Genomic DNA, 144,179 nt, shown 5'->3' with positions numbered 1-144,179 from the left:
TCACACTCCAGAATTTCTGGCTCTAGGTGAGTGATCACTGCATCTTGGTTATCTGGGTCATTAAGACCTTTTTTTGTATAGTTTTTTTGTATATTCTTGCCACCTCTTCTTAATCTCTTCTTCTTCTGTTAGGTCCCTACCATTTCTGTCCTTTATTGTGCCCACTCTTGCATGAAATGTTTCCTTGATATCTCCAATTTTTTTGAAGAGATTTCTAGTCTTTCCATTCTATTATTTTCCTCTATTGCTTTACATTGTTCATTTAATATGACCTTCTTATCTCGCCTCACTATTCTGTCTTTGTATTCTGTTGGGTATGGGTATATCTTTCCCTTTCTTCCTTGCCTTTCACTTCTCTTCTTTCCTCAGCGATTTATCAAGCCTCCTCAGAGAACCACTTTGCCTTGTTGCATTTCTTTTGCTTTGGGATGGTTTTAGTCACTGCCTCCTGTTTAGTGTTATGAACCTCTGTCCACATTCTCTCTGCTGCTGCTGCTGCTAAGTCGCTTCAGTCGTGTCCGACTCTGTGCGACCCCATAGAGGGCAGCCCACCAGGCTCCGCTGTCCCTGGGATTCTCCAGGCAAGAACACTGGAGTGGGTTGCCATTTCCTTCTCCAATGCATGAAAGTGAAAAGTGAAAGTGACGTCGCTCAGTCCTGTCTGACTCTTAGCGACCCCATGGACTGTAGCCCACCAGGCTCCTCCATCCATGGGATTTTCCAGGCAAGAGTACTGGGATTCTCATATACTGTTTTGTAAAAATTTGATATTATCAGACTTTAAAAATTTTGCTCATCAAATGGGTAAAGATAGTGTCTCACTTAAAACATTGTATTTTCCTCATTTCTAGTGATGTGAAGGATCTTTTATTTTCTTGATGTTTAAATATGTATTCTGTGAATTTACTATTAATGTGCTTTTTTTGCCTTTTTGTTTTTAGTTTGTAGGAGCTCTCATTAATCTTGTCTTTGCTTTATATGCTGCAAAGTTGCCAGTCTGTCACTTGTCTTTTAATCCTGTTTAGAAATTTTGTATTTTAATTTTAGACAAACTAAATATCTCTTACTCTGACTTCTGGGTTGTTGTGTATTGTTTTATATGCCTCCACTATCAGGTTAAAGGTATGTCCTTTTTAAATAGTACATTTGACTAAATTTCTATCAGAATTTGACGTAAGGAAAATAATGGTTTCTCTCAAAAAACTTTAATGCTTTTCACTTTGATTGTCAGAAAATAACTAAATCTATAGTTCAAGTATGGTAACCATCCTATTTCTTAGGCTATGTAATTGTTATTGCAAGATATCAGTGATAAAATGGTAGCTATAAATCGGAAAACAGACGCTGAGTATAGCTGAGTAAATATGAAAACTTAGCCTCTGACTCAAAATACAAGGCAGAAAAACAGGAGACCCAAAATATGAGTAAAGAAGCTCTCAGCATCTGAGTTTTGGGACAAATTTGATCAGCAGTCCTGGGGAGTTGCTGAGGGCAGCCAAGGCCTGGGAGTGGAATTAGATTCACACAGTCTAGGGAAAACTATAGCCACAGGTTCTGATCTTGTGAACTTGCAACTTCTATAGATTCACAACATTTTACCTGCAATTCTGAAACACCAAAAGCTGTAAAGGCCTGGACTTTAAAAAATTTTGTTCTCAAAATCTTACCTAAATTGTTGTATATAACTATTTAAAGTCTTTATCCAACTTAGTTTGAAAATTCAGACTATTTTTTTCTTAAATAACAATGTAGTTGATTTTAAGTTGTTTAGTATTATGAAGGCTTCCCTGGTGGCTCAGAGGTTAAAGCGTCTGCCTCCAATGCGGGAGACCCGGGTTCGATCCCTGAGTTGGGAAGATCCCCTGGAGAAGGAAATGGTAACCCACTCCAGTATTCTTGCCTGGAGAATCCCATGGACGGAGAAGCCTGGTAGGCTACAGTCCATGGGGTCGCAAAGAGTTCGACACGACTGAGCAACTTCACCCACCCACCCAGTATTATGTAGTATCTGGTATATGTACCTCCTTACCTTTATAAAATTAAATAAATTTTGAATTCTAAAACTTATCTGGCCTTAAGGGTTTCTGTTAACGGACTATGGACTTGTAATAAATATCTTACCTGAAGGCCCAGCTGGAATTAGCTTCCTTCTTGCCTCTTTCTGGTTTCTGGTTTCATTTTCTAACATTTTATTTAATAATCCCGTTGCATATGTATTTTTAGTATAAGCTCTCAATTTTTGTAGCAAGAGGGTCTGTGGTAGTTTTTGCCCTTGTGTAGTCTCCTGTATTAACTCAGAGCTACTCTTTGTGTGCATACAGAAAATAGGCGACAGTCCTGGTGTGTGACTTCTGAGGCCAGGCCATAAAAGACATTTTAGCTTCTGCTTTGGTTTTTTGGATTTTTGGTCTGAGGGAAACCAGCTGCTGAGGCATGAAGACACACAAGGAGCTACAAGAAGTAGCCTAAGTAGAGAGGGATACATTTGCCAGCCATGGAAGTGAATTCTCCAGGCTCAAACAAAATTTTAGATGACTGCAACCCCAGCCGACACCTCAACTGCAAAATCATGAGAGATTCCGAGTCACAACTCTTCAGTCAAGCTTCTATATACATGTGCCACAGAAACTGTGAGAATAATAAATGACTATTGTTCTTTTAGCTACTAAGCTTTTGGGTGACTTTAGGTACAAAAATAGCTAACTGATGTAATGAATGACAACTAATGAATAGTTAGTTCTAAAAAACTCTTTGAAAACTGTTTTCTGCAGGACCCCAAACCAATGAATGAATAGATTTTATGTGGCAATTAATCCCTGCATTACATTTCATGCATAATTTGCATATTGAAAAAATCAGGGATTTTATCCTTTATCATATATATTATATTTGATTTTTTTCCTCTTACCCCTCCGATAGAACTGTTGGTATATTTTCATGAAACTGTTATTCTGATTCTGACCCAGAAATAGTTTTGCAGCAATAATCTGTTGCTGGGTAACAAACCATCCCAAAACTCAATATTTTAAAACAAAGACAGTTTCTGTTTTTCATGAGTTTGTGGCTTGGCTGGACAGTTCTTCTGCTGGTCTTGCCTAAACTCTCTCATGGAGCTGGATTAATCTGGTGGATCTGCTAGAAGTGGAGTCTTGAGGATCTCACCTCATGTTTGGGACCTTGGCAGGAAGGATTGGAAACCTGGGGCCTCTCTCTCCACATGGTCTCTCATCAGTATTTGGACTCAAGCTTTTTTTTGATGTTGGCTGAGCCCTAAGAGGGCACAGATGGAAGCTACAAAGAATCTTTAGATCTAAGCTCTGAAACTTTCACAGTATTACTTCTGTTACTTTCTAAAGGTCAAAGCAAGTCACTAGGCCAGCCTGAATTCAAATGGGTGAAGAAAGAGCCCCGCACCTCTTATTGGGGAAGCAATAATGTAACATTGCAAAAGGGGCATAGGCAAGAGGGAGAAGTGAGTCCTTGGGGCCACTATTATAATGACAGGCCATCTGTATGCTTCATTAGAAGAAAGGATAAAAGTTAATTTACAAATTTCTAACAACCTGCATTCTTTAACCATAGAACTGGAAGATCTATATTAATTTCATTAATCAGACATAGATATATTGAGAATCTACTACTTGACCCTAGGAATCCAAATATATAATTCCTTACCTGAAGCAAGAAATATATATTTTTTGTCTCTCCAAATACAGTCTTTTAGAATCAGGAAATGAGTGTTCTACATAAATAAACAAAACAACAGATATTTTTGAATGCCTTCTGTGTTTAGAATTGTGCTATTATCCCTGAGGTGCTTTGCCGGGAGATAAGTAAGTTATGGACACTCTGTGCAGATGTTTCTATGGATCCCATACTCTTGGCCATAACATCTGCCCTCAGGGTGTTTGATAGGGCTTCTGAGTCCTGTTTGGCACCACCTGCCTTTGCTATTACACACTTTACCATATGGCAAAGATGCCAGGAGTGAACTCTCGTCTTAAAACAATTGGAGTAGGTGTCAGAAGGAGGTTATGGAATAGTCTGCCTGTACTTCATGTGCTGAACAAAGTACTGAGTGTGAGATTACAGAGAACTGAATAAGACATAGAGTCATAGAGTGGAAGGGAAAATACGAATCATATGGCCACCCCTCTCATTTGAAAGATAAAAAAATTGAGACTTAGAAATGTTGTGATGTGTTCACATTAAAATATCTATTTAGCAACAGACCTGAACCTGCTTCCCATTTCCCTCCTCATCCTACCCCTCTAGGTTATTTCAGAGCACCTGTTTGAGTTCCCTGAGTCATACAGCAAATTCCCATTGGCTATCTCTTTTACATATGGTAATGTAAGTTTCCATGTTACTCTCTCCACACATCTCACCCTCTCCTTCCTCCTCCCGTGCCTCTGTGTCCATAAATTTGTACTCTATGTTTGTGTCTCCATTGCTGACCTGCAGAAAATTTCATCAGTACCATCTAAGAACCTACAATCTAGGAATTTTGACATGCTGTCTGATTTTTTTCCACTGGTGCCTGCCATCTTAAGACTGTATAACCTTAGTGAGGAGAAATTATAATATCTAAAATTTATTGAGAATTAACCTAGTGTGCATCAAGCAGTGTTCTAAACTTGGAGTTTCTCAGTGTCTCTTTATAACAGCTGGAGGAGTGAGTACTGTTAGTACTCTTGTAAAGAGATGAGGAGAGCTTGAGTAACTTTCCCAAGTTCCCAAGACTAAAAATTTCAGAGGCTAGTTCTCACCCAGGCATTTTTACTCTACAACTGTGGTCTTCAGTTAAGTTCAGTCACTCAGTCATGTCCAACTCTTTGCGATCCCATGAACTGCAGCATGCCAGGCTTCCCTGTCCATCACCAACTCCTGGAGTTCACTCAAAGTCATGTCCATTGAATTGGTGATGCCATCCAGCCATCTCATCCTCTGTCATCCCCTTCTCCTCCTGCCCCCAATCCCTCCCAGCATCAGGGTCTTTTCCAATGAGTCAACTCTTCGCACGAGATGGCCAAAGTATTGGAGTTTCAGCTTTAGCATCATTCCTTCCAAAGAACTCCCAGGGCTGGTCTTCTTTAGAACGGACTGGTTGGACCTCCTTGTAGTCCAAGGGACTCTCAAGAGTCTTCTCCAACACCACAGTTCAAAAGCATCAGTTCTTCAGCATTCAGCTTTCTTAGCTTTCTTCTTCTTTTTTTATTTTATTTTCTTAATTTAAATTTACTTATAATCCAACTCTCACATCCATACTGCTGCTGCTGCTGCTAAGTCGCTTCAGTCGTGTCCGACTCTGTGCGACCCCATAGACGGCAGCCCACCAGGCTCCCCCGTCCCTGGGATTCTCCAGGCAAGAACACTGGAGTGGGTTGCCATTTCCTTCTCCAGTGCGTGAAAGTGAAAAGTGAAAGTGAAGTTGCATGACTAGAAAAACCATAGCTTTCACTAGGCAGACTTTTGTTGGCAAAGTAATGTCTCTGCTTTTGAACATGCTGTCTAGATTGGTCAGAGCTTTTCTTCCAAGGAGCAAGCGTCTTTTAATTTCACGGCTACAGTCATCATCTGCAGTGATTTTGGAGCACAAGAAAATAATGTCTCTCACTGTTTCCATTGTTTCCCCATCTATTTGCTATGAAGTGATGGGGCTGGATGCCATGATCTTAGTTTTCTGAATGTTGAGTTTTAACTCAACTTTTTCACTCTCTCTTTCCCTTTCATCAAGAGGCTCTTTAGTTCTTCTTCCCTTTCTGCCATAAGGGTGGTGTCACCTGAGTATCTGAGGTTATTGAAATTTTCCCAGCAATCTTGATTCCAGCTTTTGCTTCATCCAGCCCAGCATTTCTCATGATGTACTCTGCATGTAAGTTAAATAAGCTGACAATATACAGCCTTGATGTACTCCTTTCTCAATCTGGAACCAGTCTGTTGTTCCAATGTCTGGTTCTAACTGTTGCTTCTTGACCTGCATACAGATTTCTCAAGAGGCAGGTCAGGTGGTCTGGTATTCCCATCTCTTTCAGAATTTTCCACAGTTTGTTGTGATCCACACAGTCAAAGGCTTTGGCATAGTCAATGAAGCAGAAGTAGATGTTTTCCTGGAACTCTCTTGCTTTTTCAATGGTCCAACAGATGTTGGCAATTTAATCTCTGATTCCTCTGCCTTTTCTAAATCCAGCTTGAACATCTGGAAATTCCTGGTTCATGTACTGTTGAAGCCTGCCTTAGAGAATTTTTAGCATTACTTTGTGAGATGAGTGCAATTGTGTTTGAACATTCTTTGGCATTGCCTTTCTTTGATATTGGAATGAAAACTGATCTTTTCCAGTTCTTTGGCCACTACTGAGTTTTCCAAATTTGCTGGCGTATTGAGTGCAGCACTTTCACAGCATCAACTTTTAAGATTTAAAATAGCTCAACTGGAATTCCATCACCTCCACTAGCTTTGTTCGTAGTGATGCTTCCTAAGGCCCACTTGACTTTGCATTCCAGGATGTCTGGCTCTAGGTGAGTGATCACACCATTGTTATCTGGGTCATGAAGATCTTTTTAATATAGTTCTTCTGTGTATTCTTGCCACCTGTTCTTAATATCTTCTGCTTCTGTTAGGTCCATACCATTTCTGTCCTTTATTGTGCCCATTTTTGCATGAAAAGTTTTCTTGGTATCTCTAATTTTCTTGAAGAGATGTCTAGTCTTTCCCATTCTATTGTTTTCCTCTATTTCTTTGCATTGATCATTGAGGAAGGCTTTCTTATCTCTCCATGCTATTCTTTGAAACTTCTGAGATCTTCACCATTGTTCTAATCTTATTCTATGAATGAGGGTGACAGTGCTGAAAAAGCCAAAGGAAATTGGGAGCCTACTGAGGTCACAGGAAAAATGTTTAGGCCCCAGGTGAGGAACTATGCAGAGCATATGTGCCTTTTGGAGGGAGGACACAGAACCAGGCTAATGGTAGAAGCTTAGTCTGATTTTGAATGAATTCCAGATTTCCCATGTCTTGGTGAACCAAGTCAGTAGAGTACACATGATTAGAATTTTTCTTTTGCACTGAAGACACTGCTGATAACATGAATGAGTTAAATCTAGACATTCCATGGCATGAGCAATAAATCTCTTTTTTTTTCATACTCCACTTTAGAAATGATTAGATTTGTGGTTTGTTCATTCATTCACTCGTTTCATTCAAGAAACTGAGCATCAATTTTGTGCAAGAAGACATTGTTTTGGGCACTCAACCACATTCGGAAGCTGTCTCTACCTTCCTTTCAGCTCTAATTATGTCTTCCTATTTACCATGGCTCATGGTTCTTTCTTCACTTTTTGTTTTCTTGAGATAACAGCCAAAGTTTGAGATTCTTTTAATTTATTTGTTATTTGGCTGCATCAGGTCTTAGCTGTAGCAGTTAGGACTTTTGTTGTGTCATGTGGGATCTTTTGTTGTGGCACACAGACTCTCTAGTTTGTGTCACTTGTGCTTAGTTGCTTTGTGGCATGTGGGATCTTAGTTCTCTGGCCAGGGATTGAGCTGGAGTCTCCTGCATTGCGAGGCAGATTCTTAACCACTGGACCAACAGGAAGGTCCCTGCAATTCTTATTTAAGTTCACAGCACAAACAAAACTAGAAAGTCATATGTCTAAAATGATTTTTGATCTGGTATTTTTTAAGAGATTCCAGAAAGAAGGAACACAAATCTGTCCTTGGTCAATCTGAATGAAAAATTATTGTACCAGTTTGAGTATAGCTGCCTGATAAAACAATGATATTTAATGGCTAAAACATGATGATGTGTAATGTGTAAAACGTGAATAAGTTTGCTTCTTGCTTGAATAAAATGCCAAATGGGTATTTCTAGTAAATAAGTGGGTCTCTTCTAAGTGTTAATACATATGCCCATTTCCTCTCAAGGTGGTTGACGTGTCCACATCAAGTTGGTAGAAGCGGAAGAGCATGGAGGGTGTCACACAAGTGGTAGTTTAATGGGCTAGACATGGAAGAGAAACCTATCATTCTATCACATTCCTTTGTTGTTGTAACTCAGTTGCTCAGTTGTGTCCAACTCTTTGTAATCCCATGGACTGCAGCACACCAGGCTTTCCTGTCCTTCACCATCTCCCGGAGTTTGTCCAAACTCATGTCCACTGAGTTGATGATGCCAGCCAAACATCTCATCCTCTGTCATCCTGTTCTCCTCTTGCCATTAATCTTTCCCAGTATCAGGATCTTTTCCAAAGAGTTGGCCCTTTGCATCAGGTGGCCAAAGTATTCCTTTGACTAGAACTCAATTACTTGGTCAAAACCTAACTGTGAGGCAGCCTGGAAAAAGACCATCATGGATGCCCAGGAAAAAAAGGAAATAGTTGAAAAAAGGGAAAGGACTGTGAAAACCTTACTCCATTTCTCTCTTAATTCACTGACCCTTCTTTAAACCTATCCATTTTCCTCAGTTTCATGTAAATATTTATATATTTAAGTTTTTATATAATAAATTAAAAAATTATATTGTCAAATTTCTTCCAAAATCATGTGCAATGCTTTTATTTTATAGATGAGTGATATGACACCCAGAGAGATTAAGTAACTTGCCTAAGGTCCCACAGCTTATGTACAACAGAACTAAGACTACAGCTTAAAGGTTTATTGATTTTCTCCTTTATTTTAACTTGATATAACATCAATAGTATCTGTCCAAGCCCTGATTATCTGTTTTACATTTTAGCATCACAGAGAACAGTTTTGTTCAGTTCATTTTGCAGAGAGCCTGATATGAATATTTTTAATTAATTAATTTTATTTATCATTTATTATTTATTTTTCTTCATCAAAGATGTTCTCACTATAGCCTTTAGATGGCACAAGTTAGCTAATCCAAGGCTGTTTTGTAGCTCCAATAATTGCAGAAGTTTCAAGAAAGATTATGAATAATGGCAGCATTGAATAATAATTTAAACAAAGTAAATGTTACCAGCAAAGTATCCCTGCATTAAGAATCCATCTTCTGAATTAGTCTTTATGTATAGAAAGCTAATGTTTAGGAGTTTTTCCAGGAGTTCTCTAATTCTGCTAATGTTGGGAGTCACTGGTAATAAGTGATGTTTTGGGACAGATTTTGGGTTAAGAATTAGAATTGGAGAAGACTTTCTGAAGTGGATAGAATAGAAATCTGGGAGATAGGAGGTCTCAGTTTTCCATGAGCTCTCAAATATTCAGGAAAAGTTTTCTATTAGAATTATACTACTTATTGTGGATCCTCATGGCATTTGCTAACCTCACCATGGTTTTCTGAAAACCTTTATGATTATGTCTGGAAATCTGGTATTTTATGTAAAACTATAAGATGGTGCTGCAGCACAGTGCTTTGCCCTTGTTAGGGATACAGCAATTATTTGTGGAGTTGAATTTTCCCACTTGATTTTCATCTCATTTTTATCCCTGAAGGGATTATAAACATCTTTGCTAAGATAGGAAGGAAAAGTGCTATTTACCTATTGCGTTTTATGTTGACCAACACTCTTGTAGCCATTGTGAAGAATCCTAGGAAAATCTGCTCTCTCTTGAAATCTAATTCAGCTGAAACCAATATTCAGCCAAGAAAAAGAAAAACAGAAAGGTACTATAAAAACAAAACAGAAGAGGTACTATAAACCAAAACACTGTGATATGTGAACAATTAGTTCTTCTGCTGTGAGCATATGCAAATAGCCATTTTGTACGCCAAATAGATGAAAATGTGTTGAACTGAGGAAACAGATGATAAAATATTCCTCTAATATTCATCTAGAGTGTGCTATTTGTTTTTCTGTGTGTTTTTGACCTTGCTGTGTGTCATGTGGGGTCTTAGTCCCCCATCCAGGGATCAAACCCATGCCTGCTGGAGCAGGGGCACAGAGTCTTAACCACTGGACCACCAGGGAAGTTCCTTGGTGTGTGCTCTTTGGGTTCACTGTCTGTAAGTTTAAAAATTTTTTGATTTTACATGAGCATTGGAATCTTAATTAGAGTTTGAATTTGTTAAATTAATTTTCCCCAACAATGTCAGTTTCCAGGTTTATGTAATAATATGAAACAGGTAAAGCTAATTGTTGGTGATTTCGAACTCAAAATTGTGGGTCACTTCTCATTTTGGGTGATATCCCTAACCTCATCTTATTCCCAAGCAGCGAAAATCTTCTTATTCTCCTCCTGTAATTCTGACAAAATCCACTCTCTCAACCTTCAAAATAAGGTGTATGTGACTGATACTAGCCTCAATTGTTTCTGATATCCACAGAGTTTTCCATTTTAACCATTATCAACCACCTTCCAAGCCAGAGATATGAAGTTAATTAGAAGTACTATTTTTGTAAACATGTACACATGGTCACTATAAAAATTCAAATGGTATAAATAAGCATATCCCAAATTCTATAATCCAAAGATAACCACTACAGACTCTTCGGTGAAAATTCTTCCCTATCCTATATACATGCATACAACATGCACAAAAATGGGATATGAAGTACTGTGGTGAACTGAAGCTCTTCAGCAGGTAGCCTATTGAAACAACTATGTAATTCGTTTTGTCTACTGGTAAGACACCTTGTGTAATGGGTTCAGTAACTTAAAATCCACTGTATCCAATTATCCTCTGTGATTTAATGATATATCTCTCTTTTAAATATTTTTTTTTCTTTTAAATATTTTGAAATGCAAAGGATTATTTCTGATGATTCTCATATTGGAAAATAATTTACCACAATTAGAAAGTCTATTCCTATTTTGGTACATCTTACTGCACAGTTTTTGGTATGAACAACAATTCTATTAGGAGAGATTGTGAGTATGGTTCCTGTTGACTGTATGAGGGGAAAAGTTTAGAAAATGTTGGGTATGAGTCAGAGAAAAAGTGACTAGAAACATCTATAATAACTAGTCTATTGGTCCAGTCACTATTGTGTCGCTTAGAAGTTTGATGTCATGAAACGATGTTATGGCTTCACCGTACCCCTATTAAATTTTAAAACTTTACTTAAACTTTTATATGGAAATACCTTTCATGGAACATAAAATTCTATGCATCTGATTTTGCAAGTACTTTTCTCCCATTCCAAATACCTACCTATCATTTTTTTTCTTTCAGTTTTAGATTTTTCCTCTCTCTTATCTTTATTCTAATCTGGACCAATTTTTCTTCTTTTCATTCTGAAAAATAAGGATTTTAATCCAGCTAAAAAGTTAATTAATTAAACAATTAAGCTAGTTATGAGTGTGTGTAAGTACACTGCCAGGCTCTGTGAAGGTTATGAGAAGAGGTAGTGCTACCTAGTGGTCTAGCGCTTAGATTTTCGACTCAGGCTGCCTGGCTTTGTATGCTTGTTTTACTGGTTGTGTGAACATGGGCACTTTCACTTCTGTGTGGCAAAGATGACAATAAAAGTACTTCCATCCAATATTGCTGATATAATTAATTGAGCTAACCTTTGTAAACCACTGACCCCAGTGCTTGGTACATAGTAAATAATCAGTAGATGTTATTATTATTATTTATAATTATTTTTCATTATTATTAAAGAGTATTAAACATGAAGCCTGTCCTAAGGAAATTCATGACTCAATTGAATTAATATTCATATGCAAGACCACAAAGAATGGAACAAAATAGTAAAGTGGAATGACATAGATTGTGATTTTGGCAATAAGAACCTTAACTAAGGAGGAATTCATGTGGGTTACTAGGATTTAGCTGAGCCTTGAAAAGTGGGTAAGGTTTGGGTCTGCAATGAATAAAGAGAGACAAGATTCCCTTGTGTAGACAATATGTGTTAAGGTTGTTTTTCTTGAGTATCAAGAGTTTTGGGATCCTTCCATCTTTTATGGATAAGGGCTAGGTTCTGGCAAGATCAGGAACACCATTGCTTCAGCGCTTCAGGGTTTGATGGATTTGTTCTGTGGGGATTAATAGAGTAGATGAATGAGTAACAGAAAAGGTAATTAAGCAATATGATAGGACAGACTGTAGCATAACAATGATTAATGGGATGCCTCAGGTGAGCACTGAGGCACAAGGCAGAACTGAGAGATCTTGGTGTACCATCGAAGTGTCATTAATCAGAATTACATCATGCTTGAGAGTAGTTTATTGAAATTATAAAATAGGTACTTAAAATAACATTAAAAGTACAATTTTAAGCATGCACAATTGATTCTAGTGAAGTACTATGCCAGAAATGAATTCCAGCCTTCCAGAGGACTGTATCCCAAGAAAAAGAAAAAAAGCTACGCTCTTCAAAGCTGAAAGTAGCCCATTGACACAGTGTGGCCCTGCCAACTTTACCTTCTTAAAGGTGTTCTCTTCATTGGAAACCACAGTAGAGATCAGCAAGAACAGAAATGAAATCTTGGCTGTGCTTCTTTCTGCCTCATGTGCCTTGTAATGTTGCCCAATGTGTCAGCCAAGGCTGGCCGTTTCTTTCAAACCAGATCACCAGGGAGTGTGTAAAGGAAGGGGTCCTGGACAATGCACAAGCATTTGTTGAATTTGAGACAATCCATCACTTTTACACATCAAAGAGAAACGATGGAGCTTGAGTGTTGTGATAAGGGAAAAGGGGTCAGGTCTTTCACCTTGAGCTGCTAGAGTGGGTTCATCCCAGTAGGGGTACAGTTCAACATCAAGCACTGAAAATCAAGTGGTTATACAAGAGGTCAACATCCAGAGTCAGATTTGGGTTGCTAGTTTGGTGTCTTAGGATCTAGAGGAATGCTCAAGGTTTGGAGAAGGCTTTCCAAGTACTTTAGACAGATGAGGACAGGAAAAGCAATGTAGTACAGAGCTGATGCACCTGACAGGCCCAAAGGACTTCTAGAATACCTAGTAATGCCCTTCCCCCACCTATCCATGTTCATGGTTAGGCCCCTACCCTTAGCTTGGGTGCTCCTTTAAGGGACTATGATATTGATTCATCAGAATTAATTAAATAATTATGCACCTACTTTTCCTCTTTTTCTATTTACTAAAAGAAGGGAGACTTCCCTGGTGGTTCCAGGGACATGGGTTTGATCCCTGGTCTGGGAAGATTCCACATGCATGGGGCAACTAAGCCTGTGCACCACAACTACTGAGCCTGAGTGCTGCAACTACTGAAGCCCATGAGTGCTAGAACTGGTGCGTCAGTGCTCAGTCATTCAGTTGTGTCTGGCTGTTTGCAGCTCTATGGACTGTAGCCTACTAGGCTCCTCTGTCCATGGGATTTCCCAAGAAGGAATACTGGAGTGGGTTGCCATTTCCTTCTCCAGGGCATCTTCCTGACCCAGGGATCAACCAGTGTCTCTTGCGTCTCCTGCATTGGCAGGCAGGCAGTCTTTACCACTGCACCGCCTGGGAAGCCCCCTAGAGCCTGTGTTCCAAAACAAAAAGAAGCCAGTGCAACAAGAAGCCTTCACATTTCAGTTAGAGAAATGTCCCCACTTGCTGCAAATAGAGAAAGCCCATGTGCAGCAATGAGGACCCAGTACTGCCAAAAAGAAAAAAAAAGAGTTATGCTGCTGCAAACATCTATTCTCGTTGTATTGATTCAGATAGCTACCTCATTGGAATTGCACAAATTTTTAAACTTTAATCCTGCTTTATTCCTTACAGTGGGTTAAATGGTGGCCTCCCAAAACATATGTCTGCCTAGAACCTTATTAGAAAAAAAGTCTTTGTAGATGCAGTTAAGTTGAGGATTTGGGGATGAGATTATCTTGGAATAGCATGAGCCCTAAATCTAATGCCACATGTTCTTAGAAGAGAAGACACACAGAGAAGAGGACACAAATAAGGCAATATAAAGAAGGAGGCAGAGGTTGGAGGGATAGGTCTACACGCCAAGTTTGTCAGAGGCCACCAGAAGCTGGGAGAGAGGTATGGAGTGGAATTCTCCCTCAGAATCTCCAGAAGGAACCAAATCTTGTCACACCTTGACTTTGGGCTTCTGACCTCTAGAACTGTGAGAGAATAAATTTTTGTTGTTTTAAGCCACTAAGTTTGTAGTAGTTTGTACAGCAGCAATAAAAACTTATGCAGCCTTGTGGAGCTTGCCTCAAGAAGCAATTTTGAATTGAAGGGGTGCAGAAACTGACTCTCTTGCTGACCTTAGTATCCAGTGATGACCCCCTGAAGTCTGTTGATGTTCAGTGATGACAATTCACTCCTGAAGTCTGGGTTTCTGGTACCAAGGTAGCAGAGAGCTTTGACATGGATGAATGGATGGATCATTCTGTCAGTTTCATTGCAGACCATGTTATGATACTGTTTTTTTTTTTAATTTCCCCTGATATAGATGGAAACCTTTTATTCTCTGACTAATGGCAATCAGTTTGCTATGAGAACTGTCAAATCAGATGACCTTAAATAGCTAAAATACCATCTTGAAATGCAAAGTTGTTTCTTATTTATTAGAAGAGCACAATTCCAGAAACCACAGCCAAGTGCTCTGAGCTCGTTTTATTAATTTATTCATTAAAATATATAATAGGCATATTCTAGGTCTCCATTTTCCTGAAATCTACATTTTATGAAGTCATTCCATTCTGTACAATAAACTTTATTTGACTTGGTTTACTCTTCCTTCAAGTTCTTCTCAGTTGATATACAAAGATACAGACTTTCAAAACGGATAAGAAAGAGGATGATGGTTTGCTTTACCAAAGGGCCCTTTGCTTCATAAAAAGATTAAATACATAGTTCATTCATTCATTCAGTGTGTGGTTATTGAGAATCACTATGGCAGACAATGTTCTTTGCACTGGGAATACAGGAGTTAACAAGGCAACCTTCCTACCCTCACCAAGCTTACTCTCCTTTTTTAAAATTAATATGCTTATTTTTGACTGTGTTGTTTCTTCACTGCTGTACATGGGTGCTCTCTAGTTGTTGTAAGTGAGGGTTACTCTTTGTTGTGTTGTGCGGTCTTGTCATTACAGTGGCTTCTCTTGTTGCAAAGCACAGGCTCTAGACTTCAGGCTCAGTAGTTGTGGCACATGGGTTTTGTTGCCCCCAGGCAAATGGGATCTTCCCCGGGCCAGAGGTCGAATCTGTGTCCCCTGCATTGGCAGGCAGATTCTTTTTGTTTGTTTATTTATTTCAGCTGCATTGCATCTTGGTTGCTGATTGAGGACTTTCTCTAGTTGTGGTAAGCAGGGGTCACTCTTTGTTGCATTCTGAGCTTCTCATTGCAGTGGCTTCCCTTGTGGAGCACGGACTGTAGGGTGTGCGAGCTCAGTAGTTGCAGCTTGCCGGCTCTAGAGCAGGGGTCAGTAGTTGTGCCCCATAGGCTTAGTTGCTCTGTGGCATGTAGAATTTTCCCCTGACCAGGGATTGAATCCATGTCTCCTGCATTGGCAGGTGGATTCTTAACCACTGGACCACCAGGGAAGTCCAAGCTTAGTTTCTAATGGGAGAGACAGACACTGAAGAGATACACAATTATATACATTAATAAATGTATGTCAAACCATAATAAGTAGTATGAAGAAGCCCTCTTTTCCCCAGTGTCTAGACATAGTTTGACAGGATGTGTTTATCATTTATGACTCTGTTTTTCAAGGAAACTTGGTTCCTCTAAAGGTAACAGCTTCCATTTGATTTCCTGGCTTCTACTCTTGAACCTCTTCAAATCTGCCCTTCACCTAGCAATCAAAGTGATTTTTCTAAAGTATAAACTGGCTCATGTTCCCTTGGCTTTGGCCTTCAGTGGCTACTCTTGGACTTAGAGTGGAATTCAGACTCCTGTAAGGTCTTGTAACCTTGTTTAATGCTACATGCCCCTTTGCTTACTTGTTCAGCCAGTTGTTTTCTCTCAGTTCATTGAGTACCCATACAGGTAGATTCCTTTACCTGCAATGCTTTTTACTCCTACCTCCTTTCAGTAGGTCCCTCCTAGTATTCCCTATCACAGCATGTGTTACAGATTAGAAACATATATTTATTTGTTTGATACCCACTCCCTGCCAATATTCACTAAACCTCCTGACTTTACCAGTCTGACACTTTGTGAGGGGCTGGGATTACAAGTTTCTTCATAGAATCTTGTCCAGCACTTGGTGCACAGAAACTGCAGACAAATATTTATTGGATAAATTAAAAAAAAAGGAAATGCACTAGGAATGAGAGCCAAACTTGCAAGAAATCAACACATTACAAACAGTGAGTTACTTAAATTATTCTTATATTAAATAGTACTGCTTTGTACATTTATTAGTCTCAGTTCTTTTGTGCCTAATGTTGTAGGTCCAGAAAGGAGAAAATTTATGTAGTCAGGTGATGTGTTGCCTTCAGAAATACTTTTGTCTTCCTTTCAAGAACCAATATTTTAGTTAACAAATAAAAGGAAGCTATCTGATAAATATGATTGGCTGTTGATTGTATGTGTCACCAATAAAGTAGGATATGATGAGACCATTCTAGTAAACAGGCTCCCAGTTTGTGAACATTCAATCCACCAGTGACCTTTACACACTAAAGTCCTTTTCTTTAACCAGATGGTTTCATCTTCCTTCCAGCTATGGAAACGTTGGACACTCTTAATGCTGCTTGAGGGAGGAGATGCCCATAAAACTGGTTGCTGTCTCTTTGTAAAGTCAAAGTTAGAAATCACCATTGCTTCATGCCAAATGTATGCCAGTGCTGGGAGTTCAGAAATGGATGGCAAAGTCTCTGCCTCCTAGAAGGAGCTTGGAATCTGGTAGCTTGGTGTCAGAGCCCTACCGATGCTGCAGTTCAGTTTCATTTTTCATTAGGTAGGGTTTCGTGGACTTATCTAGAAATCTATTGGCCTTTCATGATATTATTTGAAAGGAAGAGTGCAACCAGAATGCCAGATAATAAACTTCCAAGGAAAATTTCAGAACTTAATTTACCTACAAAATAAGATTGGACTTCACTTTTTTATTCTCTGAAGAGAATCAGAAAACAATTTTGGAGCTACTGGGCTGATTTCTTACTTAGCCACGAACACCTTTGTATTTTCTAAATTTTAAAATAATGAACATGTCCTTTTTTTTTTTTATGAGTCCCCAAACATGAACCCTGCTTCCACCTCCTGCCCCATATCATCTTTTTGGATCATCCCCATGCACCAGCCCCAAGCATCCTGTATCCTGTATAGAACATAGACTGGCGATTCATTTCTTACATGATAGTATACATGTTTCAATGCCATTCTCCCAAATCATCCCACCCTCTCCCTCTCCCTCAGAGTCCAAAAGTCTGCTCTACACATCTGTGTCTCTTTTGCTTTCTCACATACAGGGTCATCATTACCATCTTTCTAAATTCCATATATATGTGTTAGTATACTGTATTGGTGTTTTTCTTTCTGGCTTACTTCACTCTGTATAATCGGCTCCAGTTTCATCCATCTCATTAAAACTGATTCAAATGTATTCTTTTTAATGGCTGAGGAATACTCCATTGTGTATATGTACCACAGCTTTCTTATCCATTCATCTGCTGATGGACATCTAAGTTGCTTGCATGTCCTGGCTATTATAAACAGTGCTGCAATGAACATTGGGGTACATGTGTCTCTTTCAATTCTGGTTTCCTTGGTGTGTATGCCCAGCAGTGGGATTGCTGGGTCATAAGGTAGTTCTATTTGAAATTTTTTAAGGAATCTCCACACTGTTCTCCATAGTGGCTGTACTAGTTTGCATTCCCACCAACAGTGTAGGAGGGTTCCCTTTTCTCCACACCCTCTCCAGCATTTATTGCTTGCAGACTTTTGGATTGCAGCCATTCTGACTGGTGTGAAGTGGTACCTCATTGTGGTCTTGATTTGCATTTCTCTGATAATGAGTGATGTTGAGCATCTTTTCATGTGTTTGTTAGCCATCTGTATGTCTTCTTTGGAGAAATGTCTATTTAGTTCTTTGGCCCATTTTTTGATTGGGTCGTTTATTTTTTTGGACTTGAGCTGCATAAGTTGCTTGTCTATTTTTGAGATTAGTTGTTTGTCAGTTGCTTCATTTGCTATTATTTTCTCCCATTCAGAAGGCTGTCTTTTCACCTTGCTTATAGTTTCCTTTGTTGTGCAGAAGCTTTTAATTTTAATTAAATCCCATTTGTTTATTTTTGTTTTTATTTCCAGAATTCTGGGAGGTGGATCATAGAGGATCCTGCTGTGATTTATGTCAGAGGGTGTTTTGCCTATGTTCTCCTCTAGGAGTTTTATAGTTTCTGGTCTTACGTTTAGATCTTTAATCCATTTTGAGTTTATTTTTGTGTGTGGTGTTAAAAAGTGATCTATTTCATTCTTTTACAAGTGGTTGACCAATTTTCTCAGCACCAGTTGTTAAAGAGATTGTCTTTACTCCATTGTATATTCTTGCCTCCTTTGTCAAAGATAAGGTGTCCATATGTGTGTGGATTTGTCTCTGGGCTTTCTATTTTGTTCCATTGATCTATATTTCTGTCTCTGTGCCAGTACCATACTGTCTTGATGACTGTGGCTTTGTAGTAGAGCCTGAAGTCAGGCAAGTTGATTCCTCCAGTTCCATTCTTCTTTCTCAAGATTGCTTTGGCTATTCGAGGTTTTTGTATTTCCATACAAATCTTGAAATTATTTGTTCTAGTTCTGTGAAAAATACTGCTGGTAGCTTGATAGGGATTGCATTGAATCTGTAGATTGCTTTGGGTAGTATACTCATTTTCACTATATTGATTCTTCCAATCCATGAACATGGTATATTTCTCCATCTATTAGTGTCCTCTTTGATTTCTTTCATCAGTGTTTTATAGTTTTCTATATATAGGTCTTTAGTTTCTTTAGGTAGATATATTCCTAAGTATTTTATTCTTTTTGTTGCATTGGTGAATGGAATTGTTTCCTTAATTTCTTTTTCTACTTTCTCATTATTAGTGTATAGGAATGCAAGGGATTTCTGTATGTTGATTTTATATCCTGCAACTTTACTATATTCATTGATTAGCTCTAGTAATTTTCTGGTGGAGTCTTCAGGGTTTTCTATGTAGAGGATCATGTCATCTGCAAACAGAGAGAGTTTTACTTCTTCTTTTCCAATTTGGATTCCTTTTATTTCTTTTTCTGCTCAGATTGCTGTGGCCAAAACTTCCAGAACTATGTTGAATAGTAGTGGTGAAAGTGGGCACCCTTGTCTTGTTGCTGACTTTAGGGGAAATGCTTTCAATTTTTCTTTTTATAAAGAAAAAATGTATTTTTAGAAGAAAGGGGAGGTATTAGAATGGCATAAATATAATAAATGACAGAAGGACCCATTGTGGTCAAGGTGCAGGTAGGAAATGTGCACCCTGCTGGGAATCATGCACCTTTGATGCTGGCAATCTTTGGGTGGCTCTCAGCCTCAGCCTGAAGAAGAGTGGATGTGAAAGAGCAGATTTGAATCCCACCCCTTACACTGATGTGATCTCCTGAGACTCAGTTTTGACCTTTCTTTTTGGAATATGGCTCTAACTCTTGAAAGCATATTCTAGCCTCCATTGGACAATGCAGAAAGTGGCTAGAGACGGTGTACGTAGTCAGGCTTTGAACCTACCGATTGTCCTGTGAAAACCAACCTGGACCCACTTTTTTCCCTCCTCATTTCTATTTTTCCATAAAGACTGCTGAAGTAAAGATACTACCATTTTACCCTAGGCTTCCCCTATTTTCATAATTTACTCAAGATATTCAGAGAGAACTAAAAGTGAGTCATATAAAATCCTCTTCTGGAACTTGCTGATTTAGAAATTAAAAAGAATAAAAACCATCATTAATAGTTTTCATGTGTGTGGCACTTTATAATCTACTGTTTTCTTCTTTAAAAATTAAAAAATACATGGTAAAAGCACATTACATAACACTTAGCATCTTAATCATTTTCAGGTGTATAATTTGGTAGTATTAAGTCCATTCACACTGCTGTGCAACTATCGCCACCATCTAGCTCTATAACTCTTCTCACCTCGTGGCACTGAAACTCTGTATCCTTTAAATAATAATCTACCAAGTGTTTTCTCACATATTATCTTATATCTCAGGCTCCTGTCTATAGCCGTGGAAGTATGAGGGAATGTCACTCACTAGCGTGCAGTGCTCTGCTAGAGTGCACTGCTTGCTAGAGTGCAGTGGTAATGGGGCAGGCTCTGAAATAAGGCCCTGGTTTGAACTTTGCTCATCAAGTACTAATGATTAAAAATAGAACTTGCCTTATGAGGTTGTTGTGAGAATTACATGAGGTCACTCATAGTGTTTAGAATGCCATAAATATACAAATGCTGGCATCAGTCATCCCCATTTTGTAGATTAGACAAGTAAGACTTAGAGAACTTGAGCAATTTGCCAAAACTCACAGAACTAATAAAATGCAAGTGGAAACCTGAGCTGTGGTTGACTCAGTGTTCTTTTATACCAGTCAAGAATTAGTCAAGTCCCACCTCACTACCGACATAGACAGTGTTTAATAATCCAGATTTTAGGCTAGTAAAAGGAGATGATATTCTATGTTTTAACTTCAGAGTCAAGGCCTTGCAAACTTCTTTATCAGCTCTGGAATCCCACTGGAGATGTGACATAGTCCTGACCTTCAGGCATGTGGGGAACCCAGGAGAGTGAGAGCTGAGGATGGAGAAGTTAGAGGAAAGCTGAATGAAGGTCAGATAGGGATGAGGAAATTTTAGTCTAGTTCTCAGCAGACACTGGAGGCTCAAAAGGAGTTTCTTTTGTGGGGACTGCCATAGGGGATGATTTTAAATTACAGAATAGCAATGGTAAAGGAAATAGGCAAAGCTGGGTTGTGCTAGAAAGCCTGTTTAAAAATAGAGCAGGGAGTAGAAGAAGTTCCAGACCCAAGGCACAGGTTTACATGTGTGTGTATTATGCACCTAATCAGGTACCCGAGATAGAAGGCAGGATTGTCTCCTCACCTTCCTGACCACTTGCTGTTTGTACTAGGGCCCTGGGGATGTGGACAAAGCTAGGCTGAAGCAGGTACATAGGTGATCTGATCTCCTTATAGTTTAGGGATTGGTGAGGATGGCAAAGAAGTTTTGCTATTGATAGCAGCATTGATGTGCCTGAGTCTTTGGCTTTGATGCATAAGAGTTCTACCACCTGTTTCCAAATCCCACTGGTTTGGAGATTTAAGACTCTTGGTTAATGATTCTGGGAGTAAAGTGGGGCAGTCATTACATAGCTGGATGCTCCCTTCAGAGCTGACATGAGCCTTGGACACAGCAGGAGATGATACACATAAGACTGCAAGATGAACTAGAGAGTCCTCCCATTTCCTGTTTTTCCTTCAGGGATCATCTTCATCCACTCCTGAAATCTCCACCTTTTTTTTTTTTTTTTTTGTACTACTAACCACTTCTTTTCTTTTTTGAAAAACTTTTAATTATATATTGGAAAAATAACTGATTAACAATGTTGGGATAGTTTAACTTCTTGTTTTCCATGGCACATTTTTCTTTTGCATGTAAGCATGTTCAGACCTCTCATATAATTAAAAACCAAAGAAATGAAACCGGAAAAGTATTCCCTTATCCTTAAACTCTCTGTCTGCTTTAATTACTGTTCTTCATTCTTGCCTCTCTTCATAGTCACCCCACTTTAAAGAGTTGTCTCCATTCGCCATTAGAGCTTACTCAGCTCTCAGTCTTTCCTCAATCTACTGTAATTCATCTTCTCTCTCCAGTAAAATGGCTATTGCCAAAGTCACACAGTTTTATAATCCCAAATTCTATGGCTACTTTTTCTCCTTTTGATGATAGTGACTGGGTGTGTGCTTTTCACTGCTCTATCCTCATTACCCAGTAGCATGTCCCTGGCACATAAATATTTGTGCTTAATAAATATTTATGGAATTGACCTCTCTGTGGCATCTGATACTTTATCATTCTCTTTTTTCTGTTCTTACTTTGGCTACTTTCTTGCTTCCCTTCCTTGACTAGTTCCCTAAAGGCCTACTTTTCCCACTCTGTAGACTTCCTCTGGATAATATAATCTAAACCAGAGGCTTCAACTGTTTGCTCTGAGACTATGACTTCATAATCTGTATCTGTAGCCCAGACCCTATATTCTAACTGTCTGCTAGAAACTTCCCGCTGAATGTCTGCTATGTACCTTAAACTCAACATTTCAGAACTGAATTCATTATCTCCCTCCTCAACCTCCCTTTCCTATGTGCCCTTAGCTCAGTGAACAGCTGCAATGTACCTAGTTGTTCAAGCCAGAAACCAGCTATGTTTCATTTCTCATTCTTCCTCATCTCTCACATCTAGTAAGTCATGAAATCCCACCAATTCTATCTTCCTATTAGCTTTCAGATCCATCTCCTTTTCTCTAACACTGTTGTTACCCAGGTTCAGGCCACTGTCACCTCTCCCTCGGTTATTGCAGTGGCTTCCTCATCACTCTCTTTGGCCCCTGGCCTTCCTTAGCCTCTTTGTCTCATCTTCATCCTACTCGGCATAGATAACTTCCAGTCATCTTTCAGTTCAGTTCAGTTCAGTTCAGTTGCTCAGTCGTGTCCAACTCTTTGCGACCCCATGGATTGCAGCACCCCAAGCTTCCCTGTCCATCACCAACTCCCGGAACTTGTTCAAACTCATTTCCATCAAATTGGTGATATTATCCAAACATCTCATCCTCTGTCATCCCCTTCTCCTCCTGCCCTCAATCTTTCCCAGCATCAGGGTCTTTTCCAATGAATCAGTTCTTTGCATTGGGTGGCCAAAGTATTGGAGTCTCAGCTTCAGCACCAGTCCTTCCAATGAATATTCAGGACTGATTTCCCTTAGGATTGATTGGTTTCATCTCCTTGCAGTTCCACTCAATGTCACTTCCTTTAGGAAACTTAGCTGACTAAGCCCTCCTCACCTGTGAGCCCTAGGGTATGTTGAATGTTTTATTAGGTGTGTTCCAAGCACTTAAATCATCCTATTATAATTGCTTGTTTAATTGCTTAATTATCTAGCTACCCTACTAGATTATAAATTATCTGTTTGCACTGCTGTATTTTTTTAGCACCTAGCACAGATCCTAGAGCACACAGTATATAGTAGCCCATAGTAGGTACTCAGCAAGTATTTGTTGAATGAATAAGTGAAAAGGTTCTCATTCTCTAAATTGAAGAAGCACCATTTTGTAGTTCATCTAAGAATAAACAAGATCAATAGTTTAGCAAATAAATTTATGGTATATGTAAATGTCCCACTCGCAGTTCATGTGGTTGATAAACCTCAGTTACGTAAGTGAGACCTTATTTTCCAAATAAAAATATTCAGTGTGAATGGCAGCATCATAACTTTTGGTGCTCATGGCAACAAGCAGCTGCACCAAACAAAATGAGCAAAGAAACAAAGGTAACAAAACCTCACTTATTAATCCAAATCTTTTTTCTTTAACTCCACAATCTTAACAGTTCAATAATTCAACTGCAAATTTGTTAAGATTCATTGCTTTCCAAGCCTATCACATGCTTAGGCCTATTTGCTTTTCTCTTCTGGGAAACTATTTGTGGAGTGGCCCAGAAAACAACTTTATTCAATGTTAATTACTCAAAGATTAAGAAAAGTAAAATGAGAGTTATATAATAGAGGGTTTGTTTCACTCCTGAATTGCTTGGTAGTGAGCATGCATACCAAGTGAGTATGAGTTTTGGGAATGCTTACAATGGCATACTTAGTCTTTATGAATGATAGCTTTTCATCCATTGTATTCATATTACTATGAATAAAATACTGATTTCCATTTTACTCTCATAAATTAGGTAAATTTGTCCTTCTGTACCTCCTGTTCCAATAATTAAAGTTTTGAACTATTCACTATATATTATCTACTGTAATGTGAGAACTGCCAAAGGAGAAGGAGCTGTGTTGTAGGTCCTCAATCCTTGTGGAAGTGGTAATCCAAACTCTCATGAAGCACACAAGCTGGGTTTGAAGAAGTGATTGTAAATGAAACTTCAAAGGCCAGAGTTCCTATTAATTCCTCGACCATTGTTTTTGGACCTAATACTTAGGTCCAAAATCACTTAGATTGAGCTTGAACTTGAATACCTGAACTCTAAGGGTAAGTTTTTTACAAACTGAAAAATTGTGAGCAGTTGGCTTTCTTATTATAGAACTATGGTTGTATAATATGTTTATACCACAGCATGTTTATAATAGCATGCAAATAACAGCATATTATTATTTGATTTAACATTTTTAGACATTATTTACTTTGGTCCAGGTGGCTGTAGTGGTAAAAAAACCCCTGCCAATGCAGGAGACATAAGAGATGTGGGTTCAATCCCTGGGTCAGGAAGGTTCCCTGGAGGAGGGCATGGTAACTCACTCTAGTAATCTTGCCTATAGAATCCCATGGACAGAGGAGCCTGGCAGACTACAGGCAATTGCAAAAGAGTCAGACACAACTGAAGCAACTTAGCACGCACATGTGTATAAATCTATTTTAAAGGGGAAAGCTTCACTTGTCTCCCTTCCTTTCTTTCTTTTTATAAAAAATTGTTACCTTCTTTTCTTCACAGTAATATGGGCACTTAGTCTTAAAGTCAAATAATGCTAACAGGTTTAGGCAAAATCCAATGTTCTTTTAATTCCTCTTTACTCCATTGCCTCTCATCCTTCTGGCTCTCCCAACTCCCTTAGGTAACCATTTTCAAATTCTTCAGCTATTTAATTCAGTGTTTGCTTTTCATATCAAAATACTATGCATATACTGCTATTATTTGATTAAGCATTTTTAGACATTATTTATTTTGGCTGTCTTATACTTCCTTTCCTCATTCCATTCCTTCCAAGATAGCAGAGTCACAATTTTTGGTTGAATTCATATTCAGTGATTTATTATAACTTTATATAGTTGTGTATTTATATAATTTTTGTATATATATGAGATATATGTAGTTTATACTGTATATATTATCAATAGTTATACTATGTATGGGCTTCCCAGGTAGTGCTAGTGGTAAAGAACCTGCCTGCCAGTGCAGGAGAGGTAAGATAGGTAGGTTCAATCTCTGGGTCTGGAAGATGCCCTGGAGGAGGGCATGGCAACCCACTCCAGTATTCTTGCCTGGAGAATCCCATGGACAGAGGAGCCTGGTGGGCTACAGTCCATAGGGTTGCAAAGAGTTGGACACGACTGATACGACTTATCATGGACGCACTCATACGATGTATACTGTATATAGTTGGTACTATATAGCATATATATATATAGTTTATACTATATATTGTACATATAGTTTATATTATATATGCTTATAGTATTTAGTCAAAGATGTAAAAGTAAAAGTCAAAGTAAAGTTACCCTCAATACAGCTTTCTACATGATAAAATCTGTAGGATAATCTGCAATGTCCATTTTATTTCCTTCCTAGGGAAATCCATCCTGTTATCTTTTATCTTCCCTTTTCAATCAGGATTGGTTTCTTTTTAAATCTGTGACACATCTGTTTATGAAGTATTCATTTTGACACCATCTTGAGAAATTTTTCTCTCCTGTGCTGAATCTGCCTTTCTCTTGGTTTATGCCATCACTTTAGAGGAGCACATTCCCCAGTAGCTTTCAGAAAAAGAGTGCCTAGGAGTTTGTGTGAGATATCTGTGTCTGGAAAGGACTTTATTTTACCTCACACATTTTGATGTTGACAATTATTTTTCCTCAGAGTTTGTCTGGGACTTTATTTGTTATAATTTTTCTTTAAATATCTGGCAAGCCTTGGCTGTTCATTCATCATGAAGAGTGACCATTAGAGTTCAGTGTTTTGGTGCCTTGGTTTGACTGGGGAAGGAGGCACTGAGGGTGTTGTAACCCAAGAAGCATCACAAAAGGTTGCTTTCAAGTTGCCAATTATTGGTCTTTTCAATTCTGTCCTTTTTCAATTTTGTTTATTTTTATCCTTGATATTTTAATATTTCCCTTTTAAAAAATGTGTAAGTTTGTTTCTTTTCTAAAGCTCTTGAAAGGAAAATATACCAGCATCAGCTAAAATTTAATTTTAAAATATGACTAAAATCTCTTAATTCACTCATTCCCTTGATTATTTGTTTAATGTGTGCTAAGAAATCACCTTTATTAACTACTAAGATAATAACATATTTCTCTTATAATCATACAGATATAACAGGCCTTTGACCATTTGGTAACTTTTAGTTGAAAGTTTTCTAACCTGACCTATAAGGTATCTAGAATTATATTCCAAATTTCTGTCTGTATGCCTATATGTATTTCCTACTCTGATTCAAAGGATTCCTAGTCTAACTCCTAAGTATGTAAAAACCACTGCTAATGTAACTTGGATATGTTCCTTTTGCAGAAGACAATTAAAAATAAAACAGCAAAAATGAGGGAAAAAAACACAGCAAAAGAGATATCTTATGTCTTAGTATGGTATTTGGAGTTAAAGTTTTTGAGCTCATTTTTTACTTTTCTTTTTTCTTTATATGGTTTGTGTGAACTAATTTTCTTTCTTTTAAAAATTATTTTTTCTTTGGCAATTAAAATTGATTTATAAAAATAGACCAGTTTGAGGGGGAGGAAAAAGATCTGAATCACATAAATTCTACAGCTATATTTTTAAAAATTTTTAAGTTTTTAAAATAAATATATATACATACATATATTTGTATATATAAATATATACTCAAGTACATATATACAAAAGTATATGTACACATACATATATATACATACATATATATCTGTGCATATGTATATATTTATGTAACATTTTTCACATACAGTGATCTTAAATGAACAATTAATGAGTTATGACAAATAGATATATCTGTTTTATCAAAACCCGATTGTGAAATAATAGAATATATCCATGGCCCCAGAAATAACCTTCAACTTAAAAGCTTTTAGATATTGAAAGAAAATTCTAATCATATTCAGCTTAATCTATCTTCATTGGTTTTTTAAAAAAAAATTAGCATGGATATTAAAGTTTTTTAATTAATAAAAATGCTGCAATTAACCATGTGGACTTTTAAATACTTTATAGAAGAGAAAAGACATTATTTGTTGTTTGGCTCTGATTTTCTCTTCATGCCTTAGGGTTTCCTCAAAAGATTACCAAGTTGACTTTGTATTGATAGTATTCTATTAATATTTTATCCACTTATTCTCAAGAGTCTGTCTTCTTTTTTTAAATTCCTTGATGGTGTCTTGCATTATTATTGTTGGTGTGGGACTTTGTTAACACTTAGTTTTAGGTCCACAGTGATTTGAGATTTTTCTCTTTCTGACTTCAAAGAGAAAATTAACTTGGGTAGATATTGCACTTATGGTTATAAATCCATTAATCTTGGAGAGGGAGATCGAGAGCTGATTTTTTTTTTCCCCCTCACTATGTATACTTCATCTTAGTAATTATCCTAACTGTCTTTTGAGGTAGGATTATTGTACTCACTCTATAGGGTATAATAGAGTAAATGGAACCAAATTCACCTATCTAGGACCAATGCAGCTGGGATTTAACTCAAGTCTTTTCAACTCTTTGACCTTTGTTTTTCCCATTCCAATATTTCTGCTGAGCTTTGTCTGGGTTTTTCCTTTAGCTTCTTATTTCCAAGTGAGACGTACAAAATCATTCATTTCATCCCTCTTTGACATGTCTTCTTTAGAACCTTTTAGAACATGAAAGCATGTTTTTATTATTATTTAAATCAAATATTTATTGAATACCTATACTTCTAGGTGTGGGAGATACAGAGAGTTCTAAGCCACCCTTCACATTCACAGATGCATATATAAACTTACCAATACTTGGCAAGTAGAGGTCTGTGTTTTGAGGGGGCAGGGAAGGGAACTGTCATTCTTTGTAGTATGTATCTGAGTGAAACTGTTTGACTTTCTTATCCAGACTGATGCTTTTTCAGATAAAAATTTAAGAAATGGTTTTCAAGTGCAGCTGGCCATCCTCATTTTCTTCAGTATACTTTGTTCTTGCTGGTTAGGTTTACGGTTCCATTTTCCAGCTATGATTAGTCTTGTGCATTGTTTCTATTGCTTGTCTAAGCTGATTATCTTAGTGTAGCATTCCTTTGACGTCTTGACACCACCGATTCTTTGCTGTGTCCTATGTCTGCTGTCTTATGAGCCTTCGCTTTAAAAAAAATCTCTCTCATTTAATCAGTGGTGTTCAACTGGGGGATGGTTTTGCCTTCCAGGGAACATTTGGCAATGTCTGAAGACATTTTTGTTTTTCACAACTGGTGGGGGCTGGAGGCTGCGACTGGTACTTGTTGTTGTTCGTTAGCTAAGTTGTGTCAGACTGTTTGCGACCCCATGGACTGGAGCCTGCCAGGCTCCTCTGTCCATGGGATTTCCCAGACAAAGAATACTGAAGTGGGTGCCATTGCCTTCTCCAGAGGCTCTTCCCAACCCAGAGATCAAACCCATATCTTCTGCATTGGCAGGCAGACTCTTTACCAATGAGCCACTAGGCAAGCCCACTGCATCTGTATACTACCATAAATAGGTCAGCCCCTCGAAACAAAGAATTATTTGGTGCAAAATGTCCACAGTGCTTGACTATTCATGATAGTATTGAGAAATCCTGATTTAGACCATTTACAAAGTTTAAGGTAGTCACTTTCTTTAGATTAATAATACTTCTAGCATTATGCATGCCATTCTGTTTCTTATCAGAGATTCATTTGAAGCTTTCCTTTTTTTCTCCAGAGATTTCAAAATTACATCTGACATTTGTTTTTTTATAGAAAACAAAGTGGTCTCCTTTTATATTAGTAGTTGCAGGTGTTTGTTTACTTTGGCACTTAAAACAAGACCCTCATTTGAGGCATTTCCAATAGCATATTATTTGTAAATCTTAACTATTGCTTTCCCCACCCTGTGTACTCAAGGGACTTCACAGATCAATGAAAAAAGAAAGGTGATTACACTTATAAAACTAACATAATAGTCCTTCTTTTTAACTTGGATCTTTCCCCCCTAAGTATTATTGAATGAAAAATACATTCTTAGCAAAGTCTTTTTAAGACTTCATCATTTTAAAGGGATTCTCAGCATGGACACACCATGACATTTGCTCAAGAAGTGATTTAGCATGTGTGTTGAAAATTCTGAAGTTGAGAAACTGAATTAGATCAATTTTCTTTCTCTCTGGTTGAACTTCAAGTACTAATAAACACTGTAGCTTGAAAACATAAGGCTGATTTGGATCTGAGTCTTGGTGAAAGATAGTTTGTTTTGTTATTATTTTTTCTTGCACTTAGGATTTGAACTAGGATATGAAAAGAAATAGGAGAGTTAATGGTTTACTCTGAAGTTTTAAAAAAGAGGAAAGGGAGAAACTGTGTTCGCTCTATTTGCTGATTAGTATATCTGAAACCCCAACCAGCCAGATGACTTCCAGACTTCCTGAAAAGAAGTGGAGTTTCTGTGTGCGTCTCATGGTTTCCTATGCACATGGCCTTTAGAACATGGAAGCACACTTTATACTGTATAAATCAAATGTTTATTGACTACATATTGTGCTAGGTGTGGGGAATTTTAGAGCATTAAAAGATACTGTCTTTGCATTTAAAGGATGCATACATTAATATATTAACAACTTTCCAAGTTAGAACCTTCTGTTTGTAGAAAGGTTGGGACAGGCAGTTCTTCCTACTGCAGTTTCCTTTCCCTTCTCATGTGGCCAGCCCTGCCTTGAACTAGCTGTCGGGTAGTCTGCTCTCAGAGGGATTTGCTTGATGTGACCCTCTTTCATCTAGTGTGCTGAGAACAATGCATCCTGGCTCTTGGATATCCATATGGACCCTGCAGATATGTGTCTGTGGCTCGACCTCCTTGGTTTGGTGGTTGATTCAGACCACCTTTTCTGGATTACTGACTCTGTGCCTTGCCTGTCCTTCCCTTCTGCAGCATGTCTTGATTTTGTTCTTTAGCAGCTTCTGTGAGGTGGCAGCCTGCATTGGCTTCATAGCACCCCTACGTTTCCTTTCACCCCTACGTTGCCACTTCTTTCTCCTACCCTGTTTCCCCTCCTGCCAGGGAAGATATAAGGCTTCATGAAAGAGGTGGGACTTCAGCTGAACCTTGTACAAAACAAGATTTTGAAAAGATTAATCTGAGAAGGGCATGCACAATGTAGTGAAGACAGGAAGACTTCATGGAAGTTTTACAATAGCCCAAGATCAGGGGATAAAGTCCAAGTTGGTGGCAATAATAAAGAGGAAATTGATGCTAGTGATGTTACTAAGAAATAATTCTCAAGACTGACTGAGCAAAAGGAAAAAAGGAGGACTCTTTGAATTCTTAGAAATTTTAAATGTAAAAATGAAAAGTTTTGCTTTGAAGGTAAAAATGATCAGCTAGGGGAAACATGAGAGACCTTTGATGCATCATCTCCCATCAGGATGACCAAATGTCCCAGTTTACTTGTGACTAAGTAGGTTTCCTAGACATGGGAGTTTTGGTTTCAAAATTAGGACGGTTCTTGGCAAGTCAGGATGAGTTGGTCACCCTATCCCCAACCAATGCCAACATGATAAAGTGTAGGGTTGAGTAAGAACTTTTATCTTTTTTTGATGAGATTTTTTTTGACACTCCAAGTCAGCTTTGCCTGGGTCATCTTTGCCTAGGACAGGCATTTCCAACAGCTGTTGGGATTTTAGTCAAAGAGGCTGAGATTTTATAACCTGGGGAGATGGCCACATATGAGTGTCAGAGGCTTTTGTGAGCATAGCCAAACTTAATGCTTCCATTTTGATGAGAGGCAAGTTTAAAAAGTAAATCTTCATTTTGATGTACTTTTATCCTTCTCCTGCCAATCATTTAACCACTGCCCACTGCCTCCCCAAAATCAAGATTCAGTTTGCATTGATTAAAATATTTTACTCTTTCCTTTATGATTTCTTTCCTTATCACAATGGATGATTTAATGCTTATGGAAATTGCTCAAAGAAAGAACAGAGGGATGAAGAGAAGACAAGAACAAGAAGGAAAGAGGAGAACACTGAGAGTGAACAAATTGCTGAACTTGAGTGTGCAATACTACCGAAGGACAAGTACCTGGTCATGTTCTTCTGTGTAATACAGGTGAAGAGCTCAAATGGCTTTGAGTAACCAGAACAGCAACTACACATTCATATCCTGATGTTTATGCATTTAGATCAGAAGGCTGAGCTTCACAATACCATCCAAAACTGATTTAATTTTCATGTAGATATTGTTACAGCAAATTTATTTGGGTTTCCAGCCATCTGCAAGCTGAAAGCAATGAACCCACAGTTTGCTTCTACAAACTGACATGTGAACATCAATGCAAAGTGAACACAGATAGTTGAAATAGTTTGATAGTATGGAAAGGGACAGAAATATAAATATAAAAATTTGCCAAAGTAACCAAGAAAATATAGTGACTTCTGAATGTAGGGGAAAATAATTTTATGCACTGGTTATTATTATTGTTTTTTGTGAAAGTGAAAGTGTGAGTTGCTTAGTTGTGTCTGACTCTTTGCGACCTCATGAACTATAGCCTGCCAGGCTCCATGGAATTCTCCAGGAAACAATACTGGAGTGGGTTGCCAGTCCCTTCTCCAGGGGATCTTCCTTACCCAGGATTTGAACCTGGGTCTCCTGAATGGCAGGTGGATTCTTCACCATCTGAGCCACTAGGGTATACTCCAGTATAAAATAACTGATGGTTTAAAGATGACCCTAACTCATCAAGAGTCAAAAGTACTTTTGGCATACCTTGTTTGAGACCCACCAGACAATGGCACCCCACTCCAGTACTCTTGCCTGGAAAATCCCATGGACGGAGGAGCCTGGTAGGCTGCAGTCCATGAAGTCACTAAGAGTGGGACATGACTGAACGACTTCACTTTCACTTTTCACTTTCATGCATTGGAGAAGGAAATGGCAACCCAGTCCAGTGTTCTTGCCTAGAGAATCCCAGGGACGGTGGAGCCTGGTGGGCTGCCATCTATGGGGTCGCACAGAGTCAGACACGACTAAGTGACTTAGCAGGAGCAGAACTATTTAACATTTTAGAAAGTTTTCTTTTTTTTAATCAAACTCTTACTTTAGCAAGTCTTCAGTTATCTGTAAGGTAGCTTCTGTGGAATACTTTATTCCAGAAACTATCAATAAGGGAAATGTTACTGCATGTTTAAAACAAACATGATGGAGGAAGTGAAGGGAGATTCTATGTTAGAATATTAGGGACCCTGAATTTCTGAGAAAATTGACTTGCAACCTCTCTGTTCAACTGGGGCTACACAATGAATGCCAACTGTAGGGCAAAGCTGGATCTTGTAGATATTCTGTTGCCCTGACTGCTGGCGAAGAGCCATCACAAGCTTCAGTACAGCCCCAAGGGGTGCATATATTAAAGAAAAAGCAAGAGCCATGCTCCAAAATGGCTTATTTAAAATGCAAAGGGTAATAAGAGAGCTATATCTGGGGAAAGTCCAGCTCTCAGAAACAGTAAAGTAATACCAAATCTTGGTTAAAGTTGCTTACTCTTGAACTAATTAGCTGGGGATTGAATTCAGCATAAGAAGTCAGATTGTGGGTTAAGAGTGAAGGAAAATGTTATTTTTTTTTTTTTTAGATACCAGCCTGGCACTTAAGAATGTAGTAGCAGGCAGCTCGTGAGATTCAGCCAATTTGACAAAATCACAAAATTATGAAAAACCCCATGGTTGATTGAAAAGGAGTTCTAGAAATATAATTTGGGCCAGATGCATGATAAAAGGCATTTTTATCTTCTTTGGTAGTAGCCTCTTTGTAATAAGATATGGGCACACTTGTCATTAAAGAAAAAAAAAGAGGATGAATAATACAGAATACAGAGGAACATAAAATAACATGGTCCCACTCAATCCCTGGGTCAGGAAGATCCACTGGAGAAGGAAATGGCAACCCACTCCAGTACTCTTGCTTGGAAAATCCCATGGACGGAGGAGCCTGGTAGGCTACAGTCCACAGTGTTGCATAGAGTCAGACACAACTGAGCAACTTCACTTTTACTTTTCACTTTCACCACTTTTGAAATACTATTCCTACCTAGTATTGATCTACTACTCTTTTCTTTCAAATCTCTTTTCTTGTTTTCCTATGGTGGGAGATTTGTGGGAAAATCATAAATAAAGAAGAAAGCCAAGATCTTTTGCTTTTTTTTTTAACTTGTGAACTTTTAAGAAAAGGATAAAACTTATAACAAAATCATATTAGCCATTGATGGCATCTCTCACTAGATACACACCCTTGACAGAACATGTCTGCATATAACAAGACCTTCTTAACAGGCCTGTGCTAGATTTAAAATTTTCATGTCTAATTAGCTGTGTAAACACATTTGGAATTTAGGGAATTTTCTGTGTCACAAGGGAGTGAAGGTTTATAACCTATTATGTAGATGGTAATTTTGTAGAAGTTTCTATTTTATAGATGGGAACCCCCCACCCCCTAAATGTGAAATGTCTACATTGCCTGAAATCCATGCTATTCCTGGTGGTGTTCCCTTTGACTCTACATTGTGTATTCCATATTACTTCTGCTGCTACCTCTGCATTCAGAAGGGTTTGGAGCCAGAACCAAGGGTAAAACACCTCAGGAAGAATAATGCTGCCTATAGAGTACAGGGTCCTTTTCAGTCGAGAGCTTCCAACTCTTCACTCCTGACCTGCCAAAGCCAAAATGTTATGTAAAATTCCCGTGTCCAGGTGTCTTCCAGATTTGGGGGTTCTGTGAATTTCTCTTTAGCCTATTGCTGAATGAAAGGAGAGGAACATGAAAAAAAAGTGAAGCTGTTAGTTGCTCAGTCGTGTCCAGTTCTTTGTGACCACATGGACTGTAGCTTGCCAGTCTACTCTGTTGATGGAATTCTCCAGGCAAGAATACTGGAGTGGGTTGCCATTCCCTTCTCTAGGAGATCTTATCAACCCAGGAATACAAACCCATGTCTCCTGCTTTGCAGGCAGATTCTTTACCATTTGAGTCACCAGGGAAGCCAAATCAAGGGTGGGGAAAGAAATGGAATATTCGAGTGTACCCTTCCATCTGCAGAGAGTGTCCACTGCAGTATCAGCTGGTCGGAATCCATGGCAAAGCCAGGGGTGGGGTGGGGGCGGGGGGAGCATGGTATTGGTCACCAGAGGTGGATTTATCCTCTATGACTGACACTTAAATGGGACTGCTCATTGGATACTGTTCCAGCCTTGCTGCTGGGTGTTTTTAACCATATATTTTAATTAATGTTTTCATTGTACTTGGGTCCAGAGGCTGTTTCAACAGAGCAGCTTATATTTAGAGGTCTCTGAATAAATAAATGTAAAACAAAGGAAAACTGACTCTGCTGAAATGATGAAAGTGATTGTTTCTAAAAAAGATGGATTTAGGCTTCAGACTCTATTTACTGCTTGAGACTCAGTCCTTTGCAATATTACGGACTGTTACCTAAACGTACCTTTTTTGTATGGCAGAGCATGGTTTCAAAATCTTATCCAAGATCTGGCTTTAGAAAGTCTACAATCTGGGTTTTGAGGCAGGTGGGGACACTGTAGAATTTACTGTGTCAATTTTGACTTAAAAAAAATTAACAATGAAGTAGTACAGTTATTAAGTTGGAGTAGTAGCAAATTTTTGAGGCAAAATTTATTTGGACCTGTGTAGATCTCTTCTACTGCTGGAGAAAGAGATAATTGGATTGGGCTAGTTCCTTTGTCTCCTTTTACTATTTTCTCTTAAATTTTTGCTCTCTCCTTTAAATAGGGCTAATATCTCTTCCCTATACATTTTAAATCAGAAGCACATTTAGGGAGTATATTTAATTCAATTTAGCCAATGTTTACAGAGCACCTCTTCATTCAAGGGAGGAGCTAGACTTTATAGGGGAATGAGATGTTTACAAATTATAGGAAATATATTTGTAGGATACAGTTTGCTTCGACATATGTGCTGAAAAAAATACGTACTGAGTTTGGAGTAGATGAAAGCATCTTCCATTTCTTTTTGTCAGGATCAATTATTAGTTCAGTTCTCTACTTGTTATTTTCTTTGGGTCCCAGAGAGCTCATGAAAGTTACTCAAGAACTATAAGGCTGGAGTGTTAGCACATTTTTTGGTGATTGTAACAAGGTTTGGTCCTGGGTGGAAGAGTGAGGTTCTGAAGTCTGTTTGGTTGTCTGCCATCACTTTTGCTTATCTTTCCTAGTGGCATCCCTTTTATTTCCTTTTCTCTATCTTCAGGCGTCCAAATTCTTTAAAATGCTCTGAATTAGTGGTTCTTGACCCTGACTGCAAGGAGCATTGAAGAAATATTGATGTCTGGACCTCACGCTTAAACCAATGAAAAGCACTGCATTGATTGTGTTGAAGAGCTAGGGTTGAGACTACAAATATCCAACTCTGTCGATAGGAAAAAAATGATTACGTTAAAAGCACACCTTTTAGGTCATGACATGATTGCAGAAATATTACAGTGTGAAAGAGAATGTGGTTTTCAGTACTACATTGGCAGAGAACAAAAACTTTACCTGTAATTTTTTGAGGACCATATGCATTGTGAAAGAGTTCTTGTTAAACCAACATATTGCAAACATTGTATTTTATTTTATTTTTTTGTCCTCTGAGGCATTTTATTTGTATTACATCCCTAGAAAAAGAATCCAAGTGTTTTCCCTATTGTGTTTTGTCTTGCTTCTTTATGGTCCATATGCCAGCTCAGGTTTTCAGTACAATGTAGCCAAACTTGGTGGGATGGGAGTAGATTATTCTGCCATTTTTCTAGATCTTTGAGTCTCACATCAAATCTGAGGCTGACCACTCCACACTTATTTATTCTGCCTGTATGTTACAATTTTCCCAACCCTATGATCATCGATGATTTAAAATTCACCAATGTAACCATGCTCCATCATCACAATTAGAAACCTGATGATGACTTTGGAGCACAGCCTTATAAGCACCTGGTGTTTGCCTCTTTTTTCAGATATGTTGATATACTTAAGAGTATCAGCCAGGAAATTCATGCACACCATTACGGCAGCATGGAAAGATGGCAGAAAGAGGCAAATACTATATTTTAAATGATAAACTTTCAAATTCGATTCTAGGCTAGGGAAGGGTTTCTCAGTCTTGGCACTAGTAACATTTTGGACTGAACAGTTCTTTGTTGTGGGGGTTGTTCTGTGCATTGTAGAATGTTTAGTAGTATCTGGTCTCTATTCACTAGATGCCAAGAGTAATCTTCCTTTTATATGTGACCCCAAAATGTCTCCAGACATTGCCAAGTTGAGAACCATCAGGCTAGTGAAGTAGGTATTTTGGTAGTAGCAGCTTGTCTCAGTTAGTGCTCAGTTGCAGAGAACAGACCCCACTTTAGCTGGCTTAAGCTGAAATGTATTAATGACAGGGTATTCAATGGTCTACAGAACTGGTCTGTGGGTAGAAGAAATAGAATCTAGGCTGGTGAGCTTCCAGAAACAAATCCTGAGGCCACATCACAACTGAATCATCATAGAAACTGCTGTACTTGTCTTGATCTGGATGCTGCCTGTCAAACAGAGAAGCTGTGGTCAGGAAACCACTTCTGCTAAACTAGAGTGTTAATACTCCATCTGCAGCAGTAGAATGATACTTCATGTCCAGTCTCTCTCCTTGCTTTACAGAGTCTGAATTCCCATTCTGAAAGTGAATCTAATAATGGAGTCTATATCATATCTAGAACCTTAGTTATAAGAAAGTGTGGAAAAAGGCAGTTTTGTTTATTAGCCTCTGTAATACATAAGAAGGCATTGCAGAAGGAGGTTGGAACAGATGTTAAATAAGCTTATCTCTAGTATTTTCCACAGGGTTCTTCCCAGAACTTAACTCACACCAGAAGGTAGCCACCTATTCTAGATAACTGGGGTTGGTCCAAGGGTCTTCTTCACTTCCTTGACATTTTTGATATTTGTATTTATAATTTTCTTCTTTCTTTTATCAGTTCTCCTTCCTATTTTCTCTTTCAGTTCAGTTCAGTTCAGTCGCTCAGTCATGTCTGACTCTTTGTGACCCCATGCATCGCAGCACACCAGGTCTCCCTGTCCATCGCCATCTCCCGGAGTTCACTCAGACTCACGTCCATCGAGTCAGTGATGCCTTCCAGCCATCTCATCTTCGATTGTCCCCTTCTCCTCCTGCTCCCAATCCCTCCTAGCATCAGAGTCTTTTTCAATGAGTCAACTCTTCGCATGAGGTGGCCAAAGTATTGGAGTTTCAGCTTTAGCATCATTCCTTCCAAAGAAATCCCAGGGTTGATCTCCTTCAGAATGGACTGGTTGGATCTCCCCGCAGTCCAAGGGACTCTCAAGAGTCTTCTCCAACACTACAGTTCAAAAGCATCAATTCTTCAGCAGTCAGCCTTCTTCACAGTCCAACTCTCACATTCATACACGACCACTGGAAAAACCATAGCCTTGACTAGACGGACCTTAGTCGGCAAAGTAATGTCTCTGCTTTTGAATATACCATCCAGGTTGGTCATAACTTTTCTTCCAAGGAGTAAGCGTCTTTTAATTTCATGGCTGCAGTCACCATCTGCAGCAATTTTGGAGCCCCAAAAAATAAAGTCTGACACTGTTTCTACTGTTTCCCCATCTATTTCCCATGAAGTGATGGGACCGGATGCCATGATCTTCATTTTCTGAATGTTGAGCTTTAATCCAACTTTTTCACTCTCCTTTTTCACTTTCATCAAGAGGCTTTTAAGCTTCTCTTCACTTTCTGCCATAAGGGTGGGATCATCTGCATATCTGAGGTGATTGATATTTCTCCCAGCAATCTTGATTCCAGCTTGTGTTTCTTTCAGTCCAGCGTTTCTCATGATGTACTCTGCATAGAAGTTAAATAAGCAGGGTGACAAGATACAGCCTTGACGTACTCCTTTTCCTATTTGGAACCAGTCTGTTGTTCCATGTCCAGTTCTAACTGCTGCTTCCTGGCCTGCCTACAGATTTCTCAAGAGGCAGGTTATGTGGTCTGGTATTCCCATCTCTTTCAGAATTTTCCACAGTTTATTGTGATCCACACAGTCAAAGGCTTTGTCATAGTCAATAAAGCAGAAATAGATGTTTTCCTGCGACTCTCTTGCTTTTTCAATGATCCAGCAGATGTTGGCAATTTGATCTCTGGTTCCTCTGCCTTTTCTAAAACCAGCTTGACCATCAGGGAGTTCACGGTTCATGTATTGCTGAAGCCTGGCTTGGAGAATTTTGAGCATTACTTTACTAGCATGTGAGATGAGTGCAACTGTGCGGTGTTTGAGCTTTCTTTTGCATTGCCTTTCTTTGGGATTGTAATGAAAACTGACCTTTTCCAGTCCTGTGGCCACTGCTGAGTTTTCCAAATTTGCTGGCATATTGAGTGCAGCCCTTTCACAGCATCATCTTTCAGGATTTGAAACAGCTCTACTGGAATTCCATCACCTCCACTAGCTTTGTTCGTAGTGATGCTTTCTAAGGCACACTTGACTTCACATTCCAAGATGTCTGGCTCTAGATTAGTGATCACATCATCATGATTATCTGGGTCTTGAAGATCTTTTTTGTACAGTTCTTCCATGTATTCTTGCCACCTCTTCTTAATATCTTCTGCTTCTGTTAGGTCCAGACCATTTCTGTCCTTTATCGAGCCCATCTTTGCATGAAATGTTCCCATGGTATCTCTAATTTTCTTGAAGAGATCTCTAGTCTTTCCCATTCTGTTGTTTTCCTCTATTTCTTTGCATTGATCGCTGAAGAAGGCTTTCTTATCTCTTCTTGCTATTCTTTGGAACTCTGCATTCAGATGCTTATATCTTTCCTTTTCCCCTTTGCTTTTTGCCTCTCTTCTTTTCACAGCTATTTGTAAGGCCTCCTCAGACAGCCATTTTGCTTTTTTGCATTTCTTTTCCATGGGGATGGTCTATATCCCTGTCTCCTGTACAATGTCACGAACCTCATTCCATAGTTCATCAGGCACTCTATCTATCAGATCTAGTCCCTTAAATCTATTTCTCACTTCCACTGTATAATCATAAGGGATTTGATTTAGGTCATATCTGAATGGTCTAGTGGTTTTCCCTACTTTCTTCAATTTAAGTCTGAATTTGGTAATAAGGAGTTCATGATGAGCCACAGTCAGCTCCTGGTCTTGTTTTTGTTGACTGTATAGAGCTTCTCCATCTTTGGCTGCAAAGAAATAATCAATCTGATTTTGGTGTTGACCATCTGGTGATGTCCATGTGTAGAGTCTTCTCTTGTGTTGTTGGAAGAGGGTGTTTGCTATGACCAGTGCATTTTCTTGGCAAAACTCTATTCGTCTTTGCCCTGCTTCATTCCACATTCCAAGGCCAAATTTGCCTGTTACTCCAGGTGTTTCTTGACTTCCTACTTTTGCATTCCAGTCCCCTCTAATGAAAATGACATCTTTTTTGGGTGTTAGTTCTAAAAGGTCTTGTAGGTCTTCATAAAACCGTTCAACTTCAGTTTCTTCAGCGTTACTGGTTGGGGCATAGACTTGGATAACTGTGATATTGAATGGTTTGCCTTGGAAACGAACAGAGATCATTCTGTTGTTTTTGAGATTGCATCCAAGTACTGCATTTCGGACTCTTTTGTTGACCATGATGGCTACTCCATTTCGTCTGAGGGATTCCTGCCCGCAGTAGTAGATATAATGGTCATCTGAGTTAAATTCACCCATTCCAGTCCTTTTTAGTTCGCTGATTCCTAGAATGTCGACGTTCACCCTTGCCATCTCTTGTTGGACCACTTCCAATTTGCCTTGATTCATGGACCTGACATTCCAGGTTCCTATGCAATATTGCTCTTTACAGCATCAGAGCTTGCTTCTATCACCAGTCACATCAACTCCTGGGTATTGGTTTTTCTTTGGCTCCATCCCTTCATTCTTTCTGGAGTTATTTCTCCACTGATCTCCAGTAGCATATTGGGCACCTAATGACCTGGGGAGTTCCTCTTTCAGTATCCTATCATTTTGCCTTTTCATACTGTTCATGGGGTTCTCAAGAATACTGAAGTGGTTTGCCATTTCCCTTCTCTAGTGGACCACATTCTGTCAGACCTCTCCACCATGACCCAGCCATCTTGGGTTGCCCCGCAGGCATGACTTGGTTTCACTGAGTTAGACAAGGCTGTGGTCCTAGTGTGATTAGATTGACTAGTTTTCTGTGAGTATGGTTTCAGTGTGTCTGCCCTCTGATGCCCTCTTGCAACACCTACCATCTTACTTGGGTTTCTCTTATCTTGGTCATAGGGTATCTCTTCACAGCTACTCCAGCAAAGCACAGCCGTAGCTCCTTACCTTGGACAGGAGGTATCTCCTTACCGCCGCCATTCCTGACCTTCAATGTGGGATAGCTCCTCTTTGATTAGCATTAACTACATATATCTTTCCTTTTCTCTCACCCTAACTATAGGTTTTCTGAGAACTTGAAGAGTATTTATTCACGCTTGGCTTTGTTAATAGGTATGGCATGTAACATCTTTGTTGATGAGATATGAGCTGAGGCCTAGGATGTTCAACTAACACCATGCGTGTCTCCAGTTCATGGAAGACAGTTTGAGAACAGGTATTTTGGTGCAGAGGTTTGCATCTTTAAACTGTGTTCTCTCCATCTAGAAGAATAAAACACCAATTAATGTGAACAATTACATTATCTGATTTGAAATAAACATTGATAAGTAGCCTTAAGTACAAGCAGGTAAAAATCAAGTGATGGTTTCTGCCTCTCGGTTGTAGTCTTTTAATTTTAGACAATGTGACTCCTTATGGCTGGGCATAATAAGTGATTGCTTACCTGGTACAATATATTTTTCTTTTGGTTTGTTGTTAAGATCTCCTAATTATTAATTTAGTTAGAGCTATGGGGAGTTTGGGAGAAGGCAATGGCACCCCACTCCAATACTCTTGCCTGGAGAATCCCATGGATGGAGGAGTTTGGATGTAGTCACTGGGGTCACTGAGGGTCGGACGCGACTGAGCGACTTCACTTTCACTTTTCACTTTGATGCATTGGAGGAGATGGTAACCCACTCCAGTGTTCTTGCCTGGAGAATCCCAGGGACAGGGGAGCCTGGTGGGCCGCCGTCTGTAGGGTGGCACAGAGTCGGACTCAACTGAAGTGACTTAGCAGCAGCAGTAGCAGTATGGGGAGTTTAACCCTAAGTTAAAATTCAGACAATAGCCTTGGGAGAGGTAAAAACATCATAAGCCATTTACTCTTACATGTAGTCATTTACTTATTTAGTTTATAGGACAAATGTTAATTTTGAAATTCAAATAAACAGTACATAATCTTAATATAAATATTTCCTAAATGTTGGATGAGACATGGTTGCACTAAAAAATAATTATTGTTTATGTGAAATTCAAATTTAACTGGATGCCCTGTATTTTTCCCCCTGTGTTTTTATTTTCTAAGTTTGGTGTGAATGAATTGATCAAGTTATTTCTTGCTAATACATTTCCTGAGATTGACAGAGGCTGAAGAAAACATAAGGGTAATGGACTCCTGAGAGAAACAAAGGTGAGAAAGTTGGGCTCTGTACAAAAAGGAAGAGGGACAACTAAAAACAAACAGGCACTAAACTGATCCTGGTTAAGCTGACCATTCTTTAGGCATGCAAATAAAGCCCTGATGTGAAGATAAAACTCTCTTCCTTCCTTGTAAATGTAGCCACTTTCCTAAAGCACTTGGATCTGGTCCCAGTGCAGCATTCCCTTGCCCAGGCTGGACAAGCCAAGCTTCGAGGTAAGTGGAAGAGATGAGCAGCGCAGGCACTGGATACCTTGGAGCCTTGTAATCTTGCTTGCACAACCTCCAGATTGCATGGTTCTTGGCTTCAGTGCAGCTGGGCACAATTTCAATGCACATCTATGGAGACCATGTCACAACAACAAAACAAACCAATGTAGCTGAGAGTTACATTAATAGCTTGAAAAAACAAGTCAACAGACTTGAAGACTGCTCTGGGAGTCCCTCCCAGGGAGTCAGCCTTTGGCAGAAAGGGAGTTACTGTGCCTCCTTCTTGACATTTTTCAGCTAAGATTATTCTATATGATCTGCACCTTGTCCCTTTCAAAGAGTGGTTGTTTGTTTGTTTTGACAGAGCCCTTATTTGCTTTATTGTTGATCAGCACTAGATCTTCCTGAGGAGCAGAATGTCCTTTACTGCATGCAAGTGTCTTATCCTAAGAGATGGCTTCCCTGCTGTAGGTTTCACACTCATGAATAGTACATTCTTTCTTAAGCTCTTACACTGCTATTGGTCAAAAATACAGTGAGCCAAATTTTCACCGTCTTCTGATACTTCAGTTACTGCCTTGTTGCAGACTGGTAGTCAGGAGGAGTTTACACACCTTGCAGCAATATTGTATAAAAGAATTCTGAAGATCTGTTGAAAACGTCTTGCTCCTTATAGAGAGTACCCTAGTACATGGAAACCAAGGCTAGTAGAACCTTCTCCATTACTGAACTAAGAGCAAATTGGCTTCTTAATGTTAGTGGTTCTAGCCTAAGAGTATATGTGAATTGGAGTCTTGCCAATATCAGGAACCTCCTGGGTTCATATATATATATTTATTTCTGATTTTTAATGAAAGGTTTGTTTTATGTGCCACCAACAGAACAACAACAACAAAAACAGCACAGCCATCTTCATTTTCCTTATTTTTCTTTGGTTTTCTTTCTTTCTTTTTTTTTTTAAATCAAGTCTCTCTGACTCATATCCTGGGCTATCTCAATTTGTGCATGTTTCCAGAATTCTTTTTAATTTTCAGTTTTCCCCTAATTCTTTTTTTTTTCTTCCTGTTATTCATTTCCCAGCTCCTGTTTCCACATAGCCTCCCTTTTCTGCTCCATCTCTTCCTATTTCTCTACATCTTTGTGGAGAAATATAACCTTCTTTGCTCTTTTCTCACAGAACTTTCATGAAGTTCTAGGCTAAGTCTCCTTAAACTATGTGGGACAGATTGCCCTAGTTTAAGGGAACACTCAGGAGAGAAGCTTGGAGTGACTCATGGTTCCAGGTGTGAAAGGTGATGGGTTATGACCTCTTGTAGGTCCATTCCACTCTTAGGACCCCATGGTTCCATGAAGAGATACTCTTGAGATTTGTGTATCATGTAAACTTTTTTTTTTGCATGTTTAGATTCTCCTTCAAATATTATAGTTTTAAATTAGGTTATGGTGAGCTGAAAAACAGATGAAACAATTTCCAAGCCATAAAAATTTTTGGCTGTTTTCAGAGAGGTCAAAAGATCAATATTGTCATATGGTCAGAAATCCTTATAATATCTGAGAAGAGAGGAACTCTCAGAAGGGAGAGTAGCTGTGGCAAGAATAACTCCTAATGCAGTTAACATGCCTTGCTTTAGCACCTCCTGGTTTTCCCCACCAGTATGGTAACTTTAATCTCTCCCAGGGGAATTAGACGTCATTGATCTCTGAAGTTCTTCATGCTCTCCCCTTGGATTCCTGTGGTGAGGGCTTTATTCAGGGTGAAAAACCTGCTTCCTCTATGGGAATGTGCCCCAAATGGGAGCTACGTATTGGGAGACTACACATTTATGTATCACAAATGATAAATGTAAATTTAAATCTGTTTATTTTGTTGAGGCCGTTCATTTATGTATTTGTTTCATAGTGCACCTACTTTGTTCCAGGCACACTGTTAAACAGTGGTGAACAATGGTGAGTAAAACCAGGTATGGAGTTTAGAATCCAGTGGGAAAGACAGATGGTAATCACATAACTACACAAATATATTCAAAATGATATCAGTAGTAAGAGTTAAAAAAAATGGAAGTACATGGAGCTATTAGAGCATAAAGTAGGTGGGTTTGACATAGTTGTGAGGTGGGAGGAGATCTGAAGGAAGAAGTGGAGTTACTCAGTTGGAGAGTGGGGTGAGCCATTCCCTAGAGGCTGTGGCCAAGTACCAAAGCTCTGTGATGGGGGACAGGGAATCTGGAATAGAGTGAGGATGAGGCAGCAGGAGGGGCTAATATGAAGATGGGCAGCCGAGCCCAGATCATCCAGAGGCTCAAAGGCCATGTTCTTTAATCCTAAGAACAACGGGGCTGTGGCTATGCTTAGTAGCTCAGTCTTGTCTGACTCTTTCCATCACCATGGGCTACAGTCTGCCAGGCTCCTCTGTTCATGAGGATTCTCCAGGCAAGAATATTGGAGGGGGTTGCCATGCCATCCTCCAGGGGATCTTCCCAACCCAGGGATTGAACCCAGGTCTCCTGCATTGCAGGTGGATTCTTTTCCATCTGAGCCACAATGGGGAGCCATCAAAACGCTTTGGGGAGAAGGTTGGAAAGGTGATCAGACTTCCATGTCAAAAATAACTTATTTTGTTATTATAATAAGCACCCTGTGAATTATTGGAGGTCCTCAAGCATTTAAAACTGAGATATGTTTTCTGTTTTATTTTATTAATGCAAGAACACTTAACATGAGATCTACTATCCTAACACATTTACAGTTTACAATACATTATTGTTGGCTACAGACACAAATATTGTATAGATCTCTAGAACGTTTTCATCTTAACTAACATTTTATGGCTGTTGATTAAAAACTCCTCATTTTCTTCTTCTCTTAACCCCTGGTAACCACCATTCTAGTCTCTGGTTTTATGAATTTGACTATTTTAAATATCTCATACAAGTAGAATCATGCAATATTTGTCTTTCTATGCTCAGTTGCTCAGTTGTGTCCAACTCTTTGTGACCCTATGGAGTGTGGTCCTCTAGGTTCCTCTGTCCATGGGATTTTCTAGGCAAGAATGCTGGAGTGGACTGCTGTTTCCTACTCTCTTTAGTCTTCTATCCATGGATTATTTAAGCATAATGTCCTAAGGACCCACAATGTTGTCAAATATTGCAGAATTTATTTTATTTTAAAATGCTGAAGAGTATTCCATTGTAAATGTATATCACATTTTAAAAATCCATTCTTTTGTCAATGGACATTTAGGTTATTTCCACCTCTGCTATTGTGAATAGTGTTGCAATGAATATGGAAGTTCTAATACCTTTTTGAGATCCTAATATCACTTCTTTGGATGCATACCCAGAAATGGGATTGCTGAATCATAACAGTAATTCTATTTTTAAGTTTTTGAGAAACTTTCATAATATTTTCCACAGTGACTACACCATTTCACATTCCCACCAACAGTGTTCAATTGTTCCAGTTTCTCTATATACTTGCCAAGTCTTATTGCCTTTTATCATAATAGTCATTCTGACAGGTATCAGATAATATCTTGTGGTTTTGATGAACACTCACTTTTTCTGTATACCTGTTGACTGTTTTTATGTATTTGAAGAAATATCTATTCAAGTCCTTAGCCCATTTTCTTTTTGGACAGGTGTTCAGTTCAGTTCAGTTCAATCGCTCAGTCGTGTCTGACTTTTTGCGACCCCATGAACCACAGCATGCCAGCCTTCCCTTGGACAGGTGACATTTACTATAAAACATTATTATTTTTAACAATGTTTTTTTACAATGGGCTTAGCCCATTTTTGAAATCAGATTATTAGTGGGATGTTGTTGTTATTGAATTGGAGGATTTCCTTGTATCTATTGGAGATGAACTCTTTATCAGATATTTGATTTGCAAATATTTTCTCCCAATCCATAGATTGCTTTTCAGTCTGTTGATTGTTGCCTTTGTTGAGCATAAGTCTTTTAATCTGATGAGGCTCCACTTTTTAATTTTGTTTTTGTTGCCTGTGCATGTGGTGTCATATTCATGAAATCATTGCCAAAACCAATGTCATGAAGATTTTCCCCTATGTTTCTTCTAGGAGTGTTATGGTTTGGGGGTTTCTATTTCAGTCTTTTTTTTTTTTTTTTAATGGCGTAAGAAAAAGGTCCAGTTTCATTCTTTTGAATGTGAACATTCAGTTTCCCAAAGTCATTTGTTGAAAAGACTATCCTTTCCACATTGTGTGTTCTTGAAATCTTTGTTGAAGATCATTTGACTATATCTGTGTGAGTTTATTTCTGGGCCCTATCCTGTTCCATTGGTCTATTTGTCTTCATATTCATACCATACTTTTTTGATTGCTATAGCTTCATAATCTATTTTGAAATCAGAAAAGTGATGCCTCAACCTTTGTTCTTAGTCAGAATTGACTTGGCTATTTGTGACCTTTGGTGGTTCCATATAAATTGTAGAGTTGTATCTTATATTTCTATAAAAATTGTCTTTGGGATTTTGATAAGGATTGCATTGAATCTGTAGATCACTTTGAGTACAGATGTTTTAGCAGAGTTAAGTTTCCAGTACACGAATATGGGGTGTCTTTCCATTGTTTTTGCCTTTCTTAATTTTCTTCATCAATGTGTTATAGTTTTTAGTGTATAAATCTTTGACCTCCTTAGGTAAATTTACCCTTAAATACTTTATTCTTTTTGGTGTTAATGAAAACGTGATTGTTTTCTTAATTTCCTTTCTAGCTAGTTCACTGTTAGTGTATAAAAATGCAACTGGTTTTTGTACATTTATTTTGTATCCTGCAATTTTACTGAACTCCTTTATCAGTTCTAACATTTTTTTAAATGTCTAGAGTTTTCTGTATATGAGATCATGATATCTGAAAACAGGGATAATTTTAATTCTCCCTTTGCAATTTGCATATATTTTATTTTTTTTCTTATCTAGTTTCTCTGGAACTTCTGGTACCATGTTAAATAGAAGTAGTAAGAGTGAGCATCCTTGTCTTATTCTTGATTTTAGAGGAAGAATTTTCATTTCTTCACCATTGAGTATGATGTTAGCTATGGAGTTTTCATATGTAGTCTTTATTATGTAAAAGTATTTCCCTTTATTCCTAGTTTGTTGAGAGTTTTTATCATGTAAGAGTGTTGAATGTTGTCAAACACTTTTTTTCTGCATCTACTGAGACAATCATGCGACTTAAATTCTTTGTTCTGTTGATGTATGGTATCACATTCATTGATTTTCTTATACTGAACTCCAGGAGATAGTGGAGGACAGGGAAGCCTGTTGTGCTTTAGTCCATGGCGTTGCAAAGAGTAAGGCATGACTTAGCAACTGAACAACAACAAGAACATAACTGAACCATTCTTGCATCCCAGGGATAAATCCCACCTGGTCCTATTATCAGTCTTTTAATGTGTTATTGGATTCTGTTTTGCTAGTATTTCACTGAGGATGTTTGCCTCTATATACATCAGGGAAGTGAGTTAACACACATATTGCAATTTTTAGGAACTGTGAGCAGTTGTTATAGCCAAAACCAAGTCACTAGGAGGTAGCAGTCTTTACTATGAATTACATAGTGTTGTATTTTATTTTTTACATAAATGAACTAAATATAGTCATTCCTAAGAAAGTAAAATGGTTGCTAAATTATGATAGAGAAGGTAATAATGAAAGTTTCTTCTTTCTTTCAAAGAGAGTTAGGTACTAGGTATAAATAAAACAGGATATTTTGATCCCACATTTTGATTTTGCTGCTTTGATCTTACCATTTTGACCCCATTACATTGATATCAATAGCATTTTGACCCTTCTGCTTTTTACTAAACACTAATAACAAAAGTGAAAAGTATGATAGCTTTGATTTCTAGGTGCCAGACTCTGTTTTAGGTGGTTTGCATGTATTTTCTCATAGCAATTTATAAGGTATGCACTATTATAACTTTGATTTTATAAATTAGAAAACAGAAACAGCCAGGTCATCAGGTTAAACAACTTGATCAAGATAATTCAGTCAATGATATAGGATGTAGATAGTTAGCTCATGGAATACAGAGGTGATTAGAAGTATACAAACCATACAACTGGCTGACCATTAATAATTATGTTAATACTGGATTATCTGAGAGAAATTACTCATTATCATGAACCAACAAAGCAGTTATTTTTTAATCAAGATCATAATGAATATTATATATGTAAAGAATCAATAATAAATAACAATGACAGTCATTAAAAGTTCACATTATAAAATGTGTTATTTACAAAATTTAACAGAAGAATAAAATACTGACAAAATTGAGATGGCAAAATGCTTACTTGGTATGAAAAAAATGATCATGAAAAGAAAATTTGGAATGACGGAAGGTATAATCAGTAACATTTGATGTATATAAAAATCTCATAAATGATAAAAGCTTCATTGCAAAACTTACTCCCAAAAGAAGTAATCACACTGGAAATAATATAGAAAGTGAAAATAAAATAGAAAAACTAGAAATACTACAAGTGTATGTAGAAACTTGGTCAAAGAATTTTAATGATTTAGTGAAATTTACTACACTGTGTCTTTCTCCATTAAAAATGTAGTTAAACTAGTGGTGCTAAACTATTTTAGACCTATTTTAAAAAATTTTAGGTATATCTCATGAGCATCTATTATGTAGTCCTGTTCATCATGTTTATCTTACTAAAACAAGATACCATGCTTGGTTTGCTTAGTTTATAATTTTTTTTTGAAATCAGATTTTTACTTTATCTTATTTGAAAAGTGAGAGAAAAAATGAACTGTTGAGGCTCGTGTGCTACTTAGAGAAGAAGAGCTAAAAAGAAGTTGATCTTCCACATTTAATCAATAATTAACCCTTTTATTTCTGCCTATAAATAACATGGATGCTTGTTTGTTACTGGTACTGACTAGTTACATTATATTCAACAAATTCTATTGAATTGTAATTACTCATTTTGTAAATTGAAAATGAATTAATTTGTTGTTTTTCAACAGTGATTTATAATTTGACACTTTGGAGAATTCTGATCAGCTTAAATGTATGTGATAAGTATTTGACAGAGAAGCCATCTCCTATTTTGACCATTAAAAAAATTCAGGCTTTTTGTTTCAAAAAGTGAGCTCACTTGTAGTTACAGTTAATTTATCATTGATAAAATATGTAGTAACAATTGGCATCTTTTATTTACACTTAGTGAAAAGTAATCCCATTTACAATCTGCAATGGGTTATTCAAACCAAGCATAATTTCCACTAATAAATTATGAGGACTGGAACAACTTAGGAATGATGACCAAAAGATAGAGGTACTAAATCTCTAGTTTACAAAAAGACAATATTTAGAGAAGAAGTCTGCATTCTTAAGAAATGTTAAAATAAGTCCATACCTTTAGTTATTAAACTGAATGCAGTCATATTAATTAGTCATAAACATTAGCTAGTGCAATGAAATGCAACACATCAGTGAAGAGGACAGCTTGAAAACTGTGGGATATTGTATTATTCTACTGTCTTAGATCAACAGTTCCAAGTTCTATATAAAAGTAGAAAATTTTTAATTTTGTATATAGAATAAAACTTTAAAAAATTAAATCAATCTTATGCATATTGTTTGTGATTGTGTATATTAAGTCTGACTGATGGTGACTGCAGCCATGAAATTAAGAGATGCTTGCTTGCTCCTTGGAAGAAAAGCTATGACTAACCTAGATAGCATATTAAAAAGCAGAGAGATTACTTTGTTGACAAAGGTCTGTCTGAGCAACTGAACTGATTGATATTAAGGCTAGTCAGTACCAGCATAATGGTTAAGAGGACAATCTCCGAAGCTTGACAGCTTAGATCTAACTTTTTGATTTCTCATTGATTAGCTATAGAACCTGTAAACAATTGGGAAAATTACTTAACCTTTTTTGAGTCCTGGTTTCCTCACTTCTAAAATGGGGGTAATAATAATTCTGCTACATAGGATTGTTGTCAGAATTAGGTGTGTTAATGTACCTAAAAAATTCCACCTGTTTTTGTTGTTGTTATTATTTTACTAGCTACAGGTGAAAAATTTCTGGTTTATTACAAATAACCTTCTTTACAACTAAACATTTAGTTGGTGTTTGGAGAATATTCTTTCCTGCCTAAATTATTTTTAATCCCTCTATATGTGTTACTCCAGAAGGCCTGCTAGTCAACTGTTGGCTCTGTGTGGTTATTAAGATTATAAAGCATAGCTATGCATATTATTATGTGGTTGTTGTCTAGTTGCTAAGTCGTGACTAACTCTTTTGCGACCCCATGGACTATAGCCCACCAGACTCCTCTGCTCATGGGATTTCTCAGGCAAGAATACTGCAGTAGGTTGCCATTTTCTTCTCTAGGGGCTCTTCCTGTCCCTGGGATTGAACCCGTGTCTCCTGCATTGGCAGGCAGATTCTTTACCGCTGAGCCACCAGGGAAGCCATTATATTGTGATAGGAATCTAGTATTACAGGTATTAAAACAGTGGCAGCACAAGAGAATAACTAATTCTGAGAAGATACTTGTAACTATGTGAACTTGGTGAAATACTTTCTTTCATGTCTTGGCTTGTGTAAAAATGTTTCAAGTCGTGTAAAATGCTGGCATTGGATTAAATCCCTAATTTCCTTCTTAAGCTTCAGATTCGTAGTAGTACTCTTTCTTCTGTCTGAAATTCTCTCCTTACATGGCTGGTCCCACATTAATGATGCCATGCCTGCTTGCCCACCTGTAGGCTGGGCTAGTGTAAGGTGGATCATCTATTTTTAAGCCACTCAGGGTTGTCAGTGGAAACCACAGTATAAGGGGTAAAGCCATCCAGAGTGAAGTTTGTAATATTATATGCAATATTAATATAGAGGTAGTGCTGAATGACAAGATGACTTGATGAAGAGAAGGGACCACCCAAACTCCTGTGGTGCTGAATACTAATAGGCATTGACTAACATCTTACTGAACCGAACTTTCTTTAGGCAACATATTCCGGACAGAAACTGCTGGGAATTTTTATCTTTAACTTTCATCTTCACTACTCTTGTCTTCTCCATTTATAAAAAGGTACTGTGTAAATGGTTATTTGTTACCAGTGTAAAGTGTTACCGCTATCAAGGACCCATCGTTTTTTAAAGTACTTTTCTGGGTATTGAATAAATATTTGCCAGTGTTCTAAATGCCAGGGCCTCTTGAGAACTTAAGAGGAATGTTGCGTAGGCAGGGATGGGGGAGGGCAACTTGCTGAGCCGCAAGTTTTGGAGGTTTAGGCTGAATGTCTTCAAAACATGTACCATATCACTATTGCTTTAACTGTTACTGTGTTGGTGGCTGCATCTCCCTCAAGCTGCCTTGTTGACACTTGAAACGTGAGAATTCTTTTCTCCTTTGGGTTTTGCTCTGTGTTTGAAGAGGGAATCATTTAAATGTAGGTCTGCAAGAGCACGAGAAGGCAAGCAGTTGACCTCACAATGAGAGCTCAGCAAGTTGCTTCGTGTTTTCCATTCAGAGCTGTCTCTTCTCTGTCAGCTCTTTTGAAGCACCTATAAAACAAAATAGGCTCATTAACTATGAAGGGATAAGTGAAGCTGGCAGTTGCACCTATTCAAATAGGTTTTCCTTTTTAGATATTTGCCCTCCAGAAAAAAGAACAGTCAGAAGACAAATGCCTCCCTATCCTTGTCTACACATGGCCTCCCTTTTGGGGTGAATGAGGTTAGTCAGGATCTGGGGGTTGTGGGTATTTTGCTCCAGATCTGTTACTAACCTGGAGGTTATTGTCATGGTGAAAAATCAGGATGAGCTTGTCACCATCATTTCATTCAGTAAGTTTGCTTATAAGGATAATAACTGTATCTCTTTCTAAACAATCAAGGGCAATGCTTCATGGCTTGTCAGTGTGGACACAGACTTGTCTTAGCTGTGCTACGTTGCTGATAGGGACAAGCAATAGTTCTGGCCTGTGGACCAGCTCTTCCCATCCATAGATTCTTCTCTTTTCATGGAGCTTTCACTGCAAATTTGATTCCTTTTCTGAACTTACTGCATTCACATTTTAATAAGCTTAGAGGGATGCCAAGATACATAAGAGGTGGTTTTAACCCTCGAAATCTTAGTCAGTAAATGAGGTAACATGTGATGATGTTCAGTAAATCACCACGCAAAAGTGAGGCAATTTGAGACTATCCTTGAAAGAAATATGGGAAATGTTTCTATGGTTTCTAGTTGTAGAATAGTTTGAGCAAAGGCACAGAGGTGTTTATAGTTAGGGCACAATCATTTTGGTCCTCACTTTATTTGGCCTATTTGATACTGTTGACCCTTGGCTTTATCCTGAAATATTCTCTTGGTTTCATGACACCACACTCCACTGCGTTTCTCTCTGCTTTTCTGACAGCTTTTTTCAGTCTCACCCCCAGGTTCTATGACCAAATGTAGGCTGATGATACCTCACCTGTGCCTCTAGCCAGACTGCTTTCTCAAAAGTCAGACCTATATAGCTAACTGTCTTTTGTACATACCCACATATCCAACTCTTATTTAAGTACCTTAAATCTAGCATGGCCAAAACTGAACTCCTTATTTTTCTCCCTAGTTATGTATCTTCCTTAGTGTTTTCTTTTTCAGTGAATAATATACGTAGTTATTTAAGTCTGAAACATGATTTAGTCTTTGACTCCTCCTTCCCTAATACCCTCCATATGATAAATCATAACACCTTTTATATTAGTTTCTCAATATCTCCTGAATTTGTCTGGTCTCTTGGTCTCCACTGTTACCTCCTTGGGCCAGTTCTCCATTATCTTCTACTTGAATGACTACAGTAACCACCTGCCTTCAATATTTCCTCCAGCTAATTTTTCCTTTACATTGTAGGCAGAGAAATCGTTCTAAAGCACAAATGTGGTCATTTTTTTCTTACTTTAAACTGTCTAATAGCTCTCTTCTGCCCTAAGGATAGTGTCAAGATCCCCAAATAAGGCTACTGTTCTTTCTTGTTCTGGTCTTCTTGCCTCATGTCTTGCTACCACCACTTAAGCTCTCTGAGCTTCAGCCATTTTGAAGTGCTCTTGCAGTTTGTGGACTCCCCAGATGAGTTCTCCCATCTCCAGGTCTTTGTGCACACTCTTCCTGAGCTAGCACACTCTTCTCCCTTGCTCTTCCTCTGGTCTCAGCTGGAAAGTCAATGCTCATCCTGAATTCTCATGGCTTGTTCACTTGTTTATATCCATTTAGGTTTGTCAATACCTCTTCTAGAGTATGGAATATTTTAGATATTTAGTAGATACTTTGTGGATGAATTGGTTAGTGATAATGCATGGGATGTCTTTAAGGATGGCAGATGCCCTGGCTTGACTGAAATGTAGGCATTATATGAAGGACAGAAGTGAAAGATATGAAAGGTGTTTGGGTGTCTTAGCTTGGGTTCCTTGAACATAAATTCTGAGATAAAGATTTCAGTATAGAAAGTTTATTGGGGAATGCTCTTGGGGTCAACTCCTAAATTAAACTTTATTATGCCATGAGATGCCATTGAAGGTATTTAACAGAGAAGTGATGTGACTTGGAGCTGAAATTAGGAAGATTAATCTGGCTGAGGTATCTAGATTGGATTAAAGGTAGAGAAATTGGAGACAGGGAGGACAATGGGAAAGTTTTTAAATGGCCCAGGTGAGAAAATAGGCCTCAACAAGGGTGTTGGCAGTGGAATTGAAAAAGGCAGGTGGTTATTTGCAAGAAATATAACAATGCTAGAATCTACAGGCTGTGGGACTCTTGGAAGAGTAAATATGGGATATATGGAATAAGAAGGAGACTCAAAAGTAAGTCCAAGGTTTTGAGCCTCATTGAAATGTAAGAATGCTGGTACTGGTGATGGAAGTTCAATAAGAATATAGTCTTGATGGCAGACTAGATTTGTTGAATTTGCAGTATGGCAGTCACTCAAGTAGAAGTGACCTACAGGCCGCTGGGCAAGGATGATGACGTTCTAAGTGGTGTTCAACGGTTCAGGATAGGGCAGCAAGGTAGCAGTGCACATCACATTTTCAGAGGACCAAGGGAAGACCACTTTGGCTAGAAGAGAGAATTGATTGATACACATATTGGTAAAAAAAGTTGGAATATTGACTGTGGAGGTACTTGAATGACAGGCCAAATAGCAGTGGGGTTTAGAGGAGTTCTGGAGATTTCTTATAAAAATTGCCTTCTTTTCTGAAGTTTGATCTTATCTACTGTCTGAATGTGGGTCTCCATAAACCCAAAGAACTAGAGCTCTTCACTTGAGAGACACTCTGTTTTTTACACTGAAGTGGTTCAGAAGATTATTGGTCATTGACATTCTTTTTCATGGAGATTATATGAAGACACATTAAAGGAAAGTCCAGTCTGCATGCGTTTCTGAGATTTTTTATATTCAGTCTTAGTTTTCATGAGGCACGAAGAATCTGTGGCCTAACTGGTCAGCTGATATAGTGGCTCACCCTGTAAAGTAAATACTGTATATCTGCAAGTGGAAAGTCAGTATGTGTAATCTAACTGCCTAGTCACTCCTGCCCAAATGCTGTTGAAAACTTTGACCAAGGGCTATAAAACTGTTAAGAGCCAGGGCCCAAGCTTGCTTCCACACCAAATAGCTCTTTATTGAAGCTATTGTGAAGATAATAGGGCATTTGACTTGCTGGGAACCTTTTTTGCTACAGAAGCATATGGCAGAGCTGAAAAACTTTGTGTTACATAATTTTGCATTTGTTGTTTTTTATTTACTCTCTAGTTCAGTTTATTTGACATCAAAACTTATCCCACCCTCCTTTAAGCACACTCATAGAATATAAAGTGTATCTTGATATCAGTGCAGTGAATTAAAAATGAAATCTTCAGACCGGCACTCAAATCATTAAAAAAAAAAATGCAAAATTTCTTTGCTGTTGTTGAGCAGATGTTTGATTTTTACCTTCCTCCAAGGTGATCATGGGCTTCCCTGGTGGCTCAGTAATATTCTTTCTGTCTGCAATGCAGGAGACCCAGGTTCAAACCTTGGGTTGGGAAGATCCCTGGAGAAGAAAATGGCAAGCCACTCCAGTATTCTTGCCTGGAGAGTTCCATGGAGAGAATTCCATTCTTACCTAGAGAATTCTCACCAGAGGAGCCTGGCAGGCTACAGTCCATGGGGTCGCAAAGAGTCAGACACTACTGAGTGACTTTCAATTCACTTCACTTCACTTAACTTCATTTTACTTCAGTTTCACCCCAGAGTATTTAAAGCATCTCTTGGGGGAAGGATGAGAATTGCTGCTGAAGGGTTAACCTTTTTTGTTATTTTGAACAGGAGGAAGTAAATGATTCGTACTGGGGCCCCATGGTTACTTTATACACTCTGATGATTTGCAAACAATTACCTCTGTTAAGGTAAAGTGGCCTGACCATGTTTGTAGCTTTCTGCACAGCTAATTGCATGAGCTTTCACTCAACAGAAGAAAACATATCAAAAAACGACTAAGCATGTTATTAAGTTACAACTGATATTCAACAGCACTACATAAATCTCTGAGAAGCAAAGAAGGGAGTATTTACTCTTTTATTCATTGTTCAGCTTTGCCCAGTTGATTTTATGCTTCAGCCCACAGAAATGTTTGCTGTACTGTAAAGGCATTTTTATATTTATATTTTACTGTTCTTTGGATGTTTGGTCTAAAGAAGGTACAATTCAGTGATCCAAAGAAGAATTACATAAGGACTGTACATTGTGTTTTCAAACAGAAATCTTAATTGCTTAATACCTTACTTATTCCATTTAGATCCTTCCTGAATCTGGGCTAATTTTCATGGTTTCTTAGCCATCTCTAGTATAAACTTTTCATTTCTTCCTTATTTACCTTGGCTAGAGATAAAGAAGAGTCAACTTCAGAGCTTATATGTAATGTTAGGAATGCTGAGGAGTCTTCCTTATTTTCCAAATTAATGCTCATAAATAAATATACATATATATATATTTCTTTTTTTAAGTAGTAATATTCTTTTAACAGGCATCGAAGATTTTAATGTTCTTTACTCACCTGTGGTTTCTATTAGCCTCATCCCTGGTAGATAGGATTTTTGGTTCACTGACATGTTTGAAAAAAGAAGCACAGAAAATATCTATGGCCACAGGGAACTAACCACTGATCTGTAATGAATTGGTTAGGCCTATGAGCTTTGGTGTCAGACTAACTTGGGTTGCAGACCTGGTACCACCACTTTCTACCTGTGTGACTTGGGCAGTGTCCCTGTCCAAGACTCAGTCTCTTCATCTTTCAAATGGGATAGAAATGCTCATGTCATAAAATGAGATAATATCTGCAAGCATATAAAGCATTTAGTGCAGTGTAAGGCCACAGTAAAAAGCATATAATAGGTGCTCAGGAAATGTTATCATCATTACTATTGAAATATCAAGGCATTAAAAAGTACTTCTCTTGGAAAAAGGTAACACTGATTTGGTAACACTAAGCTAAAATGTTTGTTTGTTAAGATGTTTGCAGGCATGCTTTAGATTTTCACCTGAGGCATGAAATTCCATCCTAGGAGATTAATGTGAACTCCTTGCTCCTCGCCCTCACTTAACACTTTTGAGTCCAAACTGCTCCTGCAGCTTTGCCTTTTACATCAGCTTGTTCAAAGCCTGGACTTCCTGCTTTGCTTTTGTGTAGCCAAAGTCCAGCCTTTCCCCCAGTTCTCTTTTACTAGGAAGTTTGGCTTTGTTATGCCAATCATCCACTAAGGGCCGACTTTCTGGCCTCAGTACTGCTTTTTGGGTTTGCCTTATCAGCACTGATGGACCTGACTCATCCACAGTGATGCTCAGTTGTGGATGTGTCTGGTGGTGAAAGTAATCTTTGAAGCATGTAGGTCACCAAGATGTTATCAGTTCAGTCAGTTCAGTCACTCAGTAGTGTCTGATTCTTTGCGACCCTCTAGACTGCAGCACGCCAGGCTTCCCTGTCCAGCACCAACTCCCAGAGCCTACACAAACTCATGTCCATCGCATTGGTGATGCCATCCAACCATCTCATCCTCTGTCATCCCCTTCTCCCGCCTTCAATTTTTCCAGCATCAGTCTTTTCTAATAAGTCAGTTCTTCACATCAGGTGGCCAGAGTATTGGAGTTTCAGTTTTAGCATCAGTCTTTCCAATGAATATTTAGGACTGATTTCCTTTAGGATTGACTGGTTGGATCTCCTTGCAGTCCAAGAGACTCTCAAGAGTCTTCTCCAATACCAGAAGCTTCAATTTTTTGGTGCTTAGATTTCTTTACACTCCAACTCTCACATCCATACATGACTACTGAAAAAACCATAGCTTTGACTAGATGGACCTTTATTGGTAATGTCTCTGCTTTTTAATTTTTTTTTATATTTTACTTTATTTTACTTTACAATACTGTATTGGTTTTGCCATACATCAACATGAATCCACCACGAGTGTACATGAGTTCCCAATCCTGAACCCCCCTCCCACCTCCCTCTCCATACCATCTCTCTGGGTCATCCCAGTGCACCAGCCTCAAGCATCCTGTATCCTGCATCGAACCTGGACTGGCGATTTGTTTCTTACATGATATTATACATGTTTCAATGCCATTCTCCCAAATCATCCCACCCTCTCCCTCTCCCTCAGAGTCCAAAAGTCTGTTCTATACATCTGTGTCTCTTTTGCTGTCTCACATACAGGGTTATCATTATCATCTTTCTAAATTCCATATATATGTGTTAGTATACTGTATTGGTGTTTTTCTTTCTGGCTTACTTCACTCTGTATAGTCGGCTCCAGTTTCATCCACCTCATTAGAACTGATTCAAATGTATTCTTTTTAATGGCTGAGTAATACTCCATTGTGTATATGTACCACAGGTTTCTTATCCATTCATCTGCTAATGGACATCTAGGTTGCTTCCATGTCCTGGCTATTATAAACAGTGCTGTGATGAACATTGGGGTACATGTGTCTCTTTCAATTCTGGTTTCCTTGGTGTGTATGCCCAGCCGTGGGATTGCTGGGTCTTTTTAAGACGTTATAGTCCCCAGTTAATGGGACTGGTAGGCTCTTACTACTATTGAACAGGAACTCATATGGAAGATTGTGGTAACCACCTCCAAAATTTTAGACTGAAACTTCAGCTTCACTGTCCATTTTTTGCTTCAGTTCAGTTCAGTGGCTCAGTTGTATCCGACTTTGTGACCCCATGAATCGCAGCATGCCAGGCCTCCCTGTCCGTCACCAACTCCCGGAGTTTACTCAAACTCATGTCCATTGAGTCAGTGATGCCATCCAGCCATCTCATCCTCTGTTGTACCCTTCTCCTCCTTCCCCCAATCCCTCCCAGCATGAAGGTCTTTTCCAATGAGTCAACTCTTCACATGAGGTGGCCAAAGTATTAGAGTTTCAGCTTCAGCATCAGTCCTTCCAATGAACACCCAGGACTGATCTCCTTTAGGATGGACTGGTTGGACCTCCTTGCAGTCCAAGGGACTCTCAAGAGTCTTCTCCAACACCACAGTTCAAAAGCATCAATTCTTCGGCACTCAGCTTTCTTCACAGTCCAACTCTCATATCCATATGTGACCACTGGAAAAACCATAGCCTTGACCAGATGGACCTTTGTTGGCAAAGTAATGTTTCTGCTTTTGAATATGCTACCCAGGTTGGTCATAACTTTCCTTCCAAGGAGTAAGTGTCATAATTTCATGGCTGTAATCACCATCTGCAGTGATTTTGGAGCCCCCCAAAATAAAGTCTGATACTGTTTCCACTGTTTCCCCATCTATTTGCCATTAAATGATGGGACCAGATGCCATATTCTTTGTTTTCTGAATGTTGAGCTTTAAGCCAACTTTTTCACTCTCTTTCATTTTCATCAAGAGGCTTTTTAGCTCCTCTTCACTTTCTGGCATAAGGGTGGTGTCATCTGTATATCTGAGGTTATTGATATTTCCCCCAGCAATCTTGATTCCAGCTTGTGTTTCTTCCAGCCCAGCGTTTCTCATGATGTCCTCTGCATAGAAGTTAAATAAGCAGGGTGACAAGATACAGCCTTGACGTACTCCTTTTCCTATTTGGAACCAGTCTGTAGTTCCATGTCCAGTTCTAACTGTTGCTTCCTGACCTGCATACAGGTTTCTCAAGAGACACGTCAGATGATCTGGTATTCCCATCTCTTTCAGAATTTTCCACAGTTTATTGTGATCCACACAGTCAAAGGCTTTGTCATAGTCAATAAAGCAGAAATAGATGTTTTTCTGGAACTCTCTTGCTTTTTCCATGATCCAGCAGATGTTGGCAATTTGATCTCTGGTTCCTCTGCCTTTTCTAAAACCAGCTTGAACATCTGGAAGTTGACAGTTCATGTAGTGCTGAAGCCTGGCTTAGAGAACTGTGAGCATTCCTTTATTAGCATGTGAGATGAGTGCAATTGTGCAGTAATTTGAGCATTCTTTGGCACTGCCTTTCTTTGGGATTGGAATGAAAACTGACCTTTTCCAGTCCTGCGACCACTGCTGAGTTTTCTGTCTGTGATTACCTATCATATTTTCAAGATTTCTGTGGCTTCTTTGAATTTGCTTTAATTTTTAAAAAGAAAACTTTTAATTTGATATGAATATCATTGTAAAAAAACAATTACAGATAAAAGGAACTACAGAGAGGAGACTACAATGTTCTTTTGATCCTATTTCAGAAATAACTATAGTTAATATTTGGTGTACTTCTTCTCTCCATACATATATTTATGTAATTGAGATAGTCCTTTATGCATTGCCCACTTAACACTATGTCATAAATATTCTCCACTCCATAAAAATCTCTTTCTAAACATTTTAATCACTGCATAATATTCCATTTTATGGGTATGCCATAATTTAAATGCCCCCATTTTTTGTACTGTTCAAACTGTTTTCATTTGTTTGGTTACTAGAAATAACATTAAAATAATCATATGTGTGTTAGTTGCTCAGTCATGTCTGACTCTGTGACCTCATGGACTCAAGCCCATCAGACTACTCTATGGAATTTTCCATGCAAGAATACTGGAGTGGATTGCCATTCCCTTCTCCAGGGAATCTTCCTGATCCAGGGATGGAACTCAGGCCTCCTGCATTGCAGGCAGATTCTTACTGTCTGAGCCATGAGGGAAGCCCAGAGTAATCATATTTGCACATAAACATTTTTCTTATAAATTTAAAGTATTGATAACCTTTTTTTTTAACAGTAAAAGAATAGTTTTCTTTCTTTCTGCCTTCTCTGGATAAGAAGTAAACAACTAGACTGAGACAACTGTAGACCCTTAAATATCCACTGAATGGATAGGTATTGAAAAGGTGATTTGCTCTCATTAAAAATGAATACATACGGATGTGGAATTAAGTAATGCTCCTAGTTATTCTTGAACACAAACAGTATGGTAAAGAGAAGGGATATAGAGAAAAACAAATGAAACTGAAAAAATTCTAGGAGTTAGAAAACTGTTCTCTGCCCCAATGGAACACTTCCATTGCCCTACTAAAGAATATATACTTGACCTTTGAACAATAAGAGTTTTTATTTAATGGGTCCTTTTATATGCACATTTTTTGGTAGTAAATTAAACAGTACTACACAGTTCACAGTTGCTTGAACCCATGGATGTGGAACCTCAGATGGAGTATAAGGAGAGTCAAATGGATTTTTGACTGGTCAAAGGGCTGTTACCCCAACCCATTTGTTCAATGGTCAACTGTACTCATTTTCTAGTTTCTCCACTGAGGCAGAGACTGCTAGCTAGTGACAAAATCCCTTTGCTCTTCTTTCTGTATACACAACTAGATAGACTCTGTTTCCCAACCTTCCTCAAAATTGTGGCCAAAGGAATATAGCAGAGTGATGTAAGCCTCTTCCAGTCCTGCTCCATAAAAAGTTCTCATTTTCAATCTGCTATTGATCTAGCTCTTGATGTAGATGATCACAGGGACCTTGGAAGCCATCAGTTGCAGGTGGTAGAGCGCCCAAATGGAAGAAGCTTGATTCCTGAATCTCTGCTTAGAAACAGTTATCTGCCTATTGGGCTACCAGACACCTAGGCTTATTTCCAACAAGTCCTTCTCCCTTGCTCTCCACTTCCAACCTATCATTAAGTCCTTTATTTTGTCTCTTATGTACAATCTGTTCATTTCTCTCCGTGCTCTCCACCAATTCTTTTGTCCAAATTAGCATATCATTTTTTCCTGGGTTGCTTGCATAGTCTTCTTCTTTTTCTGTATTTTTTTAGTTCTTTTTTTAAAAAATTGGAGTATAATTGCTTCATAATGTTGTTACTTTCTGCTGTACAATGAAGGGTATCATATATATGTGTATATATATATATACACACATATATATGTATATATATTTACCCTCCCTTTTAGGCCTCCCTCTCATCTCCCACCCCTTCCTCCCCATCTAGGTTGTCACAGAGCACCAAGCTGAGCTCCTTGTACCATACAGCAAGTTCCCACTAGCTATCTATTTTTCACATTGTTGTTGTTGTTCAGTCACTCAGTTGTGTCTGACTCTGCCACCCCATGCACTGCAGCACACTAGGCTTTGCTGTCCTTCACTGTCTCCTTGAGTTTGCTCAAACTCATGTCCATTGAATCAGTGATACCATCCAACCATCTCATCCTCTGTCGCCCCCTTCTCCTCATTCCCTCAATCTTTCCCAGCCTCTGGGTCTTTTCCAGTGAGTCAGCTCTTCCTATCAGGTGGCCAAAGCATTGGAGCTTCCACTTCAGCATCAGTCCTTCCAATGAATATTCAGGGTTGATTTCCTGTAGGATTGACTAGTTTGATCTCCTTGCAGTCCATGGGACTCTGAAGAGTCTTCTTCAGAACCACAGTTTAAAAGCATCAATTCTTTGGTGCTCAAACTTCTTTGTGGTCCAACTCTCACGTGACTGCTAGAAAAACCATAGCTTTGACTATGCAGACCTCTGTTAGTAAAGTGATGTCTCTGCTTTTTAATATGCTGTCTCAGTTTGTCATAGCTTTACTTCCAAGGAGCAAGCACATGGTAGTGTGTAAAAAAAATTCATTCTGACTCCTTTCTAGTTTATCTGAAGATCAAAGGGAGTTTTCCCAAAGTGCAAATATGATGACATTACTTGCCTGCTTAAAATATTTAAGTAGCTCCCCATTGCTCTAAGAATAAAGCCACAGATTCTTCAGGGGTACCCTGTCTAGCTTTATCTCCTATCCTCTTATTTTTTCAGCTTCACCTACACTGGTATTCCAGTCCCTTGGACTCCGTCCCACAAAATACTTCTTCCCTCCCAAGGGCCCTTGTGTATGTAGATCCTTTTCTGAACATCCTTCCCTCCCTTTTTATTCGGTTATCTCCTTCTCATTTCCAATAGCTCAGCTCTGGAAACATTTTTCAAGGGATGCCTGGGTGGGTCATTTGATTTCCCTCATTATAGACTCTTGGAGCACCACCTCCCTTTTTGGTAGAATCTGTCATAGCTGCAATTTTATATTTGTTTGTGGGATTATTTATTTGTTTCCCCCATTACTAAATTTACTAAAAAATAGGAAGAATATTTTAAAAGCCACTGTATCCATGCTTGTGGGAAGATTAAAATAAGGAGAGACATAAAGAAAGGTTGGGGAAATGAAAAAACTGATGGATGGAGTGAGATTTGTCACCACATTATTCAGTATTAGGAGTCAGGATCTTGGTTAATTTAGGAGCTACAAGGTTTAAGAGGTTTCTTGACATGTCCCTTGTTGTGTTTTACTTCCTTGCCTTTGTGTGTAAATTCCCCTCTGCAGGAATAACCTTTCTTTGCTGGGACAAACTCATTCCACCTTTCAGACCAGCTCTGCTTTCTCTGATGTCCCCCAATCAGGGTTAAGTGCTCTCTGTTGTGCTCCTGGTAGATCATATTAAGGCTCTAGAGAAAGATAGGTCTTGTTTCCAGTCTTGATCCTGCTCCTGCTTGACATCTGGCCCTAAACAAGTCGTTAAATCTGGTTCTTCACCAGTGAAATGGAACTAAACTTCATTGTTTAAAATGGAACTCCTTCTTCATTGGATGAATATGAGGAATGAGGTAATGGACTGAAAGCTAAATAAATAGTGACTATTGAAAAAAGTTGAACTGATATTATTGTGTTTAATTGTCTAATCATGTTGTAGCTTCTTTGAGGCCAAGAACTATGTTATATTTACCTTTGCTCCCTTAGTACTTAGCACAGTGCCCTGTGTATAGTGGATGTCCAGTGAATGTTTGTTGAAGTGAATTACACTGGAATTATTATATGACATGTCCCCAGGCCTGGAGCTGGGATGTAACCAGGGGTTTGGAAAGCTTATCTCTTTGAGGTCTTTGTGAAAGTTAAAGTGAAAGTCGCTCAGTCATGTCCCACTCTTTGCGACCCCATGGACTATTTAGTTCATGGAATTCTCTAGGCCTGAATACTGGATTGGGTAGCCTTTCTCTTCTCCAAGGGATCTTCCCAACCCAGGGATCGAACCCAGGTCTCCCACATTGCAGGCGGATTCTTTACCAGCTGAGCCACAAGGAAAACTCTTATTAATGGCTAATCAACAGATCTTAGGAGGAAATAAAAGCAGATAATCACCACTAAGAGACAAAGTGGAGGAACAGCTTACGTTTCATCACTGTAAGAACACACCTAATAGAGGCCAGAGGTTGAAAGAGACTTTTCAGCTTTTGAGCTTGAATCAGAAATTAGCAACTTTTAAATACACAATTGCTATTAACAAGATTAATTAATGCCTATGCATTGTGCTGCTAAATTTGAAATTAACGGTTATCTCCTATACCTTTTTCCCCTGCCTATGCAAATATTCTAAGGCTCAGATTAAATATTCTTTTCTCTTTTCACAAAAGCCCCATAATTGCTAGATGCAGGACTACTTCATGTGATCAGGGATGCATCCAGGCTTTGAGCAAAGCCTATACATATTTAGAAGCTCACTTTACGGGAAAGAATACAAATTATAAATGCAAAATTAGACACAAAAGGGGATTATTATTTAAAATAACAAAACAGATCACAAATCACAAGATTTAAAAGCTGAGAGTAAACATCACAAAGTCTAGGAAAATAATATTTTTTATTAATTAGCTACCAGGAACTCCTTGGTAATACTTTTCCTTCTACATTTTGAATACATATCTTTTGATTGCCTATGGCCACAACTTTGTAACATCATTTTTTTTTTGAAATTTTTATTTTATATTGGAGTATTATTGATTAACAATGTTGTGTTAGTTTCAGGTATACAACAAAGTGACTCAGTTGTAAATATACATGTATTTATTCTTTTTAAAATTTCTTTCCAATTTAGGTTATTGCAGACTATTGAGTAGAATTCCCTGTGCCCTACAGTAGGTGCTTTCTTATAGAAAGAATAGAAAGATAACCCAATCTTTCTTCTAGAATGGTTGAGAACAATTTTAAATGGACACATTTGCAAAAAGATTTCTTTGGTTTCAAGAGCCATTTCAGCAATGTCATATGAAATTTTGAAATTGTTGTCAAATTTGGAAACCTCTAGAAAGCTTCAATCATATAAGATATATACAACTGTAAATCACTCCTAGTTTTCTTGTGCAAGAACTAATGTTAAACACCCTTTGAAATGGCCACATTCACTTACCAATGAGTTGTCAATGACCTTGTTGTGGTGGTAAAATTATCAATTTTATGTTTTCTTTACTGATATTAGTGTTCCATATCAAAGTAGCAGGACTCTTAAATTCCATCCCAACATGTTCACATAACTCATTCCTTTTTATTAATTTGATCAATGTAAGCATCTATTCATTATTTCTACTTGAAATTTATTTCTTCATTTCAGTGAATTACAGTTTTGGGGGGAACTATAGATTTGGGGGGATTATAATTCAATTCTCATTGTCAGAATAATTTCTAGTGAGTTCTTATAGAAATACATGGAAAATATTTTCATGATATGGTGCATTTATAATTGCATATGCTACATGCACTGTTCATTGAAGAACAATGTATTCAAAACCCTAAAGGATGATGCCATCAAGGTGTTGCATTCAATTTGTCAGCAAATCTGGAAGACCTGGCTACAGGATTGGAAAAGGTCAATTCTCATCCCAGTTCCCAAGAAGGGCAGTACTAAAGAATATGCTAATCACTGGACAATTGCACTCATCTCCCATGCTTAAAATCTTGCATGCTAAGACGTCAGCATTATGTGAACTAAGAATTTCCAAATGTCCAAGCTTGATTTAGAAAAGGAAGAGGAACCAGAGATCAAATCACCAACATTTGCTGGATCATAGAGAGAACTAGGTAATTCCAGAAAAACATGTACCTCTGTTTCATCGACTACATCAAAGCCTTTGACTGTTTGGATCATAATAAATGGAAAGCTTTTAAAGAGATGGGGATACCAGACCATCTTACCTGTCTCCTGAGAAACCTGTATGTGGACCAAGAAACAATAGTTAAAATCCTATATTAAACAACTGATTGGGTCAAGACTGAGAAAGGAGTATGATAGTGTTGTCTGCTGTCACCCTGTTTGTTTAATCTATATGCTGAGCACATCACAAGAAATGCCAGGCTGGATGAGTTACAAGCTAGAATCAAGATAGGTGGGAGAAACATCAACAACCTCAGATATGCAGATGATGCCACTTTAATGGCAGAAAGTGAAGAGGAACTAAAAAGCCTCTTGATAAGGGTGAAGGAGGAGAGTGAAAGAGACAGCTTAAGACTAAATGTTAAAAAAACTAAGATCATGGCACCCAGCCTCATTACTTCATGGTAAATAGAAGGGGAAAAAGTGCAAGTAGTTAATAGATTTCCTCTTCTTGGGCTCTAAAATCATCGTGGATGGTGACTGCAGCCATGAAATCAGAGGATGTTTGTTTCTTGGCAGGAAAGCTATGGCAAACCTAGACAATGTATTGAAAAGCAGAGACATTACTCTAACAACAAAGGTCCATATAGTCAAGGCTATGGCCTTCCCAGTGGTCACGTATGGTTGTGAGAGCTGGACAGTAAAGGCGAAGCACTGAAGAATTGATTCCTTCAAACTGTGGTGCTGGAGAAGACTCCTGAAAGTCCCTTAGACAACAAGAAGATCAAACCAGTCAATCTTAAGGGAAATCAACCCTGAATACTGGTTGGAAGGACCGATGCTGAAACTGAAACTCCAGCATTTTGGTCGTCTGATATGAACAGCTGACTCACTGGAGAAGTCCCTGAGGCTGGGAAAGATTGAGGGCAGAGGAGAAGAGGATGTCAGAGGTTGAGATGGCTGGATGGCATCACCAATGCAATGGACATGAACTTGGGAAAACTTTGGGAGATGGTGAGGGACAGAGAGGCCTGGCATGTTGCAGTTCATGGGGTTGTGAAGAGTTGGACATGGGAAACTGAGCAATAACATGTTACATAATTAAATATATTCCTGAAAACGTATCAAATAAACACCAAATTTTTTGGTTTTCATTTTACACCTCTGATGATTGGGAGAATTTTTCATAGATTAGCTTCTGGCTCTTTCAAAACTTGTTTTTCTTCTACTACCTACTCTGGTGCTGGATACTGTGTGAAAGTGTTAGTTGCTCAGTCACGTTCGACTCTCGTAGGACACATTAAACTGTGATAAGACCCCTAGCCTTGAATCTCTGTGCATGCTGTTAGGTAAAATCAACATGGAGGGTGGGTGGTAGGAATATTTTTAGAAGAGATTCCTATACCAGACAGGAACTGGAATTAAACATACATAGAAGTGTCGGAGAAGGCAATGGCACTCCACTCCAGTACTCTTGCCTGGAAAATCCCATGGATGGAGGAGCCTGGTAGGCTGCAGTCCATGGGGTCTCTAAGAGTCGGACACGACTGAGTGACTTCACTTTCACTTTTCACTTTCATGCATTGGAGAAGGAAATGGCAACCCACTCCAGTATTCTTGCCTGGAGAATCCCAGGGACGGGGGAGCCTGGCGGGCTGCCTTCTATGGGGTCGCACAAAGTCGGACACGACTGAAGTGACTTAGCAGCAGCAGCAGCAGAAGTGATTGTGAACTATATAGTTATATTTCTCTAAGGCGAAGTTAAATGCACTTTCTAACTCAATTTCCTGGGCTGGATTCCCCTAAATCCTTATGACCATCCCAGAGCTACATAACACAAGAAGTATGAAAGGGGGCACCTAAGAGGAATGATCAGTCCTAACCCATTTGGCTAAAATGTATTACTTTTTCAAATTTTACAAAAATAATATGATAACATGGACACATTGTAGCTTCAGAGCCTTGGAAAGGATGATGCAAGGGAAAGGCCTTGAAGCTTTAGCTTTACTAGCTTCCATGAAAATTCATCTTTGAATGACAACTAATTTTATATAAAACTCTATAATTGGACTTGTGCTCTGGAATCAGGCTCATGGTGTTAAGTGTACAATACCACTGTACATAATATCTTGTGTGTCTTTGCATCAAATGAACATGTTTGGGGCCTGATTTGCTAAATGAGTGATACACAGAGGAGAAGAAAACTTGAGTTTTTGCCAGAGAAAGGAAGAGGGCGGGGGGAAAGATGAAGAACCAACAGAAAAAGGTTCAGGAAAGGCTTATGTGGTGTGAAACCATCAGGCCATGTGCTTCTGTGGTCAGAATCTAAGCAATGTGGGTATTGCTGCCTGGCAGACAGTCCTTCAGCAGCAAGAGCTTACTGAGGTTTGCAGTAGAAGTTTCTAGCTCCCTGACAACGTCCGGTATCAAGCCTTAGTCTCTCTTCTCCTCTGCCTGAGGGCTTTCTCCAGTGCCAGAAAGCTCACCCTGCTACACGTAGTTGTAACTGGGTGTGTGTGGCATTAGTGCCCCGGGGGTAACCCTCCCACAGGGATGGGAGTCTGTCTAGGCAGCTTCTGGTGGGAGGCTTTTGAGGAGAGTTCCACACTGTATCTCAGAGGATCCCCAGAGAAACTAAGTACTAATCTGCTCACAGAAGAGACCCACTCATTTACTCACTCAGTTATTAGCATCTCTCCCTTCCCTGACTCACTTTCCCTAGTTTCTCACCTGTGCTTCCTAAGTTAACCTGTCAAACTTCCCACACTCAGTTCTGTGACAGGGTCTACTTCTGGGGCAACAGAAAGCAAGGCACCTGGTTTAAGTCACTTTAAGAAACATAATATAAACATTAAAATAAAAAACATGGAATACAGTTTTTAAAGGAAATAGTTTGGTATTCAACAAAATTATTTATTTGTATTAAATGCGTCTGTTTAAAAAGAATGCTGAGATTCTGAAGAAATTAATTTAGTTTCTATGGGAAGATAAAAAAGAACCAAATTATTGCATTCAGGGCTTTAAAATTCTCTTGTGTTTATAATCCAACTCTGGCTTATTAAAGGAGTCTGTGCTCTGTTAACATACACATGTGCTTATAATATAAACAGCTTAAATAGACATCTGTGTTGACTACGTATAAATGGCAGTTAACTTTTTGCCTTGTTTCTGTTCAGCAATCCTGATATTTTAGTCTGCTGGCCAGATGAAACAAGATTGGTTTTTTGGTACCAGATGTGTCACAGTTTGCATTTGTATTTTGCAGGTGCTCCCCCACAGCTGGGAAGATGGAAACTTGCCCTCTCTCTGAGATGATGAGTCAGGATAGAAATACAAACGTGTTAAAAATAATTCAACATATTAATGGAAGGCCTTGTCCCTTGTGGGCTTCTTATGTGTAACATATGAGTAGGCCAGCAGCTGTTCTATATTTTAAAAAGAAGAACTAGAAAGTTAGAAGCATACATGGCCATTCAAAACATAAGCAACTGCTTGCAATCATGGAAACAGGGTTCAACAATAAACTTGTATTTGTGAATCTTCTCCCCAAATAATAATCTCATTGGGTCGTGTTCAGATGGTCTTAGGGTATTGAACAATCTATTTCCCTCCTTTGCATTTACTAAAACAAATTCCTGGTAGAGGCAGAGTGGTAGAGATAACTATATTCTTTAGATAAAAATGGGGATTGATTTCTAGCTTATTTCCACCCTCTAATATTTATATATTTTAAATCACAGTAAAAAGTCCTAAATTTTTTGGGGGGTCATTTTTCAAATTGAGGATGAGGTGAACTAAGTAAGTAAATGATGTCATCATAGTATTTATTTTGGCTGCACTGGGTCCTCGATGCAGCATATGGGCTCTTTGTTGGTGCACTTGGGCTTTCTCTAGTTGCAGTGAGTGGGGCTTTATTCTCTAGTTGCAGAGGCTTCTCATAGTGATGGCTTCTCTTGTGGAGCACGGGCTCTAGGGTGCGTGGGCTTTAACAGTTGTGGTGCACAGGCTTAGTTGCCCCACAGCATGGGGGATCTTAGTTCTTGAACAAGGGATCGAATTCATGTCCCTTGCATTGGAAGGTGGATTCTTAACCACTGGACCACCAAGGAAGCCCCAGGGAGATCATTTTAACTTAAACATTGTGAAAGAACCAAAAGCCCCACAGTCGGCTGAGTTGTTAATAAAATATGGTATCGCTTGTGTTATTTCAAGCCTCTAAAGCAAGAATGCTTTAGGTGATGAGGTGATGATGTTTGTTGTTTGCTCCTTCAACACCTAATGAATGTTAACTGATATCAGGACTGGCAGTAATCTCTCATTAACCCCTTACCTTTCACTGATCTTATGGGAGGAAGGACTCATTGTCTTTTGGTCTAGTTTCTGAATGAGGAGAATGCTAACCCCTTTCCACCCTTACTGTCGCTCTCAAAGCTCCCCCGTGCAGAGAGTTCTGTTTGTACCTTTAGGAATAGGCTTTCTTTTTTCCTTTTAGAAATGTCTAAGCTCTCAAGTATAGTAAGGTCTACATGATTGGTCCTTGAGTTTCAGTTTCTAGAGTTCAGAAGTATTTTGTGTAACAATTATTTTCGCCTCACTGGAGTTTTTTAGAGAACAAATGAGCAAAGTTTAAGAGTAAATCAGAATCAGGTTAGTACCTGTGCTATTTCAATCTTTTTGCAGTTAACAGCAGTGGTGACAACTGCTCGTGGTAATCAGCAAAGCTGGTCCACAGTTTGGGGTGGATACTGCAGGAAGAAGCTTGGAAGGAAAGTGATTGCTTGTTGGTGTTGAAATTTGGAGTATAGCCAACAAAAAGAGCCCTAATCTAAGTCATAAGACATTCATTCAAGGCACAGTGCTCTTGCTCAATAAACTGTGACCTTGAAAGTCTTTTTAAAAAAGTTTTGTTTATTTGTTATTGGAGTATAGTTGCTTTACAATGTTGTATTAGTTTTTATTGTACAGCAAAGTGAATCACATTTAGGTCACCATAAAGCATTGAGTAGGTTGAGCAAGTGTTAATAACTTGGTTTCACCAGGTGGCATCTAAATTTAGAATCCTATTATTATTAAAAAGAAGTGTAGGTAATGGGAGATTTTACGTTTAGAAGAGATGAAGTCTGCATATTGTCAAAAAACCTATTAAAGAGGGAAATTTGGCAGCTGAAGGGAAGTTATTCCTCTTTTAAGAAGTGCTAGCAACCAAGAGGTCTTTTCTAACTGCTATCAGAAAATACCTCTGTCCAGTCAGAGAGCATGGAAGTTTCAGGACCCAGGTATGGGCATTGGACTGGTGATGGAAATTACTAGTTCAATCTTCATTATTGAGGCTTACTGAGTAAGAACATGTGGTTTTTCTGGAAGCATGTTCGGAAGTGTGGGAACCTATGACTTGAATTTTTTGCTGGCAAAACAAAGTAAAATCATTTTCAGTTTAACATGAGAAATAATATTTCAGTTAGAATCAGTAGAAAGGAGCAAAACATGTATAATTTAACAGTGAAAACTAAAAAAATTTATTTTGAATTGTAATTTTAAAATTTATAGCTAAACTGGATTATTTCTCATGTCCTTGTCCCTAGCAATGAACTCTCATTTTGAAGACATGTTTTGGGGTAGGAGCTATTAGTTTTCTTTTTTACCAATGTGGATATTGTGCTTCCCAAGGGAGAAGGAAATGGCAACCCACTCCAGTGTTCTCGCCTGGAGAATCCCAGGGATGGGGGAGCCTCGTGGGCTGCCATCTATGGGGTTGCACAGAGTCAGACACGACTGAAGTGACTTAGCAGCAGCAGCAGCAGCGCTTCCCAACAGCCACTGCATACAAAGAAGACTCAAATGTAGTAAAAAGTTTGGCAAATAGAGCCACCTTTTCTGTCAATGCAGCTCAGGTATAAGGAATAGTTATAGTTTTTAATGATGAAAAAAAATCTTGTTTCAATATCCTATGTATAAAGAAACCAAGATACCAAGAAGCTAAGTCTCATACCTCGTTAATGTTAGAATTGAGACTCTAACCCTGGTTCTTCTATGCTCCATCACACTGTTAGATGCTGGAAGAGACTACCATAGAAGCTGCTCAATTAATGTTTGCTGCTGAATAATAATGACTCTGATGATGAATTATTTTCATAATTTTTATTCATGGGAGCTGGTTTAAATCAGTGATTCTCACGGAGGAGGGAAGGTGGGAGTCACATGTAGTTTGAAAATAAAACTTTGCTTTACTGCTTTGGTTTGTTTTCAGTGATGATATTTACTTTATTTTGAATTTCAAATTATGTTTGAAGACAGCATGAGATTTTTATGTTTACTGAGGACAATTGTACCTGTAAAGTGACTCATGTGTTAGCTTCTTTCAGGATTTTGCTTCTGTGAATAAAATTTATTTTCACTGGCTCTTCCTTTTAGTTAAAAATGAAACTAAAAGTGGGTGATTTAGACGTTAATCAGGTTCCTTTTGGATACTCCAGATACAAAGAAATTGCAGGTGGAAGCAACCTATCAACTATAGTCTATCAACTGATGAATGGATAAACAAATGTGGTATATTTATACAATGGAATATCACTCAGTCATAAAAAGGAGTGAAACACTTACATACGTTACAACATGGCTGAACTTTGAAGACATTGTGCCAAGTGAAAGAAGCCAGACACAAAAGGACATCTGTTGTATGATTCTAGTTGGATGAAACATCTGCTGCTGCTGCTAAGTCGCTTCGGTCGTGTCCAACTCTGTGCGACCCCATAGACAGAAGCCCACCACTCCTCTGTCCCTGGGATTCTCCAGGCAAGAACACTGGAGTGGGTTGCCATTTCCTTCTCCAATGCATGAAAGTGAAAAGGGAAAGTGAAGTCACTCAGTCGTGGCCGACTCTTCACGACCCCATGGACTGCAGCCTACCAGGCTCCTCCATCCATGGGATTTTCCAGGCAAGAGTAATAGGCAAATTCAGAGAGATAGAAGCTAGACAAGTGGGAACTCCCACCAAAGCTTGTGGGAAGGGGGAATGAGGATTGACTGCTAATGGGTATGGACTTAATTTCTGAGTGATGGACATGTTATAAAACTAAGTAGTAGTGATATTTGCAAAATATTGTAATATACTAAACACCACTGAATTGTACACTGTAAAATGGTGAGTTTTATCCATATTTTACAATTAAAAAGAAGAACGAGGATTGCATCAGTGACACTTTATCAACCCTTTTCATGTGTTTATGGTTTGTGAATAGGACTAGGTGTTGGGATGAAAGGGAAACCATCTTGTTTGCAATTAATGGCTTCTGTAGGTCCCCAAAATATATACATAAAATATATTATTGTTTTATCATGCTGCTGCTGCTGCTAAGTCGCTTCAGTCTTTTTTTTATCATAGATTATATTTAACTTGTACAAATATATAAATTATGTTATATAAATTATATAAATATATAAATAATATATTCTACAAAAAATATTTGTAGAATATATTACTGTGTGTGCTTAGTCACTCAGTTGTGTCTGACTCTTTGCAACTTTGGGCTGCAGCCTGCCAGGCTCCTCTTTCCATAGGGATTATCCAGGCAAGAATACTAGAATGGGTTGCCATGCCCTCCTCCAGGGGGTCTTCCCAATCCAGGGATCAAACCCAGGCCTCCCACATTGCAGGGGGAGTCTTTAACTGACTGAGCCACCAGGGAATACTGGGGTGGGTAGCCTATCCATTCTCCAGAGAATCTTCCTGACCCACAAATTGAACTGGGGTCTCCTGCCTTGCAGGTGGATTCTTTACCAGCTGAGCTACCAGGGAAGCCAGAAATATATATAACCTATGCAGGGGCTTTCCAGGTGGAGCAATGCAAGAGGTGCAAGAGATGTGAGTTCGATCCTTGGGCTGGGAAGATCCCCTGGGGTAGGAAATGGCAACCTACTCCAGTATTCTTACCTGAAAAATTCCATGGACAGAGATGCCTGGTGGCCTACATTCCATGGGGTCACAAAGGGATAGATACAACTGAGCAACAGAGCACATAGATACATTTTAATACATGGATTATATGTACTTCTATAATTATATATATTTTAGAGGTCGGGGTAGAAGGTCAGGGCTTATGCATGTCATCAGAACCTGACCATGCTGGCACCCTGATCTTGGACTTCCAGCCTCCAGACTGTGAGAAATAAATGTATGTTGTTTATAAGCCACTCGGTTAGTTATAGTATTTTGTTATAGCAACTCAAACTGACTAATACACCAAGTTTGCTTCTGCTGGTCAACTCTAAAGTGGTTTAGAAATGAATTTGTTTTCTCATCTCCTCCCCATAGATTTCTCAATATAATAATTTTCTAGGGGATATCTTAATCATTTGGGGAATTTTGCTTACTGTTTTTGTTTACATTCATAACAAAAATTTCTGAAAATGTAAAATATAGAAACTACTATACTATGCGATAGTGATTTATTACTATGTAATAAACAACTACATTTAGACTGATCATAAAAGTAAAAACCAACACAAATACCCTCATTTTCTAAAGAAATATATCTTTATTGACTTTTTCCATTTTCTTACAAAGCAGTTAAAATCTCATGCTTGAACCTGCATGCTGTTCAATGTAACGGTGGCTGTCTCCTTATGAGACTGTCAGTGGAGCTGTGGTAAGTTTCCTTAAGCACCACAGAAGACAATCATTGCGTGGTCCCACTTTTCCAGAAAAGAATCCAAGTTTCACCAGAAAGAGTATGCTTAGCTCTCTTGAAGAAGACCAGTTTAGTGGATTAATGTCTAATTTACATACAGTAAGAAAGACAACCTTTAAATCTTTACAGATTAAATGCCCACTTTATACCATGGTGTAATTGTTTGAATTATTTATGAGTGTACAGTATATAGATGTAGATGAACTAGATATGTCTATAAATAAAATAGTGCTTTAAGATAACAATATTCTTTGGCTGATTTAAATGCCTACAGTGGACTCTTTAAAAACACTAAAATGAAAATGGCCCCACTATTATTGTCAGTCTTAACACTGAACTAGTGCGGAAGGTTCCTATACTGTTGACTGTCAGCATCTCCAGGTCCACTATATATTCTCTTGGTCCTGAGAGCGACTTCACCAGCACAAGCATTGCACTTACAGGACTTGTTTGCTAAAATGAAAGAAAAATGAGGGAGTGAGAGAATAATTTTTCCTCTATTGGAGTTTCTATTATTTGTGAATACACTTCCTTATAAGAATTAGGGGAAGAATTCTGAGGTAGGATTAAAGTCACTACTTAGTCCATTCTTGGTTGTAATCCTTCTTGAATCTTGTCTCTTGCCCACACAGTCATTAGTTTCAGATACAGGGACATGCTTTTTTCATAGTTCTTTGTTTTCTTTCATCTCTCTGTGTTAAATTTTCTCTTAATTTTTATTGAGTAGTTATATCAATAAGAGACTGCAGTTCAAGTGAGAATGACTCATTATAGAGACTGCAGTTTATGTGAGAATCTGATATTTTTTTGACTGATAAAAAAAGTTGTCACCTTTCACTTCTCACCATTGTGGATCTGTTTATATTCTAATACGTGAAGAGATATGTAAATAGTTTTAATAGAATGTGGAAAATGCTAAGACATGCGGGGATATGCAGGGTTACATGAAGATACATAGAGGCATATGTATGTGTATGTGTTAGTTGCTCAGTCGTGTCTGACTCCTTGTGACCCCATGGGTTGCAGCCTGATAGGCTCCTCTGTCCATGGCATTTTTCAGGCAAGAATACTGGAGTGGGTTGCTGTACTCTTCTCTAGGGGATCTTCCAGACCCAGGGATTAAACTCGGGTCTCCTGCATTGCAGGCAGATTCTTTACAATGTCAGCCACCAGGGAAGTCCATATAGAGGTGTATACACACAGGGAAAAAGAGAGGGACTCTGAAGCATTAAGGGAAGGCCTTTGATTGCCTGAGGACAGTCACCAAGAATAATTGGGAGTTTTGTAAAGAAGGATGTTCTGGAGAAGTGGATGCAGTTTCATTTTAATGGACAATATGATGGGCACTGGAGACTCCAGAGAGATCAGTTTGGACAGGCAGGCAGGTAGATGTGTGGATCTGGATGCCAAGAGGAGGGCAGGGATAGAAACAATGGATTAGGACTTTCGCTGTCACTTCAACTGTGTGTGTGCTAAGTTGCTTCAGTCATGTTCGACTCTTTGTGACCCTATGGACTGTAGCCTGCCAGACTCTTCTGTCCATGGGATTCTCCAGGCAAGAACACTGGCATGGGTTGCCATGCCCTCTTCCAGGGGGTCTTCCTGACCCAGGGATGGAACCTGAGTCTCTTATGTCTCTTGCACTGGCAGGCGGGTTCTTTAATACGAGCACCACCTGGGGAGCCCAGTCACTTCAACAGATGGACATTAAACCAGGGAGAAAATGTATGATAATACATGATACATGATAATACTGGGTCTGGGAGAGGCCAACATTTAAGGATGGGCAGAAGAGAAGCCATTGAAAGAAGCTGAGAAGAAATAGATAATTAAGTAGAAAACAGATGAACAGCAAGAAGTGCCCAATAGAGCAGGGGAGGATGAGGGTGACTAGGACTAAAAATGCCTCTGGATATAGCAGTATGGATGCTGTTGGTGGCTTTTTTACCAGAGCAATTTCAGTAAGGTAGTGGGAATAGAAGGCAGAAGAGTAGGAAGTGAGAAAGTAGAGATTGTGATTACAGACTATGCTTTAAGAACCTTGGCTAGGAAGGGAGAACAGAGAGAGGAGGCAACATCTAGAGGGAAAACAAGTTGGATATGTAGGAGGTATATTAGAATTTAATAGGGTAAGTTCCCAAAGGAAATGGAATGAAGAATACAGGAGTGAGTTGGCCTTGATGGATAGAAATGAAAAAAGTTTGTCTTTGGAAAATTCAAGCAAGAAGGATAGAAAGGAGACACATGGAGTTAAATTTGCAAGGGATAGGATGTTAAGTTCAAATAATTCATGACTGTTGGTTTCAGTGGTTTCAGAAGAGTAGGAGGTGAGTTCACCTACTGAAAATGAATGGTGACTACTCCATGGACATGAATTTGAGCAAGCTCCAGGAGTTGGTAATGGACCAGGAAACCTGGTGTGCTGCAGTCCATGGTGTTGCAAAGAGTCAGACATGACTGAGCAACTGAAGTGAAGTACTTAAAGAGTATGGGGACATTTGCGATCAGCGACTGAAAAGAAGGAACAAAAGAAAGTAATAGGATTGTTGAGTATACTGAGGACACATCTGAAGACTTAAAATATTACCAATCTGTGCTGACAAGGTGGGTATGAAAATAGATATGGATTATGCGATTGATCTAGGGTTGCTGGACAGGGAGTGGAAGTGCTGATCACAGTAGTTCAAGGGTCCATTAGGAAATTGATAGGCTATAAGAAAATGGGGGGTGAAGGGTCAGAGGACTAACAGCACTTTGAGGGAAAAGTGAGGGCATGAAAGAGAAGGAGAATCAGTCCCTGAGGGGATCACTGGAGACTAAGATTCCAGTGTGGAACTGCTCTGCATGATAAAAGTGTCCATCACGTGGCTATGGGGTGGTGGCAGAGTGACATGAAGCTGAAGTTCATGGGGGATGACATGGCCAGAGATTTGTAGGCTAAGGTCCTGGATGACTATAATAGTGACCAATTCTGAGTGATCTCACTTATTCCCTACACACTCTCCCCGAGTGAGCTCATCCATAGCCATGGCTTCAAGTATGACATATCTGCCAGTGACTTTAAAGCCTATACTATGAATTCCAAGCTCACATATCCAACACCCTACTCAGATTTACTTGGAAGTCTCAAGGCAACCAGTACTCCATATGTCCAAACTGAACTCCTTGGCTTCCTCTCCACACTAACTCCTTCTTCCTTATCTCAGTAAATGGCCCCATCATCTATTGTTGCTCAAGACAGAAACTTGGAGGTTATCCATGATGTTTCATTCTCCTTCACCTTCCCATAAAAAACAGCTTACCAAGTCATGTAGTTCTTCGTATATCATCATTAATCTGTCCACTTCTTTTGGACACACTGCTACTACCCTAGTCCCCCATCTTTTGAATTAATGGTCTCTCCATTTCCATTTTTGCTCCACTTCAATCCAGGCTCTACAGTGTAGCCAGGGTTGTTTTTATTTTTATTTTTTTAATGAAAATATGATAGCAACTCCTCTTCTTGAAACCCTTAGTATGGTTTGTCATGTGTTATGTGATATAGGCCCTGCTCATCTCTCCAGGCTTCTCTCAAATCACTCTGCCTATAGCACCTGGAGTTGTAGATCAACTTGTCTGCTTTTTATTCCTTCCATTTGCTAGTCTCTAACTGCTAGTCTTCAGTTTAAATCTACTTCCAGGAAGCTCCCAGACCACCACTACCTTGGTTAGGGTTGACATGTAGTGTACTCATGAGGAATTTGCCATGTTCAGTTGAAACATTCAGCACACTTGTAAACATCTGTTCAATGTCTTGACCATAAGACCCACTGGGGCCAAAACTGGTTTGGTTTTATTCACTGCTCTATCTCTAGAACCTAGCATGGTACTTGCCTCTTATAGGTAACAGTGATACCTTGAAGGTGTTGACTGAATTAATTCATTCATTTAAAAATATTTTTGAGCACTTGCAAAATGCCAGGTACCATTCATTCTATGTGCTGTGCATGGAAAAGTGAACAGATAGACAATGTTTCTGCTCATTGCCCTCACATTATAGTAGGTGACATTGACAAATAAATATTATGGAAGGTGGTGCTAGGGGTTATGAAGAAAAATAAGTCTCAGTAAGGGAGGAAAGATATTGGTTGGTGTGGGTGAAGGATGGTATTCTACCTTCAATTTCATGTATTACTTCTTTTTAATGTGTTCACTTTTCTAAGGAAGAAGATTTTCTCAGTATTCTCCCAAAAGGAATATAAATAAAATCCTATATCCCTCAGATTCTTTCAAGGATAAGGTCCAGTCTTATGCTTCTCAAGAAATTGTCTTTAACTCCTAATTCTTTGATGTCTTGGGCCATGGAATTAAACACAGTTAAACACTGCTGCTGTTTTCGTAGATGTTAACTATGCCACAAAGTAATATTTAAAGCTCTTTGATATAAGGAACTGTATATTACTTACAGTTAGCATGGAACTGAGCATATAATAAGTGTTTAATTAATGCCTGCTGATTGTAAATGTCCTCTGCACAAGTGGAATTTCAATAAAGACATTTTGTAGGATTTTATACAACTACTTTTTGAATTATGTGATAAGAAGTAGTCTTGAAATATCTTTTTATTTTAAATGCTTCTTTTTGTTTTTCAAATAGTAGTATTTAACTCTGGGATTATAAAAATTGACAATGTTTTATATCATTCATTAAAAGGGCTTTTACTTGAGAAAAATACTGTATTTATGATAAGTGCACTGATATGAATCATAAAACTTTAATAATGCCATGTTTATTAAAAAATATGCAGGAACTTTGTATAACTATTTGTTGATACTCCTAGGAAATTTTTTTTCTTAAATTATACCTGAGTCCCAAGTGGAAAATTATTTTTAAATGAACCTATTTTGTTGCCATGAGTTATAAATAATGTGATTTCTTTGGGCTAAAATTATTAAATTGATATTATCTGAACTGTGTGAAGTTTCTTTAAAGTAAATTTCTTATAAATATCTATTATATCTCAAATTTAAAGCATCAAATGTTAAAGAAGTTTATTTTTAGTTATTAGAAAAAAGAATAGTAACAGATTGTATTTGGGTTGGGTTATTCTCTTCAGAAGTTGGTCATGAGAAATTAATCATTTTTAATTTACTGGCAAAGAAACAGAATCACATAATTCTAGAGCTGGAAGAGAACTTAATATATCAAAGAACAGGATAAATGTGTAAACATTAAAAATCTGTAAACTTTACCACAAGGATGAATTTCCCAATTTACTTTTCATATTCTCAAAATGAAATATTGACCTTAAAATTTGATTAAAAATGAAGAGTGCCCAAAGGAGTTTTGAGAAAATTGTAACTGGATGAATAACATCCTTAACATGAAACAGTTACCGTAACTCTGCAAATTGGTTGGTGGGGTGCCATCATTTTCACATGAAGTGGTGAGCCATATTTAAAATGTCAGAATTTTAACCTAAAATGAACTTGCTAAGATTTTGCAGGGGGACTAGAAGACTGAAGCATTGGAGTCAGGAAGATCTGCTGGGAAACCTTTGGAGGGATTAGAGAGGTGCTAAGAGCCAGTTTAAAGGAAGAGAGTCAGGGACATGAGGAAGCAAAGATAACACAGGGGACATTGTGAAGAGAGAAATGGCAGAATTCAGAGAAAGATTTCGTATAGGCAATGAAAGAAAAGGAAAACATAAAGGTGACCTCACATTGTCTTCCTGGAAATTTGCAAGAATGGTACAACTTACTGGTTGTATACATGGTAAAAGGGTGGGGGGTTGGGGTCACTTCTCAGATACTTCTGGGTCTTAGTTTTGGTGCAAATCTTGTGAATGTAGCAATAAGGAATTCAGGGTTTTGAAAAGTTCTGTAAGAATTAGTTTTTCTATGTACAATTAAATAGCTATCACTGATTTGTAGTATCTATTTAGTGTGTGTGTGTGTGTGTGTGCAGGCAGGCTTGTATTTTGGTGATCACATATAACTCTGTTAGAGTCTGTAATTTTTATCTCAGTGACTTTAGAGAAGCTATTTCATCTCCCTGGGTCTCACTTTTCTGTAAAATATGGAGATAAATATTAATCTTACTAAGTATCAATATTACTAAGAGGATTATGAGATCATGCATACAGGAAGGCCTTACACCATGCCTGCACATTAAAACTTTTTAAATGTTGGCTTTCTTTCCAAGTGAATTACTATCAAACAACAACAAACTTGAACCAAGTTTGCTAAGGTTGCCCTCAGGATACTTACTCTTAGGTAGAACTCTCCGTTTTCATTTCCAGATTTAATCCGAAAAGTGTTGATAGTGTTGGCATAAATGGTTGTGGCCTGTATTTGGAAGATGTCTGATGGTACAGACCTATCAGATCGAATGCTCATGTATTTGTAGACGATGGATTGAGGAAGTTCTCGGCACATTGCATTTGAGACTGGGCAAACACATCGGCTGCAGAGACAAAAGTATTCACTGTTAGGCTTGGTAAAATCAGAAGATTCTCAGTTTCAAAAGTTCTGGTTTTTCTTACTTCTCTGATGTTAGAACATAGGGATCTTGACAAGGATTTCGTGGGTAACAACGGAAGCCGCCATGATAATTCCAACACATTTCATCTTCCCGACATTCATTTGTGGTCTCACACTCATTTATATCTGTAGAGATGCAGAGTCAAAGAGTTTACTGATATAAGTAAATTGCCTAAGTGGCAGATGCCAGTTTGCCACCAGAAGGAAGTATATGAGAATCTGGATTGTTTAATTTGATTTTAGACCTAAAATTTGGTGGGACCTGAATTCATTGCATTTAATTCAGAACAGATGTAGTGAAACCATTCTCAACTGATTAATATGTGTCATTTCATTGTATTTTATCAAGCATCTATTATTCATCTGTTGAATTAAAAGCCAAATGCTAGGCCATTGACTTTGCTTAAATAAAAGTGAAAGACACCACTTCTTGGGGGATTAGAGAACGCTGAAGGAAGGAGGAGCCCTCTCAACTTGGCCTAGAAAAAGTGGTGGTTAGATAGGATTTTTATCATGGGGGTGGGGAGGGCCTTCCAGGGGGAGAAAGCAGCAAACAAAAACTCTGGAGATGGAAGTTTATTATCAGGCTCAGGAGCTTGAAGAGAGGGAAAAGCTAGAATGTGGTTTCAGTAAGTTGTAACATGCTGCTGGATAGTGGGTGCTCTGGGAGTGGGTTACACTGTCCTTAAGAAGCTGTTTACAGGAAAAGAAATGCAGCTATGAAGCATTCCAGCATGTGAAAGTGAAAGTTGCTCGGTCGTGTCTGACTCTTTGCAACCCCATGGACTATACAATCCATGGAATTCTCCAGGCCAGAATACTGGAGTGGGTAGCCATTCCCTTCTCCAGGGGATCTCCCCAACTCAGGGATTGAACCCAGGTCTCCCACATTGTGGGCAGATTCTTTACCAGCTGAGCCACCAGGGAAGCCAAAGAATACTGGAGTGGGTAGCCTATCCCTTCTCCAGCAGATCTTCTCGAATTGGAAATCTAACCGGGGTCTCCTGCATTGCAGGCAGCTGAGCTACCAGGGAAGCTCATAGAATGTGGCTATTTAAAGATCATGGGGAAGAAGAGGAATTAAGGAAAAGGCAGTCAGCAGTGAGAAGCAACCCAGGAAAACGCAGTTCAAGGAGGTCAGAAGAGAAGAGAGTCTCAGGAAGGAGGGTTGTGGAAAGGTCAGGCTGGACAAAGACTTAAGTTTAGACATGGGAATCAAGAGTTCCCAGATAACATCTGAGAGAATTTTCTCCAGAGAACCATTACATTTACAACAATGACAAAAATTATATTACTATGCATAACCTTATGTATGCCTCCCTTTACATTTGAATAGTGATAAGATTTTATCCGATATAAGTCTTTTCTGAATCATTCCTTCCACACAATCAGATATTTTCATTCATTAATTTACTTATTCCATAAATAATTTGCTGAATTCTTGTTAACAAGGCAGTCATGGCCTAGTTGCTGGGATGTGATCTCTTTCATCCCTCTGAATTCTTATATCTCATTTTTGCTCTTTTGGGGCCTTTATTGGTTTCTGCTTTGCATTATTGAAATCTGCATGTTTGTTTCAATCCTTCTATTAGTTTGTAAACTCCTAGAGGGTAAGCGCCATTGTGCACATCTTTTTATCCCTTTATCACATAGCATGAATGCACTGGAGGCACCTGGATTTTAGCAAATATTAAACTGAATGTGAGAGTTGGACTGAAAGCTGAGCACCAAAGAATTGATGCTTTTGAACTGTGGTGTTGGTGAAGACTCTTGAGAGTCCCTTGGACTGCAAGGAGATCCAACCAGTCCATCCTAAAGGAGATCAGTCCTGGGTGTTCACTGGAAGGACTGATGCTGAAGCTGAAACTCCAATATTTTGGCCACCTGATGTGAAGAGCTGACTCATTTGAAAAGACCCTGATGCTGGGAAAGATTGAGGATGGGAGGAGAAGGGGATGACAGGGGATGAGATGATTGGATGGCATCACTGACTCAATGGACATGAATTTGGGTAAACTCAGGGAGTTGGTGATGGACAGGGAGGTCTGGCATGCTGTGGCTCATGGGGTTGCCAAGAGTTGGACACGAATGAATGACTGAACTGACTGAAACTGAACTAAGTTGCACCGACTCAATGGACATGAATTTGGGTAAACTCAGGGAGTTGGTGATGGACAGAGAGGCCTGGCATGCTGCAGCTCATGGGGTTGCCAAGAGTTGGACATGACTGAATGACTGAACTGACTGAACTGAACTAAGTTGCTCTTCACACAACATGCGGAGATAGTGAGAAAGTTATCTCTATTTGGCATGAAGGAAAAACAAGTAAGGGTTAAGTGGCTGACTCAAGTGTATACAGATAGTGACAGGCATCTTTCCACCACAAGGTACTGCATCCTCTAAATGAGAATAATTCCATTGTTTGTCTTTGGAGAAAAAATTTTTTTTTTAGTTTCCAAACTGGCAAGAGCTCTCTGGAACCCAAGAGGAGACTGGAAAAGCCATGCAGTTTCCAAGAGTCAGTTACAAAAAGTATCTCTTTTGGACTGGCTGTGGCTAAAGAAAGACCTTAGATTCCTCGGAAGAAATCGCAGCTGACTTGTCCTTTCGATATTTTTTACTTTTTTGAAAAATAAAGATGCTGTTTAGCTACAGGACTGGTTTGTTATATGGAGTTCAAAAGTGGCAAAAGGAAACTTTATGTAATAATTTTATTTATTACTTCCAGTAATTTACAGCCTAGCATAATCAGCTCCTTAATCATTTTGGAGGGTTTTTCAGAAATGATTAATAGTATTAAAATATTTCATGAGTGTGTCTGTGTATCTGAGTATTCTCTCTCTGTTTCCCTTCCTCACCACTGTCCCTTTCCCCTCCCCACACCAACCAGCACATACACAGAGAATTTTCATTTTTGCAAGACTGTGGAAATGAGAACAGTTATTTCATCCCCCAAATAAACTTTTTAGGGGAAGGTGAGAATCGAAACTCTTTTGGTATTAATTTAACCTGTGGACTGTTGGGAAGGAATGCTTTCAGTTGGGTAAACCAATTGTTTTATACCTTAAAAGAATGGTCTCTTTCACAAAAAATGTTTTAGTTTAACAAATATTCTTCAAGATATAACACTGATGAATCCCTTATTTGCATTTCACCTTTCATCCTAACAGATATAAATGTTTCCATAAAGTAGGCAGGTAACTGAATGTTAACTTGTCTTTTGCAGGGTATCAAGTCTATTTACAATTAGAAAAACACATAGATATTTGTTTGAAGGGCTCCAGAGAAATTGGTTAGGATAACCCTCTGGCTAACATTTTCCTGCATGTAATATTCATGTTAAAAGTCTCAATTAGAGTTCAGAAAATAAAACCTCTGGAATGCAACGTTTTTCCACAATTAACATTACAGAGTCTCTAGTAACCTTGAAAGGGGTAGAAAGATGTTCCTTGTGTAATGAACTACATTCTGATTATGCTCGTGTTTTGTGGTTAGATTCTAGTTGAATAATCACATGCATGCTATAAAGCATCAGGTAATAGATGTTCCTGTGAGTTAATATTTCCGTGCAAAATCATGATGCAGACTCAGAATCCTGTCTCCTTTCCGAGATATTTTCTTTTCTTAACAAAATTTTATTGTCCTTCTAGAAAAAAAATTTGCTACTGGTAATTAATATTTCTAGGTAAATTTCATAAAAACACCTTGAATTTTCCAGGCTTTATAGTTTATAGTTTTTCTGTGTATTATTCCGTTTCATTCCCTCAACTCCCTTTATCAAATGAGAAAGTTCAGGCTCAGAGAAGTCTGATAGTTTGTTAAAATTGTATAGATAGAATGTCATATAGCTGGGTCTTCAACAGATTTTGTGTCTTCAAATTCAGTCTTTTTTTTCACTTATTTATATAAGCATGTGTTTGTACCAATTTATCCAGGATTTTCAAATCTCTCAGAGAAATTCTGAAATCATCCTATGTAGGGAGCTGTATCTTTTCTATCTATATGTCACTATGAAGATCACCTGAATATTTATTTTAAAACTGGATTTAAAGACATTAGCTATTTTTGGATTAATAGTTTTTTTTTTTTTAACTGAAGAATTCAGGCACATTTAATACACATGATGCTGACTTTGTCAACACTTATTACTATCCAGTTTATAATCCTAGTGTTTTAGAGTATTGAGATCTTTTTGAGATACACCTAACCACATTAAGCTTATGTTCTATACTGAAATTCATGGCAAAATATTTTAATAATTGAATAATTTTTGCTGGATGATTAGAAGATGTATATCATAGGAATTATGTAGGCTATTTAGAAGGCATATTAATATTTTATTAAAATTATTTCTATTTTAAGAAAAAATAATTACTTTAAATTTCAAAGAAAGATAACACTGAATATCCTTTTTATGAGGTGTGCATGTCTCACAATCAACAGGGGAGAAAAGAGCTCAAATTGTAAAAAACGAGAGTCTGTGTAGAGATTCCAATACTTCCTCCCTGTTTTTCTTGGTTAAAACTTAACAGATCTGAAAACAATAAACTTACCCTGACATGTTCTACCTCTCACCACTTGGTATCCTTGGGGGCACATACATGAGAATTTCCCAGGTTCATTGACACACTGATATTGACACAAGTAGCTCGAGGTTCTGCATTCATCAATGTCTGTTGAACCAGACAAAAGCAACAACATAGAGTTGAATACTTACATGTCATTATTTTGGTATTTTTTTTAAAACATTGCAATCTCTGAAACAGAAATGTAATACTTTATAAGAGGCTCAAATGCAAGTTCTAACAATATCAGCTTATTTCTCATGGAACTTCACAGAGCAGAGAATTTTCTTACCATCAGTTTTACTCAATTACTGCTGACACTTTGGCAAATCCTGGAACTAACCATCCTAGCTGAGCAGACTGAAAGAAGTGGTTTGTGGTTGATGATCCTCGTGTTGTGCTTGGCAGACCCACCCTTGATGCAGATTCATATTTGCCTTCTCAGAAATTGGGTGGCTCTGCTTCCAAGTTCATCTGAGTTTTGAACTCCAAGTTCCATCCCTATGCTAGCTTCTAGAGGTTGATGCCCTGGCAGAAGGCTTTGCATTTCTCAATGGTGCTGTTCTTATAGTTTGCTCAGAAGGGCAGAGGCAGCCGTCCAGGGCCAGCCCCTTTTGGTTTTGAGTGCAGTGGCATGATGGGAGGCCTCTCTGTGTAGGGTGTGATCTTTGTGGCCCCAAGTAAAGCTGGGACAGTTTGTGAGGAAGTCAAGAGCGTGAAGTGTCAATGGCATCCCTCAGGATGTCTTAGGCCATTTGAAGTACACAGTGGAGCGAGCATGTGCAGTGGACTCTGATTGTGATCCCTCTAGTTAAATGGCCCTCTTCTTGATCATGTGGAGAGTGAAACGAAAGCACCTTAAGAAATGTGCCCTGAGCACGCAGTGGCAGGGATGCCTAGAGGCCAGATCTTTTGGTTTCTATTCTAGTGTTTCTGACATGCAATCAGCTACTTTTGAACTTAAATATGCCACTAGTCCCCTGGAATTTTCATTAGACACAGAATTTGATTCAGTAGGTCTGGGCTGGGGCGTGAGAGTCTACAATTTCACAGGCCCCTAGGAGGTGCCAGTTCTGCTGGCCCATCACACTTGAGAAGCAAGACACTAGAGTACCTTTGCTAATTATCAGATCCAGCCTACATCTAGTATTTCAATTATTTTTTCTTCTTTCTTTTGATAACATACTAAAAAGACAGTATTATAAGTGAACTAAGTTAACTGGATTTTAGAACATAATAAAAATTTGCTTTCTTAAACAGGTATATACTCGGATAAAGCAACAGCAAAGACAGGAACTGTACTATTACTACCAATTATTTGGATAATATTTTACCTTCACAGTTGAGTCTGTCACTGCTTAGCTCATATCCTTGATTGCACTGACAGATGAATGAACCAAGAATGTTGTAGCATTGCTGAGCACATTGATTGCTGGCATCACATTCATTTATATCTGAAAGGCAAGGTCATACACACTTATATATTTATGTCTTTAAACATAGTCTTGCTCTTTTGTACCTATGTCATGTGATGATAAGTGAGTAATTCCCTAACTGGATTCTTTGCCTTGCAGAAGCTCACTGGAGAACATCCATTCAGGTCTCATATTTATTGGAACAACTTCAAACATCTGTCATGTACTTTCAGAAATACCAGAATATTTTTTTTCCTGGGAATGACAGTTAGTTTGGTGTTTGATGAATCTTTCCAAAAGAATTTAATGATTCTAATAAATATACATTCCAATATCTATTTTCTTTTATTGTTAAAATGCAAAATGCCAAGTCTATAAATAATTGATATAAGACACATACTGATACGGTCTCTCAGCATGCTGTAGTGAAGATTTATCTGTGCTATTTACTACTTTTTAAATGGGTCCTGTTAAATTCCATTACAATTATAACATAAGCCTTTGAGACCCATACAGAGTTTTGCAATGCTCTAAGGCACTGAAAATATTGTGAAAAGGCATTTTTCCTGCACTAGATTTTTTCCATGTCATGCCAATCTTAAAATTGTGTGCCGTGACATTGCATTCTGAAAGGGTAGAAGAAGCATGTGAAAATCAGATGCACTCTAAGCAGAAAGTTTATGTATCTGAACTTGTAGTAACCCCTTTGGCACCTTCAGTGTTTGTATCACACACTGTTGACTAACTGGTATGTGTATATCAATTGATCTACAGTTAAAACCTTTTTTGATACTGTCACAGAGGAGAACTAAAACCAAAGTTAAAATTTTTTTTCCATTTACATCTTGATGTGTTTTTAAAAACCAGATTGGTTACTGTCTTTTCAGCTATGTGGAAGTTGATGGAAACCATGAATATAGAAAACTGGAGATACTGCTGGGAAGACAGAAATTGGTTGGCTGTTTCCAGAAGACTTACCTACACAGGTATAGTTGTTTGCTGCCAACTGAAACCCAGGATTGCACTGGCAATAAAATGATCCTGGTGTGTTCACACATCTTTGGTGGCAATATGGAGGGATGGTGCATTCGTCTACATCTAGGTTATTAAGCACACATGCAAAGAGAACCAAATTACCGACTATCCAAATTACTATTATTGATCTGTTTAATCTCAAGTTCTCAGCAGAGCATTATCTAGAAAACCTGGAGACCTCATTTTAAAAGTAATTATTTTTCTTTTTAAAAAACTGGGGTGTCTGTGCTTTAAATATACTTTTGTATGCTCTCTGTAGCTAATGAAATGTTAAGAACAAAGACTTCATAAACCTGGCTGGATGGTTGAGATTTAAAGAGGGAAAAGTAATTAAGACTATTTCACATATAAGTGAGAATGTAAGGCTGGGAATATAAAAGCTTATTTATAATTAAAGAAGTAGAAAAGAACTACGGAAGAATTGAGGTATAGTATAAAACTAAGAAAGGAGGCTGTTGCTTAGCGGGTGACGTTGGTGAAGTCACTCAAATGTTCAGTAGTTCATTTTTTCTTCCGTATAATGTAGACAGTAATGCTTGCTATGTGTATCTTATGAAGTTTCTGTGAGAATCAAGTGAAAGAATGCTGTGGAAGGAATGGAATACTAAACAAGTTACTTTTTGAGAGTGCCCTTCTGACACACTGATCAAGTGTTCCAGCCTGTGTCCTTCTCATATAAATATTTCCAACTATAAAATGCTCAATTGAGAACTTGCAGAATAGAATTAATATTTTAGAAGCATAATAAAATTTCATTAATTTACAACTGTACACTTTGTGACAACTCAAATATGGCATGTGTAATTTAAAATAATAATTATATACTTTCAATGCAATGATACTATCTTATGGGAAAAATGAAAACAAAACATAACTTTATGCTGAACTCTTCTGGTATTTTAATAACTACAAGTGTGGGAGGCAGTGTGCTTAAGTAGGTAGTGTACCACGAGGTAACCTGAGTTTAATTCTTTGTTCCGGCATTTACTACCTTGGTCTTAACCTCTCAGAACTTCCACTTCCTCTTTTGTGAGTAATAATACAACAATGTGGTAGGGTTGTTGGGAGGATAACATGAGATGATACAGGCGAACTTCCTTGCACAAAATAGGTAAAAACAAATGGAAGCTATTATGAATAAGCTGCAAATATATGTGATTTAACTTGAATATTAAATAAACAATAACAATGTTCACATAGCTTCCCTCCTAATTTATTTAGCTGTCTGATCAGATGTCATGTCAGGGAGGCCATTTCTGTCCATCCATATAAAATAACTTCGGCTCCATTTACCCCTAGTCCTGCTTTATATTTCTTTGTAGCCAGTGACACTCCCTGCCATTGTGTTATGTGTTTATTTGCTTCTTGTCTGTCTTCCTCACTATAATGCATGGCAAATAATATCCATTTTCTCCCCTTGAGGTAGAGATAAAGTATTTTTTGTCTGTTGTGTGCTTAATACCTAGAATAGGGTCTGGCACGGTAGGTGCTCAATAAACATTAGTTGAATGAATGGAAAGTTCATACTAATTAACAGCTGTTGTGGCACAGTTCTTCCTAGTACCTAGTATCATAGCCAGGTGACAATATCAATAGCTAAGTTATGTAATTGGTACTTTCTAATAGCTCCACGAGGGCTGTGATTCTATAAAATCTGTTTGTTTACCACAGTGGTCCAGCACCTGGCACACAGTAAGCCCTCAATAAGTATTTGATGAATAAATGGTGCATGTCTTTTTAACAAGTAAACATTCATTGAACCTTTGTTATTTGTTAGCATTGTAGTTGGCAATGTAGGTTTATACTGCTAAACATATGATGATGATCATATGTATATTCTACTCCATCTTGTATGGAAAACAGGCATGAAAACAAATTATTGTATGGAATTATAAGATTAAAAATAGAGAAGTGTACAAGAGATAGAGGGAGCACCATTCCACGTGACTTGCTGACCACTGCTGGTCTATTTGGACCAGTCCACAATGAATAAATATAGAAATTGGAAGCATGTGTTTAGGAAGAGCAATTTGGTGTTACTGCAACATTCCTATTGTACTCTGCAGAAGTACTGATCTATAACAGGCTAGAAATTTACAAAAAGAATCCATCAAAGTTTGAGAATTACTGGCATAGAGGAGGGAGTGACTATATTTGGGGAGATATGGAACACTTCCCAGAGGAAGTGACTTTGACCTGGGATTTAAGATTTGAATAGGAGTTTGTCAGAAGTGCATGTCTCTGGTACTGAAAGCTTATAAAGAGGTAGCAAAGTGTGACACTGTGTGATGTACTGGGGAACTGTAACTCGTGGGACAAAGCTAAAGTATAATTGTTTTGGCAGGAAAAGGGTGTTGTTACAACAGAGTTGGGCGAGGATAAGATGGGGAAGACCTTATATGCTGTTTAGGAATGCAGTGTTGATTCTGGGGGTGAGGGGAACAGCAGGGAAGTCACATGATTAGATCTGAATTTAAGGACATCTCCTACCATCTTATAAAGAGCTCTAACCATATGGTCCATTTGCTTTGATTCTTCCCATAGTAGGCTGGGTTTGTTCTTCTTCTATACTTATTATACCCTCAGTTGTTTATTTTCCTAATACAATGGGCAAAACTTTGGTGCCTATGACTTTTTCCAAACAATTTTCTCCTAAATCACAGCTTCAGTCACTGCAAATTCCTGGTCCTTCATTAGAGACTGGACTAACTAGCCCCAGCACCTAGCAGAGCCTAATGGCAGAGAGAGCAGGGCCAGGGCCTATGAAAGCTCAGAGTGGACACCCTGACACCAACAGCTTACATTCATCGGTGAAAACTGAATGTGGCGTTGCCTGTCCCCAGACATTTTTATCCTCTGTTCCTAAGAGAAAATAAGAACTCTTCATTGAGTTAATGGTACAAGGAAGTATGTAAGTCAGTGGACGGAGGGAGTCAATTACAGAGTTTCATCCTAGTGCTGGGCCTCAACATTGCACCCAGAACACTTGAGTTGACTTCTTATTTGCCAGCCTCCCCATATTGTGTTCTTCCAGTCATTCAAAATGCTTGCACTGAGCATCTCCTTGGCTGGCAGACTTCAGGGACTGGGGAGACAACAATGACACAAACCAGACCTGGCCCCTGCCCTCAGAGAGCTCAACTAGAGCTCTCAAGGAGGGCTCATGTGTTGCAGTTCTAGTACTGGAGCCACTTGTAACATAAAGAATGTTTAGTACAAGTCTGTTAACTCATTACATAATGATGGCACACAACTATTCAACCCAGGACCAGGCACCATTCTAAGCATTCCTGCACATGAGCTCTTGAGATAGATAGGGGCTGGTTTTATTTCCACAGTGCAAAGGAAAGAAGTGAGACACAGAGGATTTAAGTAACTCAAAGTGAGTTAGGGATGGAGCTGGGATTTGAACCTTACTATTTGCTCTATAGAGCTTCCCAGGTGACTCAGTGGTAAAGAATCCACCCGCCAATAAAGGAGATGCAAGAGATACAGGTTCCATCCCTGTGTTGGGAAGATCCCCTGGAGTAGGAAATGGCAACCAGCTCCAGTATTCCTGCTTGGAAAATTCCATGGACAGAGGAGCCTGGTGGGCTACAGTCTGTGGGGCCACAAAGAGTTGGACATGACTGAGTGACTGAGCATACACACAACACACATTTGCTCTATAAGCTATGTTACACTAAAACCTAGTGAATGAAGCCCATAGCATCAGTGTTTTAGAGCTAGGACACCAAATAACTAATTTAAATGATTTTCCTCTTTGCTTTTGTGGTCTCACTCATACCCTAAATTTCTGTTTTTGCTTAGTCTAAGACGTAACTGACACTTTGATATCCAGAATATGCTTAACCTATAAAGTTGTTTTTTTCTCATTAATATGGAAAATGGGTTGGTAGTCAATGAAAGAATAAGCATTATTATTCTGCAAATAAAGATGAGTGCTTTGATTTGAAGGCCTGAATATTAAACAATTAAGATGCTCCAGACAGGATTTGGCTCACTGCACTGTTGTACTTACCTACACACTGCTCTCCTCGCTTCTGATACCCGGGAGGGCATTGACAGGCGAAGGAACCTCGTAAATTGATGCACACTTGATCGGCTCTACAGTTGTGTGTCCCTGCAGTGCATTCGTCTATGTCTGATAAAGACACGCAGCACAGAAAGAGTTTGAGTCGACTGTGGAGATGTTGGTATTTCCTCCATCTTTTTTGCCATACTTTTCTTAAAGAAACCAAGTTTTCACTCTATTCTTAAAACATTACTCTGTAATACTGTTTTATTGGAAATGCTTAAAATGATAAATTATTTCAAATGTTCAGAAAGTAATTTCATAGATGCCACTGTATATCACTTATTAATAGATTTAACAAATGCTAACATTCTGCCATGCATGCTTCAGTTCACTTTGTTTTGTTAAGAAATAAAACATTGGAGCTGTAACCAAAGCTTTACTTCTTCTCATCCCTTTATTCATCCATCTACTACCATCCTGGTAGGCGTGAATCCTTCCTTGAGATTTTTTTTTATACTTTCATTGAACATATATGCACCCATTAGCATATATAGTATTGTTTTGGGTGTTTTAAAATGTTAAATTGTATGATCCTTGCTTTTCCACTCAATATATCACATTTGAAATAATTTCTAGTGACCAATCTCTAAAAATCTGCCTAATACCTAGGTAAAAATCAAGTTTTAATATTATGCATTGCTTGTTGCTATTTTTTTTTTTCATAAACTTTAGCATAACATGGATGAATAAACTTTTCATTGCAGATTTCAAAATAAAAGGGATTAAATTTAATCATATTTCTCTAGGAGAGATAGGCTGGTGTAGTTTAAAATACATATTTTACCAAAGCATTTCACATCTTGGAATAATTTACTAAATGTACCTTAAGGAGTAGGTAGATTTAGTTCTAGAAAAGTAAAAAAAATGTTCAGTTTGAGATCAACATGTATATGCATGGCAGAGTCCCTTCACTGTTTACCTGAAACTACCACAACATTGTTAATCGGCCCTACCCCAATACAAAATAAAACCTTGAAAGTCTGGGGAAAAATATGATGTGGATTTGTGTGTGTGCACTCATATTGGAATAACTTATAAGTGAAATTTAGTTCTGACTTCTCCACATCACCTTTGCATTCATTTGAATCTCATATTTATGAGGTTAAATAGCACAGATGAAAAGATTATGAAATATTGGCATTCTTCAACAACTGAAGACTCTAAGCTTCTTTCAAAAATATCTAAAATTTGTAATTCCTAGATGACAGATTTTACATAAAAACTGAGAGAGGTTTTGGGGTATCTGAATCATCACTGTGGTAGACCCATGGAAGTGCTTTGGAGGAAATAGTGGGCCAAAAATCAGTACTGAAAATGAACCATCAGTAATTAGAATTTATTCCTAAATCCTGCCTTCCCTTTAAGAGGCTCAGAGAGTAGCCCCGGGTGTGTTGCCTTTCATCTTCCTTTATTTTCAAGCATAATTGCTGCACTTACACTACCCAGCATATTAATGTAGGAAGCTCAGGTTATAAGAGAGTTGTCCTCAGATATCGGCTTTGGTTAGCTGGGTGTGGAAAAGACAAGAGGGATTCTTTCCAAGAGAAAGAAGGAGGGGAGATAAAGAATCCCCGAGGGGTGCCTGGCTGTTTATTGGATAATAACCTATAAAAGCATCTACTTACATAATTCTTATTATATGGGTTTAAAGTTCTGGCAAAATTTTTGTTATTATTTTAATGTCTGTTTTGAAAATTTTTATTGCTATTTTAAAATCAGTGATTACAACTCTGTCCTTTCTAGGTACTATGCAAAGGTACAGCAATCTTTCTTTGAGATTATCTGCTTTTTGTGTGTGTGTCTTTTATTATTTTCTCATATGCACTTGATGAAAACATGTCTACTGGGGTTTCTTCAGAGCTTTATGACTCGCTAATACAGAAATGACAGCAGAATTCCTATTGTTTTATGTCAAGAACATTTGCCAGCATTTGCAGTGATAACAGCCCTGAGAGATACAGCAATGTGAGATTCAGATGTGGCAAGTTTCCTCAGTACATGCTGGCGGAAGATCAAGGGCTTAGGTTGGCTGTTACATTTTCTAAAGGAGGCCTCACCAGTGACTGTGGCTTTTCTTTCTGAGACATCCCTTTGCAAACTGCCTCCACCCCATCGCATTCCTGATGTGATTTCCTTCCTATTCGGGTTTTTTTTTTTTTTTTGTCTTTCAGTTCTCTTTGATAAATAGGCTAACATTTCCAGTGGAATTAATATATCATTAAATAGGTTTCAAACATAAAAGTTGTGCTCCCTGGACCAGTTCTTTTTTAAGAACCAGGTTTGTTTACCTTCTAAGAAGGATAATTTAATAAAAGTATTAGGTGAATTAAAGTAATTTAATTTAAAAAAACCCCAAAGCAAATAAAATGCCACCATCTCTACTGCCACTATATTCCTTTCTCTGTCAATAACAAACAAAACTGAAACAGGGTTTACCTCACCTAGGATTGACTGGTGATATTTTTAATATACTTTCTATTTACCTGGATTCACTTTTAGTTTTAATTCTTTCAGATGGGAAAACTCCCTGAAATTCAATAAAACACAATTGCATGAAATCCCCTTTCAGAAATTATTCCAAAGGAGTTGAATGGATGCTTCATCTTATACCTTGAGCTGCCATCTGCTAGTAAATGAACAGACTACATTTTCATTTATGGCTTTTCTGACTCGAGTTTAGAATATTTATCTCCTTTGCTCTTTGCAAGTTATGTAATGCTGAAATTATGTGTGGATAGACTAGATTTCTCTGAACTATCTTCAATAAGACTGTAAATTTGTTGGTTTATTTAAATAACATGGTTTTATTAATTTGAAAGTTGTTCTTTGAGATCCTGTTATTGTTTATCTACACATCTATACAAAATCATGCAAAAATAATTTTACATTGTTACACTCTTTTATGATTATCTTTTCTACTTGTATGCATCTAAAATATACTACTATACTAGAAACTCAAAGCAGAATATCCATCTCTGTGCAGATGCACCAGCAGACCTAGCTTTCCCAGATATGTTTATAAAAGTCCTCTGTGGTGGGAATACCTTACTGGCAAAAGCAATTCTTTATTCATATGGGAAACTACTCAGGTAAGCCACAGTTTCCCTGATAATCTAGGAAACAGTACTCTGGGGAGAGGAGTTTTTGTGTTGTTTTTAAACTATTTGTAAGTTATCTTTGACAGTTCAGCTCACTAGGTTCTTTAGGTAGACAGTTATCATGGTTCTTGGGCCTTGAAACCAAGTTCTTTGAGGACAAGGTCTATGTATTACTTTTTTTTCTGTATTCCTAGAACCTTATAGAGTGCATGAAACATGATGGGTTTTCAAAACATAATAGTTCAATAATGGATGAATGAATCAAGGTTGTTTTCTAAGAATGGATGCCTATAGTTTAAAGAAAGTAGGGTCAGTGTTTTATCTCACCGAACTAAACATTTACAAGACAGAGTAACAGGTAAAATGTAAGAAACACACCAAAATGTCAGCAAATGGAAATGGCTATAAAGCAATGGAGTAGAGAAATACAGAAGCTAGGAAGAAAAAGGCAGCATCAGAGGTAGAAGGCTGGCCCAAGGAGGTGAAAAGTAAGGTATGTGGATTGGCAGAAATAGGAGGTTAGGGGCTTTTTTCATGGCTCAGTGGTAAAGAATCTGCCTGCCAATGCTGGAGACATGGTTTCAGTCCCTGGTCAGGGGAAGATCTCAGATGCCATGGAACAGCTAAGTCCATGTGCCACAACTACTGAGCCTGTGCTCTAGAGCCCAGAAGCTGCAAACTACTGAAGACCACACACCCCGAAGCCTGTGTTCCACAACAAAAGAAGCCACTGCAATGAGAAGCCCACACACCCCAGCTAGAGAGAAGCCTATGCTGCAATGAAGACCCAGCACAGCCAAAAATAAATAAAACAACACATGTGAAAAAAATTTGAAAAGAAAAAAATAGGAGGCTATTTCTAGGCAGAAGGGAGATCACATTAGAAAATGCTGATAAGATAGAATTGGTTTGCGTGAGAAGAATGGCAGACAGCTGGAGTCAGCATGGCTGGAGGTACTGTGTATGAGGAGTTTGGTGCAGTGCCTGGTTAAAGGCACTCATAAAATGGTAACTCAAGTCATGAGCAAAATTCAAGGCCTTAAAGGCGTGATTGGGCTTCCTAGGTGGTACAGTGGTAAAGAATCCACCTGCCAATGCAGGAGATGCAAGAGACATGGATTCGATCCCTGGCTTGGGAAGATATCCTGGAGGAGGAAATGGCAACCCACTGTAGTATTCTTGCCTGGAAAATCCCATGGACAGAGGAGCCTGGCGGCCTACACTCCATGGGGTTGCAAAGAGTTGGACACGACTGAGCACGGCACAGAGCACAGAGCAAAGGTATGATTAGAGTTTAGATTGAACACCACAGGAAGCAGCTCTGAACTATGTAGACACAGCCTAATGTAAACATTACCAAAGTACAAAATAATAGAATGTGCTTCCTAAAATATCACGATACATAAATCAACTCACATTTCATCATTCTAATGTATTAAGAATAGCTAATGGCAATATTTGGTGATTCCTTCATTTTTCAAAAATGTGCCCACACTCTCCCTTCTAGTGATTTACACTATTGTAGGTCCCTCTCTTGCTGACTTTGGCATCATCACTGCGTTAAGTAATCCAGCTGATCTTCGCTCAGCTGTCACTCCTAGCCTCTTTATCGCACTGATCCCCAGTCTATGGAACTGCATATTTGGTTTTCTCTCAGAGTTAGTAGAGGCAACTGTGTCCACATCTCTGTGGTGTCCATTAAGTCCCTGCTTAGGCCCTCATTCTCTATGTTTTTGGCTCCTGCCCTTCAGTATGACTCATATTTCCCAAACCCCTGACTCATGCTGCTTTCTCTCTCTTATGCAACATTTTAATCTTTGCAATGTTCTTTCCATAATTTGATAACTTACCACGACATGGAGTTACTTCAGTGTGTTTTCATGGGCAAAGATTTTGTGTACCTTAAATGCTCTATACTACCACTTATACTTTTCTTGTGCTGCTTTACATTATGGGAATAATTTAGAACTACTTTGGAATAAGCCACCATTCACTAGATGTTGTATTTTATGAGAATGCACTGAAATAGAAATAAGGGACTTAAATTATTTTTATTCTGTCAATGCCTCTGTGATCTAGGGCCATGACATCAATTCCTTTTCTGTTTCTCTGTAAAATGGACTGTTTGTCCTTAATGATATGCACAGATTTTTAATTAGTTCAGAATTTTCAAAATACATCTTTTTAATTCCAGACCATAAATCCTTAGAGTAAAATAACCAGATCTTTACTAGTTCCGAGTGGGCCACTGTAAAATATTATTTGATAGCAAAGAAAAGGTAATGGTTAAATTCAAGTTGCTGCTATTTCTTGATCTTTGTGGCTCTAAAACCTTATTATGTCTTCACCAACAATACTAATTTAATCTCATAAATGAAAAGAAGTAGGAGAAAAAGGTCAAGATTCACATTTGCTGTAAGGAGAAGTTTCTTTACTCCTAGCTGCTTTCTTCCCTCCCTCCCTCCCTCCCTCCCTCCTCCTTTCTTTCTTTTCTTTTTTCCTTCTTTTTTTTCTATAGTGACAGGATAATAAATTAGTTCCTAGCAAAGTACACTTTCTACTTAATCTATGAAACTTTTTGAAGAAAACAGATTCATTGGGTGAAGATCTTATAGTTATTTTGGATATTAATCTTATTTTTCAATACAATCCTGGAAGATAGCATCTATTTCAGCAAGTGCTGAGGCATTGCTATTTTATTGCTGTTTCATCCATTAATGGCTATTGATAGTGATAGCCTAAGTAATCAAGGCATTATATTATATTGACTGAAATCTATTAAGGATAAAATGTGTAATATTTTATATGACTTCATACAAATTTGTTAAAATTCTAAAATTAACTGGTATAAAAATAGGTAAATATTTAATAGTATTTAAACATCTATTATTTGTTTAGGAAATAAGACCTACAAGTCTCTGATTTTATCCTAATAACAATCCTGTAGAATAATGGTCTCATTATCCACAATTATTGGATGAGGCAGGAGGATGCCACTGAAATGTAGGTTGGTAAGTGACCTGCTCAAGGTAACACAGAACAGAGAAATCTTGGAGTCAAGAAACATTTCTCTTTTGCTTCTGTAATTTAGGTCTCCAGAAAGGCTTATTTCTTAAGAGTTCTGGATAGTAGAAGTTCTACTGTACACATATATATATATCTTATATATATTATATAAATATATATAATTTTTCTTAGAATTACAGAGAGGGTTGTTAATCATTAGGGTCTTGATTCTTCCTTTGCATCTTTCTGCTCCATCAGAGTAACACTCATAGCTCTCCAAGTCTTCCGTTTCCCTCCCCAGTCCTTAGCCAATTATCAACAATTTTTGTCAAAGACTTTCTATTTCCCTTGCTGCTTCTTTAATAGTCCTGGAATTAGATTTATCTGGGACAGATGCCCAGTTCTAGTTAGCTTTTCACCCTTCTGAAATTATCAGCTAGAATTCACCCAAGCTAAGCAGTTCTAGTGGGGAAAATAAATACTGACATTGAGTAACAAAAGAGTACTGTCTTTGTTGATGGCCAGCAGTAGATTTATAGTTCTAGATTCTTATCTGTTTTGGCAAGACAGATTGTTAATAGTTTGGTTTGCTTTAAATGATAAACAAAAATATCACCAAAATCAAGAAATATCAGCTTCCCAGATAGTTCATTTGTTTCTTTTAGAAGAGTAGTCAATCAACTATACTGGAAGTCCTTGGTACTGCACCGCGTTCTAACAGACCCTTGAAATGTGCTATCACCATGTGGAAAAGTCATGGTACGTGTACTTGGGGTTGCCTTGTCAGCCCTGACAGTGGATTTGCACTACAAATGACCTTCTCTCACCTAGTTTCCTCTGTGTAGAGGTGTTCATTTGCAAGATGTTGGATGAGATTAGACATGAGGTTCAAGTCTAACCTCATGAAGTCATATCTAACATTCATGAATGTGGGGAAGAAAATAAACTGGTAAACATAAATAATCAACTTATGACTCATCTCTACTACAAACAAACCAAATGGACCCATCAGGCCAAAACAAGACAGCAAGCAAGGACTCAAAGACCTTAATCCTCATTCTTCAGCTCTTTTTGCACACTGTCAAAGTGAAGCTTATTACTTTCAGTCTTAAGGGAAATACATTTTCTACTGGTAAATGGTTGTTAATTGTCAGGAGTGTTCTCTGGAATCTCTGTGAATATGTCACATCCAGGTAAACTCTCTTTTTTTTCTTCTTAATCTTAATAATCCATTAAAAATATTTGAGAAAAGATGACCCTGGCATTTGAATGATATTACAATCAATCATTAATCTATAATCAATCATTAATACAATGGAGGTAAAACTGTATTTTGAAACAAGCAGTACCGTCAGTCTTTGTTCTAGGGTGGCTCAGTACCAGGAATAAAGGATTCTGTGTGAAAGTTCAAGCCCATCCCATACATGTCAAGGACCTACTTCACACTGAATGGCCTTCAGAGGAGTTGTGATCCCATTTTATTAGGGGATACCTTTGCATTGACTGAGAAGGGAATGGAAACCCACTCGAGTATTCTTGCCTGGAGAATTCCATGGACAGAGGAGCTTGGTGGGCGACGTCCATGGGATCACAAAGAGTTGGACATGACAGAGATTTTCACCTCACTTGCACTTATATTTCAATTGTGTTTTCTGGTGCCCCACTACTTCATCTTGCCCCTCCCACCTCCCTCTTATTTCCAGCTCCAGATCACACCACTGGAGAGTGATGAACTGATTGGAGGCTGAGTACATTCGAAGGAGTCCACCATGCCTTCCCTGAACACTGTGATTCGACTCCTGGCCCCAATCCTTAAGGCTTTAACAGCCAGATTAGTCAGCCTCTCTAGCCCAAGGCACACACATTCCTGGCTTATTCCTTCAGCCCAGTCATCACTTGAGGTCACATAAACCGCTGGCTATGGCAATGCCAATTATAAGCATGGCTTGAGGACCTCCTAATTGTATGAAACCAATTACATTATACTTCTTGTTCATTTAACAATAAACAGCTTTTGTGCCCACTAAATTGAGGCATACTACTAAATTTGCTGAATGTAACTTGGCAATACTTCTCCAAATCATTAACTACCTAAGACTTTGAAAATAAAGTATATCTTTGTGCCTCTTGCCCTCAGTGCATGTTCCGTTCTTGTGTGTACTTTCTTACCCATTTCATTACACTGTACTTATGATGCTTCTGCATAATGTTTTCCCATATGCTGAATGCCCTTCCAGTTTTCTGAATTCCAAATGGATAGGTAGGATGAAGTGAGTGAGGTGTGTGACACCAAATTTGTGCTAAATTTCCTTTTCTTTTTCATTCAAAATTTCAGCACAATGAAAAGCAATGAAAGGATAAATATGTGTGTAAATCTTAATGAATACTGACTTCATAAAACAATAATAGTAAGGTCTTTCATAATTTATAAAAATTAGAATTAAAATACATGGGAATAAAGTGCATATGCTGGCAGGAATATAAATGGATTTTAAGTATTTTAAAGTCCTGCTATAGTCTGGGAAGAGGTAAAACCAATAAATAAAACCAGTTTATTCTGGACTTTGATAAGTCAAGGGTATATGTTAAAGTATTCCTTAGGGAAAGCACTAAAAGGAATAGTAGAAGAATATAAAACTCAAATATAATACAGGGGAGAATGGAATAATACAAAATAGTCCATCATTTTAGTTTGAAAGCAAAAAAGAAAGGAAAGAAAAACAAACTATAATATGCAGAATGAAAAGAAAAAGGCAAATAGAAAATGGTAGCTTAAACCTAAACTTTTCAATAGTTACATTAAAGGTAAGTGAATTAAATGCTCTTATGAAAACCAAAAGTTCTCAGGTTGATTACAAAAACAAAACCCAAATATGCTGTTTCAATAGAAATGATTTAAGTATAAGGACACAGGTAGATTAAAGAAAAAAGATGGAAAATATACTATGTAAACACTAACCCAAAGAAAGTTGGCTTTGCAATATTAATATCAGACAAAGTTGACTTTAAGGAAAAAAAGATTAGGAAGGATAAAAAATAATACTGTGTAATGATAAAAGTTTAGTTCACCAGAAAAATGTAGAAATTCTAAATTTAACTGCATTTAATCACATAGCTTCAATATAGATAAAGCAAACATGAGTCAAACTAAAGGGCAAATGGCTATATACAGTAAAAGATTTTAACAATCTCTCCCAGTAACTAAAAGAATAAACACACATTTGCAAAAATGAATAGAAAATATGAATAACATGGTTAAAATCTTTGAACTGACATATATAGAACACTGTACAGAATATATAACCTTTTCAAATATTGAGAAAGCATTAATGGAAAGTAACTATATGCTGCTTTTAAGTCTAAATAAACTTCAAAAATTGCAGTATACAGATTTTATTCTCTAACTGCAAGGCAAGTAAGATAGAAACAACAACAATAATAATGACAAAACTAGAAAAATCACTCTCTTTTGGAAAAGAAGACATACACTTCAAAAGAGCTCATGATTTAAAGAAGATAACAAAATTGAAATTTAAGACTATTTCAAACTAAGTGAAAATGAAAATGTTACGTATCAAGGCCTGAGGGGGCGGGGAAAATGCCAGCCTTTAAGAAGGACTATAGCCCCTACTCTCCTTACATCATCCTTATCTTCCCCCCACACTGTACCCAGTTTACAAAATGAAATTTGTATCTGAGCTAGTCTGCTGTGAGAGTGACTTGAGGATTTTGAAGGTCTGCTTAAAGAAGAAGAAAAAGATCTTGACCATGTCTTTCCAAAGAGCAGAACTAGAATAAACAGAAATCCGAGGAAGGCAGATTTTAGTTCAGTGAAAGAAAAAAATGTTGTAGTCATTGAACATTTTAAGATATTAAGAGATAACAAGGTTCCTATCACTGGAAATATACAACTGGTGTAACTTTAATCCCAGTAGTGTGTGTGTATATGTGTGGCAGGGGCAGAGGTGGGATTTGACCAGTTATCTGTGTTTAAAGATGGTGTTAAGGTACTGCATGCAAATATTAATAGTTTCTAAATCTGGATGGTGGGTGATCAATGTTCATGTATCACACACTCAACTTTAAGTTTGAAAATTTTGATAAAAACACTGAAAAATAGGTGCTGCATCTACCCCAGTGTAGAAAGTTGTGAGGATTCAGTAAGATGAAATATCTATATTTTCTCTCTTTGACATATGGTGTACATACATATATCTTTGTGTATACACAATATATATCGTGGTTTGCTTTTATACTTTTATAATTTTTCCTCTAACATCTGAAAAACTTACTCTATGACAAAGTATAACAAGGAAAGATCTCATCTCAAGTGTTTTATTTTTCATTCTCTCTTCCTTGAGCAAGGAAATAGTTAAGAAATCCTAGACTTGTTATTATACTAATATATACTATATGTTATACTATACTATACTGTATAATATACTATATATTATTGGTATATATAGTTTACTAACAAATACTAACAAAATATATACAGTATACTAACAAATTCCTTGTTAGTTTTAAGAATTTTTCAGGAAGGCTCTGCAGGCTTTACCATATTAAGGCAGAAGGTTATTCAGTGTTCAAAATGTTAAATGCAAGCAACTATCAGCTTGTGCCCAAGTGTTTCATGTGCCATCATACCAAGTAAGATTTGACTTTTTGGTTTTGTTCCAAACTGATACTATAGTTACCATTTCCTCCAAGTTATTCATGAATTATCATGCATACTTGAATTTAATTTGCTGATAAATTGTGTTTGACCTAGATAAGCTATGGGATATCCCCTTACCCACTGTTAAAATACTTTTAGTGATGTGAAGCAATAGCATTCAAATAACTCCTGATTATTAGTTCAAAGAGTACCTAAAGGCAATAGGGGACAAAAGAAAATACTGTTCCCTAAAACTATGACCTGGTGAGTTTTGATGCTAAAGATTTCTCAAGCTAGCATATAAATAGTCTTTGGACTTTTTAAATGAGTTTGGGGCATTTTGCCCTCCATTTCCATTAGAAGGAAAAATACTATATATTCTCTGAAATTTCTTTCAGTTTTAAAAATCTGAAATTAAAGCTCACTTTGCTGAATTCCTGAATGCTGTTGTAAAACGGATTCATTTTCCAGCTCTTATCACTTCTACCCTTTCTAACACACAACATTGGATTCTGGAAAACCTGAAAAACATGCTCTTGCTTCTTGAAAGCCATGACTGTTTCTTCATCTCTTGTTTTCCTTTTTCCCCTTCTAATCTGTAGAATCAAAGGAGGATTTAAAATGGACTCATCTTTCTGAACAGGATTAAATGGCTCTGTTAGCAGAGGGGGATGCACAGAAAGTTCTCTTCAATGTTTAGGCAGTACTGTGTAACTGTAAAGTTACATACTTGCCCAGAATTTAGAGAAGCTTAATGCTTGATTGCCAGCTTAAACTCTGAAAAAAAATCTTGTGGGGAAACATGCCCTATACATGGTTTCTGTCTGTAGACTACAAAGAGAGGTGGACCTGTGCCAGTTATGTGTTAAAGGTAGATGCCAAACTTTGTCTTTAAGAGAATTTCTTGGCATGAATAAACACAGATTGAAAAAAAGTCTATATTCTTAGATCTGTTATATACACTTAAAATGGTTACCGCATGGGGCACATCCATAGAGCCTATCATATTCCAAGTTTTCATTTTAGAAGAAGAATGGAAAAATTGAGTAATTCATATTGTTAATTTTAAAATTAGCCGATAATTATTTCTTCCTAGAAATATAACAATTTGTTTATGGAAACCTTTAAATGAAAACCTTTGACTTCAGGCACATATATAATATGGTCAATGTGGATGACTGTGAAGCTGCCAGATAGCTGTAAGGAGGTCCCCTATCAGTGACCTTCAACTACAGATCTCTTTCCATGGCTTCTGGAATTTGAATAGCCATACTATTTTCTCTTCATTTTCTGCCATAAGGGTGGTGTCATCTGAATATCTGAGGTTATTGATATTTTTCCTGGCAATCTTGATTCCAGCTTGTGCTTCTTCCAAAGCCTCTTGAGGAAAGTGAAAAACTTGGCTTAAAGCTCAACATTCAGAAAATGAAGATCATGGCATCTGGTCCCATCACTTCATGGGAAATAGATGGGGAAACAGTGGAAACAGTGTCAGACTTGTTTTTTGGGGGCTCCAAAATCATGGTGATTGCAGCCATGAAATTAAAAGACTTGCTTGCTCCTTGGAAGGAAAGTTATGACCAACCTAGATTTCATATTAAAAAGCAGAGACATTACTTTGCCAACAAAGGTCCGTCTAGTCAAGGCTATGGTTTTTCCAGTTGTCATGTATGGATGTGAGAGTTGGATTGTGAAGAAGCTGAGTGCCAAAGAATTGATGCTTTTGAACTGTGGTGTTGGAGAAGACTCTTGAGAGCCCCTTGGACTGCAAGGAGATCCAACCAGTCCATGGTTGGATCAGCCCTGGATGTTCATTGGAAGGACTGATGCTAAAGCTGAAACTCCAATACTTTGGCCACCTCATGCAAAGAGTTGACTCATTGGAAAAGACTCTGATGCTGGGAGGGATTGGGGGCAGGAGAAGGGGATGACAGAGGATGAGATGGCTGGATGGCATCACCAACTCAATGGACATGAGTTTGGGTGAACTCCAGGAGTTAGTGATGGACAGGGAGGCCTGGCGTGCTGCAATTCATGGGGTTGCAAAGAGTCAGACACAACTGAGACTGAACTGAACTATTTTCTCAATACATAGTATTTTTAAGTTTTAAATTATATTACTTGAGATTGTTTCTTTCTTTAGTTGCTTGTGCTAGATTTTGTCCTAGCCTTATTATACCAAGAATTAAGAGTTTATGGGAGGACTCAATCTTTTTAGAAAATTTGGGAAGCACAGAATAAATTTTTTCCCTGTGCACCTCCCTGACAGAAAGATATGAAATATGATTGAGATACAAGAGTAGGTAAGATCATGGCATTTGGAGTCAAACAAGTCTCAATTCATATTCCAAGCAACACCAGTTTTTTGATATGTGTCAGGGGAGAGTCATTTAACTTTTCCAAGTCTCACTGCCATGTCTGTCAAGTAGGGATAATATGCATTTCATAAGGTTCTTGTGAGGATGGACTGAAGTAATACACATCCCAAATGGCACCTCATTGACAACTAAGGGCTCAATAAATTGTATTTAACACTGTGAGGTTTTTACATGTTGTTGTATATCAGGATGGTACTTCTGTTATAGACAAGTGGAAGGAAGCAAGAAAACTGCAGATGTCCTGGTATATAATTACACATCCTATCTTGGTTTCCTTGCTCAGTGTCATATTTTGAATGTGGTGGTCATGACTGAAATCCACTTAGGAGGAACAACCATAGCATTGAATAACTTCCCTTCCTTTGGCATATTCCAGATGCGTGGATGAAAGAATAGGCAAAATCACCCTTTCTTTCTTAAAGTTATTTCTCATTAGGGAAATTGCAAACAGTTACACAAATGTGATCTGGCCAAACAGAAAGAGTCTACATCATTTGCATTTTATATTTTGAGATATGAAAGGACAGTTGGTGGCAATAGGACCCATCCACAGAAATGGAGTATTAATGTTTATGAAGTATTAATGTTTAGCAAACATAGCTTTAATTGGCACTCTGATTAGAACCTACATGTAATTCTGATAGATTTGAAGAAACTGTGAAAAATACAAATTTCAGAAGCAATTTTTATTATTATATTTGTGGGATACCTGGGTTTGATCCCTGGGTTAGGAAGATCCCCTGGAGGAGGGCATGGCAACCTACTCCAGTATCCTTGCCTGGAGAATCCCCATGGGTAGAGGAGCCTGGTGGGCTACAGTCCATAGGGTCGCAAAGAGTCAGGCATAACTGAATGACTAAGCACAGCACATGTCAAGGATATGGTCATCATTTCTCAAGGTGTCAATGAAATTATAAATCAGAACTTGAGAACAGATGGGGAATATTTTCAAACATGTGGGAAAAGCTACATGTAAAGTCATGACAAATGTTTCTGGGTGTTTGTTCATTAGGGACAAGGCTCAGCATCACATTCTAAGATGAAAGCATCAGGTGCTTAACTTCTCAAATGAGGAGATCTGAGGAATCTCCACAAGACATAATGGTGATGTATACCATTTGTAGTTAATGAAACATCCATTCAATCATATCATACAGGAATGTTTGATCTGGAGCCAATTTTTGTTGGTTAAAAGTTATGCTATTAATAAAGCAAAAAAATATGGCATATGAGAAAAATAAACTTGGGAAAATTAAATTTGGTTCCTTTGGATACCAAATGACCTCTAAATGCTTTCATTATATCCATATATAGATTATTTAGGTGCATATGATAAATTCTTGTTCTCATATTAAAAGTAAAACATAGAAAATTAATAGGAAAAATTAAAGAATTTAAAGCCTGAGGAAAAACACTATGCTTATGGTGACAGTGTGACAAATCAGCAAGTGACAAGGGTGACTTCCTTCTCTGTTGTCTTATTATCCCACCTTTTTCATCCTGCATTTCTGACTCTTTCTTCCTATCTCAGTGTTCGATCTTGCATTTCAGTTCAGTTCAGTTGCTCAGTCGTGTCCAACTCTTTGCGACCGCATGGGCTGCAGGACACGAGGCTGCCTGGTTCATCACCAACTCCCGAAGCCTGCTCAAACTCATGGCCATTGAGTCGGTGATGCCATACAACCTTCTCATCCTCTGTTGTCCCCTTCTCCTCCTGCCTTCAATCTTTCCCAGCATCAAGGTCTTTTCCAATGAGTCAGTTTTTCCCATCAGGTGGCCAAAGTATTGGAGCTTCAGCTTCAGCTTCAGCATCAGTCCTTACAATGAATATTCAAGACTGATTTCCTGTAGGATTGACTGGTTGGATCTCCTTGCAATCCAAGGGACGCTCAAGAGTCTTCTCCAATACCACAGTTCAAAAGCATCAATTTTTTGGCACTCATCTTTCTTTATGGTCCAACTCTCATATGGAGAAACCATAGCTTTGATTATATAGACCTTTGTCGGCTAAGTAATGTCTCTCCTTTTTAATATGCTGTTTAGGTTTGTCATAGCTTTTCTTCCAGGGAGCAAGCATCTTTTAATTTCATGACTGCAGTCACCATCTGCAGTTATTTTAGAGCCCAAAAGAGAAAGCCTCTCACTGTTTCTACTATTTCCTCATCTATTTTCTATGAAGTGATGGGACCAGATGCCATGATCTTCATTTTTTGAATGTTGAGTTTTAGGCCCACTTTTTCACTCTCCTCTTTTACTTCTATCAAGAGGCTCTTTTCCTCTTTGCTTTCTGTCATAGGGTGGTATAATCTGCATATCTGAGGTTATTGATATTTCCCCTGGTGATCTTGATTCCAGTTTGCATTTGTAGTTGATCCTGTATTTGCCCTTTCTTAATTTCACTTCAGTCGGGCAGACCATTCTTTTACCTTGAGAATTCTGATTGATGCCACATCCAAGGGTAGTGTGAGGATCTCCTACTAGTGCAGGCCTTAGGCACTGTTACTTTAGCAATGGTTTGTGAGTCCTGTTTCCCTGACCCAGGGCTGTGACTCTCCAGTGCACCCTCAGGAGCTCAGCAGACTGTCCCTGCCATCTCCATCTCTTCAGTGAGGTGATCTGCTGCTACCCAGGTCCCCAGAACCCCAACACCAGTGACTTAATCCTGTGACTAATGCAAATCCACATGGACGTCAATAAAATGCAGAAGGTCCGTATAACTGGATGAACCTCACTATACTATAACAGGTAATTTCATATAAAAACTAGCCTTTTCATCAATATCATCTTGTATGACCCTCAATATCAGCCAGGCTACATATTTCCATGGTGCGAACACATGTTGCCACTTGTCTGCCTTTGCCCACGAGCCTCTCCCCAACCCTTCTACCTTAACAGGATAGATTGTCCTTCTATCCAGTTCCTATCCACCTTCCCGAAGCTTCTTTTCCCAGGTTCCTTTGCCTAGTGTAAGATGACTGCAGAAAGTAACCTGTCCATCTGAGCTCTGGGACTGCCATATCCACAAATCATCAACTATCTTGGAGAGATCTTGGTGACAGCTGCTCCTATCCCCTCCTGCTTAACTAGACTCACCTTAAGGATGAAGGAGTGCCTCTGGCCCTTTGTCTGGCTTAGGGTCCTAAATAAGCTTTTCTCTGACTACTGAATTTTGGCACACTCCATTAGGAAAAACCGACAGCTGAATAAACCTAGGCACACATCAGTGGCCTATATAATTTTATAGCCTCAATTTGTTGAAGGTACCAATTGAGCTCTCTATTAGATCTGATGTGTAGTTTCTAGCACTGTTATATTATAAAGTGGCAAAACACTTAAGATAAATAACACTCGATACTTCCATAGCATTTATACAATTATATTGTCACTATAACAATTTTTTTTTATAAGGCTAGGGATGCTATGCCAAATAAGGTGAATGTGTAGAAACTCTTGTAGCTTCTGGAAAGTTACAGAGAGGTTGAGTTACAATTTTGTTTTCAAACTAGTTTTCCAGTAAGTTTTAGTAAAAATTTTAAGATGGAACAGATCTCAAGTAGTAAAAATCCTTTAAGAGTTTACAGTTATATTCTGTGTGGATAAAATCATAATGGCCTAGAACAACGACTAAATGCTGAGTGGAATTTTAAGGCTGAATTTGACTTTATAAGCTTTTCCTTGAGCTAAGATATTTTTCCCACGGTGTTATGTTTGATAAAGATTGAAACTTATAAACAGGACTGTGCCATTTTTATAATGAAATTCATACTTAATTTGCCTTTGTAGCACTGGTATGAAATGAAGAATTAAACCAGTTCTAATTAGCTACAATAAAATTATCTCACCAGGTTAACAAATTTATAATTTAGAAATAAGTTTTAAAAGCAAATGATGTGTGTGCCTCTCCTGTAAACAAACCTGATTATGTCACCTCCCACCTATCTTCAGGGTGAAATCCAAACTTTTTAACAGGATGTTCAGGTCCCTTCCTGATTTGACTTGCTTATCATTTTAAATGCTCACTGAACTATACGGAGCACTTATTTCTCCTGTATTTCACTTGATGACTAGCAAATGCTGTTCCCTCTGCATAGAACATTTTTTCTCTTTCCTTCCATCCCTTCCCCCAGTTCATTAAAGACTGAGGTCTGGTGGTACTTTCTCTGGGAAGTTTCTGAAATGGGACTCAAAATGTCACATTGGTATTATTGTCTTCTTACTCAGACTGTTAGCTCTTTGTGGGCAGGCACCATAAGCTTTCATCCTTGTATTCTCAACACCTACTATGCTTTGCACACAGTAGTTACTCAACTCAGGCTTGTTGAATAATCTCACACTTTGAAATTATGCTTAGGGATCCAACTATAGGATGTCTCTGTAGTCTTGTGCCATCTCCCAAACTATAAGAAACAAAGCAAATGTTAAAATATTTCTACCTCCCATTTTATTATTCCAAAATCCAACATCATTAAAAAGCAAATAGAGACAACTAACATTTCATCTCCGGGAGACCCACTCTTGTAAAGCATAAGCATGACTGTTGTTTATGAAGTGTTCCAGAATGGACACTTAGATCAATAAATAGACAAGTCAGGTGTTTTGTCTTTGCAAAATTCTAGCTATGAGTAGATACTCAAAAAAAAACCAAAGCCAAACCAAAACAACCACCCCCAACCAAATAGTATCAAGACTTAGTGATCTCTAAATCTAGTTAAAATTCCTCTGGATTACTCTATAGGCTAAACTGTATATTCTTATGGTTTTAAGTTCTTTCTGTATTAGCTTAGCAATCTAGCCTCACTCCCACTCTAAAATTGCTGTTCTCCATTTCGTATTTTTAAACGAAGATCATTTTTAACTGGAAAATGCATTTTCCATGCATATTCTCATGACATATCATGAGAACTTGTTGCTCTCCTTTGTTTATAATCAGATTACTCCTTTAGTTTATGCTGATTTACAAAATGGATAGTAGGAGACTCACAGGGGAGTCTGGGACTATGGATAATTGCCTCTTGCCATAATTTTCTGTAATTGCAAAACCCTTATTTAATTAGGGTATGACTCTACTTCAGTTGTATTCATTGCATATGCAGTGTCACAGACTTAAATATGTTAAAATAAGAGAAACTGTTGTTAACAGTCTATGTTTAGACAGTTTATGGTTAGAGACTTGCTCCATATTCCTTCAGTCATACAGTATAACTAATGAGCATTCTACAGTTTAATGGATGTGGGCACGAAGCACAAAGGCTGATTGTTCAGAAGATCATTTAAGGGCTTACTTAGCTCCTAATTGGCTACTTCATTGGGTACAGGAGCTGAATTACACCAGAATGTTATTAATTTCAAATTTGATGTTTACTTTGGTAAAACCTATGAATAAATGGATTGCTAAACAATACTACAAACAATTTACCCTGCTTGAAGTGGAACTTGTTTAGAATCATCATTTGACTCAGGAGAAGCACTTGCATGCAAAAATAATGAATGTGTTTATTGGAAATAGTTTCTAACAAAGTATTAAATTATTATTATGATTCTGAAAATAGTCCTTATGGAGCAAACTTTTTTATACCAATTATTAGCATCATTACTGTATATATTAACTTGAAAGTTATGTACAATTCTTTCTTAAAAACTCAATTTTAAGCAAATCAGACTAACATATGCCCTCTGGTCTCAGTTCCCCACCCCAGTGCTATTGAGGTGATTTAACACATTTAACCATATGTGTATGCTTATTTCTCCCCCTCGCCTTACAACTATCTGAAGGTAGCATTTTTATTAGGTCACTTCTTGCTCAAACATTTTACTAATTTTGACAGTACTAAATCTAAATAGCTTAACAAGAATTCAAGGTTCTATATAAATTTTATCCAATGACTTTCTTGTGTTTCTTGCTTCCCCTGTAGAAGACCCTCTTTCCATCACCCTGAACAGTAATACAGTACTGTTACCATTACTCAGGTCCATCTAGCAGAACCTGCCCTTTTTCTTCTCAGATTTATTCACATCTGTCAAACATCTGCTCCCTACAAAAAACTCTTAACGGGCCCTTGGTTGCAGCAACCAATCCCTCCTTTGGACCCCTCCAGTTCTTTTTGTTAAATTAATCAATTAGTTAATTTTTAATTGGAGAATAATTGCTTTACAATGTGTTAGTTTCTGTTGTACAACATCATGAATCAGCTATATATAAATATATATATATAGCCCTCCATCTTGACCCTTCCTTCCACTTTCCCCATCCTACCCCTGTAGGTCATCACAGAGCATCAAGCTGAGCTCCCTGTGTTATATAGCAGCTTTCCATTAGCTATCTATTTTGCACATGGTAGTGTATCTATGTCAATGCTACTCTCTAAATTTGTCCCACTCTCTTTACCCTGCTGTGTCCAGAAGTCCATTCTCTGTATCTGTGTCTCTATTCTTGCCCTGCAGATAGGTTCATCAGTATCATTTTTTCTAGATCCCATATATATGCATTAATATACAATATTTGTTTTCCTTTTCCTGACGTACTTCAGTCTGTATGACAGACTCTAGGTTCATCCCCCTCCAGTGCTTCTTGGTAACCATCATTTACCATTTACTACATAGGGACTATGGCACTTTACTAGGGTTTTGTTGACTTGAATTGTTGAGCTGAATTATTTGGTTAATTTTCTTTTTTATTAATGTATAATTGACATACAACATTATATTAGTTTCAGGGATATAACAATTTAATATTTGTGTATATTGTGATCACCACAATAAATCTAGTTAACATCCTTTTTCTTGTGATGAGAACTTTTAGGATGTACTCTCTTAGCAACTTTCAAATATACAATATAGTGTCATTAACTATAGTTGCCATGCTGTATGTTATATCCCCATGACTTATTTATTTTATAACTGAAAGTTTGTACCTTTTGATTCCTTTCACTCATTTCACCCACCCTCCACCACCCACCTCTGGCGACCACCAATGTGTTCTATCTATCTTTCATTTCATTTTTTAAATCTGACACGTACGAATGTGAGAGCTGGACCATAAAGAAGGCTGAGTGCCAAAGAATTGATGCTTTTGAACTATGGTGCTGGGGAAGACTCGAGAGTCCCTTGGACAGCAAGGAGATCCAACCAGTCAGTCCTAAAGGAAATCAACCCTGAATATTCCTGATGCTGAAACTCCAATACTTTGACCACCTGGTGAAAAGAGCTGACTCACTGGAAAAGACCCAGATGCTGGGAAAGATTGAGGGCAGGAGGAAAAGGGGAGACAGAGAATGAGATGGTTGGATGACATCACCTATTTCAATGGACATAGCGAAAGTGTGAAAATTGTTCAGTCATATCCGACTCTTTGCGACCCCAAGGACTATACAGAGTTTGAACAAATTCCAGGAAATTGTGAAGGACAGGGAAGCCTGGCGTGTTGCAGTTCATGGGGTCACAATGAGTCGGATACAACTGAGTTACTGAAGAACAACAACAAACTTCTTCAGATAGACTGAAAAGTCCTTGCAAGAAAGGTGGTGTGTCTAAACATCTAGTATAGTTTGAACACATATTAACTGAATGCATTGATGCAAAAATTGATGAATAAGTGACTAAAAATTGAACAAATGAATGTATGAATGGTATGAATTTCAGAGTACACATGGAAAAAATGCATCCTAAATTTACACTAACAATTTGGAATCTAGTGAGGAAAAGAAAGGGAGAGTTCTTAAAAGCCAAGACTCCTGATATTTAAATTATTCTTTGATGTCTGCAGGGCAAAAAAGTAGTGAGTCCAGAAAGAATAGCCAGAAATGGGCTCTTTTAGTTCCATAATCTCTCTGTTGAGTCCTGTGTGTTTAGGAATTTAAGATCAGTGTGAAGTTATGGTGACCACCTGGCCACACAATGTCCCCTTTTCCTTCTCTCCATGGAGGGATCATGACCTTATCCTCTGGAAAGTGGACTCTCCTCCAAAAGCATTTGAGGACCACTTCTCTCAAAGATTAAATGAAATGCAAAATGGGTCCAGGACAAAACCAATCTTATTAAGAGAGCATGCACAAGTTCTGGAGGGAAAAGTCATTACTAAGTTATATATGTATTTTTTTCCTGAACCTTTGAAAAGATCAACTCTGGTTTCAGTTTAATTTTTTTTATTTTTTTCAAAAGAAACCTACATGGCCACTTCTTCAAATTTGTTCCAGATGGATTTAGTCATAGAATGATTGATTATCCACTCAGTTGTGAGCTATGTGGTTAAGCTCAGAAGAGCCTGCAACAAACTGGTCTGGAGCTGTTTCACGGTTAAGTGGCAGAAAGGATAATCCTTACACTGTCATTTTAGAGTTAGTGATGAGGAAAGAGGAATTTAGTGAGGCTACTTATGTCAAGGGAATGTATTAGCAAATAGATGGCTGAATATGAAGAGATATTATGAGCATAATGCTCCCTCCACCACTCCACCCCCACCCTGTATTTCATGGTAAAGGGAACCAGATCTGACTGAGAGCCCCATGAGAGCTGCCCCAACTCTCACTGCCTGCTTCTTGAACCAGTCCAGCCTCCTGGGAATGCTCCAGGCCCAAGGCCAGAGGCTGGCTGCTACCTGGCTGCTGAGGCACCTATTATCCTATTACCCACTCAACAGGTCCATAGAGCCTTTTATTATTGGCATCAGAAACACCTGAGAAAACCTGGAAACTAATTCTGGGGAAGAGTGAACCAAGGAGAAAATGTACTGCTCTCCATACAGAGCTGTATTATGTACTTTAAAAAGCAATTTAAGAACATTTTGTTCATTTCCATTTTCTTTTAGGGGAAAAAAAAACCCATTTCCTTTGGATTTTGGTTACTCCTTTTAATAGCTGCATTAGCCTTTTCTTGGTTCTTTCACTCTGGTTAAGTTACAATCTGGCTACCAGAATATTCTTTTAGGGAGATTGGATGTGGCTGATGGCCTTTCCTACATGTCACCATTTGATTTCATAAGTTGTTCAATTCTTAGTATCTCCCATCATGGTGATTTTCTATTTTTGCTCATATACCCTTTCTCTTTTTTCTTCCCCTTAGAGTGCTATTCTACCTCATTATTGCCTTCTTGTTGAAAAACAAACCACTATTCTGTCTCCTATCAAGACACCAGCTCCTTAAATCCTAAGACAGTTCATGTTGGATTTTATTGCCGCTGAATTTTTAAGTCTTACAAAACTTATTTATTGTAACCTTAGGTTATATTCATCACAGGTCTCCTAGTAGAAATTTGAGGCAAAAGAAAAGATGTAAACATATTTAAACACAAAAATGACAACTCTAGGAGCAGGCTTTTAAATAGGTTGTAGGAAGAAAAATGTGACCAAAACATAACAGCGATTTCTATTAGAGAGATGGAGAACATTTTCCATGATCCTCTAACAAGCACACAAATATCACAGATGTCTAGGACAAAAGTTCACGTGAAGTAAGAACTGTGTTTATTAAATTTCTTTTATATAACAAGCATGTGGATACATGCTGATCTGCAAAAATAAAGGGAGTTTTTGTGTTTGCTCATAAAGTTCTTGTTTCATGGATATTGTTTATTTGTAGAGTGGAGTAAAGCAGGATTTTAACTAAAACATTTGAAAGTCAGAGAATATATTCATAATTATTTAGGAGTGGTTTTGGAGAGAATTGATAGCATTCTAGAAGTTCCACGTCCATGAAGAAGAGAAGGGTACATTCATTCAAAAGGAGCTGTTAGAAGCTATGAGGCTCTTCTTTTGAACAGGACTTCGCCTGTTTGGACCGCACCCATCAGGATGCGTATCTGAATGAGTCATCCACTCTCCTGAACTGCTGGGGAGGTGGGTGCATTTTGCTTTTTGACCCATATTTTGCCTTTTGAAACCATTTAAAATTCTAGATTTAACTCTAAAGGTTTAGATGGAATCATTTCAGGGAGAATTTTAATTACAGATTATGTAGGCTTCTGACATGGCTCTCAATGATCTTAGATTCCTGGCATTCACACCCTTGACTGTGGGCTGATCTAGTGGCTTGTTTCTAATGAACAAAATGTGCTAAAAGTTCTGGACTGTCACTTCAGTGATTGCATTACAAAAGGCTGTGACTTTAGTCTTATTAGTGTTCTCTCTTTTGCTGACACCTCTTGCCTTTTCTCTTGCTTACTCTGATGAAGAAGGCTGCTGTGCTGTGGGATGCTCTATGGAGAGGTATATGCGGCTAGGAGTTGATGGAGGAAGACCTCATGAGGAATGGAGGCAGGAAATGAATCCTACCACAAACTCTAGCTGAGTGAGCTGGGAAGGGGATTCTTCCCAGTCAGGCCTTGAGACAACTTCATGTTATAAAAGACTCAGAGCCTAAAGACCCAGCTAAGCCATACTTTGATTCCTGACCTAGAGAAACTGAGATAATGAATTTTTGTTGTTTCAACCTGCTATGTTTAGGTCAGTTTGTCACGTGGCAAGAGATGACTCATAGACTTCGTTATGGTTTCTGTGTAACAGACAATAATGCACAAAGTCAGGAAAGACCTTTGGTCATAAGCCTAGTTTGAGTCTGAGGCTGAAAAAGTCTTGAAATGTGAAATGAACGAACCTGTAGACTTTTAACAGGTTGTTCTTTGCTGAAAGGTATTCATGCCCCACAGTGAAGATAGGAAATCTTAATTCAAAAGCAATAAAAAGAGAAAAAGAAAATAATAAAGAACCTGTAACATTTAATGTTGGACATTTACATTTTAAATGAGTTTAAGGTAATAAATAAAATACTTAAATACATAAAATACATAAACATATTTTAATATATAAAATACATAAACATATATACTATACTATGTAGTATAATATAGTACACTGTATAGTACTAGTGTCCTATATTATACGACATCAGTTCAGTTCAGTTCAGTTCAGTCGCTCAGTCGTGTCCAGCTCTTTGCGACCCCATGAATTGCAGCGCGCCAGGCCTCCCTGTCCATCACCAACTCCCAGAGTTCACTCAGATTCACGTCCATCGAGTCAGTGATGCCATCCAGCCATCTCATCCTCTGTTGTACTAATATTACTATAGTAATATCATAATACTGCCTCTTGAGATATCTCTGCAGGTCAAGAAGCAACAGAACCAGACATTGAACACTGACAGGTTTCAAATTGGGAAAGGAGTACATCAAGGCTGTATATTGTCACCTTGCTTATTTAACTTATATGCAGAATATATCATGTGAAATGCCAGACTGGATGAAGCACAAGCTGGAATCAAGACAGCCAGGAGAAACAGCAATAACCTCAGATATGCAGATGACACCACCCTTATGGCAGAAAGCAAAGAGGAACTAAAGAGCCTTTTGATGAAAGTGAAAGAGGGACAATGAAAAAGTTGAATTTAAAACTTAACATTCAAAAAACTAAGATCATGGCATCTGGTCCCATCACTTCATGGCAAATAGAAGGGGAAACAATGGAAACAGTGACAGACTTTATTCTCTTGGGCTCCAAACTCACTGCAGATGGTGACTACAGTCATGAAATTAAAGGATGCTTGCTCCTTGGAAGAAAATCTATGACCAGCCTAGACAGCGTATTAAGAAGCAGAGACATTACTTTGCTGACAAAGGCCCGTCTAGTCAAAGCTATGGTTTTTCCAGTAGTCATGTATTGATGTGAGAGTTGGACCATAAAGAAGGCTGAGAATTGAAGAATTGATGCTTTTGAACTGTGGTATTAGAGAAGACTCTTGAAAGACCCTTGGATTGCAGGGAGATCCAACCAGTCAATCCTAAAGGAAATTAGTCCTGAATATTCATTGGAAGGACTGATGCTAAAGCTGAAGCTCCAGTACTTTGGCTACCTGATGTGAAGAACTGACTCCTTGGAAAAGACCCTGATGCTGGGAAAGATTGAAGATGAGAGGAGAAGGGGACGACAGAGGATGAGATGGCTGGATGGCATCACCGACTCAATGGACATGAGTTTGGGTAAATTCAGGGAGTTGGTGATGGACAGGGAGGCCTGGTGTGCTGCAGTCCATGGGGTTGCAAAGAGTTGGACACGACTGAGTGACTGAACTGAACTGAACTGAACTGATAGTAATACATGCAAAAAAGTATATTTACCCTGCACACACACACATACCAACCAACCTAACTCCTTTACAAGCTAGGACTGAAATGGAATCCTTAGCTGTGGCATGAACCACAATAATTACCTCTGTCAGTGCCTGGAGGGGAAGACTGCAGTGATCTAGCTTTTAAAGCTTCAGTGATTTGGTCCAGACTTTCAGCAGACAACTAGTACTAGGTGTGAACTGTTTTGTCAGTAAAGCTTTAAATCATTAGAAATGTCTGGTTTTTTGCTTCTGAGTCATTAGTTTTATTATAATCACAGAATACACCTGCATTCTTCTCAGGGCAGATTTTAACTTGCTCTAGTATGCTTTTCCTTATAAAAAAATGCCAACTGAAAGGCAAAGAGTTCCTATCAATAGAAATAGTTCAAGAACCATATAGTGACCACACTTCTAGGGCTTGTAGCTAGACAAAGTACACTTTCTCTACCTCTCTTTTTCTCTTTCTCATTCTTTTAAAATTATTTTGAATGAGAGCTGGAAGAGACAACTCTTAATTTTGACAGCTGAGAAACCTGAGTGTCAGAGAGGTTAACTGGTTTAATACAGTCAGAGTCACTTGGGGAAGTTTCAGATGGGAACCTTTTTCTCTTACTAAGTTTTATGGAATTTCTGCCACTCTTTTCCTGTCAAACTACTTTCTGTATCCTCCTGAGCATTCAAGCACAAAAACATCCCACTACAGGAGAAAATTCTATTAATTAGTAAGCAAAGGAAATATCTATGTATTATAGCTGTAACTGTTACAGTGGGATTTATATTGGAGACATTGAGTATCTAATCAGGGAAGAAGAATATATTTTTGGGAAAAAAAAAAAGCCCCACCACATGCAGATCTAATTTTATCCAAAGTATACCCACTTTGATAACTGCAGAAAAAAGAGAATGAAGAATCACTAGACATATCAGTTTCTTGGTGGGAAGTACAAATTACCAGCTACTGGAAGGTAGGGTCTGTTTATATCAACAAAATCTGGGAGCTTGTTAGAAGTGTGAATCCTGGGTCTCATCCAACACATAGTAAATCAGAACCTTCATTTTAATAGGATCCCAGGGATTCATATGTACATTAAAATTTTAGGCCAGAATTGGTGGTATATCACACATAGCATATAGAAGTTTCTCAGAAACATATTAGAAAATTGAATCTCAAATTTAGACTCCCTTAGCCAATTTCATAAAAACAGCAAAACTGATTTACTTAGTTGTCACCTTTTCTTTTTCACCTTCATCAGTCTTTTGAGGAAAATATACATTTATACCTACTATGCTGCTGCCAAGTCGTTTCAGTTGTGTCCAACTCTGTGCGACCCCATAGATGGCAACCCACCAGACTCCCTCATCCCTGGGATTCTTTAGGCAAGAATACTGGAGTGGGTTGCCGTTTCCTTCTCCAGTGCATAAAAGTGAAAAGTCAAAGTGAAGTCGCTCAGTCGTGTCCGACTCTTCAAGACCCCATGGACTGCAGCCTACCAGGCTCCTCCATCCATGGGATTTTCCAGGCAAGAGTACTGGAGTGGGGTGCCATTGCCTTCTCCATGCCTACTATATACATAGGTAAAAAGTGGTCCTTGTTATACTATTTTACAAGAATCTTCAGTACGACCCATTTTTGATGAGAATAGTCTTACATTTGCTCATTGTCCTCTACTCTTCTACCTTGCTCTATTTTTCTCTCTCTCACAGATTCATTCAACATCTTTTCTGACTCTCATTCCTCTTACAGCTGCTCATCTCCCAGGGAAATGGGAGGTTCCTGGAAGAGAAGGATATGGTTCAGCTGTTTATTTTGCTTTTTCCTCCACAAAAGTGTGAATATTGTACTGGCCTCTACCCTCACAGGTGTTCACTGCATTTTTGCTTTTTCCTTAGATAACTAATTTTCATACTGAGTGGTGTGTGGGGATGGTAGGTGGGTGTTGGGGGGAGAGTGTTACTGTTACCTTGAATCACTCAGCAGAGGAGCCAGGGAAATTTTCATAACTGGCATCACTGTTTCATCTTAATTTGTGGTTTATATAGTTGCCCCTCTTATCTCTGGTTTCAGTTTCTGGAAGTTTCAGTTACCCACATGGTCAACTATGGTCTAAAAATATTATATGAAAAAATTCCATAAATAATTCATAAGTTTTAGACTGCCCACCATTCTAAATAGCATGATGAAATACCTTGCCATCCTACTCCATGCTGTCCAGGACATGAATCATCCCTTCGTCTAGCATATCCTGCCCAGCAACCGATTAGTAACATCTAGCTTTCAAATCCACTCTTTTGGGTATTGCAGTGCTTGTGTTCAAGTTAATCATATTTCACATAACACTGGTCCCAAAGCTCAAGAATTGTGATCCCAGCAATTAGGGTATGCTGCAGAGAAACTATAAAGTGCTTCCTTTAAGTGAAAATGTGGAAGTTCTTGACTTAACAAGGAAAGAAAAAAAAATTTGTCCCTGAGGCTGCTAAGATCTACATTAAGAAGGAATCTTCTAAATATGAAATTGTGAGGAAGGAAAAAAAAAATTTGTGCTAGTTTCGCTATGAAAACTCAGACTGTAAAAGCCATGGTCAGTGTGCAATAAGTGCTAAGTTAAAATGAAAAAGGTATTAAATTTATAGAAAAAGATATTTTGAGAATGAGAGAGATCACACTCACATAACCTTTATTACAGTATATTGTTATAATTATTTTATACCATTATTAGTTATTGTTCCTTCTCTCTCACTGTGCTTAATTTATAAATTAAACTTTATCATAGGTATGTATATATAAGAAAAAACTATATATAGAGTTTGGTACTCTCCATGGTTTTAGGCATCCACTGGAGGTCTTGAAATGTATTTGCAGATGAGTGGGGACTTTTGTATTTAAAATTGATCAATGCACAAGCAACACTTAAGTCATGAATTTTCAGCATCAGTAGTTACCCAATTATGATCTTTGTAGTTAAGAGATTCACCTAACAGCAACAGAGAAGAGAAAGTATTTCTTCTCCTTTAGGGGAAAGTGGTGTTTTCTTTTTCGCTGAGTAATAGAGTTGACATAACAGAGTGTGTCATCTATTAAACTGATTTTAAAATGTCTCCAAGTCAACTGCAAAGGCTGACTTGACTCTGCACTGATTTTTCTTTTCCTAATGTGAGATTTATACTGAGGAATAGGCAGTTGCTTACTAGTTGGTTTTACCCACTTCTCAGGACTTCTACTTGATGTTTTAAGTTCTTGAGAAAAGAAAAAACATCATTCATATTTAATCAAATAACTCATTCAATTTTCCTTACTGATGTCTTCTCTATTCTCTATCCCTATATATATTTCCTTTTAATATGAGACCAGAAACAGTGTATTTCACCAAGAAAAACAGTTATAACAATTTTGTTATGGATTAATAATGCTTTGGGAAATGTATAATTCTGCCTATTCCTGACTTTGACATTATAGTCAGCTTTTCCAGTAATTCTTTTACAACCCTATTAGAATCCTAATACTGTTTGGGGCTGGGTTTTTCAATGACAACTAAATAACCCAAGCTCTTTTTCTAAGAGTGATTATTCTATTTGGGTATTAACCTTTGGTGATAGCTTGGTTTATTGGAAACTTGTTCTGGCATGCTTACACAATCTATTTTTCTGCTTAAATTGAAAAATCAATGAGAATATTTTTTTAGTTTACTTAGAGTTGAACTCCAATTTACGATGGTTTTTCTAATTAACATTTAAAAAAAATGAACTAGGGGCTTCCCTGATAGCTCATTGGTAAAGAATCGGCCTGCAATGCAGGAGACCCTGGTTGGATTCCTGGGTTGGGAGGATCTGCTGGAGAAGGGATAGGCTACCTATCCCAGTATTCTTGTGCTTCCCTTTTGGCTCAACTGGTATAGAATCTGCCTGCAATATGGGAGACTTGGGTATGATCCCTGGGTTGGGAAGAAGAAAAAGGCTACCTCCTCCAGTGTTCTGGCCTACAGAATTCCATGGACTGTATAGTCCATGGGGTTGCCAAGAGTTGGACACAATGGAACAACTTTCACTTCACTTCAAAATGAACTAGTCACCAAATAATCTTTCCCAGCCTTTCAGAATTATCATTAGCTGTATAAATTCAGTTCAGTTCAGTCGCTCAGTCATGTCCGACTCTTTGCAACCCCATGAATCGCAGCACGCCAGGCCTCCCTGTCCATTACCAACTCCTGGAGTTTACTCAGACTCGGGTCCATCATCAGTGATGCCATCCAGCCATCTCATCCTCTGTCATCCCCTTCTCCTCCTGCCCCCAATCCCTCCCAGCATCAGAGTTTTTCCAATGAGTCAACTCTTCGCATGAGGTGGCCAAAGTACTGGAGTTTCAGCTTTAGCATCATTCCCTCCAAAGAAATCCCAAGGCTGATCTCCTTCAGAATGGACTGGTATAAATTGCACCACAATTGAATTTCCTTCTTTCATTTAGGTTCTTTTTATCGTTAGCACCTCTATACCCCCATCACTAAAGAAGAGAGGTCTTGCAATTGAAGTTTAGAACAAAGCCCAGCATCTTTACCAGCTTGTGTGGGAAAACTTTTTTCTCTGGCTACCTTCCTGCTTGGATTAGGGTTCTTCTTATATGCCAGGTCATGAACAAAAAGGGTCCATAGCTTTTATTGGGAAGTTTAATTAATTGAGAATGACTGGAATTTTCTGGCTTGCCTGTTGAGTGAACTTTTATTCTGGGCTACATCCTGACTATAATTCACCAGAATCTGTCTAGTCAAAGCTATGGTTTTTCCAGTAGTCACGTATGGATGTGAGAGCTGGACTATAATGAAAGCTGAGTGCCAAAGAATTGATACTTTTGAACTGTGGTGTTGGAGAAGACTCTTGAGAGTCCCTTGGACAACAAGGAGATCCAACCAGTCCATCCTACAGGAAATCAGTCCTGAATATTCATTGGAAGGACTGATGCTGAAGCTGAAGCTCCAATACTTTGGCCACCTGATGCGAAGAACTGATTCGTTAGAAAAGACCCTGATGCTGGGGAAGATTGAAGGCAAGAGGAGAAGGGTAAGACAGAGGGTGAGATGGTTGGATGGCATCACCAACTCGATGGATGTGAGTTTGAGCAGGCTCCGGGAGTTGGTGATGGACAGGGAATCCTGGCGTGCTGTAGTCCATGGGGTTGCAAAGAGTTGGACATGACTGAGTGACTGAACTGAACTGAAGAATAAAAGAGTATGGCAATTCAATAATGGTCCCAGATACATTATTTTCTAATTCATTCTATGATGGTCTATTGAAAAAGTTTATTTTGTTAAAAATTCAGTTGTTTATTTCTTATTTTCTAACACAAAGATAGGTCAAGATAGAATCTTGGTAAATCTCTAAGAAAGATTAGTCAAGACATGGCCAGGATGCTGTAGAAGTGTAAGAGAACACAATCTTAGAGGTTATGTCTTAACATATTTATTTCTATTTTGTTGACTCTTTCTATATTCCATCCAACATGTTTTTTGTTGCTTGAATCATGTAGTAGCTGTCCAAGGTGACCTGTTTTCTTGTGATAGATAAAAACAGGAATTTATAAAGCAGTTCCTAGAGTTGATTTTACAAGAATAATGAGAGAATCCTTTTAGAAGCATTTTCAGCTTTGATCAGTTTAATTTTCATATATGTTACTTTCCTGTAAAAAAAAAATGGTGTATTACATGTTTGTGCGCATGAATCTGTGTGGGCTAAACTTGAGTAGGTATGTGTATATATGTGCACATGTGTGAATGTAAATAGCTGGAACAAACTAAATCCAGGCAAGGAAGGGGGTGCATTTAGGCCGTGTAGGCAGGTCTCTAAGGTGTCTTTTAACAACTTCCTTTGGAATATCCTTTCCTTTTTTAAAAGAGCTACCTTCTGAACTCACAAATTTCTCAGGGCAGGACATGGATAAGCAGAGAAAACCATCTTACACAACATTATCTCTTTAGGCCTCAAATGATGAAAACCAGCGATAAGGAAAAAAGTTTACTGGTGGGTTTTAAATGATGCCAGATACATAAACTGCTCACATATTTTAGGAGAATGATTTATTTTGAACTAATTCTTTAAGAAGCTTCTTCAAATAAACAAATTCAAAGGACTGAATAACAGACTCTGGAAAGCAGACTTATACTGCTCTGCATTATTTTGGTATATTAAAAATATTGAGATACTTAAATTTTTTAGTGAACAGTAACAATTTAATGACAATTTAATGACATTTTGTGAATATGAAAGCAACAATTTAATGACATTTTGTGAATGTATGTATAAGAGGAGGGCTTTATGGCAAAATAGTGAGATCTAATTAATCACCACCAAACAAAAATTCTTCCCTGATCCACATAGTGAAAGATCTGGTCTCCAGGTTGGACAATGAGTGGGAGCCCCGAGTTGTTTCCTATTTTAGATTGTGTTCCACTGTCCACTCAAGGGAGTAGGATTAGATTATCTGCAGCACACAGCTGTTTAGAGTACAAAACTTATTTCACTACAGTCCCTAGAGCTTTTGAGATTTTATATGCACAAAGGAAGTTGTGGTTTCCACCATGATTCTCACTGTAGCTGCTGCTAAGTCACTTCAGTCATGTCCGACTCTGTGTGACCCCATAGACGGCAGCCCACCAGGCTCCCCTGTCCCTGGGGTTCTCCAGGCAAGAACACTAGAGTGGGTTGCCATTTCCTTCTCCAATGCATGAAAGTGAAGTCGCTCAGTCATGTCCGACTCTTAGCGACCCCATGGACTGCAGCCTACCAGGCTCCTCCGTCCATGGGATTTTCCAGGCAAGAGCATTGGAGTGGGATGCCATCGCCTTCTCCGCCACTTTAGCTGGGCACACATAAAGCAAAACACACAGCTTTCATGGTTGTCTCTAGTTTTGTTGTCTCCTTCACACTCCTAATTCATGTACAGTTAAGTACAAGCTAGCTATTAGCTCCCAGGGTCCCCTCAGTATTCTGCATTCTCTCTTCCTGGGACTCTCAGATCTATGGATTTCTTTCTCACTTCTCTAGAAATTCAGTTCTTCCTACCTTGGGACCAGATCATAAGTGTGCTTCTTTAAGTCACCTATAACCAACTAAGTGACTTTCCTGGGTTCTACCCTTTAGCATTTTAACAGGATAGATTTTAAAAGAATGGTTTCATTCCTAGCCACAGCAATCAGACAAAAAAAATAAATAAAAGGTATCTAAATTGGAATACAAGAGGTAAAACTATTTGCAGGTAACTTGATACTCTATACAGAGAACCTTAAAGACTCCACCAAACACTTTTAGAACTAAATAAATGAATTCAGCAAGACAGGCAGGATGAAAGATTAATATACATAAATCTGCTGCATTTCTTTATACTAACAATGAAATACCAGAAAGAGAAAGTAAAAAAAAGAATAATATCCCATTTAAAATCACATAAAAATACTTGCCAAAGCAATTCTGGGGAAAAATAAAGCTGGAGGCATAACCCTTCCACAGTTCAGGTGAAACTGCAAAGTTATAGTAATCAAAATAGCATGGTATTGGTACAAAAACAGACACATGGATCAATGGAACAGAATAGAGAGCCCAGAAATAACCCACACACCTACAGTCAATTAATCTATGACAAAGGAGGCAAGAATATACAATGGAGAAAAAGACAGCCTCTTCAACAAGTAGTGTTGGGAAAGCTGTACAGTTACATGTAAATCAATGAAACTAGAACACTCTCTCACACTATATACAAAAATAAATTCAAAATGGTTTAAAGACCTAAACACAAGACATGACACCATAAAAGTCTTAGAACATAGGCAAAATATTCTCTGACATAAATTGCAGCAATATTTTCTTAGATCATGCTCCCAAAGCAATAGAAATAAAATAAAAAATAAACAGAGCCAAGCAAACTTAAAACCTTTTGCACAGCAAAGGAAACCATTATCAAATGAAAGGTAACCTACAGAATGGGAGAAAATTTTTGCAAATGATCAAAAGGCAAGGGGTTAGTATCCAAAATATGCAAACAGCTTATATAGCTCAATATTAAAAAAAAATTAAAAAATGGGCAGAAGACCTAAACAGACAGTTCTCCAAAGACATACAGATGGCCAACAAGCACATGAAAAAATGCTCAACATCACTAATTATTCAGTTCAGTTCAGTCACTGTCATGTCTGACTCTGCGACCCCATGAATTGCTGCAGCACACCAGGTCTCCCTGTCCATCATCAACTCCAAGAGTTCACACAAATTCATGTCCATCGAGTCGGTGATGCCATCCAGCCATCTCATCCTCTGTCATCCCCTTCTCCTCCTGCCCCCAACCCTCCCAGCATCAGAGTCTTTTCCAATGAGTCAACTCTTCACATGGGGTGAAATTGGGGTAGCCAAAGTGTTGGAGTTTCAGCTTTAGCATCAGTCCTTCCAATGAACATCCAGGACTGATCTCCTTTAGGATAGACTGGTTGGACCTCCTTGCAGTCCAAGGGACTCTCAAGAGTCTTCTCCAACACCACAGTTCAAAAGCATCAATTCTTCGGTGCTCAGCTTTCTTCACTGTCCGACTCTCACCTCCATACCTGACCACTGGAAAAACCATAGCCTTGACTAGATGGACCATTGTTGGCAAAGTAATGTCACTGCTTTTTAATATGAAATCTAGGTTGGTCATGGAGAAGGCAATGGCACCCCACTCCAGTACTTTTGCCTGGAAAATACCATGAGCAGAGGAGCCTGGTAGGCTGCAGTCCATGGGGTCGCTAAGAGTCTGATACGACTGAGCGACTTCACTTTCCCTTTTCACTTTCATGCATTGGAGAAGGAAATGGCAACCCACTCCAGTGTTCTTGCCTGGAGAATCCCAGGGACAGCGGAGCCTGGTGGGCTGCCGTCTATTGGGGTCGCACAGAGTTGGACTGAAGTGATTTAGCAGCTTAGCAGCAGCAGGTGGTCATAACTTTCCTTCCAAGGAGCAACCAAGTCTTTTAATTTCATGGCTGCAATCACCATCTGCAGTGATTTTGGAGCCCCCAAAAAACAAGTCTGACACTGTTTCTACTGTTTCCCCATCTATTTCCCATGAAGTGATTGGACCAGATGCGAGTGTAATGCAAATCAAAATCACAATGAGTTATTACCTTATATCAGTCAGAATGGCTATCATCAAAAAGTTTACAGATTGTAAAATGCTTGAGAGAGTGTTAAGAAAATTGAACTCTCTTACACTATTGGTGGGAATGTAAACTGGTACAATCACTATGGAAAACAACATGGAAGTTCCTTTAAAAAACTAAAAATAGAGCTACCATATGATCCAGCAATCCCACTCCTGGGCATATATCCAGAAAAGAAGAAAACTAATTTGAAAAGATATATGCACTCCAATGTTTATAGCAGCACAATTTATGATAACCAGTATATGGAAACAGCTGAAGTCACATCAACAGACAATTGGTTTAAGAAGATGTAGTATGCCAAAGAAAGTTCAAACTACCATACAGTTGTGCTCATTTCACGTGTTAGTAAGATTATGCTCAAAATTCTTCAAGCCAGGCTTCAGGAGTATGTGAACCAAGAACTTCCAGATGTACAAGTTGGGTTTAGAAAAGGCAGATCAAATTGCCAACATTCACTGGATCAGAGAGAAAGAAAGGGAATTCCAGAAGAACATCTACTTCTGCTTCATTGACTACACAATGGAAATCAGAACATACTTATGGAGTCACAATAAACTATGGAAAATTCTTAAAGAAATGAGAATATGAGACCATCGTACATGCCTCCCGAGAAACCTGTATACAGGTCAAGAAGCAAAAGTTAGAATCAGACATGGAACAATGGACTGGTTCCAAATTGGGAAAGGAGTATGTCAAGGCTGTATATTGTCACCCTGCTTATTTAACTTCTATGCAGAGTACATCATGCAAAATGCCGGGCTGGATGAATGACAAGCTGGACTTCAGATTGCCAGAGGAAATATCAACAACCTCAAATATGCAGATAATATCATTCTAATGGCAGAAAGTGAAGAGGAACTAAAGAGCCTCTTGATGAGGGTGAAAGAGAAGAGTGAAAAAAGCTGGCTTGAAAGTTGACATTCAAAAAACTAAGATCATGCCATCTGGTCCCATCACTTCATGGCAAATAGAAGAGGAAAAAGTGGAAGCAGTAACAGATTTTATTTTCTTGGGTTCCAAAATCATTGCAGACAGTGGCTTCAGCCATTAAATTAAAAGATGCTTGGTCCTTGGAAGAAAAGCTATGATGAACCTAGACAGCGTATTAAAAAGCAGAGACAACACTTTGCTAACAAAGGTCTGTATAGTCAAAACTATGGTTTTTCCAGTAGTCAGGTACAGATGTGAGAGTTGGACCATAAAGAAGGCTGAGTGCCAAAGAATTGATGCTTTTGAACTGTGGTGCTGGAGAAGATTCTTGAGAGTCCCTTGGACAGCAAGGATATCAAACCAGTCAATCCTAAATTCATTAGAAGGACTGCTGCTGAAGCTGAAGCTCCAATACTTTGGGTACCTGATACGAAGAGCTGACTCTTCGGGAAAAATCCCGATGCTGGGAAAGATTGAAGGCAACAGGAGAAGCGGGTGGTAGAGGATGAGATTGTTAGATAGCACCACCAACCCTATGGACATGAGTTTGAGCAAACTCCAGGTGATAGTGAAGAACAGAGGAGCCAGGTACACTGACGTCCATGAGGTCACTAAGAGCTGGACACAACTTAGCAACTGAACAACAACAACAACCATACACACACACAAACACACACACACACACACATACATATATACAATGGAATATGTCATAAAAAAATAAAATATGTCATTTGCAGCAACAGATGGACCTAGAGATTATCATACTAAGTGAAGCAGTAAAAGACAAATGTTTTATGGTATCACTTACATGTGGAATCTAAAAAATAATACAAATGAATCTATATACAAAACAGAAAAAGATTCACAGACATAGAAAACAAACTTATGGTTACCTAAGGAGAAATGGAGGGGGAGAAGGGATAAATTAGAAGTATGGGATTGACATATACAAACTACTATACATAAAATAGATAAGCAACAAGGATTTACTGTATAGCACAGGGAACTATGTGCTTCCCAGGTGGCTCAGTGGTAAAGAATCTGACTGTCAATGCAGAAGACACAAGAGACTTGTGTCAATTCTTGGGTCGGGAAGATCCCCTGGAGAAGGAAATGGCAAGCCACTCCAGTATTCTTGATTGGAAAAGTCCATAGGCAGAGGAGCCTGGCAGGCTATTCTTGGGGTCGCAAAGAGTTGGACATGACTGAAGGACTGGGCATACATGCACAGAGAACTATATTCAGTATCTTATAATAACTGATAATGGAAATCTAAAAAATACAACTGAATCAGTTTGTTGTACTCTTAAAATTAACACAATATTGTAAGTCAATTATATTTCAATTTTTTAAAATTACATAACCAAAAAACAACAACAAAAAACCTACAGATGGTTTGTGGCTTGCAGTCAAGGGACAGGACCAAAAGAGATTGCTCTGATCCCTTCTTCCTTTTTTGCTCTTATTTTACAGAGTTTTATCCAGTGCCCTGATTTCCGCCACAATATTGGAGAGCTTACATAAACATTTTTCCAGCCTTGTGATTATTTCACTTCAAATGCCATAAATATTAACATTTCCCTGAGCCAACTGTATTTTCATTATTCACCATTATATTTCTGATGAAGGGTATAGCTGATACAGAGATGCAATCACCGGTTAAATGGCTTGTCAGAAAGTTAAAAGAATTATAGTGTTTCTTATTATTACTTTTGCTTTAGGAATAACAGCAACTTATTTATTTGCCAATGTTTTTTAAAAACCTAACAATCCATAATATAAAGAATAAATTTCATAGTTTCTTCTTTCAAATGTCTTAAGCGTAAGACAGGTACTAGATATCTAAGACCTCCATTGTTAATAAAAAGTTTGATACATACAGAGTTGGGAAATATAATTTATACATATATGGTATACATAATAGCTCATTTTCAAGGATGATTTTAGAACTCAAGTAAACTTAAAGCATGAATTCTCTAATGATTAAAATACATTCATTTATTCAAAAACACACACACACATACACAAACACAAAACATTTGCTTAGTGCCATTTTAATAATAAGTAAAATGGGACATAATTTAGGAAGATACTGAGACAGAGCTGGAGGACCACACTAGTATTTTGTTGGGGAGAGTTACTGAGGATGGAACCAGTCATAAATGTTTGCTCTGCAGTGCTTCAGCATCATGGGTACTGTCTAATTTTGTATTCCTCCACATACCATTACCCCTAACCTTGTTAGCATTCCTATCAGCAGCACCCTGCTTCTGGGGGAGTCTCCTGGGAAACTGCTCTTGAGTAGGAGGAACATGGACACAAAGCTGTTTTTCCCTTGTTCTGGCTTGTCTACATGATGCTTACTTCCCTCGCTGTTTGGATCTTAATTTCCTCTTCAGAACTCTCAACTTCCCCTCATTATTCTCTTCTAAATACTCCATTCCAGGAAGGAACCAGACTTTTGTTCTTCACCATACATCTGGGAACATGTTCTTTTTTTCTGTCCAAATGTGGATTTTAGTAAATTGTAAGGATACCTGTATCACATATTGATTTTGCTACTACTTCTGGCAATTCATTATGTACTTCTCGTGATGTCCCGTGAGTTATTTTCCAGAGTTATATTTTGTTTCTTTTATTGTTATTTGATAATTCATGGGTTGATGATGGCAAATTCCCAAAGGACAACGTCCACTCCTACTTTGATTCTACCAAAGTGCCTTAACAACAAAAAGTGATTCTTAAAATTTGATGGAATTACTGAACATTAACTGAATGATTTTGCATTCTGTTTGATCAATTTCACTCGTGATATTGCTTGGTTACCCTTGATTAGTATAAACATTCAATTATTTTAAAGGTAGTTCAAGTTTTAGAATTGAGTTAGCCAAATATCTTAAGTTTTTAAGTTTATTTAGTACACATTTATATAACATTAATTCACACTCTGTCCCTCCTTTTAATCTGTGGTTATGCAAAATTGATAGCAATAAGCTATCCATGCTGCTGCCAATATCCTGGCACTCAGCCTTCCTTTTATGTCATTCCTTAGCTTCATCTTTATTAAATGTTTACAGATCATTTAGGTTCAAGCTACAAGTCTGCAATTGTGGCTAAATGCTTACAATGAGAGCTGTTTTCTTCTGCCAATATTTGAATGCAGTTTTCTTGGTCAGTTTTATTTTTGAGTGTGCAATTTGCAGTTACCTCCTGGAAAAAGAAGCATGCTAATGAACTTCAGATGTGGCACAGATTACTTATTTGTACATTCGTGCAAAATCAAACACATTTGGGACAAATTTTGTTTACTCTTTGGTTTCAGAGAACAGAATTGTGCCAATAATTCAACAAGTGCACAGGCAGTCTTTACCAATGGGGCTATTTGTTGATTTCAGAGACTCTAGTTTGACATTTTCTTCTGGAGAAAGAGATAATGAATATCCAGTGCATACTCCTGAAGTTACCCAGACTTGCAATTCTACTATAATCTGCTTCTTTTTGCTTCTATGGGGTGAGGAAAATTCATTCTGCAGATTAAGTGTTAACTAGTTTTAAGAATCTTGTCTTTGATGGGAAGTAAATCTTTGATAAAGTTTTAATTGAACAGAAGATACTCATATGAATAGTATTCTAATATTTGATGATATTCACAGAATCTAAAGGGGATGTCAGCCATGTATCTGGTATTGAAAGGATCTCCTATCAGTTTGGTAAATAAAGCATACTTTTAAGGCCAAAATCAGAATCAACATCTTCCTCTATTGCAACTCTACATGAATTGAACCACCACACAACGTTTGTGCCTTGAGTGTAAGGGGGATGTCTTTAGAAGGTATGGATATCACTTAGTACCAATCATTACCACAGGCAAAACATAACTGTGAGTTTCACCTACTGACAATTTAAGGGCATTTATAGTATTTCACAGGGCTTCCCAGATGCAGTGGTAAAGAATCTGCCTGCCAATGATGTGTATTTGACCCCAGGTTGGGAAGATCCCCTGGAGTAGGACATGGCAACCCACTCCAGTATTCTTGCCTGGAGAAGTCCATGGACAGAGGAGCCTGGTGGGCTACAGTCGTTGGGGTCCCAAAGAGTCGGACACGACTGAGTGACTGAGCACAGGACAGCAGTGTGGCATTGCACACTTGCAGAAGCCTTCACACTTGCAGGCTCCACAGACAGGCCAAACACCTCTGGTTTCTTGTGAAGATGTCCTCTTTCCTCTAGATTGCACATATATGCTCTTGGTTCAGGAATACAGTCCTAACCAGGACTCATGGTCAATCATGTTTGGGGATGAGGGCACTGGTGATGGCAATAAGAATGGTGAGAGAAATAGACACATTATTCTGTCCCATAAGCAGAAAGCATTTTTGATGTTTTCTCTTCATTACTTCCCATATCCCACATAAAGTATTCTGACCCCACCCTTTGATTTTTACAACTGAATGCAACTTCCTGAGATTAAAATTATGTTAGACCATTGGTTCTCATACTTGAGTAGCGATCAAACTCATAGGATTGTTAAGACATAGATTGCTCAGCCCCATCCTTAGAGTTTCCAATTCAATAGTTCTGATGGGGTCCATGATTTTGCATTTCTAATAAGTTACTGGATGATGCTAATGTTTCTGGTCTGGAAACCACATTTAGAAAGTCACTGAGTTAAATAGTTATATAACTTATTCTTTTGTGACGGAGAAGGCCACTCCAGCACTCTTGCCTGGAAAATCCCATGGACGGAGGAGCCTGGTGGGCCACAGTCCATGGGGTCGCTAAAAGTCGGACACAACTGAGCGACTACACTTTCACTTTTCACTTTCATGCATTGGAGAAGGAAATGGCAAACCACTCCAGTGTCCTTGCCTGGAGAATCCCAGGGACGGGGGAGCCTCGTGGGCTGCCGTCTATGGGTCGCACAGAGTCGGACACGACTGAAGCGACTTAGCAGCAGCAGCAGTCTTTTGTGGCAGAAGTGTGATCATATCAATATCTTCCATCCTTCTACCTCAAGTAACTATCATTCAATTTTTATGAAGGAATTTTCTGACTATACATGAATCACAAAGATGTACATATTATTTACAAATGTGTATTAAAATATGTCTTAAATTAACTGAAATTTGATGACTATAGTGTTTGGAGATATAAATCATGAAACAATGCTAGATTTTTCAGGAAGAAATCAATGCAATTATATGGCATCAGCTTATTTAAAAAGTAATTAAGTTTTCCCTATAAACTCAACTTCTATGCATTTACATGGCCTTAGAGAATTTTAAGATACTCAAAGATAATTAACACCTAAACACAATAAACTATTAGTAGGTGAAATACCCATTTTACATTCTGCTTGAAATATTTCTTTTCTGTTAATATAATAATTTACTCAATTATAGTCTTCTTTTTGCAAAATATCTATTTTCTGAGATCAAAGCTCTTTGCTGGGCTGTATAATTATATATAACAAAAATTAGGCACTTCTTCACAAAACTAAGCGGAGCAACCAGAGACCCTAATGACAGTAGTGATGAACGAAAGGCTAGTATTTGAAAGTTGCTTGGTAATGACAATGCCAAGTATGCTAAGCTACTTGATTACACTGTAATTTATAAATCCTCCTTTGGATATGACATCATTTAAGTTTCAAATGAAAGAAGCCAACAAGAGATGTCCCTAACATCTGAGAATCTCTATGTGTTAGTTCAAATTTCTCTTTTTTAAAGTAGTTGTATAGATAATAACTTTTTTCCTTTTCAAAACAGTACTTTAGTTATGTTTATAAAGAAACGTGCAGAAGATAACATATGGTCTCCAAGAGTGTGGAGCTTTTTAACCCTAAGTATAATTTTTTAATTCCTTTAGGCTTTACAAAAGGCAGTATATTTCTCTTTTTAGCTTTTTAGTTGCTCCTGCATCATAGGTAATAATAACAGAAATCAAATAAAATCATTGAAAATACAGCTAAAATTGAAAAAAGAAATTTGGCAAACAAAAGTTTGTAGTTTAAGTATGGTTTTTAATTTAGCTGAGTGAAAATTTTTCCCAGTGGAAATGAGGAAAGATGAACTAACTATGGTATGACATATATCCAAGTATGTAGGTGCTAATGTCTAGGTATCCTATACATGCAATCTAGAACAATGTGGAAATTGACAAATGGGCAGAATCCTGACAACTGCAAAGAAAGGCTCTGTCCAGGTACATAAAGATCAATGAAATATTGTTTTTCAAAGTTTAAAACAAATTGAAAACACAGTCTTACTGGACAAACAATGCCTTAACCTGAAAAAGTGGCTTTAACACTGAAACTTTCCCACTGTTGGCTGTGGTGTGCAGAACATTTGTTTATTGGGGGTTTGCTGAGGTGCTCAACAATTCCATTTCTCCAGGACTGAGGCATTTCCAGGGAAGTGGGACATTTAGTTTTCAGATCAGGACAGTCTTGGGTAGACACAGATGGTTGGAAACCTTAGGATATGTTTTCACATCTTTCAGTTATACCTTATATAATACAAGCCAGGAATTGCACTCTGGATTTGACTCCACAATCAGCTTTATTAGACATTTTATCAAGTTCATTTTCTAATGGCATGGTTTCTTAAGCAAGTAAGTAATGATACTTGCAAACCCTGCCTGAGTTTAGTAATGATTTAATTACTAGCCATTCAAAATATTCTACATGTAATTTTTGAAAGTTCAATTAAGTGGACAAATTCCTTTCAATTGGGCAACTGATTCTCTTATTTCTCTTATTTTTTCCCCTACAAGAATGGGGCTCTTAGAACGTTATATATGGTAAAAAAAATTCTTTCTCAACTTGAACTAGTGTTTTCTAACTCCATATCCTTTGAAGATTACAATAGTGACTATGCACTGAAGATCCAACTTCCTTTAGGAACAGATGAATATCTGTTATCTTTGAAGTGGATGATATTTCATGGAAAAATAATTAATTTCTAAAGCTTAATTTTTACATGACTCCAGGCATGTGACACTGAAATGATCTTCATGAAATTTGATAGCTGCCAACATTCAGAAAACTAAGATCATGGCATCTGGTCCCATCACTTCATGGGAAATAGATGGGGAAACAGTGGAAACAGTGTCAGACTTTATTTTTGGGGCTCCAAAATCACTGCAGATGGTGACTGCAGCTGTGAAATTAAAAGACGCCTACTCCTTGGTAGAAAAGTTATGACCCACCTAGATACCATATTCAAAAGCAGAGACATTACTTTGCCAACAAAGGTTTGTCTAGTCAAGGCTATGGTTTTTCCAGTGGTCATGTATGGATGTGAGAGTTGGACGGTGAAAGCTGAGCGCAGAAGAATTGATGCTTTTTAACTGTGGTGTTGGAGAAGACTCTTGAGAGCTCCTTGGACTGCAAGGATGTCCAACCAGTCCATCCTAAAGATCAGTCCTGGGTGTTCATTGGAAGAACTAATGCTAAAGTTGAAACTCCAATACTTTGGCCACCCCATGCGAAGAGTTGACTCATTGGAAAAGACCTTGATGTTGGGAGGGATTGGAGGCAGGAGGAAAAGAGGACAACAGAGGATGAGATGGCTGGATGGTATCACCGACTCGATGGACATGAGTTTGTGCGAACTCTTGGAGTTGGTGCTGGACAGGGAGGCCTGGTGTGCTGCGATTCATGGGGCCGCAAAGAGTTGGACACGACTGAGCAACTAAACTTAACTGAAAGATGCCACCTGTCATTTGAAATTCTCAGTGTGAATGACTTCCCCAGTATCATGCTCATTTGGTAAAAATTACCTGGAAAAAAATGCTTACTGTGAATTGATAATTGGATGTTATGTTTTAAACCCCTTGGTTTTGCATAAAATTGAAAAAAACCTGGACAAATAGATGAATAAAGGGTAAAAAATCATGTTTTGACTAAATGTTAAAACATGGAAAGCTGGTTAAAAATATATTTACAAAATAGAATACATTTCTTTATTTACTTTTTTATTTTTGGCCACACTACCCATGGCATGAGGTATCTTAGTTTCTTGACCAGGGATTGAACTCTTGTCCCTCTGCATTGGAAATGCAGAGTCTTAACTGGACCACCAGGGAAGTCCCTAATATAGAAATATTTTAAACTATCTAGTGGTATTTAAATTATTAAGTGCCAACAGTGATTGATAATACTGCATGCAAAGGCACAATTAACTAACATTGAAATACAGTTCAGATTTCAGTCATTACATTAAAAATGTCCTCAGCTTTAAGTTATATAATGATAAACTGTACCTGTTGAAAAATATATATGGAAAAAAGAAATAATTTTATGACAAAAATATGACTCATCTTAGGCATTCATTTATTCTGATCCAGCAATCATGGTAAATGTGTTTGGATTACTAGTCATAAGTATGCAACATTTAAAAGGAGAATGGAGATCTTTATTAAAACAGAAAGTTCCTCAAACTCTACAATGATGTCAGTAATATAGGTTCTTGGAGCACATTATTGTTTTAAGCAGAAGTCCCTACACTTTCACATTGGTTATAAAACATTATTTTGTGCTGCTGGCCTGGAATGAGAATGTCATACATCTGTAGGCAATTAGAAGAAGCTGGACTGCATGTTTGATCAGCTCAATAATAAATGGGCACAAGTGTGACTCGACTTATGTTAGTCAGATTCCCTAGACAGATTATCCTGTTGTTATCATATGAAATAACCCCCTTTTATCAAAAATTTAGTAAATCCACATTTATGGGCACTTTGCAAAAGTGTGTGATGGGAAAAAATCCAACTTAAGCCTTAAGTCATCCAAAAAAACTTTTAACCCTGCTTTTAATGATACAGACCCCCAATCTCAAATTGTAGAAATCGGTTGACTTATGCAAAACAGTTTGGGTTGGAAATGCCTCATGTGCACACAATCAATGAATATGTATTTAGCATCTATCATAAGCATTTAAGAGTTTTAGCTTATGACTGAAAAAGAAATTCCCAAAGAAGAAAAGACCTTACTTTGTAAGGTAGTCTAAATCTTTGTTTAAGAAAGATTAAATAGGATTTCATTTTTATTATTCACTTTTTATTATACAGTTTTTACTGTAACCAATGCATGTTGTAAATCCTGAATATGTTTTATTCTAGAACTTCATTCGATTCTAGGCATTCTTCTTGCTTTTAACCACAACTGTCAATGATGGATCATAAACTACTTTGTAGTTTCTGATAAATGAATTTACCTGCTTTTTTCCCCTCCTAAGTACCATTCAAACATATGTCCAAAGTATAAAAAAATAATTCAATTTGTAAAAGTCAATACTTTAGAACTTTCACCAAACCTTTTCAGTTTCAGGAAAAATACCACCAAACCTTCCAATATAATTATATATTTAAATAACACAATTAAAAGTTGCTATCTTAAATAAATTCAAGGTATTTTTAAACCAATATTCACTCAAATACACACACTATACAAATATAAATATATATTTATTTGTAAATATATATTTATTTATATATATAAATAACCTCAGAGGTTATCTCTTTGACATAATCCTTAAATTAAATATCTGAATATCAAGCAGATGCTGAATTGGAATTCTGACTCATGACAGTAACACAAAACAGATGCTAATAAGATAGGCACTCTGAAAAGTGACACCATCACAGCATGGCTTAGCTCTTGATGTGGGATACTGAAAATTTGAATGCAAAATATAAAATAATAAAAGTCAGAGCCTGATAGGTTTCCTTACTTCATCTATAAACCATTTAAAATCTACTATATTTTTATACAGAAGATAAAACTCAATGCTCGTGAATAAGGGGCAGCGTCCTAGAAGACCAAAAGATGCTTCTTTCACTTAATACAGCAGGTAGGTGACCCCAGTTGAACCCTTCTGTGTTGAGGGAGGAAGGTGCTCTCTTCTTCACTTATGTAAGTAGAAGGTAAGAACTCCTGGGCCCTTCCTATTGGCCAGTGTGTACCAGGCACTTATGGTGTATATGGGGTATACCCAGCCAGCACCTGACAGTGAAAAAGTAGTCCAAAGCTTCTATGGCCATATTAGGCAGATTTAAAAGGGTTTGCTAAGTAGGCAAAGAGGAAGAAAATCCCTTAGCACAGTCCAGTTAGTTCATATGCTACACGTCTTCAAAGCCCAAGATTCTTATCAGTTTGCTAGCATGAGTCTACCGGATGTGTATTCTTTGTGAGAATAAACAGAAAAACCCAGGCAGATGGTGCCATGGTGCAAGTGATATAAGCAAAATGTGCTCAAATGAGAGCTTAAGAATAGATATAAGTGTGAGTGGGGGAAGATTCCTTCAAAGGTAATGACAGGCAGAAGTCCCATTTCTTTATTCCTCAGTGAGGAAAACAAGACACTGGCAAGTTCAATTAAGAGACCTTAAAGGGGGGCATTTGTGGAGTAGCTTGACAGCACAATTTCAAATTCCAAATGAGTAATTTGACTGCTCCTTTTGACAGCTGTGACTCTAACCCCATCTGTCTGGGTTTGAAGGCTGGCTCTGCACTCACCACCTGTGTGACCCCTGGTTCTTAAACTTGGCTGCACACTGGAACCACTTGGGGAGCTTAAAAAAAATACTGATTCCTGGAACCCATCCCCAGAGAGTGTTATTTAATTGGGCTAGGGTGTGGTTTGGACATGGAGAAGTTTTAAAGGCTCCCAAGTGACTCTAAATATGTGCCGCTAAGGTTGAGAACCATTGGTGACCTCTCTGAGACACAGTTTCCTCATTTGTAAAATGATGATGACACAGGCAGCAACTACCTTTTATGATTTTTGTGATGATTGAATATGATAATGCAGGCAAAGCACTTAGCACAAAGAATGGCAAGGGGAAAGCTCTCAATAAATGAGAGCTGTTGTCTTTCTCACCACAAGGTGCACTTGGGCAAGAACTTTTTCATTAGCATAGAAAGTCATGCTTACCTTGGCACACGTTATGCTCACTCTGCTCATAGCCTGTTGCACACTGGATCCGGTGAGAAGGGTTGGCGGGAATGCGCTGAGGGTCAGCTGGGTTCCGCCGGGTGACAAAGTTATTTCGGCCAGTCTGCACTTCAACAGCAGCACTGGCAACAACACCACCCCCAGGCACCACTCCACTGGCAGCGATGCCAGTGGCTGCCACACCCCCAGTGCCTGTACTAGAGGTCGCGGCTGCATTTGCAGCTGCACCCACACCTTCGGCTGCTGGTGTTTCTTGCTGAGGTTGCTCATTGTTGACAATAATCTGGGCTGTTTTAGGAAGGCAGAGGTATCCTCCATAGTGGTTGACACATTTCATTCCACCTTTGCAAGCGTCTTGGACAATGTCACATTCATCAATATCTGTGGTGAGTAATAAAATAAGTCAGGAATCTTCTTACAGGGGAAACCAAACATGTAAACACATGCTTACACCTTTTGGGTATAATACAGGTGGGGCATGAAGGACATACTAGATGGAGACGGAGAGCTATGGTCAGATGGGACGTTTTTGAAGCTGGCTCACCTTTGCACTGCTGTCTTACAGGATCCCACTCATATCCATCTGTGCATTGCTGTGAAGAGGGGCCAGGAGACAGTTAATTGAGTATCCACTCTCTAAAAAGTCACTCTAAAAGCTTCATATTTATGACAACAGTCTTGGTACTAGAGTCCCACATAGATGATGAGATAGTTAGTTTAACATTCTGTAGCTTTTTAAAAAAGACGCATCTGTGCACTGAACTGCTTCAGGGATCCCTTCTCAATCACCACCTGTCTCAGCTCTTTTGTTGCATTTCCATTGGATCCAGTTGCCCATAACCATCTTGGAATTCCTTTCTGTCTTGATACGAATACTCTGTAATCTCTCTGGTTTTTTTTTTTTTTTGCTTTACTTGACCCTTCTTCCACATTATAAATTTTACCAAAAAAAAAAAAAATCCAACTGAGTTCTTTTATTCAGCCCTTGACTATTCCCCCTCTCTCTAAATCCTCTTAGAACACTCCAGCACCTGACTTTCCTTATCATTCCTATTCAGTTAAGTCCTGATCCGTCTTCTCATACCATGGCCTGCCTCCCAGCTTCAGTTTCTAAAGGTCCTCTCTAGTTCACTCACTGACAGAACCATCTGTCAAGTACCCTTTCACACCAGGCACCATCCTAGTCTCTGGGAAAGCAAAGACGATTAAGATCTTGTTCCCATTCTCAGGCAGCTCACAGGCCTGAAGAGGAGACAGACAGGTAGATTATCTGAAGCAAGGTGTCAGGTGTCGTGAGACAAGTTCACCTGTGGAAGGAGTGATGGACTCTGCTCAGGACTGTGGATAGGCATGACAAGGTGGAAAGGAGGGCTTTGTGGGCAAAGCTACAAGTGAGTTGGATTTTTTTCCAGGGAGATGTGGTAAGTCTAGGATGAGGGACCACATAAGCAAAGGTGCAAAGCTGGAAGGAGCTACCAGTAGTCCTGGGTGGATGGAGTGAGGTAAGAGAGGTAGGCAGGGCCAAACCTGGGAAGCCTTTCTTTGGAAAGGCAAGTGGGAACTGAATTTGACCTTGAAGGTCAGTGAATCTCAAGCTTTATTATGCTTAAGAAAGTCTGGTGCTTGTTAAAATGAGATTCCTGGGACCAACCAAAGGCTCTGACTCTGTAGGTCAGGTAGGGGGCATGGAATCTGAATGCCTAACAAGCATCTCAGGTGATTCTGATACAAGTTATCTATGGGCTACTTCTTGAGACATGCTGGTCTAACTGATGAGGCCTCCGAAGAATTCTTAAGCTCAAGAAAACATCTGATCACATGCAGATTTGAGGAAGAGGTTTCAGGAAGGGTTAAGCAAAAGTAGAGTAAACAAACAAATAAACTTAAATTCTTCCATAAGAGCCAAGAGTTGCTTGGCAAACAACAGATGCTTGGCAAATAAATAGCTGAATGGAGACAGAGATGAGTTTAGATATTTTACTGACTTCCGAGACTTAATAAGGTGAAAACTAAACTCATTTTATCTCCCAAACTAATGCTTCTACTTTTACCAACACTGTCCAAGGGACTATACCACATTTCTCAGGAACCAGGATAACAATTTTGACATCAACTTTTCCATTATTTTCCTTCAAGCTCTGCTGTTATTGAGTCCATTTTTATATCTCCCATGTTGGTGTAAGCCTTCCTGACCTCATGAGAAGGCAAATCTCCTTAGCTGGTCTCCATATCACTGCATTCAGCACACAAGCCTCTATGATAACCTTTCTTTGCTCTCTTGGTTACACTGCTCCTCCATCTAAGAGCTCACAGGGGCCTGTGGACCCCTCATCTTCCACTATTACCATCTTTAGGTTCTCCACACCACCCAGCCCCTTGTCACCTCCTGATCTTGACTTGGCTATGTTCCCTTCTAGTCTTTGATTATGCTACCTTTTCTGATTCAGGTGACTCTTCAGCCTTTCTAGAATAATCCAAAGTCCTCAGTTCCTTCAAGAAGTAGCAGCAAGTTCTAACTCCTTCAATAAGCCAGTTGCTTACTGAAGGCAGCATGCACTAAGTCGCTTCAGTTACATCCAAACCTTTGCAACCCTGTGGGTGGTAGCCCACCAGGCTCCTCTGTCCATGGGGTTCTCCAGGTAAGAATAATAGAGTGGGTTGCCAGTATGAACATTAATCACCTCTCTGCTTTTGTATTTCTTTAGCAACATGTATAAGCTGCATAATACTTTGTACTTTTCAACAGTACTTTTCTCAAAGTAAATTCCTCAAGGTTAAGGTCTGAAATTTTTTAGTAAACAAATAAGCTTGAATTGTTTTGACAGTGATGAGAATTGCTTTTGCACAGGGCAGGTACATGACGAATACATAACTGAATGGATCCTATCTTTAATATGAAAGGAGAATATGAGGCTGTCTTGTGGATATGATCCCATCCTTCTGAAAAGTATGATTCAAGCCAGGTAGAATGGTAGTTCACTTGATAAATTTGTATGCTAAATAGAGGAGACTTGCAGTTTGTTTTAGGGTTTCAGTTCCAGGACATTCAATATGGATCATATTAAACAAGCCTAGACTGAATTTAGTTTCACCACTTATTGGCTGTGTAGTCCTTAATTTAGATACCTCTCTAATCTTTAGTTCTACTGTTAGTAGAAGTAAGAGCATGCCACTTAGCTCATATTTTGCTATGAGGATGAAAAGAGATAGTGACTCCATAGGGAGTTACTAAAAAAATAGTTACATCTTGTCCTTTAACCATGAACTAATAGCCATATACAGTTTAAAAGAGAATAGATTTAATCTTGGCACAGAAAGGGTGCCATATCTGAGAAACCTGGTACACTACTGGTGAACCCTAGTTAGCGGTCTTAAAACTACAGTGTCTAAACCACAGGGAACTTTCTCTGCTGAAGATGAGTAAGGTTTAGGTGATTAGCAAAGGGAAGGGAGTACAAGATAAGGAATTGTAAAAAGCAATAAAATCTATTATTACATGAATATAAAAGGGGGTAGCTAATTTAATTTTAACTCCCTAAGAAGGTAGTAAGTTTAGCTCGAAGAACAAAACAATTTCATCTGAAGATAAACAACACATGTATTCATTTCTCTTGCTTTATTTATCTTCAGCAGAGGAAGCAACTACATTTACCATTAAGTTAACAAAATATTTATACTAAACCCCATTTGATTTATAGTTAATCTGGACAACAAGGAACATTTGCCAGATGAATACTCACATTCTAGGGATAATACTGTATCAAAAAAGTGAGATAATATTTATTATCAGTAATTAACATTAGCTCACTTTTAAGAGTTTTATTTTCAAAAATTTTCAACATTCTTTTGAGTAAGATTACTTAATTTTAAGTTGGGAGCAAGTAGAAACATATGGTTTTCATATTCTGATCCAGGACAAATGTCATTTGCCTCACAACACTGATTAAAGACTAGAAAACACAAAACAGAGGTGCAAACAAACTCAACAGAAGTGAGGCAAGCACTGCTCTCTGTTCTCACCATCCATTCTGGGCAGTGGTGGGGAGGGGTGGTTAGATGATGATATTTTCAATACTTTATTCAATGTTGGTTGTACTCATACAATTAGCTAATTAATAACAATTACTTGGAAATATCAGATATGCTAATCAGAAAATACAAAACCAAATTTCACACAATGCATTTTACCAAATACTGCATCCTGGTAACACATGTCTGAGTGGCATTTATATGAGCTATCAGTTAGATTGTAAGTGAATAACAGCCTTTATAAAGTCGAGAAAATCCACTTACATGAGAACATAAGTCACATGCACAAATGAGGTGATGGGCTTTTATGATATTTAACATTCCTATTTGAGTCTTACTCCTTGAGTTCTGGTTTTATCTGCATATATATTGTAATTCATGTTTTCCAATTACTTATACTCATTAATATGCTGAATGTTTCATAAACATGTAGCTTACTTTGATTTTTGTTTTAAAGGAGTTTCCCTTTTTGGCCTTGCATAAATCCTTACATTTTGGTCCCTATCTCAAATGGCGATCTAAGTGAACTTTTGAAAGGACGGGCTATTTACAACGTATCTTAAACGTGAACCTTGCTAATGCTGGTTTAATTTATTACCCTCCACAGAGAATAGCCCACATAGACTGGCAGGACTGGATAAAGTCTCCCTTGTGCCACAGAATCCCACTGAACCGCAGTTGTCTCAAATTCCATCACCCCTTACCGTGTATGTGATGGTTTCTTCAGTGTCCTGTGACATGACCAACGCCAGAGTCAGCATAGTTAGGAAAAGGGCTTTCAACATCGTGAATCTCAAATAAAACACAGTACAAACCGATGCTTAGCAGCTGGAGCGGAGGAAAATAAAACTTCAGCTGTAAAGTAACGAGCAAGGTAGAGAAGGTGGAGAAGGCTGAGGCTCTGTCATACACAACTTCTAATCTACTTCTCATCTCCCCACCCCCTCCTCAACTTTCCCTTGGCCAAACGGGACACCAAAGGCTGAAGACGGCTGCAGAATTACATTTCGATTTACATTGTCCGGCTACGATGAACATACACAAAAGCTGTAAGATACGCAATTTACACTGCACCTAACAATAGGCTCGAGAAAGGGGGTGAAAGAGAAAGAATACAGGGTAATTAATTTCAAAGGTGACGGTGCATTTTTTTTTCGAGGGTGGAAGTGGGGCAGCAAATCTCATATTCCTTTGAACGTTAAGGCTTTCCCTATAAGCTCACCTCTAGCTAGTTAAGTTCCTAGCAAAGTTCAGTAGAAAAACTTGTGAACCAATATCAATTATCTTGGCTTCAAACTTTTTTTTTTTTTTAAACAAAATACCACAGCGAAACTCCGGAGCAATCTCCTCCCATAGTAAAATACCTGCCCTTCAGAACTTCTCACATTCCCCAGCGCAAACTCTCCAAGTGGCAGTTCCACGCGTTCTCTGTGAGCAGCTTTGTTTAAAAGCCCCAGGTGGTGTAGAGGAGCAGCCCAAGCGTCTAGTTCCCTCGCGCCTTACGGGTGTCTCGGTCCCCAAAATGCTACCTTCAGGATCCGGTCTGTCTAAGGCCAGAACTGGGGAACCACACCGCAGCCCGAAGTACCAGTTTCAGGGCGGCCGGCCAGGCGTCCTCAGGGAGGCGAGGTCCCCTTTCTTAACTATATTAACAGGCGGCTGTCTCTGGGGAGCTGCTCGGTGCTCCAGCTTCTAACCAGTTCCGGTGGAATCCAGGTGCAGCTTAAATCTCACACACTGGCCCCCTGAAACTTTTAAAACTTCGTTTTCAGGCAAAGCCTTGTCGGTTGATTGTCGGCACGCACACACATGCCCATCCAAACAGATGTCACCTAGTGCTCGCACATCCTGACAGATCGCATTCCGAGACCTCACACCTCCACCTCCCTCTCTGCCTGAGAGATCCTGCACTGTGTGGGGGCAGTTCTCAGGTCCACTGCACCCCTCAAGTCACCCCACTTACTCCTCGGCGCGCGGCCCCGCGGGCACTGGGTGCGCTGGTGTGACCCCCGCTCTGGGGCTCCTACCTGCGCGGCCGCGCGGCGCTCCGGGCCCGGGCAGCGAGGGGAGAGCGCAGGGGAGGGCAGCCCCGTGGGTCTGAACTGGCGAGGTCTGGCAGCGGCCGCGGCAGGAGGAGGAGGAGAAAAGGAGGAAAAGGGGAGGGCGAAGGGGGGCGGAGGAGAGAGCTGAGGGAGGCGCAAGGGCTGAGCTGAGCGCAGCAAACCCGGAGGGAGGGCGCGCTGCGCAGCTGGGTCTGCGCCCCTTCCTCCGAGGGCGCTTGCCCGCCCCTCCCAACCCCTCACCCTTAGTTCCCAGACGCGCCGGAACTCTAGGCAGAAGATGGCACGTTTGGCATGTGATGTTTGGGATTTGAATAGGCCTTGGTGATGCTCCAGCCTCCCAGGCAATTTCTCGTGC

General features: G+C 38.4%; 1 protein-coding gene across 3 annotated transcripts; it reads right to left on the bottom strand.

Annotated features, from left to right (window-relative positions):
- Positions 1-73,749: 73,749 nt before the first annotated feature.
- On the bottom strand, positions 73,750-143,870 carry EFEMP1 (EGF containing fibulin extracellular matrix protein 1). 3 transcript variants are annotated; one of them, XM_068975530.1, is made up of 11 exons: positions 143,789-143,870; positions 142,466-142,553; positions 138,277-138,325; positions 137,712-138,113; positions 91,377-91,499; positions 87,299-87,418; positions 86,240-86,359; positions 84,894-85,013; positions 80,343-80,466; positions 80,068-80,263; positions 73,750-74,272 (listed from the first exon to the last, which is right to left on the bottom strand). In XM_068975530.1, the coding sequence occupies exons 2-11, from the start codon at positions 142,544-142,546 to the stop codon at positions 74,111-74,113; spliced, it is 1,497 nt and encodes a 498-aa protein (XP_068831631.1). In that variant the 5' UTR covers positions 142,547-142,553; positions 143,789-143,870; the 3' UTR covers positions 73,750-74,110. The 3 variants fall into 3 exon arrangements, with proteins under 3 accessions (XP_068831631.1, XP_068831640.1, XP_068831647.1); XM_068975539.1 differs by lacking the exon at positions 87,299-87,418; XM_068975546.1 differs by lacking the exons at positions 87,299-87,418; positions 91,377-91,499.
- Positions 143,871-144,179: the final 309 nt, after the last annotated feature.

The sequence above is a fragment of the Capricornis sumatraensis genome, chromosome 1 (assembly GCF_032405125.1).
Source record: "Capricornis sumatraensis isolate serow.1 chromosome 1, serow.2, whole genome shotgun sequence".
In the NCBI taxonomy this organism is placed as follows: Eukaryota; Metazoa; Chordata; class Mammalia; order Artiodactyla; family Bovidae; genus Capricornis; species Capricornis sumatraensis.
Note: the sequence above shows the minus strand (reverse complement) of the source record. Positions and strands in the feature narration are given on the sequence as shown.

Excerpts from the sequence above, each read along its gene's own strand:
- EFEMP1 (XM_068975530.1), bottom strand. The coding sequence starts at position 142,546 with ATGTTGAAAGCCCTTTTCCTAACTATGCTGACTCTGGCGTTGGTCATG. Across the intron at positions 138,114-138,276 it reads TGTAAGACAGCAGTGCAAAG|ATATTGATGAATGTGACATT; the intron begins GTGAGCCAGCTT and ends TACTCACCACAG. Across the intron at positions 85,014-86,239 it reads TGACAGACTCAACTGTGAAG|ACATTGATGAATGCAGAACC; the intron begins GTAAAATATTAT and ends CTGGTTCAACAG.